The sequence below is a fragment of the Atractosteus spatula genome, chromosome 8 (genome assembly GCF_055471065.1).
Source record: "Atractosteus spatula isolate fAtrSpa1 chromosome 8, fAtrSpa1.hap1, whole genome shotgun sequence".
In the NCBI taxonomy this organism is placed as follows: Eukaryota; Metazoa; Chordata; class Actinopteri; order Semionotiformes; family Lepisosteidae; genus Atractosteus; species Atractosteus spatula.
In genome coordinates, this window is record NC_142713.1 from 19735775 (window position 1) to 19879953 (window position 144179).

The 144179-nt window shown below is 36.2% G+C and overlaps 6 protein-coding genes across 9 annotated transcripts in view; 3 read left to right on the top strand and 3 right to left on the bottom strand.

Moving 5' to 3' along the window:
* Window positions 1-22641: 22641 nt before the first annotated feature.
* On the top strand, window positions 22642-26902 carry LOC148829268 (apelin receptor A-like). The gene has a single exon (XM_088923763.1). It carries the CDS (start codon window positions 22776-22778, stop codon window positions 23859-23861), a length of 1086 nt encoding a protein of 361 aa, XP_088779889.1. The 5' UTR covers window positions 22642-22775; the 3' UTR covers window positions 23862-26902.
* A 12752-nt stretch (window positions 26903-39654) lies between these two features.
* On the bottom strand, window positions 39655-97084 carry fam107b (family with sequence similarity 107 member B). 4 transcript variants are annotated; one of them, XM_088923240.1, is made up of 5 exons: window positions 96938-97084; window positions 93810-93879; window positions 48227-48410; window positions 41191-41344; window positions 39655-40687 (listed from the first exon to the last, which is right to left on the bottom strand). In XM_088923240.1, the coding sequence occupies exons 2-5, from the start codon at window positions 93865-93867 to the stop codon at window positions 40568-40570; spliced, it is 516 nt and encodes a 171-aa protein (XP_088779366.1). In that variant the 5' UTR covers window positions 93868-93879; window positions 96938-97084; the 3' UTR covers window positions 39655-40567. The 4 variants fall into 4 exon arrangements, with proteins under 4 accessions (XP_088779366.1, XP_088779368.1, XP_088779367.1 ...); XM_088923242.1 differs by lacking the exons at window positions 93810-93879; window positions 96938-97084 and adding an exon at window positions 75432-75623; XM_088923241.1 differs by lacking the exons at window positions 93810-93879; window positions 96938-97084 and adding an exon at window positions 49811-50036.
* Window positions 97085-115706: 18622 nt separating this feature from the next.
* Window positions 115707-120881, bottom strand: cdnf (cerebral dopamine neurotrophic factor). Its single transcript, XM_088923881.1, has 4 exons — window positions 120803-120881; window positions 117282-117409; window positions 116339-116480; window positions 115707-115888 (listed from the first exon to the last, which is right to left on the bottom strand). Exons 1-4 carry the CDS (start codon window positions 120879-120881, stop codon window positions 115707-115709), a joined length of 531 nt encoding a protein of 176 aa, XP_088780007.1.
* A 327-nt stretch (window positions 120882-121208) lies between these two features.
* hspa14 (heat shock protein family A (Hsp70) member 14) lies at window positions 121209-127619 on the top strand. Its single transcript, XM_088924237.1, has 14 exons — window positions 121209-121287; window positions 121745-121825; window positions 121931-122013; window positions 122166-122214; window positions 122322-122427; window positions 122736-122826; window positions 122969-123073; window positions 123634-123795; window positions 124251-124406; window positions 124492-124594; window positions 125256-125471; window positions 125565-125735; window positions 126723-126790; window positions 127247-127619. The coding sequence occupies exons 1-14, from the start codon at window positions 121231-121233 to the stop codon at window positions 127323-127325; spliced, it is 1527 nt and encodes a 508-aa protein (XP_088780363.1). The 5' UTR covers window positions 121209-121230; the 3' UTR covers window positions 127326-127619.
* A 1473-nt stretch (window positions 127620-129092) lies between these two features.
* Window positions 129093-140687, bottom strand: dclre1c (DNA cross-link repair 1C, PSO2 homolog (S. cerevisiae)). Its single transcript, XM_088923517.1, has 14 exons — window positions 140511-140687; window positions 140364-140415; window positions 139974-140058; window positions 138343-138402; window positions 137276-137331; window positions 136857-136958; window positions 136483-136555; window positions 134482-134622; window positions 134065-134166; window positions 133108-133244; window positions 132791-132845; window positions 132100-132188; window positions 131528-131625; window positions 129093-131244 (listed from the first exon to the last, which is right to left on the bottom strand). The coding sequence occupies exons 1-14, from the start codon at window positions 140617-140619 to the stop codon at window positions 130226-130228; spliced, it is 2178 nt and encodes a 725-aa protein (XP_088779643.1). The 5' UTR covers window positions 140620-140687; the 3' UTR covers window positions 129093-130225.
* A 393-nt stretch (window positions 140688-141080) lies between these two features.
* Window positions 141081-144179, top strand: part of meig1 (meiosis/spermiogenesis associated 1) — a 4639-nt gene continuing 1540 nt past the window's right edge. Inside the window, exons 1-3 of the mRNA XM_088923382.1 lie at window positions 141081-141121; window positions 141570-141736; window positions 144122-144179. The exon at window positions 144122-144179 is cut by the window's right edge and continues 1540 nt beyond it. Of these exons, the coding sequence (XP_088779508.1) occupies window positions 141584-141736; window positions 144122-144179 (211 nt within the window). The 5' untranslated portion in view covers window positions 141081-141121; window positions 141570-141583. The remainder of the gene's footprint in view (window positions 141122-141569; window positions 141737-144121) is intronic.

The window sequence follows — 144179 nt, forward strand, 5'->3', positions numbered from 1 at the left end:
GCTTTCAGAAAGTAACAATGTACTGTAATCTGTACACCTTCAGTAAATGATACCAGTATAAACGTGAAAAAACAAAAATGCAGATCTGATTTTTTCAGCATTTCTGTTTTCCTTTAAGACATACATAGCCCTGTCTTTCCCTTTTCTTTCAAATTTTCAGCCATTATAGGCACATAGGTCATAAGCCAAGGCAGTGATATGTAAATTTTCTAAACATCCTTGGCTTTGCTTTTGAAAAAAAATCCCCTTCTTTGAAACATTTCAGGACTGCACAGAATTACACAATTCTATCAAGGTCTCATATTTTATTACTGCCAATGGAAGCAAAAACCACTGTGTTTCCTTATCAGCTTCAGAAGTAGCATTGAACATTTCACAAAGCAATGCCCAGTCTGCACTGGTGTTTCATCTGCAGAAGGTCCTGTTTTACAGATATTCAGCTGAGATATTTAATGTAAAAAATTAAACAATACATGTCTCATAATATTAATGTTTAATGTAGCAATATTTATGACCAAGAGTTGTTTTTCTTTCTCTGAAAATAAAAAGAAAGACATACTATACCCATTAATGAAATCCCTTCTCGCATTCAAAGGTTCTTTTATTTCAGTTGAAAATATCATATGCTAAGGCATTTATAACTATTAATTTCAGCTTCATTTGGGAAACCCTATTTAGAACTATGTTCCTCAATTTCAGTTTGTTTAATATCAATCCAAAATGTTTAATGTTGGAATGTGGTTCAAAGTAGTCTCCTGCAAATTCACCATGTCCTTCACTGATACTAACAACTGATATAAAAACAGGCAAAGCACACATCATTGTTAAAATAACCAACTAAAGGTTGAAAAGTAGAGGAAAGTTGCAATTACTCCTCTTCAGGTTTTGAATAAACAAGTGTTGAACAGTTCTGAAGAGACATTTGAGCAAAACAAGAAAAACGTATCAACATTGATTAGAATTTTCCTTCATATGTGAGGAACAAGAAAGAGCTCTGCGGCTTTAGAAATAACAAAAAATGAACCAGAAATGAAAACTAAATTGTCGATATTGTGGTTTACCTCACAATACTGCATCATTTGCTGGTTTACAAAAAAATGTCTGCTGCTTCAAATATATGGTAATGACTGAGATGATCTCCAGAGATCCAATCCATGATTCTTGTACATGCAGCAGCAAGATGACTTTCAAATTCCTATAATTAGGGAAATTCTTTGAAACTGGGACAAAAAAACAATGTGTAGACAATGTGGCCATCTGCACTACTGTGAAGGATGAGGAACACAACATTTTTAAAAAACACATGTTCCTGAAACCTTGAATACATTTAAATGTAAAAAGTGTTTTAGACACTTCAGGCTTTTGTCCCGAAGACACAATTTGCACCACACAAGTTATACTGATGCATACAGTACATTTGGATAAGGCAAATTTGCTTACATTCAGCATCTAATGTTACTTGATGTGAGAAAACTGAGATTTAGCAGCCAATCCTTGTCTTTGTGTATGTTTTCAAGCAGTAAATTAGCTGACATTGTACTGTATGCATTTGTTGCAGGCTAGGGGTGGCACCTCTACTGCCAGAAGCATGTTTTAGCACATACAGTACATTGGATCCCCATGTTAGTGTAGGAAACAAAAACAAATTTGAGGAGTTGCAGATCCTTATACATACCGTAACCCCCCAGATTTCCCATGAAACAGCCAACTATACTGTATTATGTTGTTGTCTGTTTCATACAGATAAACTGAAAACCGTCGGTTTAGAAAGTTAAAATTTGAGTCCTAGCAGTTAAAGTGACATCTTCAGCCCGCAACAATTACAGAAAATGGCTGCAGCTTTTATGCTTTAATGCATGTGCAATAGCAAGACTGCATGTAGCCCATCCATCCATTTTCTAACAGCTTCTTCCAAATCAGGATCATGGGGGGAGCTGGAGCCTATCCCAGCAAGCAATGGGCACATGCCAGGATTCACTCTGGTATAATAGATGGGATGCCAGTCCATCATGGGCAGACACACATGCACACCTAGGGCCAAATTTACCAGAAGACAGTTAACCTACTAGTATGTCTTTGGACTGTGGGAGGAAACTGAAACACCATGATGAAACCCATGTACAACACAGGGAGAATATATAAATTCCACATAAGTTCAGAAAGTCCAGAAATGAACCCAGGCCCCAGTGCTGCAAGGCAGCAATACTAAACACTGCACCACCGTGTTGCCTTGCATGCAGCCAAATTACATTAATGTGTGAATGTAAAAAAGCTCCGATAAGTGAGATGAGGCATTGGTCATATCCGGCTTTTTAGTTTGTTAATTGATCATTGATTCAAAGATATCATCCAGCCATTTATTGAAAGAATCCAGGGAATCAGTTTCAACAACATGACAAAGTGTGCTAAATTGTATGCATTCTGTATGAAAAAAATGTAATTTTAGTTAGTGGTTTCTCTGTAAAAAGCATATCTACAATGACAATCATTCTGATTTAAAATGAAACCTCCTTGATGATTGAAATCTGAGATTAGAATTACAGCATAGTCTTAACATGAATCAGAGCACATGAAATCTGCAGTGTGCACGTCTTTTGTACATCTTAATGCCAGTCATGTTTTTGTCTCAAATTCTTATCAAATTAAATTCTGGTGTGCATAAATGTGTCACTTCCTGTACTTTGTAAGTTTCAGTTATCGGTTTAAAAAACAAATTTATTTAAGAAAATATAATTGCCAAAAATATTAATCCACCACCTATCTGTCATATTCTTATGACTTTTTCACAGCACATTTGCCCTTTATGTTTACATGCCTCTCATTTTAACACAAAGGCAATTAACACTCAAAGTCTAATGAATTCACTGGTGTATGGAAGCCATTTTTAGTGGGCCTGTCAGTTGTGATAAGATTTGAAGAACCCCCAAGCAGCCCTTAGGTGACCCAGGAGACAAAGGGCGAAATGGCTGCCAAGTGAAAATAATGATTTACCTCAGGTTACACTGTAACCTGTGGCTGTACTTCAGGAAAGAAACATTCTCAGAGCAGCACTGTCAGCACATGTATACTAACAGCAATGCCAGGATGTACAAAATCAGATCAAATCACAATATACTCAGAAGTGTTCATAAACCCAGTTAACCACTTTTTGTGAGTTTTATTAAGCAGGATTTTATCTTTGAAAAACATTAATGACTTGAGAAGAACAGAAAGGAACAAACAATTACATTGCAAATAATACATTTTGACTGAAACAAAAAGCACAGTGTGTTTTTATTGTATTTTAGGAAGTACCCTTAGCTGACTCACAATTTGTACCATTTCACATCTAAATGTAACTACTAGGACCAATAATTCTAATACAAAATGTTAGCATTGCAATATAATGAGGCTAGGGATGCGAAAATACAAATTATAATACAAGACAATCCATTGTAATTTACCCATTCTATTTTGGTCATGTAATACAATTCTAATGATTACCCTCCCTAGTAGTCCTCTCTCTCAGTATTCTTGATGTAATTATTGTGCAGTAGCATTTGATGGTTTTAATTGTAGATTATCTAGCTATGAATGTGTTTTATGCAAAGTTTGTAAAAGATGACAGTCAGAGTTTTATTTCTTGCAAACTTATAACTTGTTGAAAGTTTCTTCTAGGTAAAAAAAACTATTGAATAGTGTCACTGCTTATTTTAGCACAGGCAACAAACAAATCTTACAAGTGAAATGTTTAAGACTAGGCTTTAAATATATTTTGTATACCATGGCATCTAGGGTGTGCTTTACCTTCATTTTCCAGTAATTTATAAAAATATAAGAAAGATTACAAACAAGAAGAGCCTCTAGTCTGATTGGTAGTTGTCTCATCCAGCTGTTTCTTGAAAGAAGCTAGTGCATTGACTTCTTCAGTATGGAAGTGCCTCCTGTTCTTGGTTTTAAATGTACTTCCATGTAGTTGTCGCTTGTTCCATCTGTGGTTTGTGTTTCATCGCTTCTTCTGAAGAAATCTGCGGCGTTAACTTTGTCAGTGCCTTTGATGATTTTGAATATGTGTATCAGGTCCAGATCAACTCAGAATCTTCTATGTTCAAGACACGGAAAGCTCAGCTTCTTGAGCCTGTCAGTGTAGGACATACCCTTAAGTCCCCGTAATTGGCTGCTTCTCTTGACTGTTTCTAGAGCAGTTTTTTGTAATGTTTTATATAATGTTACACAATATTCTAAATAAACTCTTACTAATGAATTAGATCATTTTAATATAACATCTCTTTAATTAGATATCCAAGCACTTTGTTTCCCCATGTAGTCTGCTTGTAAATTGTGTCAACATGAATGCTTTCTGTAAGCCATTTACATAAATAGCTACTTTTAGCTGAGCTTCAAGTTCAAGTTCAAGTTTCTTGTCATATGCACGGAGTACAATAAAATGCTTAACTGCGTGTTTTCCTCACATGACAAATGACATAACAGATGACATAACATTGACATAGAAGATGACATAACAAATGACATCACAACTCTTGGAAACAGAAAAATGGTAGCAAATATAATTTTAAGCAGCATTCAATTTTTACTATCTGTATGCAAAACCTTGCACTTGTCTATATAAAATGTTGTTTGTCAGGTGTCTGATAAATTGGTAATTTTATCCAAATCGTTTTGAATTTCATTCACTTCTTCTGCAGTGTTTACTAATTCTCTCAATTTAGTATCATCTGCCAGCTTGACAAGATTGCTAACTATACTGGAATCTACATCACTGACCTGTAATCAAAGTATAGATCGCTGTGGAGACCCACTCATGACATTACCCCAGTATGGGTATTCAATGTTTTGTGCATAATAACCAAGCCAAACAACCGAAACAATTTGAGAATGAATTTATCAAGAGCCTTGAAAATCCAAATATACCATGTCATATGCTATAAGTATATCCATTACTATTGTTGCCTAACACATGGGTAAGCAAACAACATAAAGGCTACAGTATTTTATACCTTCTGCAGATCCTGAAACTTAATGTTTTTTGCCTTACTGTGCTACAAACCTGCTCTCAGTTTCCATGACCGCAGATCATCCTAAAAGGTGAGGATATTTAGATGTACCTATTTTCATGTAAATCATATTGAGGGAAAAACAAGGTGCACATCCCCAAGTACACAAAATATGTTGGTAAGATCCTAATGTTGGTGGTGGTGTGCAGAAAGTGTCAATATGGATAATTGTTCACAATCAGAAGACCAGTTATTATATCAGCCTGCTGCTTGGCAGAGTATGATGTGACAGGTTTTCTTTCATGAACTGCAACATCAGTCTCTTATTGGCAACGTTATCAGATATACATTCATTTCACAGTGTGCATTAACAATAATGAACGGCCTGATTAATTTCAAACTGTTGCCCAATTATGGGCCATTATGGAAACTCTCTAGTTATGGAACGTTACTCATTAAAAAATACCTCTCAGGTGTGAGTGAGAAAGGAGTGTAAAAGAAGGTACAACCCCAGTTTCAACCCTAGAAGAAATGATGCTGCTAGTGACAGACGTGCTGTTTTAAGACTCTAAAAACATGGTCTTGTGTTTTTACTGAACCTTATTAAAATGGAATTATGCTTACTGCCCATGACAACGTTTTAAGTCACAAATTTAAGAATATGATCCCAGACAAGATGAGTACACTTGTTTATGAGATACAAGTGTAATTGTAAGTAGTTTGTGGGAGATGAAATGCAATACAATAAAAAAGGTGATAAGTAAAGGTGACATTTAAATTCAATTTTTCATATATGCCTTTGTGATAGATGTTTTTAAAGATTATACTATTAGAATCTGACATGCACAAGTACATACTTATACTGTCATATGGTGTAAACACAGTAAATAGTTCAGCCATGTAATTGTGGCATTCCTTTAATGAAATAAAAAATGTAGTGAACTGAAACAGTCATTAACTGTTTCTTCAGTACAATAATGCAGACCTCTAACTCCAGTCATATATCAACATAATTAAATTTGTACAAATGAGCTGACATTGTAGATGGATTTTATATACTGGCCTGTGGCAGTGTAGACAGGAAACATGGTCTTCATTTCCTGCTTAAATGAGGCTTCTAAATCCAAATGTCCATAATTTATGTACAGTTCAATACTGCTTCTGTTACCTACTGTATAACACACTTGTCTGCTTGTTCATATTTTTTAAATGTAGTCAAAATATTTCCTATAGTTGATATTTATATTAAATAATAGTTCCTCATTAACAGTGGTAACAGAAAAAGACTGGAGTTTTGTGGTGGCTGTGAATTTTAAATCACATGAAATATTTTGACTGTAAAACAGTTTTAGCAAGAAAAGTAATTACCTTAAAGTGAATATAACAGCCAACTCAGAAAAAATAACATCTGATTCTGCATTACTGATGGTTTTATTATTATTATTATTATTATTATTATTATTATTATTATTGTTGTATCTTTTAGGGTGGATTAGAGAAAACAGAATAATAGTGAAAACACATGGCATATTGACTATATTGTTTCCTGGCCACAATTTTCAGTGGGCTAATATTAAATATATGCATTTACGTATTTGTGGAGAAAAATTAAGTGAAAAGAAAGGCTTTTTCATGTATTTCTGAAGCTATAAACGAGCTTTACATTCAGAAGCATGCATAGCAAAAAGTAACACTTTAAAACAATGTTATTTTAGTTGTTTACTTTTGTTCTTTTGTTTACAGATTGTCTTAAGAATTTACAGGAAGCATGTAAGGTGTTATAATTGTGTCGATCCATGTAAGTGTAGAGTCATTTGTCTGAACGTGTTAATACAAAATTACATTCTGCTACTGCACAATAGTTACAATAAAAACATTCAGTAATGAACACAGGATAGGTGGACTCCTCTGATTTGTAAATGTTCTTATCTTATTTAATTTTCATATAGGATTGGGATAGACCTATTTTTAAACCACGGGTGTAAATTATCAAATATTTTAATGTATCACTGGCCCTAAAATAATAACACATATGGTGTTTGAGATTAAAACAGAAGTATTTTTCAGTATGTTATACAAGCTATTTCCAGAGAGGTCTGTTAACCTTGGCATAAAAGAGAATTCCAGACAAAGAAAGCACTATGAGAAACATCCAATCGAGGCCATGGGGAAAGATAAAACCAGGAAAGACTAAAGACTCTGGCTCAGCTTTATATAAAAATAAGATTAACATGGGGGGTCACAAGAAAAGAAGAAGGGAAGGGTTTCATTCACCATGGAAACAACATAACCTGGGTTCTTATACGGCCTGAAAGTAGTACTTAAGGGAAGATTTCATACAGGTAGAGTAAAGAGACTTATAAAAGACAAAGCTTGACAGTAAAATTCCCAAATCCAGTGTACCAAACAAAAACGTGTTATACAGACAAATTAAAAAATAGATGTTTCTAGAACAGTCCATTGTCAGGTCCATTTTAAAATGGCTCCATTGACCCAGAGCCCCAATAGGCCCAAGGTAAGAGTCCACTGCTCAAGGCAACAGGCAATAGCAGCAATGGTTGTCTGACTCAAGGTTGCAGAAAAGGGCTGGCAGTAAGTGATCAACTCAGGATGGAAAAAGAAGAAGATCTGCTTTGATGCAACACACTTAAAATAACAAGTTTGTTGCCTAGTAACCAAAAGAAGCTAACCGTAAATAATTAAATTTTGGTGAGCAGTCCATAGCTGATAGGTTTCCAGTGAGAACATTATGAAAATAATATACTGTAGGCAGTGTTTTGATGACACTTAGAAAGAATAAATGAATTATACAAATTAATTTCTAGTCTTGAGTAGCTTCTTTACAGAATGGTTAACAAGTATCTCAATGTTTAAAAGTTTTCTGCAAATACTGATCTGATATTGGTCTTAATGATCCTGAGATCAAATAACATTCAGAGTAAATCATCTCACGATCAAAAAATAATTTGGTGTTTGTAGTGTATCTTTGCTATTTTTATGCTTGGTCTGACATCAAGTCACAATTGGTTTCATGGTCGTTAGTTTACTTCTTATCTTTATTTGCTTTCAATTATATAGGTTTTGTTGAAAAACATTCAGATACTTTCTCTAATGATAATAAATGAAGCATCTTTCATAAAAATAATCTCGTATCACTGCATAAAAAGAATTCAGGAGAAAAAATTATGTCAAAACAATTGAATCAGACCAAACCTATCAATATACAATAGAAAATATCCATAAAACACCATAGGAATGCCAGTTTAAGTAAGATTTAAGGTATGAATTGAAAGCAGACAGAGACTGTGAATTTGTGATCTCATAGGGAAGAGTATTATATAGATCAGGTGCATAGCAAAAGAAGCTGTTCATAGTATTATTGAGAAAAGAAGGAAGAGACCCTAGGCTATAGCATGGGCTGTAATTTATCAGGAGATCAGAAATATAAGAAGATATATTCCCCCCTTGTGGCCTTAAAGGTCAACTGTAATATCTCCAAGTCCATATGAAATTTGAGTTTCATAACACTACTGCAGGGATTTCAAAACTGGGCTTATAGGTTAATCAGCATGTGATCTAGTCATAACTCACACTGCTGAGTTTTGAAAGTATTGAAGTTTCTGTAAGTTGTTCCTTAAGCATTTGCTTTGTCAAGTATGAAGGAAATAACAGCACAATTGTTCTAAGTGGGAAAATAAGAATAAACTAATATTCTAAGCACCTGTACATCCACTATTGAGAAAAATGTCTGTCCTCCTGCATAAACAAAACAATAAATATGCATAAGCATTTCTCTGATGGTTTCAAGAAAAATATAGAACACCTTATATACAGTATACTGATGGAAAAAAGAAACGCACCACCTCCTACTCCACACTCTCGCCCTCCTGTCTGCATGGAACATGCTGAAGAGTAACTCATCTGTGAAGAGGACCTGATGCCACTGCTGACGAGTCCATCGCAGCCTCTGTCTGGCACAAGCCAGTCGGGTGTGACGTCCAGGAGGTGTGAGCAAAGGGCCTCTGACAGGTCACCTTGCTCTTAGGCCAGCAGCATCAAGCCTCACTTGTCCTGTCACTGATGCGGGCATTGTGTCTGCTGGCAGTTTCAGCAGCAGTATGGGTGGCAGATCTGAAACGATCTCTCAGATGGACCAGTCTGATGTGTCTGTTCTGCTCTGTGTGGTCACTCAAAGGCAACCGAATCATGGACGGTCATCTGTCCTGCCGGTCTGCTGAAACCTTCTCTGCAGTCGGGACACAGTGGAGCGGCTTACTCCATAGTGTCTGGCAACGCTGGCACATGACATGCCTGCCTGCAGCATGCCAATGGCCCTCTCCCTTGCTTCTGGTGACATTCAAGGTATTATGGAATGCACAGAAAACTGACTAAGTGTAATCTTTTTCTTGCAGTGACCTAAGCTTTGAATTAAGGCCTTTTTAAAGGTGCCCTGATCAGACATTGTTCCACCTGGACCTCGTTGGGTAAAAGTGCACCTAACGAGCTTTCATGTGATTGGCAAGTTGCAATGCCTCACTGCAAAAGCTGTATTGCTGGTCAGAGGGCTTAAAACAAATTGACAACTATTTGTGAAAGTACATAAGCTATAACTATAGTATTCTCATTCCAGAAAATGTTGATTTTCTTTTTTCCTTCAGTATATAATTATTTTTATATTCTAAATTATATGTTTTATGAATATTATGTTATAATATGTTACATGTTATAATATCATGTTACAAATGGTCATCACATTTTTGCCATTGGAGAAAACTGCATTAAGGAAATGTAAATCATCTTGACTTTGTGAATAAAGTAAAGAAATTTAATAATTGATAATGCCTGACCTACATGGTGTGGTTTTTTATCAAAGGCCTTCAAATGGCTTCATGAAGGAGGGAACCTACTTCATCCACCACTGTAACGCAGTGCCCACCTGGGTGAGGAGTGGAAGAGAGAAACTGAACAACTCTAAACTCAAAATGGAGTTTAGCCAGGAAACCTCAGTTTATATCACAACTCTTTTCAAATATGGATTTTTATTATCCAAAAGGGTCTTGTTTTGGTTTAACATCCAGTGCAAAGGATGACACCGCCTAAAGTATCGTATCCACAGTCACAATCCATTCTGGGACATTTTCTTCGGAAATTGTGTTCTAGAGTTAAGAGTGCCACCTACTGGACCCCTAAGACCACTTGTGACAGCAAGCTGCTTTTTCTTGGTATGTTTCCATTCTGGTACTGACCAGGCCAGGCGTTATTTAATTTGTAACATATCTAACATAAGGCACACTGGAAACAAAACAGAAATCACGTTTTGTGATGGTGGTTTTCAAAGTAAGCTCTGAATTAGCACTCACACTCAATGGTTCCCTTAGCAATACACAACCAGGGTCATGGGCCTGGAGGGTATGAGCCTCTCTGCCTACAATTCTGGCAAATTCCTCTATAAAACCACTAAGCCTTACAGAGAGAAAACAGATTGGTAAAAGGAAAAAAGGGATTTTAAAGCCTTATGTTAAACATACACCATTATTTTCCATTAAATTAAATTTGTAAATGCATTCAAATGAATAAAGAAAGACATCCATGGTCACAACAACTCAAAAAAGTAATTTATTTATTTGAAAATATGAAACCCTCTCAGCACTAGGGCCCTGGATTCAATTCCTGGGCTGTTATCTGTGTGGAGATTTGAATGTTCTCCCTATGTTCATGTGGGTTTCCTTCAAGTGCTCAGGTTTCCTCCCACACTCCAAAGACAGATGAAGATGAATTGGTTTCTGGAAAACCTGGTGTGGGGGTGTGTGTGTCTGTTTCTGCCTGTGCCCCATGATGGTCTGTCATTCCATCCAGTTTATCCTGCCATGCACCCGCTGTCTGCCAGGATAGCCTCTGGCTCCCTCACAGCCCTGTATTGGATAAAGCACTGCTTCAAACATGGATGGATGGATGGATAAATAAATATTAACTAATGCAGATTTTGTTTTACATTGACCCTTGTCACAGGCAATGAACCTGCCTATGGTATATTAAAATAAAATATAAAACAATATACTACACTGCATATTGTATTAGATTTTTGTATCGTTATAATCATCTTAGATCTGTTAAACTTTAGTTAGGTTTCAATTAAACATGGCCTATGGTCATTGTCATTAATGGACAATCTGTAGAGAGAGTGGACACCTTTAAATTTCTTGGCATGACCATCTGCCACTCACTGAAGTGGGGAGTTAACACCAGCCTCATCATAAAGAAAGCCCCCATCAGAGGCTATACTCCCTATGACCTGTGGGATCATAACAGTGTGGTACAGCAAAATGGCTGCCAAGAAAGAAACATCTGGAAAAAGCCTTACACCCTGCATCCAAGATCATTAGATTTGATCTTCACTTCATTGCCTCTGTTTACGACAGCTGCATCAAACAGAAAGCTAAGAAGGAAAGGCCCCTTCCATCCCACCAGCTCCTTTATGAAATTTCTTACTTTGGGGAGGAGGTTTCAAAGTATCAGTTGCACTGACTATCTGCTTGGGTACGAAATAGAACCTATAGGCCATTGAACACCACAATATGTAGATCTTGAATTCTGCAAGTATTACTGTATGTGGGACTGAATATAAATATAACTGGATCAGACCTTTTGATTAATTGAGTAATATGTACTGTGTATGTGTAATATGTGTTTTGTTGTTTTTTAGTATTGAATTGAATATGCCATAATTTTGTATGGATGACAAAAAAATAAATATGGCACTATATATCACACAAGACAAAGTATACCACACACCTCAAGACAATGTATACCACACAACTGAAGACAAAGTGGTCTATTTGGAAAAACAATAGATAACACAGGCTTGTATTTGTGAAGCTAAGCCTACTACAAACTACCTCTGCTCTCCTTCATCAGTTAGGCAGGTGGTACCTCATGACTGGAAGTCCAATGTATTTAGGAGAAGTGGCAGCCTCCCAAATAAGCAGGTATTCTTCAATAATCCTGGACCATGCCTGGATTGCAAAAAGAGGCAGAATAGTATTCTGAAATTACTGCACGCACAACACATTGTGCTGAAAATCTAAAACAATCACCTTCATGAAATAAAAATGTTTTTTTTATATATATGAATGAACCAATTATTAATGTTGATATAAACGAAAAAAGGAAAATTAAGCAATAAGGGTGTCCAGGCGTTTAGCTCCTTCAAAACGCCAGTCACTCAGCATTTTGAGATTTAAAACTCAAGTTTTAGGTTGTACACTAGTGGGCGCATGATCGGCATTTCACTATAGTACCGCAGCAAGTGCTGCTAATTACTGTAACCATGTTAAAAGGGAATTATTTTTACGTTACCTTGATAATATTATTATGAATAAGAAATAAATTTCCTGGTGGTACTAGAATCCTTAATTGTTTGTTTCAGTTTTCTTTTTTTTTCGGTTGACCAACAGATAATGTGGAGCGTTTTTCGTCGAACAATTCAAATTGAAATTGCGGGTGATTGCGCTTCACCAGACTCGCAGAAGGCTTGCACACCTTTTACAAATAATGACGTAAATTAGGTTCGAGTCGCAAGGTGTATCATCGTGTCAGCCACAAACAAGCAGAGAATAATTCCACGCTTATTTTTCACCAGAAGAATGTTTCACAGCCAAAACGTTGTTTTTCTTCTTTCTTTTTACTTTTCGTCTCGGAATTATCTTCTACTTTTTTCTCGTGAATTAATTTGGATATGTACATTAAATGTGATAATTTAACAAACAAGAAGTTCATGCAGTATATCCAAAATAGTGTAGTGGGAAATCACATGGTACTTACTCTTAATGGAATCACAGGCAAGGGAAAAACTTATAGAACAGGTGTTGCTGTTTATGTGCTTTATATATGGAACACAATTTTATATTGAGTAGCACATTCACAGGCAGGATTCAGCAGGGGGAAAAAAAGCCCTGCACATAACTATTTACTATCAGAATTTAAGAGGACTTACAAGCATAAAGAGGCCATTCAGTCCATTGTGCTTTTGTCTAGTTGTTAGAAGCTTAATATTTCAAGAACCCCATCAAGTCAAAGGATCCCATGTGAGTTGATTCCAGACACCAACAGTCCTCTGTGTAAAATGCTTGTCTTGAAATTTCCCACACTTGATTTTCATTAAACCCTTGTATTGTTGCTGATCTTAAAGAAATCTCCTGGGATCACCGGGTCAGTGCCTTTCAACATTTGGCACCCTTGAGTCCTCTCTCCCTGAATCTTCTATGTGATCATCAATCACAATTTCAGGCTAAAAAGATCCAGTTCCTTTAATCTATCTGCATTTGGAATGGTAATCTTTTTGCAAAGTGAGGGACACTGCTGTCGCAGTGTTCAGAGACTTCCCCCGGAAAAGAGACCAAAGCTGGAGCTCATGCAGTCTTCCAAACTCTCAGAAACATGAAGAGGTTTAAGGTGTTTATACTGTAACTACTGGATCTCAGATCAGATCAAGCTGAAAATGCAGATTTTTTCAAGGCAAGTCTCTAATTTTGAACACACTGCAGAACCTGTTTCCAGGAGATAGGACGCTGATGTCTTCAGCCTGCAGTGCTCAGAATATGTCAGAGTCTCTTCTTATCCTGCGTGGGAAGCATATTGAATGGTTTATTATTGTAGTATTACAAGGTGAAAAATGTCTTTCCAATGTGATTCCCCTGCTTATGATCTCCTATACACACCCTATGACTTCCAAGTACTGTAAATTGAATGAAGAGTTCTTCTCAAACGTGATCGCACAACCCTACAGCCGCCCTGCACAATTCTGGGTAATTGGTACAATTGCAGTCCCCTGATTTGTACATAAAGCTGTGTGAACTTCCAGTTCAGGACTGTACATTATACTTTTTCTTTTCGCAAAGCCTATTTTTACATAACCCCTCTGAATTTGTTGTGGGAAATACTCTTGTGAAAAAGGCACACATCATTTCTGAACTGAAACTGTCTACTTAGTTTAGAAATCGTGGGTGATTGTTCTTCACAAGCCTCGCAGTATTTTAATATGTTGATGATCAAAGGGTTAGTGGAAAAAGTAACATAACCACTCCACTTGAAGAGATACTGTAACTGTATAATTTTTAAGTAACAATAGTGATAGAAAAAAGTTGTGTCTTAAATACTGGACATCCTATATAGTATGTGAAAAGGGAATAAGAAAGAGATACAGGTGTTCTAGAAGTAAATAGACTATTATATTTGCATGAAATGTACTATACCCATACAAAAACTCTGTTCCTGTATACTGCGCATGAAAAACTGAGCTTGCATTTTGAGGTGAAAAAGCTTTAGTTTGCCATGTCTCGATATATGTCGTAATATACTTGTCAGTGTAAGACACTAAATAAAGTTAATTTTACTGTCACTTAAAGAAAATGTTTAATACAATTGGATTATGTGTGAAAGTGAAGCCGTGAATGTGAATCATTTGTTGACAGCTTCACAATTCACACTCCTGTGTGGCATGCTATGCCCGTCTCTAAGAACGCACATTACAGAGCAGGATGTTTTTGCTTAACGAAGGCGTCAAATTGTGTGAAATTCAAAATGGAATGACTGCAGAATTTTGTTCTTAACTGTATTCATCCCTCAAACTCATTATCAAAAGGCTATTTTGAACTGGCAAAGGTTATAGCAATCCAGTGTCAGTCTCTGAAGCATCAGATACATCACCTACTGTACAAGGCAGGACGACTAGGATGCTAGACCATCACCAGGCACACACCCATGTAAGGGCACAGGGAATGCCTTTGGGGGCTGAGGGAATACTGGAACAACTGGTGAAAACCCACAATGGCACGGGGGAGCATGCAAATCCCTCACATAAGACACTGCTGTTCAGGACCAAAGAACTGTACAAAGCCAACAGCCTTGTCGATTGGTCTGAGCAGTTTCAAAAAGTCAATCAATCAATCAATCAAAGTTTATTTATCAAATGCACAACAATACAGCATGCAGCAGTAGTTGCTGGCAATGAAATGTCTTTTCTACGAACTCACCGGGAGGGGGTGGGGATAAAAATCACAAAATTAAGGTTACATAATAATAGATAATAATGCAATAGAAATTGAATACAATAAACTCAGACGAAACTCAATATAAATAGAGCTGCTACAGTATGTGTCCAGGGCGTATGCAATGTATCATGTCCAAGTAGTGCAGTATGATGAATACAATGAAAACTGTATGTTCATGTAGCCATTACGGGTGATTTGGAGCTGCAGGTCTTATTGCCTGGGAGAAAATGACATCAGGAGTAATTGCTAATTACTGACAGCAGAGTCTGATTGAACTTGGCTGTTGTCATCCCACCTGAACTTTCATTACAAACTCTATTAATAATCATAATAAAGTATGGACAAATGTGTGCAATGAACAATTGTATAAGTGAACAGGGTCTTCTCCCATGGAGAACATAATAACCAGGAATGTCATAAGTCTCTGTAATATATAAGGTGTTTCTATAATGCATACTGTACAAAAGTACTCACTGATGAAAAAAGATGTGTTTGCAAATATGCTTCCAGTGGTACAAAGCAGAATGTGATGCATTTATATTCTGCATAAAATACACCACATTACCAATCCAAAATTGCCCCCAATGTTACCAACGCCTAAAAACCTCAAGTCAAGCCCAAATGTCTGAGATGTGATGATGGTAATGTTGTTGGACAAGAAGGATCTACTTGTCAGACATTTTAAAGTGAACTGTAACATGCTATTGACTAAACATTATCCACATTTATTACATTAGCATTCATGTTCTTGTGAGGTGGAAGTAGACATTTGTGTGCAAAGGTCCTGCCTGTAAATTATTTTTGTTGGATAATTCACTTACATTTTTTATCCTCTGTTACTACCTGTCAGCTACTATTTGAGAATGTTAATGATTTAAATGAAAATGTCACCTAGTTTGCTTGACAATAATAATCAGTGAAATCTACCTACAACTTGTTCTTCTTATAGAACTACTGTTTGCATGGTTTATTTTGATTTCTCTAGTTTTCAGACCTAAACACAACCAACTGATATTCTGTTGCCTTGAAATAGTTAATGTCACTGTGGAATAAAACTCTTGACTGATAGACTGAATTGTAATTCACAGACTAACTCAATGATTATTAATAGAGTTTGTAATGAACGTTCAAGAGCGATGACAACAGTCAAGTTCAATCAGACTCTGCTGTCACTAATTAGCAATCACTCCTGATGGAGATTTCCTCTCCTGAAACACTATAAATACCGTACGTGATCCCGTTCTCTTCCTCGCCTACATCTTCTTCATCCCACCTCCACCTCTGCAGCTGCCCCTTGGTCACTCTTCACTCAGCATGGAGGTCCAAACCTCCTCATCCTATGGCCAGGCATAACCAAGCAGGTTAAGCCAAATTTTGACTAAACACTCTATAATCCTTTCAGAACTCTTTATTCTTGGGTGTTGTTATTCCTAGTGAAAGGGTATTTATTAGGGAAACACATTTTCTGTTACCTAGTGTTATTGTCTTACTTTACGTACAATAAACATCTGGCAAATGAAATTGTACTTTATTGTATTTTAAATGGTATTCAGCAATTATATAAAGATAAAATGCAAGTATTTCTCATACTATCATATTACGTATTTAGGGCAATTTAGAAGCAGCTTAATTAGTAGAAACTGGTTTTCTTTAGCTATGGATCTTAATTTGCTTGAATTTGATGTTTGTTTTGATGCAAACTCTGTGTCTGAGAGTATTTGTTTCAGTATTTGTTGGGTGGACTGGCCTCTTTCTTATTTTTAATTTGAAACTAATATACTGTATCTCCCTGCTTGAGAAGCTGATCTTTGGTCTAATGAACTTTCACTTCCCCTTTTTACTATCAGAGGCACAGCTACACACAGAACAGGGAACAATTTTCAAGAGTTTACCGTTTAAGGTCCATTACTTTTTTCTTTCAATGTCTTTTCAGATTTAAATTGCTTATGATGTTGCTAATTTATTGTATGCCTTATATTGTTCTTTTTAAAAATGTTTTCTCAAATTTTGTACAGTAAATAGAGAAGGGCTTGACATTTGTGAAAACAGAAACTGTAAAATAAAAAATTCCCCGACAGAGTTTCACACTTGTTTAGCTGATTTTCTCACGGTATATCATGTGACCAAAGTCAAACTACATGTGTGAGTAAAACCACAAAACATATTAGGAAATTAAGCAAGAGTGAGTCACTTAGCACCCAAATACTCAAATTAAAACTAAAGATACCGTGGGAACTCAAGATTTGAGAAAAAAATCTGAACTTTTCAGTAGATCTGTCTGGACTGTAAACCATACAATACATATTTCAGTGAGAATTTGTTTTTTAAATTCAAAACTGTTACAACTAAAAATAATGGGCTACAAATATACTAATCTGTGCAATCTCTTTATAACAACAATATGAACTGAAAAGAATGTTTCCATTGTGAAGAATAAACGTGTAAGAAATATTATTTCTTGAATAGTTAGAACCACCCTGTATATTGTTTCATAAACTGTAATGTCTACTGTTGTAAATAAAATTAACTATACTTGTTACTTTTTGGGTTATAATGCATTTTTAATGCTTGTTTTCTTCAAATTGAATGTAGAAATGTTGTAGAATGTTTGCGATGTTTGCATTATACCACACCAGTGTAGCGACACACAGCTTTATACTGTATATTATGAAATCTATTTGCTTTTTTCTTTCATACAAAGATAAACTAACAGAAGATATTGCAATGCATAATTGACACAATTGTAGACTGATAAGACAAAAGGCGACTGTTTCTCTGTTCTGTTGATTGGTACAGCAGGTTCAATCTTACCTTGAAAGAGTAAGACTTTTTTTTTTGTTTTAAGCTATACTACCTTTTATTACAATAGATTTGTTATAATTAATACTGCAGAAACATAATGCAAATTCATTAAAGCAAAATAAATGTTAACAGAAATTCAGTCAGTGCAGACTTTGATTATTTGCTTATGTGTATCATGATAACAACAAGAAAAATCAATACAAGACTTGTGTGACCTGGTAGAATTACTGTACTTCATTGAGGTTTTGACCTATTTTTTCCATAGCGGGCTTTGAGAACTGTGGGTAGTCATGGAAAAACGCTTAGGTAGGAGGAGAAAAGCATAGAGCTCTGTCCTCAATTCCACGGCAATTAAAGGGATTAATCTCACCAACTAAATGAAAACATTTGAATTTACTTAGTGAACTACAGTATTTTTTAGTTTAATATATTCTGGAATATTTCCTTTAAAAAGTAAAAAAGAAAATGTGTCAGAAGTCCGTAGGTTCCTTGTAAGCCAGCAGCTTGGACATACAAAGTATTATTAATAATAACCAGAGTCTTGCAAAGAAAGAAATTTAATGCTACATCCATACACTTTATGTATAAAACAATACTGCAAATATTCCCATTAGTGCACCATCTTGTGTAACACAATTGTGCCTCTCTGCTGGCTGGGTGCTTGCATTGTCACTTATGTAATCTGGCTGTGTGTAAAGCATTTAAAGTGTGAAAAATAAGTTATTTATTAATTAATTTATAAGATATTGTAGCCTCTCTGTCTAAAGTGTTCATTTTATGTCCTGTTTCCATACATCCATTTTCTAACAGCTTTGTCCAATTCAGATCCGCAGGGGAGCCTGTCCAGGTAATTCATGGGCACCAGGCAGGGTACACCCAGGACAGGATGCCTGTACCGTGCCTTCAGAAAGTATTCACCCCCTATTGATTATTTCTCATGCTGCTGTGTTGCAAAGTCAAATTAAAGCATATTTAAATGAATGAAGTATATTCATATTTAAATGAAATAAAGTATTTAGATGTCTTCAGAATTATATAAAAAATAAAAATCTGAAAATTACTTAATTGATAAGTATTCACCCCCTCTGTTTTAAAAACCTAAATTGGGTGAAGTATTCAATTGTCTTGAGAGATCACACCAAATACGTTAACAAGGTACACCTGTGTTCATTTCAAATCCACCTGTATTCAATTGCTTGACTGCACAATAAATATCACTGACTTTGTGAGGTCTCATAACTAAAACAGCAGATCAGATCAGCCCTCTTGTCATGAAGAGCAAGAAGATGTCTGTGGAACTTCGAGATGAAGTTATTAGGAGGTAAAAAGCTGGAGGTTATTAAAAGGTTGGCAAAGTTTTGTGCTTCTTAGGAGCACTGTGAAATACATTGTAACAAAATGGAAAAAACATGGCACAACCCAGACACTACTAAGATCAGGCCGTCCTACCAAATCGAGCAACCGGACAAGAAGGGCAATTGTCAGAGAAGTGACCAAGAGGCCAGCTACAACACTGACAGAGTTGCAGAGCTCTTTGGCTGAAATGGTAGAAACTGTCCAGACATCAACAATCTCTTCAGCACTTCACAGATTTGGCCTCTTTGGGAGATTGGCTAGAAGCAAGCCACTTTTGAGAAAGGCCAACATTAAATCATGCCTGGAGTTTGCTAGAAGCCATGTGACAAAACCTGAAACCTTTAGGAAGAAAATGTTGTGGTCTGATAAGACTGAAGTTGAGTTATTTGGCCTGAAAGCAAAGCGCTATGTTTGGCGCAAACCAAATACAGCCCAAAACCCAGGTAACACCTTCCCTACCGTCAAGCATGGTGGTGGCAGCATCTTGCTCTGGGGTTGCTTTTCAGCAGGAGGAACTGGAAAGATTGTTGTCATCAAGGGTAACATAGATAGAGTCAAATACAGGCAAATCCTTGAAGAGAACCTGTTACATGACGTCAGCCACAGATCTGCGTTTAGGGCGAAGATTCATTTTCCAGCAGGACTATGACCCAAAGCACATGGCAAAAACTACAAGGAATGACTTGAAAAAAAGAAGGGTAGTATTCTGGAATGGCCCAGCCAGAGTCCAGACTTGAATCCAATTGAAAATATGTGGTATGACCTGAAAAGTTCTGTCCACCAATTCTCTCCATCTAATTTGGCAGAGTTGGTGCATATTTGCATTGAAGAATGGGCAAAAATTCCACAATCTTAATATGCAAAGCTTATACAGGCATACCCAAGAAGACTCATGGCTGTAATTGCTGCCAAAGGACTATGTACAAAGTATTGAATCGGGGGGGTGAATACTTTTGTATTGAAGGGAGAAATTGAATAATTTCTGAAGGCACTGTATATCACAGAGCACACGCATACTAGCACCTAGGGCAAATTTTCCAGAAGCCAATTAATCTGCCAATACGTTTTTGAACTGGGAGGAACCCATGCAAACATGGGTTTACAACCTAGAGTCTACAAATGCACAGATATCAGCCCAGGTCTGGAATTCAATTGCTAACCACTGTGCCACACATGTCCTATATCCTTATTTTGTATGTCATGTATCAACATGAACTCTATTAATAGATGTGTACATAATATTTTCGATATATTTACAGTATAAGGCTAACCTCTCAGTTTGATGATTAGCATTAATGTGTGTGTTTTTCCTTTCCTACAAGACGTGTCCATTTTTGACTATTCAATCACACAGGGGAAAGCTTCCATCAAAGAGTTATAGTTCAGAGGGGCATAGTCAGCCCTCCTTGAATAATAATGTAAAGGAGGCAGACATTAAGAAAATGGAAGTACTTTCATGTTAATACCACACAACCAGTGGAGTCATATGTGAAATAAATTAGGAGAAGTTAATCGGTATTCAGATTCAGCCATTGACCTCAGAGGAATAACAATGCTAATCAATTTAGTTTGAGGCAAAAATATAAACTGTTTTACATCTCAAAATTAAATAAAAGGCATTCCCCCAGTGAGGAGATTTGTAATCATCTCACCATTTGTGTTGGAGGATAACTAGGAAAAATACTCAATATTGCATTTTTTTATTAGTGGGAACACCAGTGTGCTCTTGGAGGTTTGAGTGATGACAAAAAAATGAAAAGAACACCGTTTAAACCTTACTGTGCATTTCCTATTTTTGATGGGCAGATCAAAATACCAAAACAAAATACAGAATTACGTATTTCAAAATAGCAGTTAGTACTATGCTTTAGTGAAGTTACAAATAATACTGTATACAGGCAACTCTTCTTGTTACTTCACTATTTTTTGTTCCTGTTTCAAAACATGTGACAATGCCGATTGAGTCCCACTTCTTTACATTCCACTCATGCATGAGCTGTCGAAGGTCAGATTGTGTTCATGCTCCTCTCTGGATGTGATCAAAGCTTAGTGTGGGTTAGAGTCTAAGCCATCCTGGATTCCTAGAAATGACCTAAGTAGACAGAGTACGAATAATCTTGATGCTGTCAGAATACACTTTGAACAGCTACTGCAATTTACAAATGATCTACCTTTATTTCTTCTACTCTTGCATGGTACCAAGCAGAACATTTCAGTTTCCCACTGAAGGTAGGAAGACTTTCTTTGCTTTTCGGCTTTCTGTTGGGCTGGATCTGAAGCCACATCTAACCTGTGAGTTGTGATGAGTTAATTTAATAAATTGTAAATTTGTGAATGAATCCTGACCCTTTTAATGCTCCATTACAGGGCTTGTATTCATCATGTAGGATTCAAACCCACTGGATCATTACGGGGATTTGGACAATTGAAAAATAAAAATAAATATTAATTGATTAATTGAAAAGATTTATTAATAAGTGGTTCAGACATATCATTTAAATTTAATGATCAGACACTAATGGTTTAGTGAACACCTAACGTAAAGTACTCTGTGGACTACAAGTAGCTGATCAATGCCAGAATCTCATTCCTGTAGATAAAATAGAGTCGATAGTAACTCAACATCTTCAGAAATCATATTATCGAAAATGATCAAAATTAACACCAGAGGGTGTATTTTTTGTGGTGTATAAATATTTTGAGACTATTTTGAGACATCCACTTCTTAAGCCAGTACTAAACACAGAAAACCATCTTTTGTTGATCGGGAAATTCTGATTAGATATAATAACATTAGTACCATGCCCTATTTTCACCAATTCTAGGGCTCCCATCACTTTTGGGTATAAAAGGTATAATTTGTGAAATGTGGGGGTGTTGATGGCTTCTGTCTTCAAGTATTTCAACTGAAGTGTGTGAATCACTGTTAAGGGTTGCCTTGGCAATGAGCTGTGGATTAGGGCCAGAATAAACATAGACTGATGCTTCAGTTCTTAGTCTCTTGCTGTTATCTTTTCTCACTCCCCTTGTCTCACAGTAGTTTACTTTTCCATTGCTTGTAAGAAAATGTAAATGCAAAATTAATCAGTGCATGCAAATGCCTGGGGAAAAAAATGTTTGAAAAGGTAACACAAAAGCCCAAAATAAAAACATAAAACAAATGTGTGTTCATTGAAACACAGAAGACAAACGACCATTTTACATTTAAAGTCTAATCCTTCCTCCATTCCTCTGTTTCCAACCACAAGGTTTTTTATTAGACACTTTTTTTATCGTGATTGATTAGGATGGGAAACAAAGCCTGTGACCCATCAAACAAAACCATCGCCGACTGATGAAAAGAAATCTCAATTAAAACTGACAAATCCTTTAATGTATTGAATAATCGTTGCTTGTGTAACAGCTACATTTTTTTTTAATTTGGCATCATTTAATTTTAGTTGAAATGGGCTGGTTCATACAGCAGGATCGTTATCTGCAAAGCAGAGGAATGAACACGTAACAGCCAAACCACGGAATCTCACCGTTGTCATAAAGAGGACGAGTGCATTCTACCTTCTCTTTCTGCCACAGGATGTTAAAATACAACATGACAGACTACGACACCCATGAAACTAATTTGACAACAGAAATGTACATAAATGATTCATACAAATATTTTTATGATTGGGACAATGGCAATGCAACTGAAACATCGGAGGCCAGTGGATTTGTCATATTTCTCATTGGAACTTACTGCTTTGTCTTCGTTGTTGGAATGGTGGGGAATGTTGCAGTCATCTACCTGATGGCCACAAAGAAGAAGAGAAAGAGGTTGGCTGATATTTTTATTACTCATCTGTCTGTGGCAGACTTGATTTTTCTCATCACCTTACCTCTGTGGATAGTTTCCCTGGCTTTGAATTACAGGTGGCCCTTTGGAAACTTCCTTTGTAAATTGACCTCCTACATCATTTCAGTTAATATGTTCTCAAGTATTTTTTTTCTGACTTGCATGAGCTTCGACAGGTACATGGCCATCGTTTTGCTGGCCAACAACAGGACGGTGAGAACAAAGAGATATGCTCACTTGATAGCTGTAGGAGTCTGGGCAGCTTCCCTTGGACTTGGCGTCCAAAGCTTTGTCTTCAGGTCCACCAATGATGACAGATATTGTACAGATGATAACTCAACATCTAAGACGGTTTTCAGTTTGGTGACACGAGTCATTGCCTTCCTGCTGCCCCTCTTAACCATAGTTTTCTGCTATTCTTCTATTGCCATCACACTCAACAGACACTTCAAGCGCATGAACAAAGAGGAGGAAAAAAAGAGGATTTCTGTGAAAATTGGGCTGTGGATTATTGTAATGTTTATCATTGCATGGCTTCCGTTCAACATTCTAGTGACAATCCAGACTCTAAAGAAATCGGATTACATAGACGTGTCCTATGAAAATCAAATCATTTTGGACAGAAGCCTGGGTTTTGCTACCTGCCTAGCTTTCAGTAATAGCTGTGTCAATCCCATTATCTATGCTGTTCTTGATGGCTATGTTCAGAAACACTTTTTAAAGGTGATGCCCTGTGTACTGGCACAGAGACTGGCTATAATGCGACCGAGCCTGAGCTCTTCCAACACGTATAGTGAAAGAGATTCATTTTCATCCAAAGAGAAATGAGCCTGATTTTCTCAAATTCAAACGCAAAAGATTCCAAGCTTTTTAAGGAAGCAAGCAAACCTAGAAGTGAAGTTGGCATTTATTTCTCAAGCATTTCAAAGCAAGGAGTTATTTTTTATTTACTGTATTCTATATTTTTAACCGTTTTTATTTTTACATTTTTTAAACTTGTGTTTAAATGTTCTTTGTAATGCATTAGACATTGCCATTCCAGTTAATTTTAAGTAAGAACTTATGAATTTTAAATACTTTAGATATTCTTTTGTACTATTTTTATATAACATGTATAGTATGTGTTGTTTATAATGTACAGAGTGTTTCAGAAAAGGATTTAATTCTCTGTGCAAGTATAAAAATTGATCTGCCTGTTGACCAATTTCTGCACCATTTTCTTTGATAAGTCTAAGAAATGAAAATTACATCTTGAAATGCTTGATGATACAGCAATGTGAGTAGTAAGATCTTAACCTATTATATTTTGTTTAAAAGTAAGAGTAAACTCTGTGAAATTAAAAATTCAAACTAAAATTTTTCATGAGCAATAGAAAAAAAAATGGACAATATTATTAGCATATATTGTTTTCAGATGATTTTTAGGACAAGTAAGGTTTTTTATTTTAAAATGGCACATTTTAAAACTTTAATACATTATATGTTCTGGAAAAAACTTTTATTTTTCTATATGTTCCAGAAAGCTACAGTATACATGATGGTCTAACAAGAACTTACATAAAATTTATTTTTATATTTTTATTTCCATTACTTTTATTGCATTACATCAAAAATGTTTACTTCTTTGCTCATGTTCGTTGAAATATCTGACCATGCTCATTACTGAAACTTAAAACATAAAAAATGAGTGATATGAGTGAAAGGCCCTAGTACAAAGATCTCTCAGTGCAAATAAGAGATTATATCTTTTTAGTCAAAAAAATAATTTCAATTGTTTCCTATAATTAGACTTTCTGCTTTTCAGTCCACACTTTTGCATCAGCTAGTATAAAATAAAGCCTCAAGCTGCAAAAAAGATAAGGTTAAACGTAAAAATGTAAGATGTGCAGAAAGTACATCATTATGATTGTGAAAAGTTTTAAATGAAATTTGGTTACCATTTGTTTCCATTTTAAGTTTTTAAACATGTATTTAATATTTATATACCAACAGTTTTCCATTCGATTGCTTTTCCCACAACTTTCGATTTGAAAGAAACGACACAACAAATGTATAAACACTGTGCTCCTACAGTACTTGCACCTCGTAGAAGACATTTTTTTTTCTTGCATCATTTACCTTGAGTTGAATAACTCTTCTAATATGATCAATTGCACATCATTTTCTTCTGGTGTCTTTGTAAACCCTGAAACCTATGAAAATTAAGTCTCTTGTGTAAGACTTTAATATAATATAATTTAATATAAAATAAATTGGATCAATAATAGATTTTCCTCTGGGATTTTACTTAGACATTTCATTTTTCTCGGTTAATATAAGACAGAAAATGTATAAATTTGAATTAAATGTCAATTATGTTATGTAAATAATTATGTTACACAAAATATGGTATGTAAAATAGTGAACACTCCTTTTTGGTGAAAAAAGAGAGCAACATTAATCAGATAATATGGCTGAATCTTGACTTTCTGTTGCTCACAATGGCAACAGCACCTTAATGATAACTCTTTTTGTATTCTAATACTTTCAAAATCCATTTAGATTATCAAGTTAAGTTGTGTAAAAATGTGTAAGAGATCACAAGTTCACATGACACCACTCGGGCTGCAACTGCTGTTTCCAGTTAACAATGGCTTCCAAGCTTTCTGCACATACACAACAACATCAACAACAGCACAAGTTCGACTCACAATTGCCAATGTGCATGAAGTATTTACTGTAAAATAAGCAAACTGTTCTGAGCAAGACTCCACTGCTATTTTATTACAAACCAGCAAAGCTCTTTTTTTTCTCAGAACCAATATATTAAGATTCGTAACTTGTTCATTATTTTATACAGTAGGTATAACCTTTGTAGCAACCATTTAAAATATTGGATTTTTTATTTTTTTATTCATTTTTTTTGTTTTGTCCAAAACACACTGCCTGTGGTCATCCGAACTAACAAAGATTGTTTCATTTGAAAGATGGAGCTTTCAATGTTGTCTGTATTCTACAGCTTTGTACAGTATATGTATCTACTGTATATGTAAAAACTGAAATTGCTTAGCTTGTGAAAAAAATATTATCTAAAATTGTAGAGCTGTTCTTGTTTTATTAGGTTTTTGTTTTTATTATTCTCATCTGATTTCAAAGCAAAACTTAAAATAAAAAGTGAAAAATGAATTGTCAGTTAAATAATATTTTTAATAATAATTGGAGCTTTGGTGGTTCTTACATTAATCAAAACCCATGAAACGTCAGATGAGAAGCAATACCAATTACGATTAAAACATTACAAGCACAGACATATGATCAGAGCCCATGGAAATAATCTCTTTTCACATTTCTGCTGCACCTTTTTCACAGTTCCCATATACATCAGCCTTTGGTTTACACTCCTTTTCATAGACCACCCACAGTGGAGGTGGTTATTCATTAAAATAAATTTCAAAATGAACTAGTTATTCAATCAGCAAATGCATTTAGTAAAACACAGATTAATTAGAATGAAAAGTAAAGTGACATTATTAAAAAACATATGAATATATGGAAAATATGGGCCCCCAGGTTCAATTCTGGACTTGGGGTGCTGCTGTATATGCATGGGGTTTGTATGTTCTGCCTGTGTTTGTGTGGCTTTCTTCCACGGGCTCCAGTTTCCTCCCACAGTCCAAAGACATACTGTACTGGTAGGTTAATAGGTGTCTGTGAAAATTGGTCCTAGGTGTGTGCACATGTCTGTGTTTGTGTCTGAGTGTGCCTCATGATGGACTGGAATCCTGTCCAGATTGTATCCTGCGTTTTGCCCATTGCTTGCTGGAATATGTGACCCATTATTTGGATAAAACAGTCTGACAAAGGGTGGATGGATTGTGAAGTAATAAAAGTGAAAATGAAGGGAAAATTTGGAGTGGGCTACAGAAGTGTTGAATTCTTGGTTTTCATGAGGTGTAGCCTGCATAATTTTCTGAAACTACTGTATGTTCAAAAGTTATAACTAAAGTCCTACGTTTATTTTCTGTATGTTACAATGTGACCAGATCAAAAGTTCAAAATGGCACTGTGACCGCTAAACTGGTATTTTCCCTCTTGATCTGTGTGAAATACAGTATTTTAAATCTGGTTGTAGATGACTTTCATACATTTCAAAATGAGTAACATGGAGAAGAAAAAGTGCCTGACTCTCAGAAAACAAAAGGGAAATTCTAGATTTCTAGATTCTAGATTAATTAAAACAAGGATGCATGCCTATTAATCATCAGTGTACAATTAAACATACCACACTGAAATATTTCAACTTCTAGTACTTTTTCTATTAAACATAACAGGTTATGGTCAAGTCAGGAACCCATACACTTTCTTAAAACATGATTTTGCTTATTTTGCTTTATTGTGTTCAGTAAGAGATGTGATCACTTGTCTTAAAAGACAGTATGTTCCCATCCATTTATTTGGCAAAAACATTTTTGAAAAGTTGCATTTCCTAACAGGATGCAATGATCTTTACTGTGGAAGAAAAAGAAAAACAAGACAATAGTATTGTTTTTCAATGATTTTGCAGGCATTTTAGAAAGTACTAAAGTACTAAAATCAGTAACATGACATGGAACCTGATCAAAATGGTATAGTCAGCAATAATAATGGTGTTCGTATGGACAACAGCTCTGAAAATGTGATAACATTGAATTATCCCTACACTGTTGTTTCTATAAATAAAATCTAGAGCCATTGGGAAGTACAGCCTAGGTCACTGTAGCACATCTAGATACAGTATTTAGAGTACAATTAACATATCATAATTATAACTATAAATATCATAACCATTACATTTTTATTTGTAAATCTAATAAAAAATGCAATAGCACTATAATTACAAGAGTACTGTACAGTTTCTCTTTAAAATTTGAAACGCCATAATGTGGCTATACAATACTATTCAAAAGTCTAGAAAATTCAACTAATGTGCAATTTATCATTAATCTAAGTGCGAAACTTATCATTGCACAATCAATACACTTCTGCTCTTAAAGCAGAATAAAAAAAAAATACAGACCAGAGGAAATCAGTCAGGCCATTTTGCTTGTTTGGTTTAGTGAATCTAAGATTTCATCTGCTCCTTTCTTGATTGAGCCAAGAGATTGATTAGGTAGCCATTTCCAGATATAGAACTCTTTATTTAAAGAAATCTTTCCTATTTTTTTGTAAATTCTCTTTTACTTCCAAATGCAAGCGAAAGCCCTGTTTCACTACTGAGAAAGAAATAATCCACTACATTGATATTACCTGTACCCAGTAGGATTTGATATACTTGGATCAGTCTCCTCTGTTCTAGAATGAAGATTTAGTACCTTAAAGTTGATCAATTCTTGTCAATTCCCCAGAGACATGGAATTACACATTCCTTTAAGCTCATTATAAAGCTATACTATCTTTTTGTGGTAACGTGCCAAAAACTGAACATTATTCTAAATAAGAGCTTACAGTGCTTAATAAAACATTACCGTTAAATTCCTTGAAATTTAACTACATGCTTCTTTCTGTTTTCAGTTGACTTTTTCATTGCTTTCTGCAGCTCAAAATCAACCATGCAATATGTACAGGATGTTCCTACTTCCTGCTCAGATCACTATGCACTTGTCAGTTTTAAATTTCATTTGCCTGTGGTCTGCTTAATCCGTGAATTTGTTCAGGACTTTTTGTAATTCAGTTTCTGTTTGCCACACCCCTTATTTTTGTACTTTATTAACAAATAAGCCAATTAACTACTGCGGTAGTTATTATCAGTAGTTCCTACCTGCACCAGAATCTAAACCAATGTTGTACTGTAGATCAGGAAGAACAACAGGCCTAAAACTTAGCTCTGCTGTACCAATTAGAATGAATTAAAATGCAATTATTTTGTAGGCATTAACTACATTAACTTGATCTCTCGTGTACACTAATTAAAGTCTGGAAAACAATTTAACCACTTATTCTTATTGTGTGGTTCTGAAAATGTTAAAGAAAATAAAGTCTGAAAATTTACTGCTAATAGTAGAAAGACTAGAGTAGCAATATTTGTACCTCATTCAGTTCCTGCCCCTCTTTCAAATACAATACATTAAAAAATATATATTTACAATTCCCCAGTCTTAGGTACACGTACAACTATGTGGGAGTTGAAATATCTTGGGTAGAGGTTTAAGAGCAACAGCCCTCATTTACTTAAATACGATAGAGAAAATCTATCAGGCCCTGGTGATTGTTAATAATAATGGAAACAGCCCCACTTTCAGGACTCAAAACAGATGGAGGTCTTTCTATCACAGAACATACTTTCTTCTACCGTAAAAATGAGAATTTTTCATTTATCTTGCTAGCTTTTAATTATCTTTTTTTATGATATTCTTCATGTTATTTACTTCAGCTTTTACTGGAAAAAAAAATCTTTAGTTTTTTTCGCCAGTTGTTGAAATATTATTTTAGCTCTGCTCATGAAGACAAGTGTATTATTTCTATCTTTGAATATCAGGCCATTTAAGCAGTCTGCACAACACTCTCTTCCTTCTATATTTTTTCTTAATTTCCATAAAGTGAAATTTGATTAAATATTTCTTTTAGAAATTAATTGGTTTTGAACCCTTAATGTTTCTGAAATACCTCCATCCTTGTTCTTTTGACTCCAATTCCAACTGTTCACACTTTTCTGCTTTGATGAGATTCTAAACCTTAATTTTAGAATCAGGCTTTAAAGATTTAACATATATACCACATTTACCATATTATGGTCAGAACCCAATCCATTTGTCTACCATAGTTATTTGAAGTAATAATTTATCATTTCAATTTCATTCTAATCCCAAATTGATTTAATCAATTTCATACCTTTTCGCGACAATGCTGGCCCTGACTGTTTGGTACTTTTCGCAGCCCAATGTCACTGATAGTCACAGGGAAAAATGTATGTATGACGTTAGTACCTGTGAATCCCCTCAGCCCAACATCCTTTGCTAAATTGTCTGAAGCTACCACATAGTTCACCATGTCCCACAAGCTTTTCTGCCAGCCCAAGCTAGCTCTGTGAAAATAACTCTCTCCCTCCCTACTAAACCTATTTGGTCAGGGACACCTGTCACATCAAGCACTTACGTTTTTTGGTCAGCATGTTTCAGTTTTGATTTCCAACCTATTACTTCTAATACCAATAGAGCATAGAAGTCTCAATTTATTGCCTTACCTCATAAAAAAAATCTTATGCAGTCACAGAACTCCAATCATTCTTTCTGGCATCCTTAGACGGAGAAGATCAGAGGAATTGCTGTTTATATACTGTATAAAAGACAACACAGCACAGAAACCTACATTAATTTACAGTGGTGTTATACTAATCAAATTGCAGTTTCCCCAACTTTGCAATCTGATTGTGTTTTTAACTTTTTTCTGCTATAGGCAGCAGTACTAATTGACAGAGTTTAAGCTTTGGTCAGCAGCAGACGGAGATGACTAAACACGAAACAAAAGAGAGAGTAATTCAGCATCATGATTAGTCAACATCTAACTGTTTCTAGTGTGGGCACTGGTACCACAGCAATGGCAATGAGTATTCAGCTAATGGTTTTAAGTTTAAGGCTGAAGAACCTAGGCTCTCTTCCATTTCATCTCTCTATTCAAGCCGTACCTCCAGTCGTGCCAACCAAGTCATCTCAGACCCCTCTCATCCAGCTCATAATCTCTTTCAGCTTCTCTCTTCTGGAAAACGTTTCAAATCTTTCCTCTCAAGGACTGCCCGCTTCAACCTCAGTTTCTTTCCCACTGCTTATAATCATGTTGCAACGTGGAAAGTTGTTTACATATGTATATGACAATGTTTGTCTGTCTTCTGTCCTATTTAAATTTGTATTGTATATGTTGTATGTATGTCTTATCTGTGTTCTTTGCTGCACTGAAAGCAAATTCCATCAACTAGTGTTGTGTGACAATTAAGAATAATCTAATCTAATCTAAGGGTGTACATGGAGATTAAGTAGGTAGTGCTTACCTAAATATAGTACTATAAATATATTATAAACTATAAAAGTGCATAATATAGTGGTGGTAATGAAAATAATTCCATGAGCCACAGGCGTCCTGGCCTCTACTGATTCCATAAATGACAGACAGTTGGCTTCAGACAAATAAGAGCACAAAAAATCAATTAGATGTCACACTAATTGAAGTAAAAAAAATAATCTTTCCAACCACTTATTCTTATTCTGAAAATTCTAAAGAAAATAAAATCATTCAATTTTATAAATTTCCCTTTAAAACCATGCTCTCTAACGGTTTTAGGCCACATGTGATACAATTTGGTTATAAAGTCTGGAAAACATCCCTCAAGAAGTCACTTACAGTACAAGAGCACTGCTGGTCACACTTTGTGCAATATAATGAGCTTGTACACACAAATACAAGATTAATATACAAGTTTAAAGAATGGTTTGGTTTTTATCATATATACCTTAAATAACGGTGAATAAGCTTAACATTCATTACATTTAAATTTCAAACACTTAACACTCTTAAGAAAATGTACTTGGTATACTGCATCACTCACCCTGCATGTTGCCTTACCTGTTAACCTGTTAGTCATAGTCTAGCAAGTTGGGCTACAGGTAAGTCTTAATTTATAACAAAAGCATTAAACAATTATACACAGAAGTATTAGTCTGTGCAATGGAGGCGCATTTCTTTGCTCTGAATGTACCAACATTCATTTGGAGAAATTCAGTGGTACAAATCGTCTTCTTATTGTCATAAAAAAAACTGTAAGATTTTTTATCTGAGGCAACATAAGCCTCATTTGCACAAACTTTGACATAGTAAAATTTAAAATGATTAACGTTTTAATTCATTTTATGTATTAAAAATGCTTTTCTTATCAACCACACTCAACAGTGGCTGGGGACAAGGTAGCGTGAGGTCAGTCTCGCAATGTATCTGAAAATGATGCTTCAAAGCTTTAAGCACCCAAAGTTTAATATCTAGCAAATATATATATATATTAAGCAGAGCAGCTACCACAGCAGAGTTAGGTGTTGAAATAGCAGTGAAAGCCAAGACTGTGGTGGTAATCAGCTAAATTACTATTCTAAATTTTACTCTGGGACTACTAAGAATTAGCAATCCCAGGACAGAATCTTAGGGAATACTTTAGTAACTGGTACAGTACATATCAGGTTTACTGTACAACTGCCAAATGAAACAAAATGTCTCCAATAAGACCACTGCACCTAAAGGAACAAGGTCATCTCATGACCCTGAATACTGTAAGTAGACTTGAGTACATTATTAGTGACGTCACAAGTGCTGTTTAAGAACTGTGTTTAAATCTAAAACCTGATTAGAATGCTTCAAAGTTCATTAAATAATAACCGTGTAATTGGGATGAAACTTAAATTTGCAGTTATGACACTTATGAATCACCACAGGGTCCAGAACAGGATTTTTGTTTCACACCGGTGTGACTTCAGAAATGTTTAAACTCACTCATGGACAACCCAACTTTTTATTTATCCATTTTGGACTCTAAGGATTATTTAAAACTTTTTACTTATTTAGTTTTCCATTTGTAGGTTTTTTTTTATTTGTTAATTGATTCATGTTGTGTTAAATGTGTTATGTGTACATCTTTTTACTGGTCCACTAAGTACGTTTCTTATGTCAATAAAGTAAGGCAGAAGAGTGTACGATTTCAGCTTTTAATGACTTATTAATGAGTTTAACAATGAAGGGACACAGAACAGGAAAACAAGTGGTAGGTACTGGGTCTCATTTTAGCTGTCAGCTCAGCCACATAAATAGTGTTGACAGTAAGAAAGCAGAAAAACCTGGTCTCCATGGAAGCAAGACAAGGCCCGGCAGCTTTGATTATACCCTACAGAGCAGTAGAGACTGAATACAGGGTGAAGACCATGATTGACAATGATTAGTTATTAATATTATCCATCCATTTTCTAATTGCTTAATCCAGCAGAGTCACAGGGCAACTGGAGCCTAATCCAGTAAACAACAGGTGCAAGGCAGGATACACCGTGGATGGTACGCTAGTCCATTGCAGGGCACACACAGACAGAGACACTCACATACTCACACCAGGGCCGGTTTTCCCCGAAGCCAATTAACCTACGATGTTTTTGGACTGTGGGAGGAAACCCACTGAAATATAGGGAGAACTTAAAAACACTACACGGCAGCAATGCCAACCACTGTGCTACCATGCCGCCCATTATTAATATTTTCTTTATCATAATTATTTAAAGGATACATACAAGCACCACCCAAGAGGGACGGTGTTGTATTAGGTTTGAAATCTTTAGAAAAAGAAGCACAAGACATTAGTATTGTTCAATAAATGTTTATATTTCTGTTAATATTTGCTGAAATTCGAAATGCTGTGACCTGCACTGTCAATTCAATAAAGCTTAAGATTTTTAATATGCAGGAATTTTATATAATATGAACTGAAATTCTTTGCTTTGGAAGATTTTGCTTCCAAAGCAATAAATGCACAATCAAAGCAATCTGAGGTGTTTGTGTTCTCAACTTCTGTTACAATTGACAGAACAAGAGCCGTTCTCTAGCAAGCACTTCCATCTTGTGGACAATGTGGTGTACTGCAGGAGGCTCACACTAGTTTATTCTGAAATGTTTATTTTTGCTTTGTGTCATCACATCACTTTCAGTAACTGCTTATCAAAGTCAGGGTCACAGTGGCACGGAGCCTATGCTGAAGCATTGGGTGCAAGGATACAGTGGTCAGGATGCCAGTCCATTGCAGGGCATACACAGAACAAAGACACAAATACACACACACTCACATCTTGATCGATTTTAATAATACTAATTGCTTACACTCATATAGCACTTTTCTGGACACTCCACTCAAAGCGCTTTACAGGTAACTCCCCTCCACCACCACCAATGTGCAGCATCCACCTGGATGATGCGACGGCGGCCATAGTACGCCAGAACACTCACCCCACATCAACTATCAGGGGCCAGGAGAGCAGAGTAATGAAGCCAATTCATAGATGGGGATTATTATTAGGAGGCCATGATTGATAAGGGCCAATGGGAAATTTGTCCATGATACCAGGGTTACACCCCTACTCTTTTCGAGAAACACCCTGGGATTTTTAATGACCACAGAGAGTCAGGACCTCAGGTTTACGTCTCATCCACAGGACAGAGCCTTTTTACAGTATAGTGTCCCCTTCACTATACTGGGGCATTAGGACCCACATGGACCACAGGGTGAGTGCCCCCTGCTGGCCCCACTAATACCTCTTCCACCAGCAACCTTAGTTTTTCCCAGGAGGTCTCTCAGCCAGGTACTGGCCAGGCTCACACCTGCTTAGCTTCAGTGGGTTGCCAGTTGTGAGCTGCAGAGTGATATGGCTGCTGGTAAAGTACTGGCCCATACAGGGATCGAACCCGTGACCTTGGCATTATTAGCACCATGCTCTAACCAACTGAGCTAACTGGTCGATTTTCCCAGAAGCCTATTAACCTATCAGTACTGTATGTTTTTGGACTGTTGTAAGAGACTGGAGCACTCACAGGAAACCCATGCAAACATAGGGAGAACATACAACCTCCACGCAGATAGCACCCCAGGAATTGAACCCAGGGTCCCTGCACTGCGAGGCAGCAACGAAAACAGTTGTGCCACCACGCCATCCTTTTCCAGTGTTTTGGAAATTAAAATATTTTTATTAAAATGTTTTTTCTTTTCTTCTTTCAGCACCTGGCACTGATTCACATAGCGTGTCCTGTAAATTCTCTCCATATGTTTCTACATTTAAACATTTGGAATGCTTCAACATGACTTAACTTCTTTGCTCAGTCAGTCTGTGCAAGTTAAGTCCAAGAAAACAGATTTCAATACAGAAATTGTACTTTCATTGCTATTCCATTGCCATAGCTACGTCCACGGGTATTTTAGCTACAGGTTATTTTCTATTATGAGACTCCTTTCATTTTAGGGCCACCTAGAGGACCAGAGGCCTGCTGGTTTTCATTTCATCCCATCTTAAATATGTAATGAAAGCCTTAATTGAATTAATGAGCCTTAATGAGTGGCATGATTGGGATATTTGCAATTGGGATTTTATTTTACTTACAAAATGCTATTGCCAAAAGAATCTGAAAATAGGCAAACAGTTTCTACTAATTCTTTTATTAAGTCAATTAATAATTTAGTTGTGTACCTGAGAGCTGGCCTGAAATAAAAATCATCAGGTGCGTGGTTCTCCAGGACAAAGACTGGGAATCCCTGTTTGAGGAGAAAATATGGCAATTCCATTTGGGAAGACTCTTTTCCGAGATTCCTTGTTTCAATTCTTCTAACATATCTGTGTATCATTTTACACCCACAACTGTTTGCTCTTCTTTGATTTCTTTCTAGGCAGTAATGTTCTTGTTACACTGCAGTGCCCAAACATTGTATGCAGTGTTCAAGTAAGACATTGAATGATTATAACATACTTGACTTCCTTTGATTTTTCTTTTGAAGTCCTCTCCTCAAATAACCCAACCATTTTGTTGGCCTTTTTCATTTACATGATGAGCCAATAACAAGTGAATCTCTTTTATAAGTTGCTTTCTCCATTTCATTTTATAGGAGGAAGTTTTTGCTACCTGTATGCATATAAAGTGTTACTTTACACTTCTCTGCACTTTAATTTGTCAGGTGCCTGTCCAGGTCTGCCGAATCCTGTTGCTAAGCCTTTATGTATTTTCCTCACGTCTAACATAGCGTTTGCCGCTTATCCTAACTTTATGTCATTTGCAAACTTCACAAGTTTACTAATTATGCCAGAGTCAAAATCACTGATTTAGATAAAAAAGAGCAGCATGCCTAATTCAAGTCCCTTTCATATTCCATTGATTACATTGCTCTAATCTGAGATTTCTTCACTTACCAGTGTCCTGTTTTGTATCCAATAACAGGTAGTCAGTTTACATATATTACTTTTCTTTTCTTTTATATTTAAACTTCAGTTTGTCCCTTTCATGTTGAAAACTAATTTAAAGCACATTCTGAAGGTCGGAACATACCACATCATCAGCTTTTGGTGTAGCTTGTTCAAAGCAGACTGACAAGAAAAACAGGATTAGTCTTTTTAAACCCACTGTACTGTATATTGATCTCTAATGAGTTTAATACCATACAGTATATATTAAGTCCTCCAATTTCATTCTAATTAACCCCTCTATAACTTATACAACATTAGGTAGGAATTTACAGGTCTGTAGTACCCTGGCTTAGTTTTGTCTCCTTTTTGTGGAAGGGCACAACATTTCTAATTCAATCAGTTGGCATAATTTACATTTCTAGTGAGCCTTGAAAGATTCAAGCCAATTTAGAATTCTTCTTTTGAGAACAATTGAATATCTGTTTATCTGTCCCTGGTGAGCAATTTGTATCAAGTGTTCAAAATGTGTTTAAAAAAAGTGTTTAAACAATTCAAAAGGTATTTCCTGTACTTCATTATCTGTCATACTAAGGCTTAATCCTAAATACAATGTCCTCAAACCTAAGCACAATCCTATTTTAACCTGAAGCATGCTTTAGACTCCTTTGTGAGTACCTAGATAAAATGACTGTTCATTAATTATGTTCCCATTATCTCTTACGGTGTTTATATCACCCTTTAGTGTTCTTTGGCTACAAAGTCCTGGTCTGAGTGGTGTGCAGGGACGAAAAAAAAAAGTCTTAGTTTTTACCTCTACAACAAATGTTCTTTAATCTATTTTTTTTTTGTTTGCCAAAGGGTCTGCAGACTTCTTACTCAATTTAATTCTGATCAAATCTCTCATCCTAGCATTAATCCCACATCAGCAGGGTCCGCTTGTCGGCACGCCCGTCTCCATTTGGTGGTTTGAACCAAATCTTTGAGCTGACGTTGCCATTAAATGCGACCGAGAATACTCCAACCGGCGCGTCGCTCCGCCTGCCGTTTAATTCTGGTTAAATGCCCTGATGAAAACTAGAGAGCTGAAAAAACTTTGAGGATTTTAACTGTCAGTGCCTGCTTTTTATTGTCTTCTCTCACAAAAAATCTGCACCTTTCTCCATCATTGTCTGGGAAAATGATAAAACAAATTACCTCAGCTGGATTATTGCTTCAGTCTGCTCTTGTTTCTTAATACAGAAACTCGATACTATGAAGTCATACAGAAGCAGACAATGGGGCCTCTTTGTATTAACTGAGCTGCTAATTTCAGTGTAAAAGGGTAGAATGAAAAAGGTGAATTAATGATTATCTGTCCACTGATTCTACACCAGAAAGATGGCTACTGTACATAGCCATTGGACTGCAGTAATACTCATGCCACTATACAGTTGTTAATAATATCCTAAGGCTACCCATTTCTGCCCCTTTTTTCAGAAAAAAATTATTTGCAAAAGAGAGCCCTTTCCGACTGGTTTTCTTGTTACTTATGTAAACAAAAAAGGTCAAGTTTCAGAACAGAGCAGTCAAGGGTGTGCACAGTACATATGTCTTTGCTTGGAACTATTTTCACAACAAAAGCAGGAAACCATAGGCAAGTTTCACTGCACTGAATTTAGAACACCATAAGAGGTGTGAAACTGGTATGAAAAGGTTCACAGGTGTAAATTAAGTATATCACAGCACTGGATGAACACTATCATCAACTAAATGAAAGAGAAAGCATCTTGGTATATTAAAGGCTCCCAGAAGGATTACCTTCAAATGACAGAGCTGAGACCCTAGGGGTCTGTTGCAATCACTCCGCAAGCCAGTCCATTTGAAGTCACATAAGATCTCTGGTGTGCATCTAGCTAAAACCAGAACACAAAATAAAAACAAATGTTCAAAGGAGTACCTACTGAACTATTGGAGCTCATGCAAAATTGTGTGCCAAGTTTCTGCAATTTTACATCATGTAGACTGAAATATATCAGTAAGACATCATAATATCAGCAATAATTAATTAATAATTAATTAATTATGCCTTCCAAAACATAACATTTAGCACTGTAACATTAAGAATTTAATTGCATAGGCACAGAACCAAAGAATATTTAGATTTGGGTTGTATTTTAAATTGGATGTATTCTGTTACAACATAGAGCAAGTGACTTTCTTACCACCAAGCCAAGCAGCAGATGAAGGGCACATGACTTCCAATTGTGTACTGCATAATGTCTTCAAAGACTGAACATGTAAGGGATGGGAAGGAGATGAGAATGAACACTGCACTAAAATGAATATCTAAATGTATATCTACTGATTAAGACATTTTCCATGTCACAACATCATCAGCCTTTCTTTCTGTTACAATGGTATTTAAATGAGCATGCATTTCAGGCTAGACTAGGGTTAGGGTTACAAGACCCAAAATACAGCCATGAGGTTAAGAAATGTCTTAGTACTGTGAAAATCCTCACCCTAACCCTAGTTGGGGTTTAAACTGAGCTATTCTGCAATCTGTCTCTGAAGCCCTCTATTCATCAGATTTGAAAAATGTTTCTCCACCCGAAAAATATGAGCCTAAAGAAATCAAATCCATTCCTAAAAACTCATGTAAATTCATCTTCTGGAATAATGCACATTCCTGAGGCAAAATTTTCAGTGTGAAATTAACCTTTGTTTGTTGCTTTGCAGCTTTCACCAACACAGCTTTCCACTCTAACCCATAGTCATTCTAACATGTTTCTTTGCATACTGGCCAGAAAATGTGACACGCGTGATCATTTCCTAACCACGACTACTTAAAAAGGGTATGTGCATCACAAGCGTTTTGCCAAGCACGGGATAACAAAATGCAATCCTATATATACTCGAATGTTAGATTAATACATTGTCTTTGGGGAATAATTCACCTCACTGAAAATACTTGGATTACAGTTGTGAAATGGACATTCAGTAGAATGTAACGCACATCTTCACTGAGGGAAAACAATTTCTAACAAGACAGAAACGCCCTGAAATGTTAATACACAATTTCAAAGCAATAGGAAGCAGCATGTGTCAAAACAAACTGAAGCTCTAAATTCATTTGGACAATATTTACATTCTGAAATCATACACCAAGAAAGATGTAAAGAACACAGATAAAGTTAAAATCTGGTCTAACTTAAGCAGAAAATACAAAATAGTAGGCTTTTGGTATCATCACTGAAGAGAAATACGCTGCCCAGTAGAGTGAATTCAATATGTTGAGTACCATAGTTTTTACTGTAATGTGTAAACTTGGCAAATTACAACTATGGAGCTCGAAGTTCAGCTGTTTCAGGGAAGGTTACTTCTCAAAAACAAGACCAAAAAGGTTACATTGAGAGGAAGTGTGTCCAGTGAACTTGACTGAGTCAGCACCACTGAGAGAAGACATTTTCTTCTGATTTTAACATTTCCTCAATCAATGTGGAAGTATACAACAGTGCAAGGTCATAAGATGAGCTCGCTTCAGCTGTTAAAAAAAGCTTTCTTACGGCTTACTACTACTAAAGTGATGCTGTTTTTCACACAACTCTTCTCAAGACTAAAACAAGACTGAACTCTTTCTGAGAACTGAGTTCTGTCAGCAGAGCTCCTTTCCAAAGTCTTGCCAATATTAGTAGTGACAGGAAATCTGAGCTTCAGCCAAAGAACGCCATTCATAAAGTTATCTTTATTTAAAGCCAATGTGCTACCATGGACAAATAAAAAACAAAAGGAAAGCAAGTCAATTACCAAACTGTAATAGCAGTGAAGTTTAAAAGCTTTTACCAGAACTTCTACAAAATGTTAAAAGTTAACAGCATTTCCTTAATTAATTCTTGTTATATTTAGCCAAAACTCCAAATATTTTGTGGATAGAAATATTGGCAAAGGTAAAACCTAATAAAATTCAAATTTTAACCTTATATTTATTTGAATAAAAAAACATATATAAAGAAAAAACTTTATATTTTTTATATACACTCCCACACTTGGAGTTCTAGCATAATGTAAAACAGGCGTCGCAGAGGGAAAATGAAAAAATAAAAAAGCAAGCAATGTGATTACACAGCTAAATGGTTCTTCATTAGGTTTCACAAACAGAAGAAAACATTTTTTTCAGTTTAGAAAATAACACACACAAAAACACCTTAACATTTTAACCTCCTATGTAGGCAAAAAATAATAATACATAAATAAGACTGCGTTAACAGCACTGAATTTGGCTGACAAACATTTCAATGCAGTTCCAAGAGTTCATCCAGTGTCCAAGTTTCCATTCTTTAATAAGAAAATACAAGTAGCTTTCTCTGGCTTTATTCTTAAGTTCTGTTCTCAAGGCAACAAACTTTAGTTTCAACTGAAATGCATCTGCTCCCGATAGTGGCAAACTGATCCTCCCACAACTGCCCATCTTCAGTGACAATAATGAAGTAAATACTGGAAAGCCTCCAAAAATACAAGCTGCTTGGGATCTTTAATCTACAGTCTCTCCTGCTTATAAGGAAACAAGACCTATACAACTGGAAAATTCCCGCCGGATGTGGATGTTGTCAATAAGTGCCAGGGACTCCTTGTGCTGGTTTAAGTGTCGTGGTCTTGATGCTCGGCTTCCTGTTTTGTTCTCCTCAGGTTTCCTTTCATCTTGACAAACTCTGGAGTATTCTCTTGCTCTTCTTCCATTTTCTGTTTTTCAAGTTCATGCTAAAAAAAATATAGACACGAAATAAATGACAAAAAGTCCACTTGCTGAATTACTCCTGTGGAATATGTGTCTATTCTGTATTGATCGAATAAAGAAGGAGTTTATACTGCTGTGTCATACCCCCCCATTTTGTTCCCCAAACACTAATCCAGACCAGTGTTTCTACACATAAACCGCTGCAATCACTTTCACCTGATAATCCAAATCAATGGATTTTAAATGGAACTGCTTACTCTTTATCCTTCCATGCAACTGAATTTTGGATGCGTCAGCTGGCACTAATCTAGGCTCCCCACACCCAGCAGTGATTTTACTCCCTCTTATTAACACTGAAAGTTCAGAGGAAGGTCACTGGTGTGCAAACACAATAAGGGCACCTTCCAGCTCTAAACTTGCCCCCTCATCAGAGCTGAGAAAAACGCAGTCATAGTTACATGGAGCTCTGAGCAGAGGTTACTCATTATGGTACACAACCAAGTGACTGGTCACTGCAGCCCCTCACCTGCTCCAGTTTTTGCTGCCTCTTCATGAGCTCGATCTCCAGGTCAGTCCTCTTCTTTTGGGCTTCCTCCTCCTTCTGTTGTTTCACCACCAGGTCTCGTTTCCGTTTCTCCATCACCTTTTGCAGTTCAGGCTTGTTCTGAGGGGCCAGGCCCCTAAATGAATTAAAGTAAAGACCAGGTCAGTCAACGAAACAATTTTATTCATTCTGCCACTCAACACAAAAACAATATCACAGCTAAAATCTGTATTTCCAATTTCTTATTACAACATCTCCCCATGTTTCCGTGGGTTTTCTCCAGGTGCTCCAGTTCCTTCCCACAGTCCCAAGAAAGACTGGTACAGTAGGTTAAGTGGCTTCTGGGAAAACTGGCCCTGGTGTGAGTGTGTGCATGTTTGTGTATGTGTGTGCCCTGTGTCTCTATGGGTGTCCTGTACAGGGTGTATTCTGACTTTTATCTCAATTAGCCTGTACTGGATAAAGCAGCAAGAAAATGGATGGCTAAATGGATGTTATAATAATTATCTGTAACAACTCTTCATTTTAAATCTGCTGTAAACAAAGGATTCAGTTCAGATTTTGCCTGAAATAGCATAAAATGTCAAGCTGACAACCAGCTTCAATGTTCTCAAAAGACACATAGTGGAGACTCAGGGGTGTAGAGCCAGAGGCTACTGCTAATTCCTATGGCACCACTGTGATTACTAATCATGCCATGTGCAGAGTTCCCCTCCACAGTAGAATCCATAGGAAACTGCACAGACCTACATTGTTTTCCTGTTTTTCTGTGAGACTTAAATTGAACAGAAAGATAAATGACACAAAAACAGGCAGTGAGGAAAGGATACACGATGGGACTTTTGTCCTAGTCTATCGGCTGTTACATAGTGTGTTATGTAATGCAAATGATCATTTGCCACTTTCCCATAATCCTGATTGCCCCAGTTCCTGTAATCCTACCTCAGAAATGGAAATGTTCATTTATCAATTTAACAATGGTACGCCAAAGGGACAATCTGTGATGACCCTTTGATCAACTGTTAAAGAAGCAATAGCTTAAAGCATTTTAAAAGAGTAATAGCTATCAACCCACATCCTGAACATGCTCACATCTACCTCTGCTTACCCTATCTGTTCAAATGAAATGCGTGTAAAACTGCACAAATGGTTTGACATACAGGATGTATACTAGTATGTCAAGACATGACAATTTGAAGAATGCTACATTTAGACTGTATTCTTCTTAATGTACAATACGCACTACAGAAAGGCAAAAAAATATGTTTTAAAAGGGAAATTAAGAAAAGACTAAAGATCACTAGTAGTAAGTACTCAATCAATGGCTTGCTTAAAGGAAATAAAAGTGAAATACTACTGATGTTTTACATTTCTTCAAAACTGTATTTCTTGTATATTTTTAAAGTGCAGTTCTTGTTTTGACAGTTTAAAAATACACATAGTGAACAGGATAGCAGAGATGTGCATCATGACTTTCCACTGTGACTTTGCAATAATACACACAACATGATGACATCAACTACTCTGCCTCTCCTGGAGGGTTTTTTAATCTGCTTCCTCTGACAGTAATGCAGCACAAGACATTAAAGCTGCTTGCAGTGACACTATATTATACTGTAGTTCAACAACAGGAAAAGAGCAAAAAAATCACCACTCACTGTAGCTCCCAAAATCTTAACATACACAAAATTACATGTATATAAATTTTCTCTTAACAGCTTTTTACTTTTCTCTTAGCAAAAGCTCATTTCTGATTATCCACTTTCTTTTCTCTTAGTTTTTTTAGTTTATAGTTATTCTGATCTCCTTTAGAAACAGCATTATGTAGCAGAAGCAATGTAGGCCTGTCCTTACAAAAAAATCATAGGTTTTCACTGTAGGTAATACAACCCTAACTCAAAGACAATAACAGGTTCAAACAAGAAATAGACTACTAAAAAAAAACTTTTTGAAAAACACGACATGACAGACCTTCCTCAAGTTAGAACAAAATATTGTTTCACTGTAGCTCAAGGAAATTTAGATAATACAGTATGCAGTACAGCACAGAGAGAAAGCAATATAGTGAAGAAATCCTTTTATAGTGGATTACACTAATCACAAGGAATAATTATATATTTTACTGTTTTTTATAATAAATACGCTATGAATCAAGGACGTTTTAAAGGTCTAATGTAAAAAATTATTTCTCCAACACCTTTTTGGAATGTAATGCCACAACTATCTCTCCAGTCTATAAATTATTATTTAATTAAAACTGAGAAATTTAAATCACAGATTCCAACTTCAGCCCAATGAGGAGAGAAGTTCATTTGCCACAAAGTAAATTAAATGTTACATAAAATAGATTTACTTTTCTGTGCCGAGATGAACTTAAAAGGCTTTTAATCCCCAAACAGACTTCAGCAGAGACACCACAATCTCATGTTAAAAGGACACTACATTAGTGATTTATCAGATTTAAAAGGGTTGACTCACATGGTACTATAAAATCCTAATATGTCTAAAAATACATTTCTGTGAATCAATTCTTTTAAGCCTATGTCTGCCAAATAGTACCCCAAGGGAGATTCTGAAATTCAGTAGGGACCCATACACTGTATACAGAAGGAAATACAAAATACATGATAAATACCACTGATGCTGTTTGTTTACTTTAAGTATTCCTTTTAAGTTTTCATACAAATTGTTTTTAGTTTTGAAGTTGGATGATATCGTATCGATCATCTCTCTTCCAACAGCTTTCAATTCAAGGAGATAAAATCTTTCAAACTGGCCAACAACAGTCTAGTGGCCTTTCACCTCAATCCATCTCTACTTTTCTAAAGATTTTCAATTTTCAGTGAAAGACGGGGGAGCACTCCGTTCATCTTGGATTAGCATGATTCCAGTGTGCAGCATTCAGTTGCACAGATTTGTGACACTGTAGAGGCTGAAGTGGGGCACTGAGTCAGTGTATAAAAAACAAAGGAATATGTAAAAATACTTAAAGTAAAAATAAGAAAAAAACGACTTTAGCATAGTTGGCTAAAGAAGGCTACAGAACTGAAATATTACTTTTTTCATCTTCAAGTGTCCAATGTAATTAATCTTTGTTCCTTTATTACACTTGAGCGATGTTTGAAATAAAACATGAACTTGAAACATGAGCACAATTTAAGTTCAAGTTGCGCAGGATTACAAAATGTTAGTTTTTTAAATAAGGAATTAAAATTATCTCGAGAGCAAATTTTTGCATTCAGCACATATATTCCATATTATATATGTAATATTGTAATATTATATATGTAATATTATATATAATATTACAAATATGTAAATTCAGTGCTATAACCACTGTATTGATTATATTGTATGTATTGTATTCATAGTGGCAAACCACTATGAATATGTTACAATCACACAATCATCACTAACCACAGCATTCATTGCAATAGTTACATAATTTGGAGGCCCTTTTGACCAGTGGGTTCAAAAGCTTGCACAATTGTGGCATATAAAAAAGTATCTGCTGCAGGCTGACTATAAAGTTACAGTTCTGCATCCCTAATGTTTCAGACATTCTTCTGAAAAGGTTAGGACATGAATTCAAAGAAGGATACAAGAGAAGAGCATTCAATTCATCGTGCTCACTTGGTTGTTGCAGTTAAAGCTTATCTTGAAGATTCCCAGTGAGATCAGCTTCAAAAACATGGCTTAGTATAACATAATAATTTTGTATAAAACGTACTTCCTGTGTTCAGTCCTAAATACTGCTCTTGCTCTTCTTTGAAATTTTTCTAAGTCTCCATTATCCTTCTTACATTGCAGAGACAGCACTTCCCCTGTATTCTACATGAGGTCTGTCTCATGTTTTTAACTGGAATTTAAAGAGCACAATTATGAGTCCACAGAATCGCCTCTAGATTGGTGCTTCCCATTTAATATCTATAAAGTGCATTTTTGCTACCTGTATTTAATAATTTGTACAATAAATTTTATTTCAGCATACCAGCCTTTTTCTTCTTTTATTTGCATTATGGCAACACTCAGGGTATCCATTCAGAACAGCTCATAGAATAGGAACATGACCTTGAACTGAACTGTACTTTGAAACAATAAGTTAGCACAACATCAATGGCATCTGTGGAATCTGAATCTCCTTCCATTAAAGAGAAAGTAAACACAAGACACAATGTCTCAGGAATGTGGGATCACACTGGGCTGTGCTGTTGAAGAAACACCTGATGCAGGACACAATATACTTTAATAAAGCAAATGAGAAATTTGCTGATTTCAAGGTTACCAAACTACTGATTAAGCCGGTATGCATGTTGCTATTTTAGACACAAATGTAATGGCTGCAGGTCACTCATAGTTCTTCCTATGTTAATTCCACAAAGTCTTAAAAATATCATTTTGGTTTATTATATTTTCTTTTATTAGAACATATCTTATAGTGTTAATAAAAAGGAATCTTTTAATCTTTGATTCTAAACTATGCCCCTGGACCACACACAGTGTGTACAGGAAAACAGCATCAGTTAGAGGACTAATGCAGCTCTCACTGACGACACTGCAACTTCACAGGCACCCAACAAGTAGTGGAAACCCAACTGGCTTGGCCAGGTTTTTGGCTGCTATTGTCCAGACTATAGGGCTAAGCTTGCATTACAAAGACACTCGATTTCTGGATCATTCAAATGCCAGATTAAATTAAATTGTAGATCAAAACTAAAAATAATCAACTCAAAAATGAACTTTTTTTGATACAAACTGTAACAATCCTTGTTTAATTTTTCATATAGATCTTGCTGAATACCTGTCTTCATTGTCATTATCAGCCTTCAGTCTCAAGGTTAAGGATACAATATGTGACCCTCAAGTGTAGAAGAGCACTGCAGGCATGGTTTCAACAGTGAGACATAAGTGGAAACAATGCATTTTATTGACATGAACTTTTTTGCGGATTCTTGCAGCTCAGATACACACACTGAAGTCAAAAAAGGCAAACATACACTTAGCTTAAGGGGATTGTGACAGTGGGGAAGGACGTCCCACTGTGCTAGACGGCCCTCTAGCCGGCCCCTCTCTCATTAGTTCAGCGCGAGAATGTATATCAGCACTACCTGGGCCTTCATGAAACCCTATATTACATTCTCGTGCAAACCAGTCGTCAGACTGCGGACGTCCGTTTTTCTACTCTCTGATAGAGATTTCGAACCCTCACTTAGAAATACGTATACTTTTAACATTTCTTGCGGGTTACAGAATCGCTACTCTGCGACTACACGTCGGCTCTCTACCTCAGCTAGAGGTATCGACCTCCCGCCGGTGGAACAGGCAGCTCAAACAACCCACACTGTCACAGGATACATCCATCGCTCATAAAGATTTGTTCAGGAAATGTGCAAATGATGCACTGTCCTATGTAAGGCGAACATCGGTACTAAAATGCATTCAAGAGGCTCCAAGTTGTCCCTATTAATATAGATGAAAGATGAAACTGGCTGACCTTTGTGCTTGTTTTGTGATGCCTGTCCTTGCCTCTCCCCCTTCAGCTTTACAGATATTCCCAGTAAGCCATAAAAACTAAACCCTCCCTGCCCACTTTATCATCCATTTCAGAGAAAACAGATTTGGATTAACCTACTGTTCAAACAGTGTCTGCACTGATCCTGCATATCCACTAGAAAACAAATACCTTCACTGAACTAGATACAAAATGTCAAAACACATCGTGCAAATGTTAAAAAACTACATTAATCTAAGTTGTATTTTGTGTAAAACATTAATGAGCATTCTGAGAATCAAATAGTTAACCTTCTTCACAGAGTTTTTATACAGATTTCTAAAAACACAAAAAGAAAATTTCGAAGAAATCATAGGACACTCTTACAAACATGCTGTTCTAAATCTATGTACTCATCGTTCACATTCCTAACAATTCAAATTCTTTCTTAGGAAAAGCAATACAAAAAATGATCCTGTTATGCATCACATTACTAACATAAATAAACTGCTTTGGTTGTACATTTGATTTAAGAAATCAGCATAGCAAATTATGGTAGAAGCTGTATTATTATGTTTAACAGTACAGTATGAGGAGAATTATGGCGCCAGTCACTTAATATTTACAAGTCACTTTGAAAAGTGACTTTTTTTTTCTTTCACTGCAAGCAGATTAGCAACCAAAGATCTACAGATCATTAAGAAAAGAGTCTCATCTATCTGGGTGCTTTCAAACCAAGTATTGAATGAGGATGCGCCTGAGCATCTGTCCCTTTGGTGAAGATGAAAAAAGCTCTCGGCAACAAACAAGAATGTATGGATGTAAACATCCTTTTCATAAAGGCTTCTCCACTTATATAAAAAAGTCTATGCAATATACTAGAATTACAGAAGTGTTATCACTGTTAAAAGTGTTGTTATAGTATATAGTAAAGAAAAAAGTAAAAAATTCCTTTCACAATAAAATTTTATGGAAATACTTGAATCAAGCTCTCTGCCCAAATAATTTAAACCACATATTTCTCCCTTATAAGTGTAAACAGTAAAACTGTATTTGTCTGTGGTAAGAAAGAAAATGTTTGTTTGCTGAAGGTAAAAGATGTCAAAATATGCAGTGCAAATTCAATTATATAAAAGACCACTCTATTTTTTAACTTCAGTTGAAGCTTTTTTAAAAAACAAAACTGTCTTATCTGCAAATGAACATTAATGAAGCATTCTATCACCGCAAAACATTTTATTCATAAAGATTTATGAATGTAATACAAATCAGTGACACTAAATGCTTGTTGCATCATACTAATCCAGATTTATCATGATATTAATTTGATATATATTGTATATATTTTAAACAATACAAATATGCATAACTGTTTACAGATTTACGGTTGTCTCTTATCATACATACAGTATGATATACATGATGATTATGGTTGAAGCAACAGGGATTAGAGGACTAGTTAAGAAGACTTTTAAATAACAGAAGAGTAATTGATGTAATTATGTACCTTTTCTATGAAAGGCCTACCTTTTCTGATTCATTAAGAGTTCTCTGTGAAGATCCTGGTGGTTCCTTGAAGATTTCACAGGATTGACAATCTTTTTGGGTTTGATTAACTCATCACAGTCATTGTCAATGTAGTCTGGCTCGGCCATGATGCTCCTCACTGTTGGTGATAGTTCTGTCAAATCGCCCTGCTCCAAGCCGCTATCTGTCAACATCAGAGAATAAGAGCATCAGGTTGTGAGCAGCTAGCCGATTGATCCAACAATCTCATCCAGTCGTTTCTTCAAAAAGACCAGGGAACCAGCTTCAAGAACATGCTCTAGAGCATAACTTGCTCTAGAGTGTCCCTTAGTGTAAAAAGTGCCTTTTTTTCTCAATTTTAAATTCACCCCCCATATATATGCTTGGTTCCTGTTGTTCATATTTTGCCATTGATTCTGAAGAAATGTATTGGGTTGACTTTGTCAAAGGCTTTGAGGATTTGATGAATACTTGAATCAGGTTCCTCCATATTTTCTTCTCTGTTCAATACTTGTTTTTCGTCATCCTTTTCTGGACTGATTCCAGATTTTTTAATATGGTGACCAAAACCATAAAACAAAATTCTGATTATAGATAGGTTGCTTTCATAAAATGGTATAATTTCTCCATCCATGTCCTAGCCACTACTTCCAATTCAGGGATGAGGGATAACCAGAGTCTATGCCGACCTGTAACAGGTGCAAGGTGAGATACACTCTGGACAGGACGCCAGTCAATTACAGTGCACACACAGACCCAGAAACGTACACACTCGCACCGGGTCCAACTTTCTACGTGCGTGTTTTTGGGCCGTGGGAGAAACCGGAGCACCCAAAGGAAACCCATGCGAACACGTGAAGAACATACAAACTCCACACAGATAGCACCCCAGGCTCAGGATTGAACCCAGGACCCCAGTGCTAACCCCAATGCTAACCATTGAGCCACCATGCCTCCCCATCATAATTCATTTGAAATAAATACATTTTGCATACACACTCAAATAAATAACATTTGATTCAACTATGAGATATTGATTAAACCAGGCATGTTATGTACATACACACTGAAAGGAATAAAGTCAGCAGATTAACTTTAAAGTGTCCCTCTGACAAAGGATTCCTCTTTCCATTTTCCAGATTCTATAATCTTTCCAGACTTTACCTTAACTATAAGCTTAATAAAATCACAAATTGCTACAAAACTAAAATATTCGTTAAAAGAATAAGTATTAAATCCAACTGGCTGCAATAAACATAAATATAAAATGAGAAACCAACTTGAGACAAACGCAAACCCAAACTTCAATAAAGCAGATAGCTGTTTATTTCACAGTAAAGTTTGGGATGATATTTCCAGTGTGTGCACTGATGATATGATAGTTACAGGCTGAAGATGGATTCTTCTTTGCATTTATTTGCAAAATCCTAGTTTGTGTTTCAATACAAAAAAATATTTTGTTTACCACAACAATATATGAATATGAATAGATATAGCACTCTTATGTTTTCATAGAAGAATACTCTATTATGCTATGTTTTCCTCAGTTTCTATAAGTAGAAGATAAGCATATCTTTACCTTACCTTGAAGAGGAGGAAAGACTTGGTATCTAAACACTGTTGCCATTGTTGGCTCTGATATACACCAAAATCCTCGCCTACTTTCCGACTGCAAAGACGAACTGTGACAGAGCAGCTCTGTCCTCTGTATGTGTTGTTTCAGGAAGGATTAAAGCAGTGCAGCCTGTTCTGTCCTTGGCAATATTGCATTATCTAATGGCACACTCCCCTCCAGAACCAACACTACTGTGGCGAGCTAATCTTTAAACAGCTGGATATGTACTGACGATCTTCAGCCTTGTCCCTATATGGCAACGGAAGAGGACTTCTACTGAATCAGCTCCCAGAAAAACAAATAGAAATAAAAAACTTCTATGCTTACACCATGGCAGAGCAAGGTATTGCGCCAGTGACTTTATGGGTAGGGACTTTTTGCAGGTAATAAAAAATTATTTACACTGCAACTGAACAGACCAGCTCTGTTAGATTAGGTGTAACAAGAAAACTAAAACTCTCAAACTGGGTATCTGAGGGGGAAAAAACACCTGGACACCAGTCAGGTTAGGATGTTTGTAACTGTACATTATCACACCATTTCTGCACCTTTTCAGTCTTGTGTCACAATGTATGATTGAATAACTACAAAATATAGGTATTTTTTTATAATAAGCTGGAACATAGCCCTTAAAGGCATAGGAAACATTCTCACTGTATTATTCCGTTTAATCAGTGTATTTATTGAAACAGACCGTCACAAATGTTTGAAACATTACATCACACCAATGCTGAAAATTACAATGTCTAAACACTACTGCTGTATATCTAAATGGACCATTTACTGTTATGTAGTATGTGCTTAGTAGACACCTTTATTCAGGGTAACTTATAAAATATTAAATAAATTAATGTATAGAGTAAATACCAAAAAACAGACACCATTTTAAAAAAAATCAGGAAGACCCTTAAACCCAAAAGACTGAGATAATGCAAATGTTTTTCTCTACAGTGTTTTCATGGATCAAACCGCATGCACAATAGCTCTTGGCTGCCAGCCAAGCATTCTAATTAATTTCTCCTTGCTTTGTTCTCAAATGCCTCATGTCATAGGCAGCTATGACCTAGACGTTTCACATGACAGTACCTCTAGGTTGAAAACAATGCAGGACCAGTTTATTGGCTATGTGAATACACACATATATAGGACAATATGCATTGTATTATCTATAAACACAATTCATATGTTAATTCCAAATTCCCTTAAATCAAAATGCTAATGGGTAACTTGTCAGTTAATCATCTGAAGGCACTGCAGGGAAATTGTAAAGCTTAAAGAAGGAAAACAGGCATATGTCAAAGCACAAAGCAGGCCCAGGATCAACGGTTATTTAACAATAAGAGCAGCACTGTCAGTTGAAATTAGAATTACATTTTTTTTCTTTGTTTCTAGTAAACTACATCAATAACAAAAAAAGATTATTAGAATTACAGTCTCAAGATAAGAACTAGATGAAGGAATAGTTAAACTGTGACCTTTCCAATCCACTCCACTTATCTACTTTGTTAAAACCAACTCCTTAAATATTATTTAAAAATCATTTAATTTTAATATCAATGACCTTCAATCCTATACAGTATATCCTTGATTTAACAGACTTCACTTTAAAGGATCTAGGATGCAACCAACAAAATCTAGTAAAGCAGAGTTCAGACAAAGGGCGGAGCGGTGGCTCTGTGGCTAAGGATCTGCGCCTGTGGCTGGAAGGTTGCCAGTTCAAATCCCGCAGCTGGCAGAGGAATCCTGCTCCGTTGGGCTCCTGAGCGAGGCCCTTAACCCAAAACTGCTCCAGGGGCGCCGTACAATGGCAGACCCCGCGCTCTGATCCCAGGCTTCTCTCCCTGTCTGTGTGTCTCATGGAGAGCAAGCTGGGGTTTGCGAAAAGATAATTCCTAATGCAAGAAATTGTAAAGGGTTAATAAAGTGATGTTATTATTATTATGACAGACTTCCCCTTAAAAAGAAGGGTTGTCTGGATCCAGTGTCCATTTAGATGACAACATGACTACCCTCAAAATATTGGACAACGTCCAGTAAATGTCCTCTGCAATATATACAATCATAAGCATACATTACAGTGTTGCTGATTAGGGTAACTGTGAGGCTAAACATGGTCAAATTTGTACAATTCAATGCTAAGAATAAGCTACAGTTAAAGGTTAAAAATAAGAAAGAAAAGCTTTAACAAACATTATACATCACAACGTGTGCTTTTTCAAAAGCTGAGGCTGCTAGCGGGCATCATGTTGTCTTTGTGATCTTTGTGTGCCTGACACATCACCCATCCGCATTCACATAAATATCAATGTTATATCTTCGTGGTAACTTACAGAGTACAGTGTATGAAGTACACAGTACACACACATATAGACTTTTTTCCCCCAAATACACAAGTTTGTTTTGTGGCTCAAAAAAAATCATTAGTACTTCATCAGTCTTCCCCTACAGCCTATTACAGTATCTTCTCGCTTTAACTGAGTATTCATTATCAATGAAGGACCTAGTTGTAGAACAATCACTTAAAGGAATGAATTAAGGGGATACAGGTTGAGAAGCACCATTTATTGTAAACATATTTTCAATAAAAAACAACATACAATCTATTGTTTGTATTGTTAGTTCTGTTGATCTAATAAAGTAGTGCAAAACTAAAGGATGCAAGCAATTAAAAATCAAGATAATTCATTGGAACTGCCCTATAATTCCACTAGATGTCACTATATTGCATATTATTGTAAAAACCCAGCACATTGATAAGACTAATGAATAGGCTGATAGATCAGACTTGTACACAGCACTTCAAAACAATTTGGAAAAAGGCCACAGGACAAGAAATTTACTTAACACCAATGTACTGTCAGCAATAAGTTGTAATGCATGTGCAGAACACTGTTGTCCCTGTTTGAGTTCACACTAATGATCCTTTCCTTCCTCACCCCACCACCACAAAATGCTGTTGTGCAGCGCTTCCACAACTAAAAACAAAAGGGCTATCTAATGCATAATGTAAACTGAGGGCCTGAGGAGACCCTCTGTTTGTATGACGTTTTTGCTTTGTTTTTTAAAATGTGTCGGCAGTGCCCGCACCTATAAAAAATTAAGGTCCACAAGAAGTAAACATGCCTTACTAGACTGGTTTTCAGGCTTTTGTTTTTCCACAACTGTGGAGTTAGTTTAACTGAAAACGCAGATGGTAAGAACCTGCTGTGGCTGCCTCTTGGCTGTCACACAATCTCAGTAAAGGAGATGCTCTTTGTCTCCAACAGCCTCACACTCCAGCACTAAGTATCAAATTATCAACAGCCCACTGCCAAAGCTTTGATTCAGGAAGGAAACAGACAGTGAAACCTCCACTGATTCTAAATAATTTCCCATATGGGTGTATCTGGCAAAGATAGCCATGCAGGCATTTCTCTGTGCGTGTGACTTATGAATGTTTTACATAATGCATTTTCCCAATTAATAATAAATTCACACTTAAATAACCCTTAAGAACAGAAAGACTAGACTTTAATTCCACTAAGAAGATTTGTTCAGGCTTATTAACATAATTCTTCTTGTATTGAGGGATGGATCGATGCTGCTTGAAAGTACTAATTGAAACAGCTCAACATGCCTCAACAGTAACATTTCTGAAGGAATGCCAGATTAAATAACATTGTGCTTAATGTATCACTAGCTAATCACCTTTACCAAGCCTTCAGAAAATCTGCATTACTTTTCCATCATATTTACAATGGTATTTTGTTTGGTGGTTCATAACAATAGGTTTTGAAAGCTGTAGCAAAAGTGTCATCAACAGGTTTGTACAGTATTCAAAAAGTACTCAAACAACTAGAGGGTGCCTATATATTTACGCATTATCTGGAGTCTTTTTAAACATGTGCTTAAAGATATCTCTTTCGCTTCCAGTTCTGTGCAGCTGTGGTAAACACTTAGGACTTTCGGGCTGTGATTTGATATGTTAATTATTATAAACCAATTTCCATATCCAGAATTTAAATATCACAGTGCTCATAAAGAAACATACCTCAAATTTTGTATCTCCTATATATATATCATTTTAAATGGATGTGGCTTTCACAGTTATCTGTTAAAAAAAGCTTCTTACAAAAATTAACAATGTCACGTACTCCTGCAGTCTGAGTTTTTTTTTCTTTCAAATGAAAGACACACACGTATTAAAGTAAGTCTTCTCCCGCAATCTGGAAGTGGAAGTGGCTCAGCGAGTTCAAAGTTCTCTAATTCAATATCCGCAGCCCATTAACAGCTGGGTGACCTCAGAGCAAGCATTTGATGATTATAACTGATGCGGGAGCCCGCAGGCTTCTGGAATGCAGCCCAACGTGATCACATGACCTAGCCATTTTCCTTACATCTAATTAGGCATCTCATACTGGTCACACTAGGCAACACATTCTGGTCAGACCTTACTTTTATAAAACAAAAAAAACACAAAACAGAAAAATGGAGGCAGTGGGATTTCCTCTGTATGGGGACAATGCCCATCTGTCAATGTTAATGTAACACGTATGTGAAGTGAACACAACTCTTTCACATGAAATGAGGATGAGTAAGTCGGAGTATGAATAACAATACATTTTCTGGAAAACACTATTATCTAAGAGCACATTAAAAATATTCATTTATTATACATTGCGACCAGTATACTTAATCTGTGGGTAAGAACTGACTGCCCTGTTCTCGAGTTCTTCACTGTATGACTGTGTGGCTGGGACAATACCAAGAAGCACAGCAGTATGAGGTCATTCATTGTAGCGATTTTATCCATGTTGTTTATTGTTCTCTTCTTTGACAAACTTCATAATACTCTAATAGAAACAACATAGGTTTGTTTTTATTGCAATACACAGCATATGGAATGAGGTGGGGCAGCCCATGTTTTCTAAGTTTATTTGAAAGTAAACAACACAGCTCATTAGGAAAGAGAGAGCTAATTTAAGAGCCATTTCATTGAGGTCCCAGGAGTACAGTTGCTGGGAATCTACACATAGTGTATATGCTACACAGCTGGACACTTTACAAAACGGTCCTGCTCTGAGGCTCCACTCTTATTTTCCAGTCCTTTGAGCCAAATCTGCAACTGAAAGAGCCAATGTGCAGCTTTTACATATACCAGAAAGGAAACCTAAAGAGCTTTTAAGTATTAACATCCTTTAATTTCCCAGTCAAACCAATGAAAGGACTTACAGGCCTATTTTTTATTACTTTACAACAGAAACCCACACCAGACTCTCGCTTTTTTGAGGTCATTTACATATATGATTTCAGAGTTGATGCCTTCAGGTTTTCTGCATCATTTCAGCCTGCAAAACATCTACTGTAATGGAAAACCTATGGCATGTGTGCTGATTCTGGTGAATGTCTTTATCATTAAATGCTTTACGGTCTTCCTCTTTCAACAAAACAGTAATACGGACGTTTTTTCTGAGCTAAAAAAGCTTCCTTATAGTTTCTGTCCTATTACAAAACCATGTGAAATCAGCTCTAGAACAGATATACTTGTTATGAAACCAAAGAACAGAAATAATCTATTCTGAAAGGAAACGGCAATGAAAATTTACACAATTTCAGTGCACACGGAAAGAACAAGAATCTCATTTAGTTTTTTCCCCCATGACTGAAAACAATATGAGTAAGGGCCTCTAACAGCACTGTAAATAAAAAATTTCAAACTCTAAGACACAGGTGATTTTGTTTTATAAACTGAGACAGTTTGAAGAAACACTGATGCACAAAGTAAACTAAATTCTAATGGACATAATAAAATATTTTAAAAAATAAACATTTAAAAAGTTTGTCAAGCTGGCAAATACGAAAACATTAAACAGTATCAACTATGACCTCCAGGAGCACTAACACAATCCTGGCACTGTTAATACATACTTCATTTTCTTGCAGTTGTGTCATTGTAAGCCTAGAATTGTGTGGTTGTATGATCCCCTGTTGGACAACTGACCTTGCCAGACTGGCTTACAGGTATAGAGGCACTGTTGGCTGAAGGACTTGGTTAATGTATCATTAAACAATACAGTAGGCCTCAATCAGAACCAAAAAATGTCTTTGTGTTAAAGGAAACTGTCGGCCACAACAGCATAACACTAACCACGATGTCTCAACACACATTGTCTTCTTTCAGGTACTAAATGTAAAAAATAATTCATTGATAAATAACACACTCTACGCCTTTCTCTGCCTCCATTTCAGAGACTTTCTGGAACATAAAAGATGCAATTGCATCTCTGAGCCGTCAACAATCTCATTTAAAATCAACCGCCACCGAGTATGTAGTTGTTGACTTATAGTTCTGTTGAGTCATGGGTTATTTCTCTTGGAATTTCTTATGCTGTAGCCATTGTAGTTTGAAAATGAGTATGCAGATAGATCAGAGAAATGTGACCTGGGCCAGTGTGATGACCCTCTTAACTCTAGATGGGGTTTGACCTTCACTGAGCTGTTAAACATCTCATTCTCCAGGCCATCTCAGACAGGCTGATGCTTTGCAATTATGCAGGTGATCTTCCATTACATCATACAGGCATTGTCACATTTTCTGCTCTTCTAGTGCTAAACGTATTAAAGTCGTAGCCTCTTTAATACCAACTTTATGTTTCCAATTCCATTTAATTCTGGAAATGTTAACTCCTCTCATATACCAAACACTGAACACTTTGTATCCTTAAGAAATTACGTGACCTACTACGCCAAGATACTACTAAAAAATTCAACAAACTTATCAGCTTAATATTTGAAATGTTGATAGATTTGTAAGCCCAGTGAGTTAAGCTTTCATCGTGCCTTCGTGTACTTTTCTAAACATTTACAATGAGATGAAGTGCATTCTTTTTAATATAAAAATGCAGCAGATGACAATTCTTTTAAATTCCCAAATAAAACCAAAATGTTCCACAAATCTAAAGTCCTATTACCATCGGGTTAAGCAGTCAAAAGCAAAAGAACCCCCATATTGAAATAAAGACGGCAAAATGAATGATAAATTAATTACATCTGGGCCTAAATCCTCAAGTCTGAAAACAAATGCTAGTACACAGCAGCAAGCAACTGAGCTCCTGTTTCCTGAGCAGGTTTATCCACTATATTTGGGACTGCAGTGAGTGTCCTTTCCCTAGACTACAGTGCCCTCCCATCAATCACCTCTACCATTCCCAACAACCTACTGCTACGTTCACACAGCAGGGACTCTTGCACACTAATGTTTAGAAAAGGAAAATGTATTGTAGTCATACTGCTCTGCCTATAGTTCTCAATTTCCCCTTATCCTTGTGTTTATTCCTTTCTAGGTTCTGGACTCAGAGATAACTATACCTACAGTACCATCCTATCTTCTGGGGGAAGTCACCAGTTCCCTAACGGGCAGGATTATATCGCAACGTCAACTCCTTTCAAGGTCTTGTGTTTTTGGGTAGAGGCAAAACCCAATTCCTGGCCACAGTAACCACTTTCACAGCTGTGGTTAAAAATAAATGCGCTTACTGAAATTGACAGCCCATAAATGCATAAACATTACATAAAAATACATTTTTTAAAACGTACTGGACCCTTAAGTAAATCCCCAAAGAGATTTACACATGGGAATTTTTACATCCAGTTTTAATTTAATTTAATTTGGGATTATGACTAATACCTGAACAAACGTTTATCAAAGAAGTGTTATTTTATTAAAGCTGTAACTGGGTGCCTACCTATACGTGCAAATACTGAAAAAAATCCCGAAGAATGAAAGAAAAGTTAATTTTTCTAATGTATTTAACTGTATCAGGGGCACACAAATGTAAATCTTGCAGGGAAAAATGCATACAAGGGATGACAGCAGTACAAACCATTCATAAAGACTCATTACACTACATTTTTACAGAAAACTGGTTCAGTGTGTCACAGTGCTAAATACCACACTACTGCCCACTGTAACAGCACATGCCCAGGTTTGACACAAGTACCCATTTCAAAATTTCCTCCACCAACTGAAAGTTTTTGTCCATCTTAACAGAAATCGGTGTCATAACACAGAACTTGTGAAATTAGCAACGGCACATAACAGGAAACAACAAAAAAGAACCGTGACCAAAAAAAGGCTGCCATGATACAACCTAGATTGTGCTGCCTTCTAACGCAATACTGACAGTTATTTTGGATAGTAACAGAGAAATGCAATCAAAACTGGCATGTAGAAGAGCTTACAATTCAGAGCATCAGATCTTTAACTTTAGCACTCTAATTACTACTATGCTTATTTATATGGTCACATTACCCAAAATTACTTACAAGAGTAAATGGAGTGACTTCTAGAAAACCTTTTATTAGCCTGAAAAACAGTATCCTACTGAGACTGGATGAAAGCTGTGTGATTGCAGGAACTGCTCATCCATGATCATGATCTTAGCTCCTCCAGGCACAGGGTTAGAGGAAAAGTAAAGCTCAGCTATGACAACGTGCCAGAAGGTGAAAGCTTTATTATAGGAAGGCTGTACACACCCAGAGATGCTTGCTAACCTCATTCTCTCATTAGAGGCAGGAGAAGACAAAAAAATAGAGCAGCTGGCAGCCTATTTCACTGTCTGGCCTTCTGGCTCATTCATTGTAAACAGTTTACTCAAAGAACTGAGTCCCCAGGCTAGAGCTTAGACCCCAGGGAACTGCCAATCTCTCCATGTAGCACCCTTCTCTTATCACGACAAAACTGCTGTCATTCATTCCCTCTCTCTCGTCAACACAATAATTAACCAATCATAACCACCGGGATCTGTTAATTTACAAAAGCGAGAAAATAATGCTTTCCAGGGCTAAATTAAGAACACACACACAAAAAAAGGCCATATGGTGTGTGAAGCATATTAATAGATCTTGCACAAACAAAAATACTTCAATGCAAGACCAACAGGTTATAAACCCAAGCTTTTTTCCCCCCTCACTTTAGTTTTTCAGTTTTTGCCTCACTGAGTACCACACTGTTTCAGTGGAGCACAAAAAATTGGTACTGGCCTATCTGAGTCTTTCACGTCAAGTGCCAGTTTTGGAGCTCACCTACACAAAAACAGAAAAAAAAACACAAAAAATACTTAATCTGCAAGGTGAAGTTAAACAGGCATGTTACTTTATGTCTCCAAATCACAGACTCCTACGGCTATACATACACGTTTCAAGTTCAACAGAAGTCTGCTGAAAGCACGGAAACTCGTCAGTGTTGCTGTATCAATGAAATACATTTTGCCTTAAAGAAATGGGTTTTCAAACTTACCCTCAAGTAATACATAGAAAGTAACTATGCCTTTTTCAGAGAATTAGAATCTTACAATCCGCATGTTCTTCTCTTAAACACTGCCTTGATTCGGAACACAAAGATCAGCTAGTCTCCACTTCAAGAGTGATTTCTCTTGCTCAAGGCTAAGGAGGGCGGAGGGGGGAGGGGGTGATAAGAGCAAAATATTCTTTTCTTAACCTTCAAACCTGAAGCAAATCAAAATTGCTGATATTTAAAGAAAAGAACTCTCCCACCAATAGAGGTGCTTATTTATGTTACCACTCACCTAGTTCCGTAATTATTAACAGCCAGTGTCTCCATAACATCAGTATTTGTTTTAGGATAACTGTAGATAAGTTATGAGTGCCAGAGTAATGTAAACATCTCACATTCAATATTGGCATACTAAATACTGGACCTTCCCATGAGCTATTAATTATGCTTAATTTTAGCTAAGCCTTTACAAGCTTAGTTCAAGTCTCAAAAAGATTAAGATGTATTTAAAAAGACTTTAAAACTTTAATCTTAAGAAATCCAGATGGAGTCATATTATATTTAGAATGCATTCTATAGTGCTAAGAACAATGAATGCTTGCTCTGAACATCCACACACCATATACTAAGTTACTGTAAAGAGAAAAGGTTTGTGAACCCCCAAGTTTATTATGGGATTTTCAACTTCTTCTTTATCTAAGAAAACTCTCAAACATCATCAACTTGTAGCAGTTCTCTAAGGGAGAATGGACCAACATTTGTAAATGCCGACTTGAAAAACAGATCAGCAGTTACATTCAATTTCTAGTAAAAGTTATGTCTGCTCAGGTAGATGCCAACACTTTACAGTAAACATACCTATTCACACAAGGTTATTTACTGTTAGATCATTTTGTTAAATACTGGAAATATATCTTATCTCTTTGTATTATATGTCTAATCATATTAACTCCATTATTTATTAAGACTTTCATGAAGATCGAATTACATTTTACATTAAATGTACAAGAAAATGGACCAACCTAGAGTGTTCACAAACATCTTCTCAGAACTGTATTTGGCTAACACTTATACATTTTAAAAAAGTATTTTACTACAACAGTTCAGGATTTGTATCTTGCTCTATGGTGCAGAAGCAGGGTTTCACCTCAGATTTCAATCCATAACATTCAAGTTATAAGCCCAAAACCATAAAGCCAGCTGCACACTGCTGCTCATACTGTATATATAAATACTTAATTAAAAGTGAATCAACATAAGTAATATACTGTATACATGTCTTTATTTGATACATGGCATACTCTGGTTTTGGCATGTAGCACAGCAGTTAGTACCACTTCCTTACAGTCCTGGGCTTGATTCTGGGGCGCCGTTACTTCTGTGTGGAGCTTGTATGTTCTTGTTTTTGTGAAGGTTTTCATAGATGCTCCAGTTTATTCACTGCCTTACACGCTGTCCAGGTTAACCGTTGTCTCTACATTGTTTCTGGATGTTTGTGTGTGAGGGTATACAAGTGTTCTGTCCAGAGTGTCATCCCTCCTTGCACCCTGTATTTCCAGGTAGATTGCCATGACCCTTAACAAGACCACACGGACATCTGACAAGAAGAGGATGGCTTTTAACAGAATGCAGTGCAGACCCCTGACAAATTAATTCCCGCCGTGAAATGCACAAACGCAGGACTCACGTTTGAGTATCTGCAGGAGGCCGTGCACAGTGCAGGAAACCCAGTAATTGTGTATTGAGGTTTCCATCCAACTCTGTGTCTGGTGTAGTGGTGGACATACGTTATTTAAAGGCTACTCTTTTTAATATGGCACGGTTCAGCAGATCAGGTTGAAAGCAGGAATAGATATTTCTAAATAAGATTTTTATCTTAATGGGATGCTTATTGGAAAAACAGGGAGCAAAAGAAGTTATGAAATGTTAGTATTTACAGAAAGCATGAGACACAAACAATTAAAAGACAACCTGAAAAGCTGATGTTCTAAGGTTGAAAATTGGGCTAAAATTCCACATTGAATTTCATTTGAGACTCCTGGCTGGATCTGGCTTATCTGGGTACAGCCACCTGCTCAGAAGAAAAGATTATCCAGCCAGGAAAAAGCTAGTGACAAGATCCAGCCTGGAAAGTGTTCCTTCTCTGGGGTTAACACTCTGAGTGTTCAATCAAAAGAACGAGTCCAGAATGCAGTTCCAGAATCGCAAAGCAAAAAGAAGAAAAAAAAAGAAGAGAACATTACCCGTCAATATAGGAGGTTGAGTTGAGGTGCTTTTAAGTCATTGCAGCTTCAAAGGAGTGTTGGGGCTGAAGTGCTATCACCAGAACAGTCTGAACAGATATGGTTATCCATTCTCTTTTAGCACTTAAAAGATCAAGCCGGAGAGTTTGAAAAATATACCTCTATACACTTTGCAGTTTGTTACTGAAAATATGGACCAAATGTCAATAAAACTGCTCTTTTCTTGACATATTTTTAAACGTGGAGGTTGAACGTTTGTCACACTCATTTTCAAACACAATGTAGTGAAAGGGTGTGTTCATCGAAGCTGCTGTCTGACCATTTCCTCAATTATCAACTGGAGATCCATCTGAAACTCCTACTTTTCAGGGTTTAGGTACGGTACCTTCATCTGGACAAGATGTGAAGGAAGACGTTGCTCTGATACCGGCACTGAAAATATTGATTTCACATGAAAATGTTCATTAACCTGTTTTTTTTCCCTTATATAACAGCTCTAGAAAAGTCACAAGAGAATGTCTAAAGCAAACGCAGTATGAACCCAAACTGTCCCTTTCAATGTCTGCTAGTTCAATCTCTCTAGGAGATGGCATAGCATCCACTGTCCCCTGTCAACATAGCCTTGGCGTACTGGATTTAGCTGAAGGAATCCAACACAGATCTTTAAAACTGTACTGTATATTCTCACTGGTTTACAACTAGATGAAGCACCTAGATGGCACATTTCCTGTACAGCGTCCTATAGGTGTTGAGTCAAAGTAACAATTATAATTACATAACAGAAAATAATGATTTGTTCTAAGGGAATGCTATGCTATGATCACTACCATATTTTTATTTGCATTCAACTAATTGTTCAACTACTAAACTAATTCTATATTATTTCCAAACAGATGCATTTGAATAACAACACAACAATTTATAGATCAGATCATTACCATCCATCCACTACCCATAACTGCTTCAGGCTGCAGTGAGCCAGAGCCCAACCCAGCAGACGTAGGGTACAAAGAGGCACTAGTCTCAATAGGACATCAGCCATGTGCACACAGAATTAAGAAAACACTAGCTTACCTGGCCAGGTGGATGGTCTTTAGAGAGTTCCAAGTGAAAAGCCCAAACAGATGGCACCCTAGCCCAAATTTGCACCCAGGACCCAAGAGCTTTTAGCAACAGAGCTGACTATCATTACAGTACAACACCTGCTAAAGAGTTAACATACGTGTAACGGACAAAAAAAATAGAAACACCAATGTAAAGTCACTTAACGGGGTGTTGTGCCACCACATGCAACCAGAACAGCCTGTATTAACTGTGGTATAAAGTCTACCAGCATGTGGAATTCTGCAGGAGGGATTCTTACATGAAGAAGTAGAACTCCTGGTTGACAGAGGTGGAAAACACTGCCTGAGGCGTGATTCCACAATATCCCATAAATTCTTGATTAGGATCAGATCTGGTGACAGTGAAGGCTATGACATATGAATAACAGTGTCATGCTCATCTCGGCACATGGGTTGTGTGGACGGGGGCACTATCATGCTCTAAGACACCCCTCCCGGCAGGAAAGACATGCTGCAGAATGTGGTGAGGCTGATCACTCAGTACCATTATGTAGTGATTAGCATTGATACTCACAACATTACTGAACCACCAGAACCCTTCACTTCCAGAACCATGGAATCTGAGTTTTTTAGGTTGGTGCCACACGCGGACTTGATTTATCGTGAACAGGACGTCAAGGATGATTCATCTGAATATCGTGTTTCTCCACTGTTTGCATCACTGAAGCTCCTGGCAAATGCACTCCAACAATGACCTCTCCTCTTGCAGTCATCCTAACACTAATTATAGAAAACCAGTATCTAGTATTTTTATGCATAACCCTAAACCTGCTTAATTAACATATGAGCCACAGCTGTGTTGAAGATCCTGCTTTCAATATACTTGGCTTTTCCTTATTTACCCATGATATTTAATTGTTTTTTACCCATTTCCTGTATATACAGGTAAAACACAATGTCCACTGACAAAGCTTGGTTTTCTATATGAGACTTGCAGTTGCAAACAAGTAACTTTAGAAAAAAAATATTATACATTGCTATTTTACATAAAATCCACATTTTGTATGAAGTAGGCCTTAATATGACATTCAAAATTCACAAGATGAATAACTTGACCAGTCAAACACACATGGAAACTAATCACTAATTCACTAATGATAAACACACTAGCATAAAACAGAATGTTATTCCTTTTTCCCCACTTATTTTAAACAAGTTATCTTTTTTAGATATAAGATAAAACAGCTTCCAAGTGAGGAGAGAAGGCACAATTTGGTTTCAAAGTACAGAATACTGTGGTAGTCTAATTTGGCAGAAATGCGGTGCAGATGTTACACAATATAACAAATCTTCTAGGCATCTTAAAATGGCAACACACTTTCCCTCTTTATAAAAAAATAATCTATGCAATTTCTAAACAGAAGGTTTACAATGCATTTTATTTTGTTTCATAAAAATCTAACGACACTAAAAATACATCATGATCTTTTTATAGCTTTTAATTTTACTTCAAATCAAAATGGATGACTGTGTACAGGAAGCACTGAGCTCCTCACCCTCATTTTCCACCACTTCAGCTTACAGACTAAACGGCAAGGGTGGGCCTCTGTAGATGATGAGATTGAACAGATACCGAGGGCAGATATACAGTTGCTACTTCAATCACACTTTCACACCCTCTGCTTTTCCTGTGGTGTAATACAATCCATTTCAAACATACTTCAGCACCTTTTCCTGTAGGCCTTTAATACGAGACGTGAGTTTTAACCCTTAGGTGTGTTTGGTATATGATTCAGTGCACAGGATGTTTGATCATAACTACATAAAGATTCTTTGTTGGATTTTTCCAGATTATACAGGTTTGTTTTGAATTCTGTAAAAGTATACAAGGTAATCTTTTAAATTGCAAAAAAGCAAAACTAAGCCATTAATAGACAAGTTTAAAGACTAACTATTTCCGAATATGTTTATCTTAACAGAGTAATGCAGAGTCAAAGTTTTCTTTCCATTCTTCATTTCTGAATATGATGATTCAGAAATGAAGATGAAGATGTGCAGCAGGTTAAGAAACTATATGTGACTGGTGACAGCACACATACAAAATGAACACACACTATTTATTTCTGAAAAAGCATATTGGTAAACTATAATCATGTTTTATCTAAAGTTTAAAAGTTAAAAAGTAAATGCAACATAGATCTAGAAAATCCTATAAGGTTCAGTACAGACACATACTGCAATAACACCACGCTGGCCAGAGAACAGATTCAGCACACTGTAAGTGCCTTCTGTTCCAAGAGCAATGGGGAAACACTAATTATATACTGAATGAAAAAACTGAAAAACTAGCAGAAAACCCCAGTGTGTGTCACATCAAGAGAATGTGATGAATTTGCAAACATCATGACCTCCTACCTCTCCCATTTCTGTTACACTTGAACATTTAAAGAATAACAGATCCTGTTTGGGCCTAAAAAAGGCTTACAATTACTTGCTGTTACAATACTGTTTACATTCAGAATGTCTATACTGTATAGTGACAAGATGCCTTGTATGTATTTTCTAAAAAATTAAAATATGGTCAGAAAATAATAATAATAATAAATAATAAAATCAGAAAATATTTACAATAAACCTGATATTCATTAATTCGTGGCAAGTTTCTAATAAAAATATCTAAAATGACTTCATACAGAATTGTATATATACTGTAAAAATGTATATTCTCTCAATCATCTAACTTCCTGTCTTCACTGAGATGAATTTCTGTTTTACTCCAAATCTTTTCCCTCATATTACTAAGAAAAGGCAATCGTTTTCCTACAGATTAAATAAACACTGGAGGAAGTGACATAATTTTGAATTTGGATTTCTGGCAATAACATTTCCGTACAAGAACAAAAACAGCAGCGACTGTATTTTATATTTGTCTCTCTCTTGCATGAAAATTGATGAATGACTGTGCTTCATATGAAAAACACTGTGGCCAATAACGCTATAGCAAGCACTATAAACGGGATGTATAAAAAGAAGGAAACTGGAAACTGTTAACTAGACAACATGTCAGAGCAATAAATGAAAGCCCTGACCAGGAAGGATTCTCAAAATAAATCGCAAAAGGCAGACCCAACATACTTAGAATCATTAAAGTCATAAACATTGGTGGTTGAAACAGGTGCTATGTGTTGCAAAGGATGGTTTTATCTAAGAAGACATTACAAACCACTCTACTGTATATCAATTACCCTTAATCTTTTTCTGATAAGCTGTTCACCAAAATAATGTCAGTTCAAGCCATACACAAGAAAAACAGAACAATTACTGTATATTGTTCACAATACTGCCACAGAGCAGCTACCCTAATGCCTTTGTTATTATTAATGGAAAAGAGTGATATTCTTATTTCTAAGCATTCAAACTCCTGTCAAAGAGAAAAAATCTTTGCACCATGGGCCCCAATTAGCTCTGTTGGTAAAGCATGAGACACATAATCTCAGCTTAGCGGGTTCATGTCCCACGTCGGGCGCCAGGTCCTCCATGTTGGAGTTGGGCACAAGGCTAACAACCCTGTCCTATTTCTGCCCCTACATGCTGGAAGGCATAATGGGCGAACATCCATCCATCCATAATACACCATACATGAAGGACCTCTACATCAGTCATTCTTAACTAACAAACAATCCAGTGGATGATTGGCTATCATTGTGCTCAACCTGTGCGATGCTGTCAAAGCTTGAGTTTCAGATGCAGAGCACCTGTCCCATTAAAGTGCTGGCCCAGCTACAGCTGTTGTAGTCCACCAATCATGTCCACAGTTCAAACTGGCAGCGGTCTTGTCTTATAACTCATCCACCCAGTTTGTATCCAACACAGGGTGGCAAGGGATTCGGAGCCCCTGGTTAGACCAGGACCAGGACAGACCCTGGACAGGATGCCATTCCGTCACAAGACACACAGGCACAGACACAGACAAGACACACACACACCAGGGCCAATTTATTCAGAAGCCAATTAACCTACCAGTATGTCTTTGACCTGCGGGAGAAAGTCAAAGCACTTGGAGGGAACTCACGCAAACATGGGAAGAACATACAAAATCCACACAGATGGCATCCCAGGAACTGAACACAGCGCTGTGAGGCAGCAATGCTAACCACTGCATCAGGCCGCTGCCTGGACTTCTGATTATTGCTCACAGTTGCACCACATGTTGTTGCTTCACTGAGGTGCATGAGATACAGTTTGGAATTTTGACTACGAAACACTATTATCGAGGCAGAAGTTTAGATTGAAACAAGTATAATGAAGATCACTAGAAACTGCAATCTTCATAGCATTAAACAGAGAAAATAGCTATACATCAAATTACCATCCAAAGTTTCAAATCTGTAGCGCCTCAGGCTCATCTGCTTCCAGCACTGACCTTCTGACCTCATAATGTGCATTTTCAAACAAACCTCAATATGAAAGGTACTAATCCTTCACAGTTTATAATACCTTAGTTACTATACAGATAGGAAAGGCTACTTCTTACTACAAGGGCTGTAGGGTTAAAGTGTGTGAAACACTTTTTCATGTAACCTACTTTCCTCTATTAACAAGCATATGTTGATAAGAAATAGTGGCATTAAAAGTCTTATAACTCCGCTCTCATCATCATAAGCATCTAAAACAACATTTTCAGCTATATTAACAAAAGCATGTGTAGCAGAACAAGCATGTACAGAATTCAGATTAAAATGCTCAGTGGACAATTTTGGGACTACGAACAACTATACTTGTTCATACTTTTTGTTTCAATACCGAATGTGTTCTCCTAAACCTACTACCACTAGGTCCAGGCCAAGATTTCAGATATCCCTCTAAATTATGGCTATTTCATAAGTGTTGGATCTTAATGTGGCATAGACTCACACATGAAAATTAAATCCACAGTTAGACCTTTTAATAGACCTCCAACTCAGCAGGATAACAAAAGGCCCCTCCCTTAAGAACTTACAAAACAACTGTCAATACTGAGTAAGAGTCCAGTATTTCATCATCAGCTACCACAGGAGATAAAGAGGTCCCAAGATAAACAGATGACCAGGTGCCCCATGGCCAGGGGATTAACACTATTGTTGATGCCAGAATAAACACTGGGCCTTCAAATACAAATCTTTCCTGAAGCCAGTCTGTGCTCATGGACTGATTTGTTTCAAAAACTGATAATATACTGCACTTCTAAATTAGTAGTGCTACCTATAAATCACAACATAATGGTTTACAGGATACGTTAAACAAAAAGAAAGGTGAGAATTCTTATTACTGTAGCCTTGTGAAAAAAAAGGATACAATTTTCGTTCAACAATACCAGGATTAGAGTTTACAATAACAAACTATGTAGTGCACGTTCTTATGTGGCTTTACAAACTTTAACCCCCACTACAAATTCCTTGTAGTGAGTTAAAAACTGAGTGTTCTGTTTAAGCAAATCGCTAATACAATGAAAACTGCAATTTTAAAACAGTGCTCAGCTACGTTTGTATAAAAAAAGAACAAGTCTACAGTGTTCATACACCATGTGTTGCTCAAGTTCTAATATTCATACAACCTATCTTCTTTTTCAACTGTACCATTTCTTTACTTATTTACTAGACCTCTTATCCTTTGAGCATCCTGAGATGCTTTTAGTAGTATGAACCCTTTTGAGATTATAGGGTTTTTTTTACCAGACAGATATTACTTATGGATCCCGAAAAAGATCATATTTCTAAATGGAGATGAAAATAATTGAATCGTTGTTACTGAGCCAAGATTTTATCGCATTAAGGTTTGTCTTGCTAATCCAGTTTCAGCAGGGAGAGGAACTACAATGCATTTACCGTTTGCTAGGGTCACCAACAGGTAATGGCACCTTACACTGTATTTGGTGAGCTAAAAATACACAATACAGGCAAAAATAAAACTGTTGGCAATTAAACCAAGACACACTCATCTATTTTTTTAAAAAAAAGGTCCTAGTCCCATAATACTCCTGTGTCTCATTTTAGTGTCTGCCTGAAGTTTCCCATGCTTCTCAAGAGCACTTCACATGCTCTGTGTCCATGTGTTTGCCCTGCTGTCATAACACAGCCTCTTGACAGAAGTAATGGAAAAATAAAGGAGAGGGCTGGGGTAGTGGTCGGGGTTAAAGTATTGCAATTTCCCAGGACTCTGCTCTAAATAATGTAAGTCTCTTAATGCCAAAAGGTCCGTATTTAAAAGCAAATAAACACATCCAGATACATTCTATAAATAGTAAGACTATTTCAATGAGAAAGTAACTGAAAAATGTTGAAAAATAAAGCATTATTTGTGATTAAACACTTTAATGCTATTAAGCTTCTGGGCAAATAGAGCCCGTATTACTTTTTGAATGCCTTCCCACTATATGAAATTTAAGAATTCCCAAAATGCTGTTACACCCACATGTACTGTATATTTAAACAGACGATGATACATTCATACAGTATGTATATGTAGTCTAGTCTATATATGGACTAGATATACATATGACTTCCATATTAATGTTATTACAATAATAATAAATTGCATTTATATCACATTTATATTTTTTCATGACATCACATGACATCGATGAATGACATCAAACATTGGATTAATACAATGGAAGGAACCTAATTCAGCCACCACTGAAGTGCTGCATCCAAGTGGATGATTCCCAGTGTCCAGGTTGTGCCAACAGCCTCACTACACAGCAGGTCAGGTGGAGAAAGTGAGAAATCGTATTACATATTAAATTATGGTGGACATTAAGGTAGGTCAGATCGCAAACCCAAGCCCAGAGTTGAAACCCCTACTCTTATAAACAGTGCAGTGGGATGTTAAATCACCTTTAATTGACAATTACTGATCCACTAACAACACTATTAATCAACAAAGCATGTGTGTTGTACTGGAAAACATGTAACATGTCGTTCTTAATTATGTCTTAATATTTGTTTTTCAAACATAAACCTTCCTTAGTCCTAACAAAGTCCTCAAGGTAAAATTACTCGTATCATGGACAACTCAACTCAGTACAAATGAATTTCAGTAACGGTTTTGAGTTTCTGCTTTTGTACAAAAAAATATCTGACAGCATAAGGAGGAACAAATGAGCTGTAGGAACATTTCTGTGCAATAAAAATCTAAATTAGCAATAAGTTAAACAATACAGTTGACTGAACTCATACCCATAACACAGTACAACACATATTGAGTTATTTATACCATATCAAGAAAATCTAGAGTCTTATAGTAAATGAGGCAACAGTGAAAAATGGCCAAACCCAAACACTTGGATACCCATATTCTGCTAACAAAGCATTAAAAACATAAAATGTTGTCCAGATATAATAAAGATAATGCAATAAAATATACTTCCAGAACATTTATATGCAAAACAAAGTGCTATGGTATTTTAAAATACAATTACAAAAACTGTACTTATTTTTTATTCAATTATCACCTACATATATTGTAGTATAACAGACTTTCATTACATTTTATGGAGGATTTTTCACACTTAAATGTATCTAACCTCTGATTTACAGAAAAACAGAACAGAACAGAAATCCATCTACACACACTCTCTCTACACTCACATTTTTCCTCTTTTAACAAAGCAACATCCTTTTAAAAACGTACATTACAGGATCCTGTATATGTTGCAGCGAAGAAGTTTCCAAACAACTGCATTAAATGTATGTGAAGGCATGACTTTTACATCTCCCAAGGAAGTCAAATTATAATGGTATCTGTAAATGCACTCTCTTCAATGATAACATACATGAGAGAGACTTATGCAAATAAACAGTTCTCTCAGGCAGCAGTACATCAGGTGCTTCTTTGTTTACTTAACTTCCCTTGGTGTTTCTTTCCTGAAAGAAAGGTTACAAGCCACACTTTTTTTTAATGTTCTTGGTTCACAATATTTGAAACACGCCTAGTTCACAATTATGTTTTTAACAATTTACTGTGCTGAAACTAATAAAGAACACGTATTTACCATAAAAAAATACCCACTTGCAAATCCTAGAACTGTTTTTAGTCTTAAAACATCTGGAACATACAGGAAAATGTAAAGTTAGCAAAATGTAGGAAGGCAATCATGTGAGGGAGGTCCTTATTTACAGCAACACCAAGTCAAAGGTTTTGCTGACAATAAACATTTCTTTGAAACTGGAAAGTAAATTAAGTTACATTCTGACTGCCAAGCTAATTCTAAAATATGCTCCCTGGGATAGACATAATTAAACGTGTTTAGCTTCATCAGTAGCCAGAACAAACCAGGACTGGCGTGGAAAGGGCCCATGCAGAATGAAATAATGCTTTCTGCTCGATCAGCAGGATTTCGTGGTGAATCAAATCAATATGCTGAGTAATGTGTCCATTTGTGTTCCCGCTGTCACACAAAGGACACGTCCAACACTCTTTAGCTCAGGTTGGTCTGGGATCTGAAACTAAAGCTTTTTTTACAATTGAGCATGACTCGCTTGATTGGTCACATCATCCAGTTTCATTATTTAGCCCTTTTGATTTGGGTTCTCAAGGTGTGTGGTTCAGCGAAGGTCCAAAGGAACACAACCTTGGTAAGAAAGCTGCCTAGTCCTTATTACCTTTAAAATCACGACTGAATGGTTTTCCAACAGTAGCAAAGCAAGACAACCTATTCCAAATCTTCCAACAAGAACATTTACTGTTTGGCTAAAGCAAAACATAATTACTTATAATGTCATTTGTAAGTACAAGATAATACTTTGACAAGATAGACAAGAAGTACATCAGTACAAGATAAGGATATGTGAATTGAAACCAATGCTGATATTAGATCTAAGATAAGTTACAAGCAAAAAGTGTTATATATCACACTTAGAAAACTGCAAAGTTATAAAAAAATCAAGTTATTAAGCATAATTAAAAGTGTTCACATAAATGCAGAATTTTGTGCAAACAAATAGCTGATTGTTTCATAAATCATATCAAAATGTTTTTGTGAACACCAACCTTAACCTAACTCAGTCTTGGAAGACCAAATACATATAATCAGAAAGACCAAGTTTCAGAAGTCAACACAAAGCCTAAAGAGCAAACAAACTACAGAATGATCCTTTCATAGAAAGAATTATACTTAGAATTATAGGACGACAGCAATAGACAAATGCCAAGGAACAAGTCACTATGAAAAGTACACTTTAAGAAATAAATTCAGTACTGTATATATGTGTATATAAAACACAATTATTTACTGTTTTCAAAGCATGAGTGGCACCGTGGTACGGTAGTCCTCACAGCTCTGAGACCCTGGGTTCAATTCCAGACCTAGTTTGCTTTGTGTGTGGAGCTTGTATGTTGTCCCCATGTTTATATACGTTTGTTTCCTCCACACAGTTTCCTGTTTCCTCCCACAGTGTAAAGACATACTGGTAGGTTAATTGGCTTCTGGGAAGACTAGCCCTGGTGTGAGTGTTTGTGTTTAGTGCCTTTGTGTGCCCTGCGATGGACCAGCATCACATCTAGGGTGTATCTCAGCTTGAGCCCATTGTTTGCTGCAACCCAAAACTGGATGAAGTGGTTAGAAAGCAGAGGCCAAAAATGAAAATGGTGGCTACAGACAATATTGGAAGTACCATTGTGACATGGTGACATGAGTCAGCTTCATCTCTGCTGGGTCACAAAACCTTTGTATGACTGAAGGAAATTTAAATGCAGCAAAATACCATGAAATGTTTATTCTGTCTGAAATGATACCTAATGGTTACAGACTCATGATGAGACACAGCTTCACATCTCAGGATGACAGCAATCTGAGCCACTCAGACAGATCAATGACAGAATTTCTAAACAGAAGACCGATGGCATCATCCCCTGGCCAAAATCACAGCAAACTGGTATTACAATTGGTTACTTCCACTGAAACCTACAGTACTCAAGAAACCCAACATTCTTATAAATGCACTCAAATTTCTCTGCAACAAAGAACAGGAAAAAATAATGTGCAGAATCCACCAATGGAATTAAATAAGTTAAGAGAAAACACATTACTCTCCATGCACAATTTTGTTTTTTGCAATACACTTTAAAAATGCACTTTGGGAATTTTACATACGTTTTATGGAAACTATATTCAAATCTCTTAAATCCCCATTGCTTCCTATGCAGATTTAAGTGCCTTAACTGCCTTGAATAAAATCCCAGTATAATTTTATTTTGGCGATTTACAGGAAATGTTTAACTCTCATTAAATTTAAACAAATTATTAAAAACTGGAAACAATCCATTCAAATGGACAAGAATTCTGGGCCATCCATAAATCACAAATTTCAAATCTGACACCTACTACGTGGTTAAGCACAAGCGGCCTATATTTAAAAAAATGTAGGTGCTTACTTTCCCAATACTTTCTATGGAGGCATAAGAACATAAGTGTTTTGAATAAAGGGCTCAAGACGTCTCTCCTAAACAGAAAATACTCATCATCTGGCAAGTTAAAAAACTAGCAACTAGCAGGGGGATTGAAGTTTGGTCTAAGTACAGACTTTGCTATGGATTTATACATGGTTTCTGCACATGATTTAATATACAAGGACACTATTATCAAATTCATTTCATTCCCTGTGTACTTGTCGCACACACGTCTTGATACACGATTATGTACAAGAAAGACATACTGTAATCCTCATACTTAAAGCAAATAGAAGATGAAAAAAACATCAGAATGAGCTTACTCAGAAACAGCTGTTTATAAGATAAACTTGACTCCTTTCTGAAAAATAGGCTACATCACAAGGCCCTAAAAATCAAATTGTCTTCATGCATTAAAATGTGGATTTAAAAAACTGTTAAAAAATGATTTTGCAATCAAACCTAGAAAAGCACAGAAGCTTTCTATTTTATACTTTCAAAAAGTGTTAATGTCACATTTTGTGGGTGAGAGGGGAAACTTTCTAGAATACAGTGTATCCTAGCTACAAATCACTGAGAGAAAAACATTCAGTTCCCTTCTGTGCTGGAAAGCACAGAACTTTTTTTTTTGCTTAAAAGAAAAAGCAGACTTGCTTCCAGTAAGATAATTTCTAGTTCTACTTTGAAGAAATTATTTTAAAGGCTGGATGATAACTTTGTATCAATCAGAAAAAAATCTGAAAGGACACATTTCAGATTTTTTTATTGTTGCATGTAAACCATCTCCTCCACTTTGCATATTTAAATTTACTGATTCTAGCTAACTGTTTGACTTTTGCAGCAGCTACCCTAAAGCAATGTTAGGTGCTAGGAAAAGAAGATAATTCCACAGTATTAGTTCAAAGATCAAAAAGCAGATGTAGAAGTTTTAGCAAAATACAAACTAAATTGATCACACATGTTATCCTTTAACTTGCAGGATTAGTCCACTACATTCTGAAAACACACACACACCTGTTTTTTTTTTCATTTTCAATATATTTATTTTTACACAAGAATGGTCAACTTCAATTATTTTTATCAAGATGCTTTTCATTGTATCTACAGTATCAATACATGTCAGGAAACAGTAATGTAATCCTGACATTAAAAGACTGCATACATGCACCAGAACATATTTTTTATGCATTACTTTTACCCCTGAGACAGTTGCCAAAACTGTATTATAAACACCCATTCACACCAAAATGTTACTTACGTACATGTTTGGACATGTAAACTCCACACAGAAGCCACCCTTAGTCAAGAATCAAATACAGGACTGAAGACGTGTGTGGCAACAGCATTAAATGGTTACCATAAACTGGTTGCCATATAACCCAAATAAAAACACATTTAATAAGTATACAATGGAAAAGTATTATTTTCTTAAAAAACTAGTTTTACTTTTTGTAAACCTATTTAAAAAACATATTTCCCTATGCACTAAAACACACCACTCATAGACGCACCTACAGTAACACCTTCTGGAGTAACACTACAGGAGTGAAGCCCCCGAGCACAGACGGGCACCCCTTTCAGACAGGCAAATCCCCCGTAAACCCACGTAACATCCCACGTCGACGCATGACGGTAATCTAATGGAGGCGAAGAATTATTATATGAATTCTACTGTATGTAAATAATTATCATATATAATTCTACTAGTAACTAAAAATATTAAAGCGCAACTGCAGGTCAAAATGCCCATTGCATTCATTGTCTGACCAGATTGATCGTTGAGAAGGTACACCACGAAATTAATTAATAAAATAATTAAAGTTTACTAGGGGCAGCAATAGTATAACAGTGATGGACACTACACAAAAAAAAATCCAGTTTTGGGGGGACCACCCAGGACACAGGAAACCCCCCGGAGTCCCCGGAACCCTGACTGAAATTTTCAGTGAAAACCACCTCTGACCCGGTCCTTATACAATGAAGTACTGTACATATAACATTTTCACAACATATATTTTATGACTTTTATTACAAATTACTATATGTAATAGGAACACACGCACGCTACTTTTATAAAAGACTTTCTTTAAAACAAAGAACACTGTTAAATAGAAATGAAAAAAAAAAGACAAAACGATACATCTCTACTCCCAAGAACTCAAAGGGATACTATTTTCGGAAAAAATCAGATGAAGAATGTATACGACTTTCACGTGCACTAACCATTAGGCATTAGAACTGAACAAATTTTGGTGTTAAAAAAACCCACTTGCCAATAAAGGATCAATCCTACAGTATACGATACTTCGGACATATTGCTGTTCAAAACCACGGAGCTTGCCTCAGAAATTCCCTCAACAGCATCTCTCTCAACATGAGGTTACCATATGCTCTTGCGAAGAAAGAAAAGTTTTGTTTTTCTTCGTGTTGCAGTTTTAATCGGAAAGTTAGTTATTGGCGATATTTTTAACCGATGTCTTATTTCATATAAAGCATTCTTTTACTTTTACAGATAAAAGGCATTTTGAATAATAAAAAGCTACGCTGGGGTCCATTAATGCATTCGACAGGAGACCCATACCTTTTTAACTCCTGGTGGTGTTACTCTCTCCTAGACAGCTTTCTCGATAGTGAAGTGAAGACTAGGAGTGGTTTGTGTAGCATTCGTGCATTCTCCGGCTATTTCTTGATTGAGGTGTGCCTGCTAATACGGTGTTTTCTTTCTTGGTAGCCGTTCAAGAAGCAGATGAGAGCAAAAATGTAAATTAGTATCGCTGGAGAAGGCCGGCACATATGATCCAATGCCTGAGTCACACACTGTGTAAGCTCCTCCTCCATACAGATTTTATTCTTTACCGGACAGAAATTCAGCCAGGCTGTTGTGTGGGTCCCCGGGGGGCGGTGGAATAAGAAGCATGGGAGGAACTTGATTTACTACACCGCACACGCACAGCAAGAGGAGGGGGGGATGACTTGAAGCATGTTAGATCACGCGTCTCTTTCTTTCTTCCCCTTTCAACAGTCTTGCGTCACCGTAGTAAATTCAATTTAAAAAATCAACTTTACATTTTTAACGCGTATAGTTCTAGATTACTTGCCATACCACTTTTTACACTTTAACTAGACTGGCTGTTTTTTTCTTTTGCAAACCTATATGAAATGAGTAATAAAAACTCATTCTTAAACTATTTCTCTAATTCTTTCTAATTTTAAACTTTGATATCATTGAAGTATTCTGTTGTCGAAGTATTGGAAACACCCTCCTCCTATATTTGTGGATATGAGGAGGATCAGTCTGTTATTAATATACTTTAAATCTCCAACACAACAATGTTGTTTTACAGGTTTTCAGACATTTCATAAGAAAGTATGCACAATTCAATGACAAAGTAATTGTTCAAGCAAAATGAGAGGGCGTTTTCCTGTTTGCATCTTTCTAAATTCTTGTTTTGCGAGTTTAATGATGAAAGACAATATTTTGACTTTGGTAAAAATGCCTGAGATTTAAGTATACCATCTTATCATATGTTCTGATTTAATCAGATTATGGGTTTAAGGCAGTGTTGTCTGGTGAGTATTTAGAGACTTTGTTGTAAACCTGGGCTTAGCTAGTTTTATTGGTAGCTGAATTTGTCTTTCAGTATTTTAGGTCTTGTGACACCAGCAGCTCTCTAACACTGTACTAAAAATGCTTTATCTTGGCTAAATAGTCCCTGTGGCACCATCTGAAGAAGAAGTGGGGTTTGTTTAAAAACAAGCCAACTCTGCCTAGACAACTCCTCGTTCTAATGATAATTCTCAAATAATGAGTTATTAAAATCCTCAAAACCTCCTGGTTTTGAAGACTATAAGGAAGCCTCCTTTTACTTAATAGACATCTTATTAAAAATAGATTAATTTTTGTGTATCTACTTTATTTTAATTTTAACAGCAAAAAACATGACAAATCTGGGACACGCTATGGGTTTTGTCATGTCCTGCTACTCTGCTTACTGCTAAATAATAATGTGAGCACTGGGGCCCTGGAATCAATTTCTGACCATCTGCATGGAGTTTGTATGTTCTCCCTGTGTTCATGTGGGTTTCCTCTGGGCACTCTGGTTTCTTCCCACAGTCCAAAGAATTACTGGTAGGTTAATTGGATTCTGGGAAAATTGGCCCTGGTGTGAGTGTGTGCGTGTTTGTGTGTGGAATGGAGTCCATGACAGGCTCCAGCTCCCCTGCAACCCTGTATTGGATAAAACAGTCAGAAAATGGATGAAACAATTAACAATATCTGACTGTATACAGTATGTCACAAATATAGTGTTTTGCAGGAATTGAAGCCAGCTGTGCCACAATTTTATAGGTCCTATCCATGCACACACTGTCAGAATCCCCAAGCCACCAGGGCATCAGAGACCAGCACAAGACAGGTTGAGAACACAACTGCAGTTTTTATCCTAACATGATACTTGAAACCACAACAAGGTAGCATTGAAGACAAGCAAAGAAAAAAACCCAATAAATTGACAACCTAGTCATAAGCAAAAAGAAGAAGCTGAAAAAAATCCTGAGATGCATAGTTGTATCTTTCATGTTCCAAACAACAAAAGCTCCCAGCAGCCCCCCTTTCCCAAATCAACTCAGTCCAGTCATCCCAGCACGCCTACCTCCGCCATACCAAAGAAAGAGAAAAACAAGCTCAGCACGGCAATTTAGTTGTCTAATTAATGTCCTCCTCCTTCCTCACAGTCGCAAACGATATGTTCCATTCTGCCTTCCCTGCCCTGCTGTCTGCAACAAGAAGAGAAGAAGAGCAAGGGAGGAATAAAGAAGCAGCCATCAACCTTCACTGGCTGGAGTTCCTATACTCTCTTGTTGGCCATCTAATCCACTCTCAAGACTCCCAACACACGAGGTGGAACTCCAGGACCTGAATTAGGAGCAGGAATGTCTAAGTAAGCAGATGTAAGCAACCTGCAGATCATGATTGTGTGCACTGTGCACTGTCTCACCTTGCTCCCTCTTTAAACATTTCTCAGTCCGGTCCCCAGACAAGCCAACACCACTACACAGCCTGTGCATTCTCTCTGACTCTGTGGTAAAAGATCAGTGACAAGACGGATAGTGTGTCACTCATAGTGTGATGAAAGGATTATTTAATGCTGGCAGACAAGGGGGAAGAAGCAAACATGAAAGTGAAAGGGAAAAAAAAACAACACACCATCCCCAGGAAACCCCGCCACACATTACAGTATGTGTACTGTACAACCCAAGTAAACATAGCCACCAGGTTGTTTCCTTATTCTGACTTCTGTCATTCTGTATTACTTACGCAAAATTTGTTTTGGTAGAAGACACGTATGATTTTTACAACCAAATGCAACATTCTGAGGCACAGATGTGTAAGAGCCTATGCATATTATGTAGCCTGCTCACATTTTTAAAGAAAATTCGCCTCATCTCATTTTCAATGAACACCGCCAAAAGTAGGTACAGAATTCTACAGAATCTGCGGCAGATTTTGCAGCCCATGGTTTCCCACCACAAAACAAAGAATGCTGCCTTCTCTGCTGGAAGTGGTCATCATGCATTATGTGATGTTACAGCAACATGTTTGTACCATTGCCTGCTCTCATTTACATAATTGATTTTTGCAAGTCTGATGGACTATTTAGCAGTGTTTATTAACGCAGCACAGTGTCAACCTCAGCAGGCCCTATTGCTATCACTTCGTAGTTGCCACATGTTTAAACCAATATCACTGATAAGATTGACAGCTATTGGACAACATTCTACAGAAAATGTGTAACAGACAATGTTGAGTATGTTGTTGTCTATAATAAAGCACAATTCCATGCACTCAGGGCTGACAGTTGAGTGAAACAATGGAGACAACACAAGGAACATTTAAATGATGTGGCTGTTTTACAAAGGTGACCGCACCAAAGGACCTTCTATTATATTACAGGCTGCTATTTCTTATTGACATCAAGTTCAATCATTTTTTATCAGTGGTCCAGAAAAGCATATGGTGGGGGTTTCGTAGCCCAGCAATGCATAGATCAAGATCTGCATCCCATAGTTGTGCCATTATTTACGTTATAATGCCAAAACTGCAGATCTCACTCATGTTTTCCTGGCACAGAACATCAGTTAAACTGTGGATTAACCCACATTTTGCCTGAATCGTGATTAATAGTGGTTTACAGAGTCAAATATGGTGAATGACTTGAGTCCAATCTTTTTAACAAAAGTACTTAAGATGATTTTTAAAATACGTGTGCTTATTTACTGTCTGGACTGTGAAGCAGTTGTTCCAATCAGAACAATTTGAATAGCTCCCCAACCAAACACTGAATAAAGAGGTTTGTTTTTTTTACTGACGGAAAACATTACACACCAACTAGTCCCCAAAGTCTAAGACTAGTGTTTTTTTAGAGCACTGTAAATAAACTGCAAGGCATTGTTTTGGATTACAGATGCACGACATTAGATTTGCTTTTAAAAGGTATTGCAAAAATGACTGCAAAGAGCCAACATTTTAATAGCTTACACGTGTAACATTTTTTTATCGCTGTGAATGTTATTTCCAAATGGGATCCTGATGTTAAATATGTGCTCTCCGTTTTGATGGAAACTGTGATGTCCCCAAAGCAAAACTTTCCACTTCAGTCTTTGACTTTTAATGCTGTTGTTTCCATATTTCAGATCAGTAGCAGGACACCGTGGATTCAAAACAGTTTAGGAGCCAAGGTCTCCTGATTGAGGAGCCTTGCTGTTTTATTTTTTTTCTTTCCCAATATCTCTTTCTTTTTCAAGACATCATATTAACTAAGAGGTAGTCAGGTACATCCATTGATTCATTTTTTAACCACTTCCTCCAATTATGGTCACAAGGGAGCCAGAGCCTATCCCAACAAGCAACGGGCACAAGGCAGGGTATACCCTGGACAGGGTGCCAGTCCATCTCAGGACACACACAGACACAACCACAGAGCAGACACAGACATTCACACACTCACACCAGGGATAAAATACAAACTCCATGCAGATAGCACCCTAGATCTGAAATTGATCCCACAGCCCCAGTACTAGAAAGCAGTACTGGTAATCACTGTGCTACTGTGCTATTCTTGTCAGCTCAATTCTGGCAAAAAAACAAGCACATTTTCTTAACTTTTTAAAGTCATATCACAGATCTCTTTTTGTATGCTCAAAGTTAACAAATTAGTGCCAAGCCTATTTGTTCAAGCTTTCCCCAACAATTCTGATTAACGAGTATTCAAAAAGTTATTAAAACAGTCCTTTAATAAAGATTGTTGGACAAAGTCTAACACTGCACAATACTGTTGGATACAGGTAGCTGGATACAGACACCAGGGCCCTTTTTATTAAAATTGGCCCTGGTGTGAGTGGGTGCATTCTGTGTTTGTGTCTGTGTGGGCCCTGAGACGTACTGGCATTCTGTCCTTGGTGTATCACGCCTTGCGTTGCTTGCTTGGATACACTTCCTCTCTCCCATGACTCTGAACTGGATAAAATAGTGAGAAAATGGATGGATGGAAGAATATTAATATAATCTGTATTAATATCATATGTTTGGACAACAAAAAAATCAAAAGGTTTTTTTATTTTTTTTATTTTTTTGATTTTTTGAAAAGGTATCTAAGATAAATCTCAAATTTATGAAAAACATGATAATTTATCCAGTGCCGATTTAAGCATGACATTAAAACAAACCACTAAAGTGGTTCAGTGAGAACACAAAACCAAAAAAAATCTTATTTAAATTATTTAGATTAAATAAGGTAAAACTGACTCAGAGTTACAAAGTTTTAAATTCATTACTGCAAGATCATTAAAAATTAAATCAAGATCTGTAAATGTCAAAATCTCACTATCAATTGATGTAAATGTTTAACTACAGTGTTACTACAGTACACGGCAGTACTTTTTTTTTCTTTAATGGGTATACAGATCCTTTCAAATGTATAACTGTGATAATTTTATTATTTACTTTTAATAAATCTAATTCAATTCTACTTTGTTGTGTCAATTAAACAATACAGTGATATTGTGATAGCGTTGAACCTTTTTCAGTCGAAGGGTTAAAAGGATATCTCTGTCTCTGTTCATCGGGTACTGTATATTAGATAATTAGACACTCATAAATGAGATGTGACCGTCCTATCAAACCACCTTGTTAGGACTGCATAATTGAAACCCAAAATGAAAACAAAAGAGCCTTCTGTTAAAGAAAAGCAGGCAATTATCAAGCTGACCCAATCACAACTATAGCACAGTTATTCTTGTTGGGATACCTAAGAATGAGACCACAGGTACCAATCAACAAAGACCAGGTTGTTGTCAGCTGCAGAGATGTCAGAGAAAAAGCAGAGTTGTCAAGGAAAGTCCTAAAACAGTCGTCAGTGAAATCATAAACAAAATCCAGAGTGCAGGACTGAAAGTATCAAAGTCTCTGAAGAATGTGGCAGCAGAAGTAGACTATACCACAAGGTGTATACCTCTCATCAGCACTAAGAACAGAAAAGCCAGATGGGAAACACTTGGAAATACAAAGATGAGTCTGCAGAACTGGAGTTTATGGACACATTTATTGGACAGACAGTCCAAGATAAACCTTTACAAAAAGGATAGGAAGATTAAAGCATGAAGAATGAAAGGAACTTCTGTGAAGAGTGGTGGAGGTAATGTCAAGGCCTGGGGATTGCATGACCACCTACAGTATGGCTCACTTTACGGTATAAATAGTGATGGCAGCAATAGAATTGTATTCTATTAGAAAAAAATTGTCTTCTTGCTGTATGTAGTGGAGAATGGTTCTTTACTTAATGACATTGTCATTTACAGAATGACAATGACCCAAAACATGCAGTTATTATGTTAACAGAGGCACACAGGAGTTCATTAAGAAAAAAATAATTGGAAAATCTTAGTATGGCTTAGGCGATCTCTATATTTAAATCCAATTGAGCATGCGTTTTACATGCTAAAGAAAATAGTGAAATTGAAACAGTGACTGCAGCAAAGGCTTGGCAAAGCTTCTCAAATGATTATGCAATGAGTCTGATGGGCTCAGTGGGTCTCAGATGTCATGCAGTTACTGCCACAAAGAGATATCCAAATACTGATTATTATACTGAAGTTTACTTTAAGTGAGTGTACCCCAATATTTATGGTGAATTAAAATCACTCAATTAAACACAGTATGTTTTTGTTCTAATATGATCAAATGTACAAATGGAATTGCACAATAATAGACATCTTGTACTTCGCATTCATATAATCTCCTGATCACCTATATAAATTGCTTAATTGTAAAGCAAAAATAATTGGTTTGACATTGCTGTCCCAGTTGATTTGGAGGGTGCAGGCTGCAAATATTTATGCAACATAAAACCAACTTTTACTGTTAATTTGAACAGTTTAAAATTTGTGAATTAACCGTAACCCTAACCCTAGCCCTAGCCCTAAGAAGATCTTGCATTATTAAAAGAGCTTAATTCTGTCATTTTGGTTGCCTGACAATAATTACTAATAACTAACACAGTTACCTCTTCTTTGTATTTGGAATATTTTACTCTTTAGATGATAAGCACTAGTTCATTTTTTCCTATCAAAACAAGATAAGTGAATCAATAGCAGATACATGATGGCATTCAGAGAGACAGTTCTGTCAAAATGGAACGCTATCTGCTTATAACAAATGTTCCATTGATGTTCTTATCCCTGAACCCTGGTTCTTCTATACACATCCTCCCCTGTTGTATAACGATATCTATCCACACACTTCATTGCGTTTGCACTGTGGTATATTATGAAAGACAATTACATGATTCATGTGGACGTAAAACGTTTCAGTTCTAGACTTCTCGTCTGTCTTAAACATGAGATATTGATTTAAACCAATCATGCTTATTTTACATTTTACACATCTTCGTTTTTTTTAGATTACATGCGGCTGTAATCTAGAGTTTGTTACTAGCGTATTTTAAAACTTGCACACATGAAACCAATTTTGTCTGTAGTCTCTACATTCTTTCAGATGCAAAACTGAAAAGGCAGACTCGGAATATGCTCAAACCAGTTGCCGTTCTTGTTTTTTGTTTTTCCTGTGTTGTGTGAACAACCAGTTTCGAGATTTGAACCATAACAAATTTCTTAAAGCTGTACTGGTCTGTTTTCCTGGCCTTGTTCAGAGATGAATAATACTTTGAACAAGGAACCAGCCTCCTCCACAGCAAAACCACAACTGCCATCCACCTCCCCACAGGTCTGGGACACATCAGAGAAGCAGTGTGGCTCTCCCTAGACCTGTGGATGGGAAGCAGTTTGCTGTTTTCTTAAAGGGGCCTGGTCAGCCCCTACAACAATTCTACTACATCCACTACAAGTTGGATACTAGATGACAATACTAAGGGTACTGTCAGTGTTGTCAATTTGTTAAGACACACTGAAACAGCGCCATGTTTAGAATATACGTAGTGTATGACTTTGACCCAGACTTTTTTTGATTGCCGGTCATTTTATAGCATACAATAAAGATATTTTGTATTTCCAAAAAATTTGCAACAATTTGTAACCCTTGAAAACGACTTGAAAATGCACAGCTTGGATTTCTGTAGAACTCAAACACTTCATAACCAAGGTCTTGAGCTGAAGTACAGCACAACTGCTGTGAAACAGCTAAGTAGCCTGATAGCTTGTGATGTCAAGTGACAGCACAGACTGGACTGACCTCTGCTTAGTAAAAGGTCTACAGCTGCTGAAGTCAAAACCTCCCTTCAGTTACAGCTATGTGCAGGCAAAGGTCCCCACTGAACAACTGCTCCAGGAAAACAAAAGGACCTTGTCTCATCATGTCCTGTAACTGTGACACAGGATGCCACAACACATACCAAAACCCTGACCTTGCTAGATTGCATCACAAATATAAATGTACTTTCTCTCAAATTGTGTTCCATTCAGTCTCAAGCAAAACAGGATTTCCCACAGGCAAAAATGAAGGGACTAGTTGAGACTAAATATGATGTTGCTGACATATTTACAAATGTTGAAGGTTTCCATTACCTTTAAAAAATAAGTAAGAAGAAAAAATGGTCACAAAAAACAATAATGAAGACAACATTAAAATTTTAATTGAATCAAAATGGAAGCCTACCCACCTATCACATACTGTAATACATAACTGTTACTTGATGGAAGCTTGTTGTTTGTGGAAAGCTTTTTGCTTCCACTTAATGAAAACCTGCACCAGTTACTGGATCTGTAGTTTTGATTTAATCCAGGACTGACTTGGCCAAATTTTAAATATTTTCTTTGTCTAGATTTAATTCATCTTTTGCAGATGTGAGTATGGTTATGGTTGGTGCTTTTTAAATGTGTTTTAACACATGATATATACACATATCATCAGAATTAAAGTGGCTTCTTAGAGTTTTTTCAGTGTTATAAACAAAGTGTTATAAAAATATTAGTAGAAAAATATACAGATTTTTTTTCTTTATTATGGTATGTTTGGGGAACTTTTTAAGAGTATGTAATGTAAGAAAGTTGAAATGCACTCACTGTATTAAAGGCAATGTTTGTATGAAAATACTTGCTGATGTTTATGATACTGTATAATACTGCATAAGAATTAGTAGAAACAAAAATTAGAGGAACTGGACCTGCGAATCTTGATATATGAACTTTATCTAGATACTGTGTAAAAATATTTTAAAATATTATGAAAAAATGCAATTGATCTTATCATAGCATTTGTAATGGAATTGTAGTTTGGTTGCATCACTTGAGGTACAGTATCTGTTACAAACTATGCTTTTTTAAATAGCACCAAGATTAATATTATTGGACAGTGCCAGCTATAGTTGCAGTTTTAAGACATAGGTTTGTACATTTTCATAATGATTACAGTTTACTGATGTATTTATTATATTTTGCTTTTAACTAACAATTTGTATTATAGCTGCTGTGATATCAGAATAGACAAGTTCATTACTAAGTTAATTACAATGATTATTTTGGGGTAAATGGGTTAAATATTAGGACATAACTATTTCTTTCAGACTTTAATACTGTATTTTCAGATGACACTACAATATTTGCTGAAAGCATCAAATAGATCGTTAACTGAATTACGGTTGTTATTCGTAGTATTATTATATTATTAGGCAGACGCTTTTATTAAATCTGACTTGCATTTGTACCTATTTATACAGCTAGGCTTCTTAGTAAACAATCTGAGTAATGTATGTTGTTTAACTACAATCCCCCACAGAGTATTTGAACTCACAACCTTCCAGTTAGACGTCCAAGAGCCCTAACCTTGCCTACCAACACCAAATGCTAAAGATGTATCATAGCTATGAAGAAATTACTCTCTGGCATGTAAAAGTACTGTATGTTTTCTGATTTTAAACCATGGTGCTTAGAAGCACTGAGAGAAGATGATCTCTAAAGTTTGTCAGGCTGTGTAACATTTTGCTTTTAATCTCCACAGTACTGACTCATATTAGAGGAAATTATTTCTTTGCACTGTATTTGTTTGCAATGTAGTTTCATTTGAAGAGGGATGATTAATCCTAACTTACAATACAGAAAGATGTAAACTCCCACCGGGGACCAAAGTCAGTCAGTTAGTCCCTCATCTCCTGCTGCAGAGGAAACAGGTGTGAGCAGAACTTCAAACCTATTTAAAAGTTCCTTTTCAAGGCAGCTGAGTCCTTCTGCTGTTAAAGTGAAAGGAACGGAAAGGGAGAGCATAACTGTGCAGTGATATCATCTAGCAGAAAGAATCATATTAAAAATTGTACATCACATCAATTCATGTAGGTGGATCTCTTTCATGCCAAGAATAACACAATTTCAATGTGTGAAAGAATCTTTTAAAAGTGCGTTGAAAATGTAAAGTGTCATTTTCCTCACCTAGGTCTAGCGATATTTATTGCTGAATAAAATGCCACTAAATAGTAATATATTTCTGCTCCACAGATTCTATAAGTACATACAGTGTACACTAAGTACATACAAATGTTACAAATGTAGACAAAACTATTACATTTGATTTCATTATATAGTCACTAAAAGCCCTTCTCACAGTTGTTATTGTCTTTGATGACGTTGTTCCACATTTGCTGACATTTTTCCAAGTCTACTGAGAATTCATGAAGACTTCTAGATAGCCCATTTCCTCCAGGCCTGGAAAAGCATTGTTTACTTTTTAAAAATATTGCATAACCAAATTCCTACTTAAGAGTCAGGTTTTAAGAAGGATTATATAGAATATAATTACCTATAGATGCCAGCATGGTATTTCACTGTTACATTTTTTTGCTTTTCGACCTTCCTGTTGATATAATACATCCATTGCAATTAAAGTACAGCAGCAATACATAACTATTGAAATCTAGCTTACCAGCTGTTATAAACATTATTACAAGCAGAAAAACACCAACAAATGAGGAACCAGCAGTGATAAGAGATATTAACTCCTGGCAGGTTTCTTAAACTGTTTTGCAGCTCTCTGTAAATGGTGCTACCATCCTCTGAGAAGAGATACAGTATTTCCTAGGCTAAGAGCACAAAGACCATCTTTGGATTCCTGACTTTTCAGAAGAGATCATGACAAGGGAAAAAACATACTTTAAACATACTGTAAAACAGACTTTAAAAAGAAGGGTAATCTTGTTAGAAAAGACCCTAATCTTTCATGTAAGATTAATACAAATCTCAGTAGATCATATAAACATACAAATAATTTTCTATATTTAAAATGAGATTTAAAGTGCTGCTTATAATGCAAGAGAATCTCAACTCTATTCTCAAAAATGTTGTGTTGAAAAACCCAAAATCCATGATGATAAATTGGTATAATGTCTGACAACACTCGTTCTAATGGTATTCTGATACAAATAATACACAGTGTACAAATTCAAATGGTCTCTCCGTTCTGGTTATGCCAGTGAAAGTGGACACAAGCCCAATATTTAGAGTGATTGCTGGTTCTTATCCGGTTTATTTCTTCAGTCAACTGTAACCATGGTTCCCCAGCGGTGGGTAAAGCTGCAGGAAGGAGAGCAAGCTGCCAGGCTTGGGTGTGTTCAGAATTGGGCCAGAGTTTCCTTGGCCAGTTCACCCGTGTGGCTTGTGGCAGTTTTCTTATAGAGAACTGCATTGCTCCTCCATCTGATGCCTCAGCCCCTGTCTTTACATCATGTGCAGTGTGAAAACAAACGAAATGCAAAGATTCTGATAAAAAAGGAAAGTAAACGGTTACTGGATCAGGTTCTCCTGGCAAATTGATCTCTGGTGTTCTATCACTATACGTTCGACATGTAGTCCAAAGCAAATGCTGACCCAGTGTACTTCACCCCTTTTCCTACAGAGCTCAGAAGATTGTTCACTTTCTCTGCTTATACAATCCAGATCCTCTTTTCCTTTACGTCTGCCAGCTACACTGAAAGCCGATGACAGAATGTGTTGTGGTCTTTCCAAAGATGACATCACTGCACCATTGTCTCTTGTGATCTGGGCTGGATTTATACTTTTGTATCCTGGTTTCAATTAAAGGCTAAGATTTTCTATGTGTGAAATGAAATTAAATGTCTTTGTACCAAATGTGCCCTAAATGTCTTAAACATGCATCATCCTTCTGATTCAAACATCTTTAAAAACAAAGTCATACAGTCCTTAAACACACTGCACTGTGAGGGTAAGATAATTTCAAATTAAAGAAATATTATACATTTTAAAACATGCCACATCAATGTCATCAGTTTTAAATTATCTCCTTATTCTAATGTCCAAAAACAAATTTAATGAGATAATAGTATCATATTGCTGTAGTAACCAGACAAATAAAAACAAAATACATGTATTATTACACTTAATTAAAATATAATGTTTCCTTTGTGGAAATATTAAATCATTATTTCTAGCTAATTCTTTGGTCCAGATTCAGCAGTGATGTAAAATAATACAAAACAATAGAAACATAAAATGTTGATGCTGTTAGAATGAAACCTACTGTTTAACAGTTTATTTGCTTTAAAAAAAAAGACGTACTAAGAAAGAATTCACTCAGAAAATACAAATTCGTAATGAAAGGTGCAACTCTGTCCTGGTTTTGTTAAAAACAATGTGGAAGGCTTTTGCTTTCAGCAAGATAATTAAATAACAGCAAAGTGACTCAAGTGCTGCTGTCCATTGGAATGACCTCACTGTTCTAAATCTTCAACATCTTAGCCTTGGGAAACAAATCACTTAGGTACTTACAATTCTTATACTGCTTTCTTTGCATTCTGTCATGCATAAATTGTGGTCCTCTGTGGACACAAAGGGGGAGGTTTAAAGATAAATGTCACTCATGCTGCAGGCAAAGTTCCCTTATGGTTACAATGTTTGCCTAAATTATCTTTGGACGGTGGTGGTGTCTTGCCATTGGTTAGTTCAGCCCAGTGGCTGTAATATATCCTCAGTGAGGAAAGGTTGTTCAGCAGAAAATAGCTTAATTTCTGTGTCTTTTTTAAATGATATATGTAACAGATTTGAAGGTTTCACCCAAGAGTGGATGGTTCTTTAACTATGTCATACATACTGTAGTTAAAATGAGCTTTCCTTCCTGTGCACAGCTTGAATTTATAGAGGTTTTAAACAAGGATTAGCTTACCGTTCTGTAATTAAATTACTGTTCAGTGCTGTAGACATTTAATATTAAGATGGAATGGAAATTATTTTTATTCTTGCACTCTGAGCTGGAAGGTTGCAGTGCAGTATCAACAACAGAAAATACCATGTTTGACCAGGGAAAGTAACTGGTGAATCAATTTAAAGAGTCTCAATCAGTGAAGCCTCTGCTTAGAGGGCAGAATGGACCTTACAGTCTAGAGACTGTTGATTCATATATGGACGCCGCCTTCATCTGACTATAACTGTTATGCCCCAGGAGACAGTTAACAACTCAGTGTTGTTGGTTGGGTTCAAATACCACCAGGGATTCTTGGTTTGTCAATGGACATCAATCCACTCAGCTCAACAGACACCTGAGAGTCTGGTGTGTCATCAGGATGAGTTCTCTGCCCAGTGATTTACATCGGTGGATACTGTGGGTTGAAAGTGTGAAAACAAGTGGGCAGCCAAACTATACAGGTCAGGGGATGTGTGTACATTGTCTTCAACATTGATTACAATCACAACATGTAATGTACACACCTAGTAAGACATTATATAATGCCAGGTTGGGTTTGACACTTACAGTATCTTGTTTTCAAATATTAGGTCTCTGTGAATGTACAGCTTTGGATCTAGATCACTTTTAGAACCATAGATTTAGAAATAATTTCTAGGCAACAAGGTAACACCATTATTTTAGAAAAATCACAAAAGCTTAATGTAAACCAAAGTTTATACTTCTCAATTCTGAAAGTTATTTTTAACCACTCTCATTTGAGATAATACATATAATCTCATTTGGAATGGTCACTGTTTAGACTGAAAATAAGGGGTTTTATTTAGATTAAATAAGCTTTAATTCATAAGATATTTTGCTATAGTACTCTTTGTTGAAAGATGTGGACAATAGTGGACAATATTCTGCTGACAACAGTACAAAGTGACAATAGTGCAGTATAGCTGAGAAAAAGAGACATTTTGTTTTAGAACAGGAAGAAATTCATGAAAGGTCTTCCAATAACAAGTACAGTGTTGATAGGAAGAGTAACATTAAATCAAGGTCAGTACCGCATATGGAGGTTGTGAACTCTTCCTGAAAGAAATGCTTTCAAACTACTTGGAAACAATTGTGTTAGGTATGCTGAACTCTTCAGGGAAACAACATAATGGCATTACATGCTTTACTGTACATTAAAAAGTTCAGATTTAACAGTGGCATAACCAATTCAATGCCATGGTCTATTATTGTATTCTTTTTTGTTTTTGCTGGTACTGTAGGTTTTATTGGATAAATCCCACATGGCCCAGTTGGTTGCATTAATGAAAAGAAAGCATTCTTCATCTTCAATATTCTAAAAACACAAGTTGATATGTAGTTCAAGGGAAGCTGCTTCAGCACTTTCACATTCCTGTCAGCCATTAACTTTACAAAAAGAAGTGCATACTGTAGAAATAAAATGTGATGTCTGGGTGACAATAAGCAAGGATCGGTCTTTAATGAAACTGCTACGCAATTTTGTTGTTATTGTGAAACCTTGGGGGGGGGGGGGGGGGCTGGTCACCACCACATGTCCTCTATTATAAAAGAAAATATCAGATTTAAGTCTCAGAGGGTCCTTCCCAACAGTTCATTCACCAAAATCCCAGATCTTAGTATAAAGGTGAAAACAAAAAACAAAACAATAAATGCCTAACTCACAGTGGAGTCTCTAACATGTTCTGCAAGTCCTGTATATTAGCCAATGGGCTAATCCCTTCACAATGCTTCATTTTAATTGATTTTCTTTTCTCCTTTTCCCTTTAATCTGCAAATTTTACTTTAATAATACTTTCAGTGTTTTTTTTTCTTTTCCCAAAATCTCACTCCTTCCACACCAGTTCCGGTCTCCAATAAAAGACCTGGATTTCTGTTTTCTGTGCCCTTTTATACACAGGCACTCAGGGATAATGGAAAACAGCTGCACTAAATCAGCCATGTGAAACTATCGATCGGAAGCCCCATAGCTATAGCTCACATGCTGCAGTCAAGAACTACAAATGTTGTCATGGTCAGGCTGTAATGAGTATAATATTTTCCATAACATAGTTATTGATATTGATTGCCCATTTAAAATCAAATATTAGATAAAATAGGAAATTGTTTCTTACAATGTTACATTTTTATGTAAAAGCAAGTAGCACATGAGTAGCTCATTTGAGTATTTAAGGCACTTCTGAGTTACTTTATGCTAAGCTAGCTAATCCAGTTTTTTTATGAATACAGATGTGCAAAGTTCATCCTGTGATAAAGCAACTTCCTTAACAGTCAGAGATAACTGATAGATGTTATGTTGCTTAGCTATTCTGACACATCTCTTATCTAGAGTTTGCTGCTGTAAAACTAGACCTCTAGATTATTTGCTTCCATGTCCTATTCATGAGAATGGCAATGGCACAATATCACCTAATAAAAAGTCATATATGGGAATGTATCTATGATCATATACCTTTGATAATGTGGGGTGTGTTACACCAACTAGAATTAAAGATTTGGAAAAGCATTCAATTAAGAAAACTGTACTGTAATTTATTATCTTTGTTGTAAATATAGTGTAATATGCATTGAACAATCAAAACAGTTAGATTAACCTGTGTATTATAACTCACAAATATAAACTACAGCGTCTTGCTAAAATATTCAGACTTTTCCTATGAAATTACAAAATGATGCATTTTTTAAACCTCTGATTTTAATTATAACCGGGATGTTCTAAATGAAGACTTCTAAGGGTAAGATAAGTGACAGTAAATGTCAGTAAAGAGAATAAGTCTGAAATGTTGATTGCAAAACTGTTCCGACCCATCCATACCGATGGAAGATGAAGGCGCCGTTTGAAGCAATTACAGACGAAAGACTTTTTGGGTAAGTCTAAAAACTTTGCACACTGCCTATCCTTCTTGGTAAATTTGCTCAAACACTCTTTCAGCTTGTTTGGAGTTTTGGTTTTTGACAGCAGTTTTCAAGTCAATTATTGTAGATTCATGATAGGATTCAAGTCTGGGCCTTCACTGGACAACTCAAAACCATTCACTTTTTTATCTCCACTACAGTTTTGGCACTGTGCTTTGAATATTTTACTTGCTGAAAGGTGAAATTCTGTTCCAATTTTAGGTCTGAAACAAGTTTTCCTAAGATTTGCCAGCACTTTTCTCCATCTTTTCCCATCAGTCTTGACGTTCTCCCTAGTCCCTGCTGATGAGAAGCAGAACTATACTGTAACTCAGTATGATGTTGACTGTGTGATGCACTTTGTAACTGATACAACACTTTGCATTTAGACCTAAAAGTTCCAGTTTTGTCTTATTTGGTTTGCCACAGGAAAGAGTGAAATCTTATGCAATTTTTCAATTTTTCTTTCATATTATTAATTTACTGCTTGTTTTTTGTGTTACAAGTTTTAAGGCAAGCTTTAAAGCAACAAAATGTTTGGTCAGAATATTTTTGCACCGTATAGAACACAACATTTGCAATGTCAATTCAGTAATACTCATTTAAATATTATTTATAGTATGTACTGTACATACAGTAAATGAGGAAGAAAGAACACAGACGCAGTCATTTTTCTATTTGTGTAAAAATTTGCTTGCCAGATAGCAATTGCTGTAGCTAGCTCTTGTTGGGGGATCTAATCCAGCTGTTGCAAAATGCCAGGGCATCAGCTTAAAAAAACATGGAAGACACAAGATATTATTTAAAGGACAAGGGGCACTTCACTATAATATAATCCAAAGATTCCTGTCTTCAAACATTATCTATGGAAACCAGATTTTTCAAGTCTAAAGCTGAATTTACCCAGGACTCTGGGGTTGACACCATTCTTTTGAACAGAGCAAAGGGATTTGTCCAAGTCATCCGTATTTCATATGAAGGATTACACCTGCTGTAGCAGACTGTCCCCAAGTTACCATAATGGGGAATTTGTTTTGGAAGGTCTGAACCATGGGGTAGAGTGCCAATTACTGTACCACCTCCATTTTTGGCAACAACATGATTTTCTTTTGAGGTATGCTATCCCAGTAAACATAGCAATATATTAGGTTTCAGTTTGTTACAATGCAGAGCCTGTATTGTAACAAAGACCACAATTTTTCAAGACCACAATCACCCAATAGCCCTTTATCATGTTTGACATCTCATTTTCTCCAGAGATTTCTGCACATGTGATTAAAAGCATGGGCCTTCAGGGTGTTTCTGTGCCTCCTGGTTCCTCATTTCGCAGGTGCAGGGATTGGGTATTGATGAAATTTTAATATGACGCACAATTTGACATAGCAGCATGAGATTATTATTCTTTTTTCCCCTCTGAGAGTAGCGTCTCTGCATACTAATTCAGTAGTAAGGCATATGTTCCTCTCCATGTTCACAAATGGCACGAAACAATGGGATTATGACATGTCATGTTGATGCGTTGTCTTGTCTGTGTCCCCTGGCATTCCCTGTGCATGCAGACACACACAGTATTTCACCAATCATTTCCACTGTATAACCCTGTAAATTTAATTGATTCTTAAAATTTTCAAAACTGTTTCCTAAGATTTTCTTTTCTCTTTGAATTCCCTCCCAGAGGCCCCCTCTTTTTTATTATCTTTCCAACCACCCATCTTCGCTATCTCTCTTGGGTTGAGTAAGATCTGACAGCTGTGCTCCCAAATGTTAATTATGTGTGCATATTTGACCTATCACTTCCAAAAACACAATAGTTTTTTGTACATAATGTTGCTTGTATCTTTTCTTTTAAATCAAAGAATTGAACAGGTGCGTTCAGGATCAAACCAAATAGATATTACACAGGTTTAAGATGCCATTAAATAATTATTTAGATGTGTTTACAAAACTACTCCTTCAAGACATAAGGTTCTTATTCATTCGCATTAAAAATATTCTTAATAGATATACTTTTCTAAAAATGTCATAATCATGTTAAAAACTTTTTTGACATAAGAGATTATATATATTATATTAATGGCATCAACAATAATGTTATAGCACAATAAGTACTGTGCTACAACATTCTGGTCCTTATTCATCATTGTGGGACTGGAAATCTTTAATCACTTCAATTAATTCCATTAGCAGTATTCTCGCAGTGTGCCTATTTTGTTTTTGAAAGTTAAGGTTGCTTTTCTTGTCATACTTCTGTACATTTTTTTTATTTCCTGAAGATGAAGGCTCTGGAATTATACAGCAACATTAATATAATGACACCAAACAAAGGAGAAGGAAAACTGTGACAGTCTATACCTGACAAAGTTCCATCTTCTGGCTCCACAAACTCTGTCCTTTCTTCCAGGTCATCCATCTTTGGAGATTCCTGTTTCAGAGAGATGGTAGGAACAAAAGAAAATACAGTCACTGTCTTTGTAGACAGTTATCTGTCTAGATATTAAATACTTTTGGCATTTTTACATATACTTTTTTTGTTGTTTTATGATAGATGTACCAGATATTTTTAGATTTCTCTAATACATTTATGCTTTTTTACAAAATAGTGTGTTACAAATATTAACAGCTCTAATGCACTCATTCAAATACTTCAGCAGTTAACTGTATATTTTTTCCATGCTTTAGTCAATAACAAATAAATGATCCTTCACACTGACGTGACATGCTTCCTGAAAAACTAGAGAAAACTTCAAATAAAATAGAAAAAGGTCAGTAAGGTCAAAGCTCCATGTTCCTTTTTCAGAAAAAAATATATTTCTGAATGACTGACATTACGCAGTCCCATTATTTAATGTAAATATTTCTTAGCAAAATAAATAATATCAAGCGTTACATTTTTCCTTTTTGAGACAGGTACTTTTTGTCACTTCAGTTTTTATATGTTTATTGTGATGCAGTTGATACAATAATTGCATTAATATACAGAGATGTTGTCTTTACAAATTTGATGAAATTACAAATTATTCTTAAAGAAAGTACAATTAATGTCTTTTTGTGGTATTTTTTCAGTTACACAAGTCTGGTTTAAGAAAAAAACACAAGCATGTTTTTTTACATGAAGACAATATAATCATGGGTCTTATCTTTCATTTGTTCCACTGTTCCATTCTTCCCAACTGTGTTTTATTTTAACTTTAACTTTCACATTCTACAGCCTTTACAAAAATGAGAGACAAGTTTAATGAAAGTCAGGCCATGAATCACTGAGCAATTTCTCTGCCTTGTCAATTGGAATTACAGCTACTCCATGTAAACCAAATTTACATGTACTGACTACAGTTTTTCTTTTCTTTATTCTTTCTGCATCTCCCTGCCAAATTTGGAACACTGTGTGAACTGAGGCTTTCACAGAGCCACATTCCTAGATACAGGTTCAGGTACCCTGCATTTATTATAGATGATGCCTTTATTCATATTAGCTCGGTTTTACATATTATACATTAATCTAATAATAGATTACTCAACTACAGAATTTGACATTTCTAGCCTCTACTCTTGATCCTTAACCCACACAATTTAGTTTGGCAGCAGGGGAAATGGAAGTGTACCCCACATGGCTCTCAACATAAGTCTTCCTGTCCAGAGAGCATTCATTTCCTTCACAACACAATCTGCCTGTATCTCTCTAGTCTGGTTTTGAGCCACAACGCTGCACTGATCCTCTCACCACCCCCAGTGAAGACAATGCCATCCATCTGTTTCTGACACCATGAGAAACACAGGACACTGGTGTCTCAAGAAGACTTTAAGAGACCGAGGCGAGATCTTGTACTGTATGTCATGGCAAAGAGGATGTTTTTTTGCAGGCAAATGGTCATCTAATGAGTCACTTTTAATGTCACAGGGGTTTCTATTTGCAAATATGCTATTACTATTTTTTATGTACAGTAATTCCAAAATTTGAACCAGCATGGGAGGGGGGTGGGGGTAGGTGAGGAGTCATTTGGGGGAACACACACTTCCTTATGAAACATGGGTTAGTCAAAGCCATCTTCCATTTTTGATTATTCAAGTCCACAAAACCTACAGTAGGGGTAGTAGTGATGTAGCTCACCCTGACAACACTGCATGGGGGTATTTTTCTTTAGTGAAGATGCAATGATTGAGGCAATTGAATATGAGATACTATTCAAGAAAAAGTAGGTATTAAAAATATTTTTTTTTTACATTTTTAAATACTTTTATACATTTAGCATTTTTTTTTATTCTTTGACAACAACAATATAACTCAGGCTTAGTGTCATGATATCTGGTCTATGGAGCTCAACCAAGACTTCAAGTCATTGTCGTTAATCAGGACTCCTGTCCTGGATCTTTGCTTTCTGTCCTACTTTATATGCCAATTCATGAGCAAATCCAATTCTTGAGGCCCAATAGTTCCATTCCAGGTCTGATGTAACTTGCTTGTTCAAGCTAATTATCTGGACAATAACCCAGTTCGCATGTAAATGTTTCAGGTCTTAATTTTCAGGTCTTAAAGTTGCTAAATGAAACGTACCCATAAGATGTGTTGCCAAGGGCTGTTCAGCTCCTCAGATTAGTGTAATTACAGTTTATGCTTAAACCCCTTCTCTTGCCTCTTTAATTGTCACAACATTAGAGAAATTGTGAAAACGCTTTTTTAAATACTTCCTCCTCCTTGCACAAGTGATCTGTACACTTTATTAGTGTTTTCGTCTTTACTGTTGGGTCCCAGCTCTCTTTGAAGTTCCTTCTGGGATAAAAGAAAAATCCTGCAGTGAAGCCAGCTCTACACTGGGGTAATCACAGCCTTCTGATCCTCCTAGGAAGTAATTAATATGTTGGAGGGAAATCTAAACATGCGTTAAAGTCCATCCGCAAACAAGGAAATAACACCCTTCTTCTCACTGTTTTTGAAGCAAGTTTTTTTTTTAATATTTCCAAAACAATGAAACATTCATTGTTGTTTGGTACTGTATGTATTTGATTTGAATTCAACAATATTTGAAAAAAGAAACATCTTCTAAGCAGTAGTTTTATTTAAATCTCACTGACATGCAAAACAGATGCCTGTAGATCTATAAGTAAGACTTCCAGATAACACTTTAGTATTCCAACATTATTTTTTTCAATATTTAGTTTCCTCAGAAATCCATTTTAGATGGCCATTAGCTAAACAAACTTTCAACTTTTAATATTCAAGCAATGCTTAAATTCGCTTTGGAAAGGAGGATCATTATGGGTATTTTTTCTCTGCCATAAAAAAATGTATAGTTATTTCCATTAACACAGATCACAAGCAAATACAGGCCAAAATCTAAAGGGCAAAGCATGCCTGCTTTGAAAAGATATAGATTGAGAATTTTTACTCATCAAACGCTCTCTGAGGCTAGTTTGAAAAGTGAAACTTCTAAAAACATTGCTTAGTTTTTCTTGTCATATTACCCAAACAAATCTCTACTCACCACTATCAGATCGTTTATTTAAGGAAAACAGCCCTTGAAGTTAAGTTTATTGGGTTTGCTCCAAAATCTTCTTAAAGTTGTGTCTTTAGCTGAAGAATCCTTGCGTTTGACTTCCTCTCTGCTACTAGCAGTGCAAAAACGAAAGCAAAAGGCAGCCTTGGCACATTCACAGGTAGATGAAATATTGAGTGGGGCTGCAGTAAAACATTCTGTTTTTAATTTAGGTACTTTTTTTGGTGTTTTTAAATGATTTCTACATAAAATAGGATTTATGTGACTTTTCAAAGTTATATACACTATCTTTTGAGAAGACTGAACATAAAAAACTTTGGGTTAAAACATTAATATTCAATGGGATTTACAAAAGCAACAATGTTGCTTGTTGCTGGACTATTTTGGAATGCAATATTTTGTAAGAACTCACAAATTGAGTAGTGTTTTTTGAGTATCTTCTGTAGCCAGTGTTTTAGACAACAGTGTAAAAAGTCTGTGACACATCAGCCGTGATGCTGTCTCCAGTCAACTATATGTACTAAAAACTCAGTAAAGCATAAAAACCCGAAGGCATAAAGTTTGTGGTAACTTCACAGCCTTTTTGACTTGCTCAATATATTTAAGACCAAATTTTGCATCATACTGTATACAGTATAACTGTAGACCTTGAAAAAAAGAAAAGCCAAGATATACTGTGTGTAATTTTAATTTCTTTCAAGATGTCTTGCTTCTGCGAAGCTTGTTGTATGGCTGTTTAACATCAGACTGTGGTTTCCTGTCACACTGTGTGCTTGCTGTGTCTCATTAATGATATTCATCAAAGGTTGCAGTGGATACTCAAGCTTTGAGAGCACTTAGTTCCCAGCCTTTGGCGTAAATTTACAGTTGAACTAAACATTTTAATTTGAGGATTAAATACGAACTAGTCTTGTAACACGTTTAACAAAAACAGACTTTTTAAATTGAGAAGTTTGATCACTTCTAAAATGTGAGCTTGTGTTCAGCGCAGAAGTGGCATGCACTCAAGGCTGATGTCTGTTGCAAATGAAAAGCTGAAAAACGCCGGTTGTTGACACTTCTATCACATCAAGGTTTAGAAAAAGTAGCTTAGGGGGATGTTGCACAGGCCGGAGTGAATGAGAAAAATTCCAGGCTTGTTTCTGAAATAGCTTAGTTAACAACAATTGGTGATGTAAAAAAGACATATTTTCATTACATTTTCACTCAAAAATCCAGTTTTCTACAGTTGTATGAAATTTCTGAACATTAACAGCTCAAAATATCTTGAGTTTTGCTTGAAAGCTAGTATTTCAGCTCAGGCTCCAGGGGTGAATCTGACCTGTACTCATCACTACCTTTTCTGTCTTTCAATAATATTGTCAGGTAGTTATGGGAACACTCATTTTCAGTTGTCGCTAAAGTCCATGAGATACAGTAAATAATAAATCGAATATAGTATAAGCTCCAGTTTCTCTGTGACCCTGTATTGGATAAAGTGGTTAGAAAATGTATAGCATGATGTCTGATAGTAATAATGCCCAGATAAAGGGACATTAAAAAATGAGATGACATTATTTTTCTACTTAAGCAGCGTTACATCACTGAGGGGGATTTCAAGCCCAGAAGAAGTTATTTCTTTCTCCATAGAAGGTAGTTTAAATGCATAGAAAGCAAATAGAATTAAAACTAAGTAAAAAAAAAGTAAGTGATGCTCACAAAGTTAAAACAGCAACTTTTAATGTTGCCCTACAATGCATGTGCTTCTCTTATAAAACATCTTTCTTTAATTTAGTAACTTATACATCATTATTTTTGCATTTTATTATTCTTTTTCTGCTAACTATACATTTAGTTTTATGTATTAGTCGTGTAATGCCTGAGAATGCTCTTGATTGAAAGATGTTATATACTATAAGAATACTATCAGTTGATTCATTGATTGATAACCTATGAATGTTTCCCCTTTTCTTGGTCAGCCTGAGTTAAAAAGTTCTAGAAACTCAATAATGAGCTGATTCATAGAGGGTAAGTATGAAAATCACCAAATTCTAGTTCTAATTACTCCAATGTCTTTCTCTGGTCACCACAACGGCTGTTCAGTATTTATATTTCACAAGTAGTAAAACAAAATATTTTTACCAAAAAGAGGAACATGTAGAAAACACGTCACTTGATGTTAAAACTGAACCACCACTGAACTACCATCATGACTGCAGTCTGTACCATCTGTGTAACTGCCCAGCTCATGCACTTGGTCTGTCACCCACGCTAGTATCCTGCAGCTTCAAAAAACTGCCTCCTCCTCTTTAATTAACTATAATTGGTTGCAAAGCACCCTAAAATATAATAAGTATAAATATAAAAACTATTTAGATTAAAACCATATTTAAAGTCATTTGTTTTGAATGGAAAAATCTGCAAAGCAATTTATAAACCTTATACTAGCAATGTTTTCTTTTACTTTATTGTACTAATTTACTTTAAGACATCAGCTTTACCTTTGAGGTAGTGAATCATTGCAAATTACTTTCTAAAATTAAAGAAAAATGTAATGTATTTTCCACACTTTCAGTTGCAGATGTAATTTAAGTACCTACTTACTTTAATAAGTATTTCTAGTCAATATAATTTGGTGAAATGTTTAAATCATCTTTGTCACATTTTTAAGGTTTCATTTAATATAAACTATTGTTTCACAGTACTGATGACCTGTGATTAGTTCCTGTGGTGCTATCTGTGTGGAGTCTGCATGCTCCTCCCATGTTTGCATGCAATTCCTCCAGGTGCTCTAGTTTCTTCCCACAGTCCAAATACATACTGATAGGTCAACTGGCCCTGGGGTTTGTGTCTCTGTATTGGATTTGCACCTGTTGCTTGCTCCTCGGCTACCCTGAATTGGACATAGGTGTTAGAAAATGGATGGATAAACTTATAGTATGTAATGTTGTGTGTTACATACAGTGTACTGTACCCTGCTATGCAAAATCTTTCACATTATACTCTTGTTACTCTTTTGCCTTAAAAATGTTCCTTTATAAAGAAACACAATTCTTCAGTGATCATCTGTTCAAATGTTAGCCATTTAAGTTTATATTGAAAGTTAATCCTCACGGATTTTAGAGCACTTTTAAGTTGTCTATGAGCTCCATGGATGTCTAAATAGCAACATTTCATGTTAATGGTGAGGAACACCTGACAAGAAAGTCATTTTGATTTGTTTAGTATATACAGTATAATTGATTGGCTGCTCTTCCTCTAATCTGTTCATACGTAGTTTGCCTTAAATTGTTGTGATTGGATATTTGAAGATCCTATACAATGTGAATTAATTAAAATAGTACAAAACACCACACTTACAGAAACAATGCCCATAACATAGAATGTCTTCATTTTTTACATAGTTCAAGTTCAAATTCAAGTTTGTTTGTCAATCCAGCCATATACAAGTATACAGAGGAGTGAGATATCATTCTCCAGGTCTGCAGTGTGAATACAGACAAGACACTGACAAGACGATGTAGACATAGACATTTCTGGCAGGGTACAGGGTACATAATGTGCAATGTGCATAGTGCCATTTACTTTCCAGGATTGCACAAAGAATTGTGCAAAGAATACATCAGACAGTATGCCTGAGATTAGGCAAAAAAGAAATAGGTTTCCAGATTTGGAGTAGGTGCAGTAGGTACCAGGGTGTTGAGGAACCTGACAGACAGAAGTGTTCAACAACAAAATTATCCATCCTCCTGCACAGACTCTGCAAAATAAGGAATTTGTCACAGGCCTATTTCAACTCTTCAAAGTCAGGACACTTCTCCAGGCATGAACAAAACTGGAATATTGCAAATATCAAAGACAGTGCCAACTGAAATGATACTTGGTGGTCTCTAATTTGTTAGATATTTGGCATATCTCTCAGCATGCAAGCACTATGAACAAAAGTCCTGATGACATCAACAGCTGACTTTCTGAGTCAACAACAGAATTTCTAAAGACGCCAAGGGTCAAAGAGCTGTAGTGGTCATCATAATCCCCCGACCTATGGCCTGCTTCCTACTGGTGAATGCTATGAGTCAATCTAAAGAAAAATAGAACCAGGAATCCCATTCTTTTTCCTTGCATTGTCAAAAAAGGGTAAAAATGCTGCAAGACAATTCCAGCTATAAAAAACATTTTCACGTGTGAATACATTTTAAAGCATCACACACTAATGAGCATGTGAATCATTTTTGTCATGGATGATATCATGTTGTTATCGGTGTTGGGGAAATTTATTTTTAAAAGTATTCCATTACAGTTACAAATTGCTTGTGTGAAAAATTACTTTTTAAGATTAATTGCCAAAAATGTTTGTGAAAATAATTTTAAGAAGTCAGTTATAGTGACTGTTTAAAATTGCTTGAATAAAATGTATTCAAATTTTGTAATAATTATAAACATACTTCATAACTCACTACCTGTTTTAATCTTTAATCTATAATTTTTATAGATACCAGGTACAAGTATAAGTTTAAGTATAATTAATCTTTAGGGGATATCTTCTCCATCTTTTAATCTTATTAATTTAGATTAAAGAATGTATTGCCTTGCACAAATTAATTTACGGTGTCTGTAATAGATTATTTTTTAAAAACAATTTTCTCCCACACTAGTTTTAATTCATTTTAAAATATGTTTCTGAATTTGACAAGTGTTACATTGAACATTTGTGATTGGATATTTGAAGATTCTAAGTGTTTGGATTATGACTTACAATAATTATAATCAATAACTTTTATATAACACTTTTCATCCCAAAAAAATATTCGGAATGCACTTTACATATAGGAAGGAACTTATTTTATATGCCGTTGAAGTGTAGCACTCTGTATGCTCCTATGTAGAGCACAGAGAAACTGCAGAACTAACCAAGCCCCTCCTACACCACAGTGTCCTGTGTCACCATACTGAAGCCTTGGTCTGCAGGTTTGGTTCAAAGGGAAGGGTTCCTCCTACTGATCAACCAGTACCACTTACAGCAGCAATTTGAATTTTCATTGGAGGTGTCTCATCCAAGTATTGACAAGGTCAACCTATGCTTAGTTTCTATAAATCTCCTAGCATGTCTTTTCTACTTGCACATAAAATTATATTTTCTTTTAAATGCCAAGTTTTTTGTGAACATAAAGCTAAGTAACTCAGTTGTCTGCAATTAAGGTCATGTCTTGTCTGGAAAGCACAGTACAGTATAATATTTCATTATTTATGGTAAACTGAGATGACAGATTAATGTAGATTAATAAATATTTAACATACTGCTGGCTCTGGAGTCAGAGAGGGAGTACCCTGTACCAATTCAAATATTTTCATTGTTTGTGGTTTAATAGTCTTACAGTACAGAAAGGTAAAGGTAGTCAGCCATTTCTTTTTTTTTATTCTTTTTATATTTACGAATTTACTAATTTATTTACAGTAACAAAAAAAGTAATTCTAATAACAATGACCTATAATGAGTAGAGAAAAACAAAACAGAAGTTCACTTAGCAGAATGACCTTAGCAGAATGCTGAATTCCTCTCCTTCCTCTCACTTGGTCAGTTCCCGCCTTTTTTATTTAGAAGTGAATCGCTTTTAGAAAATTCTAGACACCTCACGTGACATGTCCACATCGAATGATTTACATAATCATTCCAGCAAATTCTGGTCAGGAAAACTCAAGACAATACTAATACTAATTATTTACATAAAGTAATAATCAAATTATTTTCAAATAAATCTAAAAATAGTTTAAAAAATAATCATAACAATAGTAGTTAAAAAAAAACAAATTTACCTCAATACATAAAAAATAAATTGAATGTTTAAATAAAAATTGGTCTTACAAGAATATGGTTCTTTATCACACATCTCCTAAGACAAGTCTGTCCCTTTGCATCTGTATCAGCAATAAAAAAAACATTGATGTCTGGATTGCACAAGGTGCAATTACACTGAGTAAATCGGTCTTGTGCAGTTTAATATATTCCAAATTGTCTTAAAATAAAGTGACAAATTGAAAGGAAATATAAAGCAATATTCTGGAAATACTACTTTGCAATGGTTTGTAAATTTGTGGTATTTAAAAATGGATTGTAATATGTTTGAAAATCCAACAAAACACATTTTAAAACATACTAAACTCATGCATCAGTTGTATTTCAATCAAAACATTTAAATACAAAGGAAAATATTTGTGTCTTTAATTATATTTTCACATGTATGGCAAAACAGTGGTTCTTTTCAAGACAGATTTTCATATTGCAATAACAACACAGTTTAAGGTTATGATATAATATGTATTTATATATTATTTACAATTATTTTTATATATTGGTAAGGTAGCAGGACATTTAGACATTTACCTGTACATACTACATTAATTTAATGACTCAGGGCAGCACACACTGTTAAGGCCTTATCTGGATTGCTGGAGAATAGAACCTGGTACTGTATAACCAGTTTGAGCATCCAACACTGAACTTGACCTCATTGAGTGGACTTGGGTGCAAAGGACATAGGGGTATTAGGACAAAGAGGTATGAGCATGTTGGTATTGTAAATAGTTCCACTGTTTGCATCTGATTGCTTATCTGTGCATCCTTTGCCTGTCTGTGTGTTTAAATTGGGCTATGGGTGATTGCTGAGCTTCTAGTGGGCTAATTCTCACTCCCTTCATCATTTTCACCCCTAGCTACATTTTAAAAGGTTAAACTTTTAAAAACTCTGACCAGGAGTTGGAAGCTGGAATAATTAATTATAAGTTGAAATAATTGTTGAATTATTACTGAACACAATACTGTTTGAATCATTTGACCAGTTTGATGTAGGTTTAAGATTTCTAATAAGGGTGAAACATACTATAGTTCCCTGTCCCACACAAAAGTGTACTTAAACTCTAAAATAAACTACACATATAAAATACTGAAAGTTACAAACTGGGCAATCCAATATGACTGATCTTTTAGATTTGTTTTCATCCTTTACACACTCAGCTTGGCAATGCCAGTTATTTCAGGCATCATGACGTACAGCTCAACACTTTACTGCCATAACAACAAGTTGCATGGAATTTGGTTTGGTTTGAGTTAAATTAAATGAAAGACAAACAATGCAAATATACAACATGAAGGCAGTAATAGATAGCATCCACCCAACACATTCACAAACCATCCTAAATCTCACTTCGACCTTTCAGGTACCTTTAAGGCATAGGAATCCCTGTTTGTCGAAGAACGTGTTAGACTCAATTCTTGACTACTGGTTATCTGCCAGGGTTCAAAGCAAATGGCTCAACCACTGGAGCCATTGTGGAGTCTCACAATTACTTATTAGTTACAATTAAACGAAGGGAAGGGCTCACAGGTGGCAACGTGCAAAGATCTCAGTCCTGTGCACAAGTTGAACTCTATAGTCCTTAGAATGCTGACTTGAATCCCAGCTTCACCATTAGCTGTTTTTGACAGAGATTTGCGAAAATGAAGGATCACTACTAGTTATCCAAGGTTCTGGGTACTAGAAAGACTTTAGAGAATATAAGAAAGATTTCAAGAAAGAGAAGGTTAAATGGTTTCATAGTTAGTAACTAAATGAGGATCTCAGTCCTGAGGAGCTTACACTACCAATTCATGAAAGAAACCTGTGTATTCCTGCATCACATCCCATCATATCTTCTTTAAGACTAAAGCTTTATAATGTACATATACCACCTTCCAGAAAATCTCAGCACAGTAGTATCTTTTCTGTAATGTAATGGTCAGAACTGTACATTTCTAAAAAAAAATCTGTAATTTTCTACATTGGGTTTTTAACATACATTGCCTTTTCTAACTATATATTTTTGGTTTGCTTTCCCACATCTCTGTCCAGAGCAGGGAAATGATTTGACAACATAAAAACTTTTTCATAAGCAGCTTTATACATTTTTTAAGACTTTGTTACCTGAATGTATCTGTCTTTATAAAATGTTTTCTACCCAGTGGTTGCAGTGTTTTCATTTTTGACCAAGTTATTTAGAATTTCATTTGCAGCTTCTGTAGCGTTTGCTATCCTGCCTGTTTGGTCAACATTTACAGTTGACCAATCCAGACATCTAGCCATCCTGTAGCACTTGCAGTGCTATCAATTCAAACAGTGTTAGTCATTAATCTGGCAGTCTCACTCAGTTTTGCGCATTGGGCTGACAGTGTGAAAACACGTGTCTGTTCTGACAACAGTTTATCTCCATCTTGTCACAGGTATTTACGTTTGCCAAATAACTGTTAAAAAAAACTAATTGCATAAAAAGAAGAAAAAATTAGCATTTTTTTTAAATCAAGGGGATTTTTTACATTAGTCTGAGAACGAGCTTTGTGGTCTGCATCATTTACTGTAGCTTCTTCTAGTCAAATAATTGCTACATCCCAATAGGCTATTGATTTAGAAAGATATTAAGAGGATGCATTTAGAAGTTTGAACTGAGTGATCCTCTTTGCATGTGAGCTCACAGTGACTAAAGAAAGGCAGTTGCTTGATGTACCCCTGAACAGACTCTGGATAACAAAGCACTTCAGCATACGTTTTGTTTATCTCCTATTTTTCTATTAAAAAGTTAAGCTATTTTCATTATATGGAAAGAAATAATAGTAACCTGGGAGTGAGAAAACTGCTGCTTAGCCGGTTTGAACTATTTTGGAGGGGGACACAGAAAATGCTTTCGTTTTCATTACGTCAGAGGCTCGATCTGCATCTAGATAGCTCAATCATTTCAAATGTTGCTTTCGGGTTCTACTCTACATTTGTATAGCCCACAAACTGTTTCAAGCAAAGTATCAGGAAATACATTTTAAAGAGAAAACTGATAGACCGTGCATGAGTGTGACGTTGCCAAACACTCAATGCTTAGAAACTGACATATGCTACCTTGTTAGATGTGTCTTTTAGTTGAATACTTTGTGGTGTATTCTTGATGTCTATCTGAATCAATTTATCATCGCCGTCCAGGCTCCAGATCTTTGAACTCCAGAGTCTTCATACAGTATCTGTCTGATAATATCTACTTAATCAGTGCTTCTGCGGGAGGCTCTGCCTTTGCTGTCTACCTAAGCCTAATTGATTTTAAGTTTGGCAAAGGATGCTGTGACACAGTAAGATTAGTCTTCCACTTCATATGGGTCCTTGGCCAGTAGCTCACACGAAAGAAGCTCAAAGCAATATTTAGATCAAATGCACTGATTACTGAATCACCCCTTTAATAATGCTTATCACCCTCCTTAGTAAGTTCTTACAGCTAATTAAAATATTTACCTGTAACTTGCTCCTTTTTCCAGTTAATTGTCTTTCACAGCTGTAGATCAAAACTGTTTTGAGAGGTGTTAGTGTCTTCATTTTTCAAGTGGACATTATACTCGGTGTAGATATTACACAGTGGCTGCATGTAGAAGTCAATAGATCGTTAATTAATATAACCAATTATAAACAGGAAGAGACAGGCAAGCAATTTCAATTGCTGCACTGGATGATAGTGTTGACCTGGTTTTTATTCTTGGTACTGGGTTTTTATTCTTGGTAAAGTAGCTTCAATTTAGACCATACAAGTCTTTGCACACTCATTCACTGTGTCCCCATCTACTGCAGTGCCTCATCAACTGTTCTGTGCTGACCCAGCATCTCACTAGCCTGTGCTCATAAAAGTTCAGACATCCGCTTAATTAATGTGATGTTATTGACAAACACAGTGGGGTATGTTTTAAGTTCTCTATATAAGAAGCTTTATCAGATAAGATGTTCTAGCTGTAGTGCAGGGTACATAACTAAAGGCTGCAATTACCTTAATGCTTTGTAGTGGATGAGGTCACACTTGGTAAACCTGGTGAAGGACAGAAATGTTTCAATGCTCTAACAGACCACTATAAATCCACTGTTTCTCTGAGTGTATCGTTTTTAAAAAAGTAAGTTCATGTAATTTCTGAATAGACATACTGCAGAAGATGGAATGGAGTTCCTAATATATCATTTACAGTATATATATTGTAAATTGCTTCTTCTTTTATCTGTAATCCAATTTACATCTGAATTTGGTATATCATCTTTTATGTCTACACTACTGTGTGATCATATAGCCCCTTTTACTGGCACTTCTTCATCTTAGTTTGCAACTTGATACATAGAACATATGAACAAATGGGGTTTCAGGAACAGGGTGGAACATTTATTTTATGCTTCATTCTTTGAAACACTGTAGTAAATGGTAATGATAGAAAAGAATGAACAACCTGTCATTTCAACACCTCATGAGTTGGGATTTTCACTCCAAAAGCTACTGAAAAGAGCAAGTTGTATTCTTTATCACCAGTTAATTAAAAAGGTCAGTTAAAAGTAAATAAGTCTGTTATTTTTTACGGGAAAAATTTAATAAGCATATTAGAAACAGGTTCAAGCTCAGAACATAAAAATACACTACTACAACTATTGTAATGTCACATGACTGCCTTTGTAGAATATATGCATAAAATATGCATAGCAGAATAGAAATCAAAAAGTGAAATTAAAAGGTAGTAAAATTAAAATGCTTTGTACTACTCATTTTCAGTCATTAAGATTTTTGCTCCTTTCTATTAAATGCTCTATTAATGTAAAATCTACTTTACTGGCAATAAAATGGAAATATGAGTGAATTAATAAAAAAAATATATACCAAGAACTGTTACCAGTAATCGAGATAAAGCCACAGCTGTTTCTGATTTAGAGACCACTATCATAGATGTTTCCTAGAGGACAAAATGCCCTATTGTGTAGAGCCTTGTTTACATCATTTTCGTGTCAGGAACAAAACCGCCATGATTTGAGTTATCGGGTTTGTGTTCCATTTCGTCTCCCACTGGACTCCTGAGCATTAGCTGAAGGGTAGATTTTCCAGACTCTTTGCTTCACTTGTGCTTTGTTTGATAACAGCCCTTAGGGCTAACATGCTGGAGGCACTGTGGGATTCACAGGATGAAACATGGTCAGCTGCATGTTTTGGAGTAAAAGTGTGAACAGTTCTCATCCTTCCCATGCTGATAGAAAGATTACAGCAGCTAAGCCAAGCTGATTAGTAGCTGTGTCTTTCAAATAGAGGAGTACGGAAAGATAAATAACTGACAATTCCATTTTATTTCCTAAAAAAGCGTATTCACCTTATTTTTTGGCGTAGACGATTGTCAGCAAAGCATACTGTAGGTTTTAAACAGATTGGTTCACATTGCCCTCACAGGTGACTAAACTGCAAAGGAACTCATGTCCATCCACATCATAAGGTTTTACCACCTTACTGTGTCTATCAAATCTGTGTTTTGATAAATGAATACTAGCAAGATATATTGTATAATGCCTGCATCTTCTAGAAAAACAAATGTTCAGGGACCGTCTTCTTAAAAGAGCTACAGCGTGTGTTTCTGTGGCATGCATATTCCCTAAACTCAGCACAAGATAATGAATGCTCAATTTTCTCTTCTTATAGCTTTTATTTAGCTCATTTCTGTCACAATCCCATTTTTTAAAAACATTTTTCAAACTTTTGTGAATGTTAATATTTTCTTGCTCACATCTGTAAAAGGAAAAATTCTTGGCTGGCAATCCCATTCCAATGACTGATAGAGCATAACATAACTGCATAACATGACTGCTGATGATTGTCTACAAGGTAGATTGGTATATATTGACTGCAGGATAAATTGTATTTAACAAAAGCCTTCATGTTTTCCAAATACCCTTTTCAATTTTTTGACACAGTCATTGGTTTTCTTCATAAGAATTTGATTTTAAAGGCTAATAACTCTGCCAATGCATTGAGTAACAAGCATTCTTATCATGAATTGGATCATAATGCCTGAAGCTTTTCCCTGATCACTCTTATTTACAGAATGAAATGATATATTTTCTTCTAAATATTACATCACCTCATCAAATTATATTACCAAATTATACCTGTATTCCATTATTGCTGAAATAAATAATGAAATTGCTGGCTTCTTGGTTTTATAATAGTAATAGAAATAATAATAATAATAATTGTACATAATATAAGCATTTTGTATTTTAACTATGTTTATACTATTTGCAGGAACAAGTAAATGTTTATTCCATGCTGAAAAGAGAAGAAACACCTGACACCTGAAGAAGGCTCCACAGCCGAAACGTTGTCTTTCCTTTCTTCTCTTTTCAGCATGGAATAAACCTTTGTTCCTTTGCAGCCTATGCATGCTGACACAGCTCCCTACTTGAAATACTATTTACAGTACTAGTTTGTTGCGCTACAAAAGGCTTGTAGTTTTGGGCCTTAAAAAAGGTCTTAGACAAGAGTAACTATAGACGTTTACAGATCTCAATGCACAAAATAACACATTGCAATGTTTGAAAAAAATCATCATTTTCATATAATAGCAAGAATGTTTCATTACAGGAGAGCTCTAACCCCAAAAAACTATTGTTTTTTTAAAAAAAATATTCATACTTTTCAAGGATTGTTTTCACTTTTTGGTCTACCTTGAAAGCTGTGGAAACAATGCTGCTCTGTGTGTAGGAATACATTTATAATGAAACAGAAAGAAAAAAGATTAGTTAAATGACAAAAGTAGGAAACATCCATTCTTTTCTTCCATATATTTTCTCATAGATTTTAATACTTTTTTTAAAAAAAAGATTGGAACTAAAAAATAATTACAACAATGTGAATAATTTGTACTTCACTGTATGTAAATATTCTGTTTATGATTTCTTGAAAAAAGCCATTAACACTTCAAAATATGTTGCAAGGAAGATAACAGCATTATTTTAGCTGTAAGATATTAATGGTATATTTTAAATCACACTATCATTGACCTTATGCGGCTGCATGCAAAAGTCACCTACCTCAGATCTTTTAATGATGGACGGTCTGGGTATGTGAGGATAGTTTCTAGCCACATCTTGGCATTCATCTGGCATACCATTGATGGAGCTTTTGGAGAAATTATGACAGCCAGAAGAAGGATTTGAAATGCAGTCATCACTGGCAAATATAGCACTGGCATGGCCTTTTGAAATTGAATTGGTACCATTTGGAATTCTTTCTTGCTCTGTAATACAGTTCACTGAAAATTTCTGCTTGAGTTGAGGTTGGTCCTTTGATCCTGGCTGAGTAGTGACCACCCCAGCATCATCAGCCTTGGATGCCTCTGAAGATGGAGATGATGTAGTAGCAGGGGTGACATCTCCTGGGCTTCCCAAACAGTGTTGCAAGGCAGCACAAGGAAAACTGTGCATTTTCACCAGAGTGCAAGAAGGCTGAGAAAAAGAACTCTACAAAGCTGGATGTATCTCAATGCAGCAAAAGATGATAAAAAAATAAAAAATCAACAATAGTCAATATCGTTTGAATAGTCAGTTTAAAAATTATATTGTTTAGAATTATTTGTAAATCCTGATGAAGCAGTCCACAGCTTCCATGTAGCTTTCTTCTTGTCTGAGATTCAGAAGCTTCTAATAACTAATTCTTCCAATGAATTAAAACCGTTTCACGTAAAACACAACTTTTCTATTTATTCATACTTTATGTCCTTAACGGCTTATCATTCCGACATCTGGTTGTATTAGGCCTACTGTAAATGCAGGTGTTCATGTTGGTAAAAGAGTCCTTTCTGGAAACTCTCAATTCTTGCAAAGATACAGGCTCTCACAGGAATGAAACAGCTTCATTGAGCTTCTGTGGTATCTGGTTACAGCTGCAGGTCTTCCCCTGCAAAGCTTCAGCCATATTGTTCAGATGTTGCTGGTGACTGAATATGAAGGCCTGAAAGCCTCAGGTTACCTCCTGCAGTGTAAAAGATAGGCACAAAGTGTAGCCTGATCTCACAGTACGTTAGACAGCATTTGGGTATATCGGCAGCATCACTTCCAAAAAAAAAAACTCAAATCATTCTCCAGTTACTCATATTGAAATATTCATACCCTAAAATAAAGAAACACGTTAACATTCACTAAGTTCTGACATATCCTTTCACATCTCTGCATCTTATTCATATTTAATGCTGCATCTGATGTTTAGCACAGAAATTAGGATGAAAGAGCTAGGATAGCCATTAAATGTCCATGTTCAGAATTGTCTTTACTTTGCACTTATTCTATTGAATATAAAACATAATCTCAAAAGCATTCTCTATAGACTGCTGCCCATCTTTTTAATTAAAAAAGAATAAAAATATAATCTGAGTTTAGATCATTTCGATTAACAAGCCAAAAACAGTCCAAACAGTCATCAAACCCACTCTATTATATATGTTGCAGGAACCTCAGTAACTGATAAGTATCACAGAGTCTCAAGACAGAGTCTCAAGAAGCTCATAGGCATGACTTCATCACAAAAGTTTCATGATGTTCTTTGGATCCTACTGCAGAAGACACCATTATTTATTTCTAATCTGAAGAAAAGGTAAAATAATTTTCTGTTCTCAAAATAAATTAGAATTTAATTGTATAATCCGTGGTTTATGTGAACAATATTCTTATTTACTGTGAATTGTGGGAATGTGACAATTAATTTGCTCTGACCTTACTCAGACTGGAATCAAGTACCGTGAGATGGTCACTTATTTTTCAAAATCCCATAATCACAGCAACATCTGTTTCATACTGCAGATAAGTTAAGGAATGTCCTCTATGGGATGATAGCAAAGATAAATGTTTCTTTTTTGACTGCATTGGCAAAAATGTAAGGACTGCTTACATTGATGAAATGCATTTGCTCTAATCATGTAATGCATAATTTATTTAATCAATTTGTGGAAAACATGTAACTACACATATCAGGGAAGACCCTGAAAATAAGACAAAATATGGTGAAGCAATAAAAAAACAAACAAAATCTTGGGACAAATAGTAAAAAGCCTGGAATGTTAAAATTGTATAATGCACTGGTAATGCCTTATTAGAATATTCTCTAATATATTGGAAAATATATTAGAGCAACCAGATATTTTCTGGGGTTGCCCAAGAAGAGCAACCAGATATTTAGCCTACACCGACAGGCTAAAAAACTCAACATTTGTAGTTTTAAACAGAGAAGACTATGAGGGAACATTATATAATTATTCACAATCCTCAAGGGAAATGACAAAGTCATTGTCTTGGAATTCTTCAGAATCAACAGTGAAATGCAAACCAGAGAACACAAGTTGAAAGTATGTGGGAGTGCATTTAAAACTGAGAGCAGTAGGCACGTCTTTGCACAAAAAGTAGTGGGAGTCTGGAACAAGCTACCCAGTCATGATGTCAAAGCCATGACCCTTTTTTCTTTCAAAACACAGCTGGGTAAGATCCTTGATCATTTGGCTAGTGCCAAATAGGTTAGAATGGCTCTAATTAATAATCTCTCATGTTCTCAAATAATTGAATGAATAATCTCATCCATTCAGCATTCAAGGTAAGTCTGAATTATGTAGTAATACCAGTAGCTGGGTGTGACAAAGGCACTCTCATGGACAGTAACAGTCAGCAGTCTCCAGTTTATTGAAACGATATAAAAAAACACACTTAAAATTGTTAAGAAGTAAATTACATGAATTGACACTAGATGACTGAACAATATGTCTTCTAGGCCACTAACTATGAGAAGAAATCTTAATGGGCAATATGCAAGCAGAAAGGACTGGCAATTGATACAGAGACGCAGAACATTCAATAAACTCTTTGCTGCAAACTAAATTTAATCACCCAAATACATATACAAATGGTAGTTTGTGTAATTTGCAAATTCTGGTAAACACTACTAATAATTTAAAGTGCATGCCAATTACTTGATTTAAATAAACTGTTAATTAAAAAATGTAGTGAATATCATACTAATATTAGTTACATTGTTGTGTTTTTATACAAGGCAAACATTTGCAAAACCAATGGAGAGAGGCTGCAAATTTCTGGTCCAAAACAAATTGGAGTCTGCTTTTCAAATCTAAATTGATATATTACCTGCAGTGCTTCTATGCATCAAGCAAACTGAATAAAGCCTCGTGGATAAAATATTAATACAGTCTATTGTTAGGGAATCTGTATTGTTCTATAAAGTTTCCATATCTTTCCCAAGGTGCTTTGCACAAAGCATTTTTTTGTTTTCCATGGAAGGAAAGAGGGAATTTATTTTTTTCACAGCCTTTGCATCAAAACTTCCTTAATTCCTATGTGATCATCATCATCATTGTAGTTTCACCTTTTTTGACATTTTTGGCATTTCAAAATTGACTAATTTTATAAGGATGTTTATACTCAAATACAGTCTACATTTAAATGCAAATTCTTTTTTATTTTAGACATTAAATAGTGTTTCATTACAACATGTTCTTTTTAAAAACATGATCGACATTTTGTGGTGTAAACAAAAGTATCACATTTTCCTCAGAAACTGTTGTGCACATAGTAATTACTATAGCTGTATACTAATTATATCACAAAGCAACACAGATGAATGGAGATAATAAGAGGTACAGTAAATACTTAATTATAGTCAATTACTAATGTAGTTTTATTTTTAATTTACAGTAAGCTGTAAGTAATTGTGAGCATGATTAATCAACTTTTATTTATGACTTGGATTAGTGAGAGACAGTGAAGATTAAATGTTTTTATGGTTCTTTTAAAAAAATTATTATACACCTGTACTTGATGTTTCATAAAAAGATGTAGAACTCATTTGAAAGACAAGTTGGAACTCTACAATAATTGTTTACATCAGCAATGAAATAACATGTTATCTGAGAACTATTCTTAAGTACATAGCCATGTAAACCTGATAGCCTTGTAGTTCAACTGACTGAAATTGGTAGGCTGTTAATTTTCAGTTCAGTTGCCCTTATCTTCTAAGAAGTAGTGAGTGCAGTAGGTTGTTTAAAAACATTGATCCTATTGTTATAGTATTGCTACAATCTATTTGCAAAATAGCCACTATAAAGCTGTAATAAGTAATAAAGTAAGTTGTAAAGTAATATAAATTCCTTACTTGGTAATTTAAACTGGGCCTTCTTTGTGTGTGCAAACCAACTTTACAAAATAAACAGAAACAACAAATTAAATAAAACAGATGCCTAAGAAGCACAAAATATGACATCATTTTACCTTTAAATGAATGCACACTGAGTGCAAAGTAAGATTTATGGCTTAGACCCTGTAATGAAAGCATTCTTTCAGGACCCTATGCAGACAACACAATCTGGGGATGAGTGAGGAAAACACGGGGGAAAAAAGCATGCGGGAGTCGGGAATGAAAACAGGGGGCATGTCCATGGTGCGCAGGTGTTCTGGGGGGTAAATCCGAGGCAAACAGTCCAAAAGGGAGTCCAAAGCGAAATCCAAGACGAGGCAAATGTCACAAACAGTTCTTTCTGGGCCCTATGCAGATGACACAATCCGGAATTGTGAAGAAACACTGGGGAAAAAGTCATGCAGGAGAGGATATGGAGACAGGGGGCGTGTCCAAGGGGTGCAGGTGTCCAGGGAGAGTGAATCCGGGGCGAACAATCCATGAGAAAATCCAAACAGGTAATCCAAGACAGAAGGTAGAGTCCAAGGCCAGGGGATCCATCCAGAAAATAAAACCATGAACCGGGTCGGGCGGGGCAGGGAATCAGGAACAGAAGGTTAAAACCATAACGGGCCAGATGCAGCAGGACCCCGGGCTCTCATGAAGCGGAAATTCAATGAGGAACCAGGAGTGACGTCTGCGTCTGGCTTTTAAGGTGGAAAGGAAATAAGAAACAGGTGCAGGTAATGGGGCAGAACAAGGAAGGGCTGGAGCGCCCTTAAGAGGAGGAGTAGCGATCATGACAGCAAATGTCCAGATCCAGGTGGTCCATCCGAGACAAAGACAAACAGGATTAAAAACCGGAGCGGGATCTGGTGAAGGGTCGGTGGAAAAAGGGGGGGAACGAGACCAGGAGCTCCAGGTCCCGGACTCACCTGGCACAGGAACCAATGCAGAGCCCAGAACAGAGTGAGTGTCTGGCTTTTAAGGTGGGCGGGATAGGAGGCTGGAACAGGGGGCAGGTGCACAAAATCAACTCAGAAGTGAAAGAGCCAGAGCGCCCTTAAGGGGGAGGGACTACAATCATGACAGACCCCTAAATATTATGATGGTCTCGATAAAGAGTGGAAAGGGGGAAAGTATCTAGCCTTTCGCGACTGTGCTACTGTTCCACCCTATATATAGTATTATTTATTATTTAATCAAGGATAATGTAGCATAAAGGCATTAATTCAGTGCTACCATTAATTCAGGTGCTACCAAAGTAAGCGAATGCTGTGGAAAGTAACTATCTGTGACCCGAAACATTAGATAATATGTACTACATGTAGCTAAAAGAATACCCATACCAAAATGCTAAAAGACTTTATCTCACCTGGCCCCAGGTACAGTAGCTTCAAATAGTATATAACAGGATTTGCCTTTACTGTGTCATTTTATCCCCTTCATTACTTACAGAATCTTCAAAATTCATTTTTTGTACATTTTGTATAAAGACTGGTATTATACCAACAACCCATAAAATGTATTGTAACAACTGACCCAGCCATATTGTTGAAGTCGATGCCCTGACGTCTATCAGGAAATGGCTGGATAAATTCTTTGGATCAGCTAACTACCAAACAGGTGAGATGGATCAAATAGCCACCTCTCGCTTGTAAACTTTTTTGTTGAATTAAAAGGAGTGTCATCTAAAAATGTTACTCAGTAATATGTCTGGAGATACTGCAGTAAGACAACATTGTGTATGAAATCACAGATCTGATCTGCGCCCCTGGTGTTTTGTGTGTTTTGGAGCAAGCTCTTGGATGAGGTTAACAAAATCTGTTTTCTCGATGCACGCTCTGCACACTTCACCCCAGGAATTCAGTATGTTCTTCAGCTCTGCTACCCTCAGTTTGGACAAGTCCACAGAGCTGAGTTCAAGCTGTGTCTCTGAAAAACATAATCCCATTAAAATTAATAATAGCAGAAAGTGAAAGTGAAATTCCTGTGCATCTGAAGTTGGCTGTTGGGGTAACTTGCTGACATTACATGCAAGATAATGTAAGGACAGGACTTACTACCCAGTTTTTATTCTCTTCTCATTAGTATGTAAAACACAATTAAATAAAGAAATAGAAAGTAATGTTCCAGCAAGATAAAATAGACCAACTTTTTGCAGCTGAATGCTTATCTTATAAAAGATCTAAGATGTTAAAAAGATGTAGAGCGATCATATTTATCTAGAAACTAGAATGGTTGGAGAAAAATTGGAATGTATTTTCTACAGTTAAGTATTACAGTGTTTTCATGTTTAAATTATTTTAATATTTTGACACCTTAAAAGAGAATCTACATATGCAATATATGCCAGTCCATTTCTTATGAGGTTTCTCAACCTACCATATTTCAGTTCACATATCTGACTGTCCATTTTCTTGAGCTTTTCACAGATTTTCTGTACTGGTACATGGAAGCTCATTGGACGGGTTACTTCACTGGTCATCTTTGTAGCTGCATCGGCTGTTGCTCCCAAATAGTAACACTGAAAGAAATGGACATTGTGTGGTTTAAAGGGATTTAATTCAATTCTTTGTGAGTTTAATTTTTTATTTCCTTTTGGTTGCCCATTTGAGGATTACAATTGACAAAGAACGGGAAGGTTAGAAAGTTTTGTAATCTGAGTTTCTGTATGTCTGTAAGTCACATTATTTCCCCCACTGTCTTCACATTCGCTTGATGCCATCTTGGTACCCTGGGAAGCTCAAGCACATGGGATGAATGGTTTTAGAAATATTCTTCTTAGAGGAGAAAGCAAAACTTCGTAATTATCAACGTTACTTCCACTGCTTTTATTTGTACTGAATTGAAGCATTTTATTTTAGGGAAATGTTCATACAAGTAGAAAGTAGACACAACATAGTAAAAAGAGTGGTTGTCTGAAATGTTGGCTATGGCTTTGTCAACAACAACTCTCCCTCAGAAAGAATGTTTGGAATCTCCATGAAAAAAATGTAAACTGATAACAGCCCCCCCGCCCCAACAGCCCTCAGTAGATCACTATCATTACACTTCAAGGAATAAAGTTTTCCGTCAATTAGTGTCTTAAAAGGAAAAGTCCTTAAGAAGGCCTAAACCCACGTCCTCAAATAACTATCAGCTGAACTTGCATCATATTATTATCTTTTCTGGTTAGCCATCAGAGAATAAGGGTTTGAGAATGAAGATGATATTCTTACTCAATCAAACAAGCCTGCCTTTAACGTAACCTCAGGCAAACTCCGCCATGTAATTACTGTAGGCAAGGAGTTTTTAACGTCGACAAGCTAACGGATGCTTAGCTCACCAGTCTGTTTTCTTTCCCCTCGGCATCCCTGCAGGTCACAAGCAGCTCTTCCTCCACCCTGGCCGGAGTCAGTTCTGCATACTTTGAACTCAGGGATTGGTAAAATTTCCCCAAAAATCCAGTACATACTACAATTAAAACAGAAATAATGATTATACAATTCTAAACAAAATTATGCAATATAGATGAGTTAAGGGCTTAAAACAACTCAGTTATCCAGGTATTAATGACAACAGGCTTAGTTTAGTTTAGATACAAGGCATAGACATTACAAAGTGTATATGCAGACCTATTGTGTGATACATGGAAAAATAGATACTACAAATGGTAAAGTGCACAAAAATAATGTAATGTTAAAATTCATATATATATAAAGATGAAAGAGTCACATTAGAAAACAATCACTTACCAAAATTGAAGACACATTAGTCTTTAAAAGACCCAATTGTAAATGTTTATAAACTTAGATGATTGTCTAATGCTAGATGGAATTGCTACTTGCTATTTACTCCTGATAGCCCTGGTAGCCCTAATTAGAACATTATCCTTTGCTTTTGTTTGCACCAGTGAAACTGTTCTCCATGTATAAACTCCAAAAATCTTTCGAACCCCTTCTCACTGAGAGAAATAATTCAGGAAACAGTAAGCAAACCTGCTGCGGAGTAAAAGACGTGACATTATTCTAAAGCAACAATGCAGGGATCCATCTAGGATGCAGGGTCGATGTAGTACACCTCTTGTAAGTGGATTAGCTCAGGATGAATTTTGACTTCTGCCACTCCCACCCCCAGTGTGTAACTCCAGAATAAAGCGTCAAAAGAAATCTAGGACTATATTTAGGCATGATATATTAAGAAATACTTGGATTTCTGAGGGTGATGAAATGTTGTAGGCAACATTTAGATTAATTTATAATTCATTCCTATCTGTGCTACACTTGAGTAAATTCAATTATTGTATAAGTACTAAATCACCTTATTAATAAAAGTGTTGATTGAGCAGTGAGAGAAGTAATTTAACCTGTTGAAAGACAAACACAAAAAGGAACCACTGTTCTCTGCATATCAAGAAAACACAAGTCTTGTGCCAACAGTTTGTTGGACTGGGTCACCTCAGGTGCACTCACCAGCTGTGGAGTCAAGTTCTGTTTAGCCCCGGATATACTGTAGGTTTTGTGTAGAGCAGCCTAACTGATGTCCATGAGTGTCCATGAGTGTGCAGTGTGAGTGAGATGTGCAGAACAATACATTAACTGTTGTTTATATAAATTGATAGAGAGAGGTCCAAGTGTGAGTGTGACTCTCAGGGCAGGTTTGTCTATATGCTACAGAACTCAACTGCATGACACTACATTGATCAAGTCTTGGGTCCTCACTTGCTGCCCTTCCTGTGGACTCATGCTACTTGTATAACAACAGCTTTCTTAAGAGATGACACTTGGACAATTATGCTATGGATGCCCTGCCCTGACTTGAACCTCATTGAATGATTTGCGGGGCAAACAGAGATGGCATGTGGCATCTGCCGTTGACAGACCTGTGAGCGGGCGCCTGCTTCTCCAGGCTCTAGAGAGGAATGGAACAGAATTCCCCCAGGCGACATCTGCAAAGGATGTGCTGCAGATGAACAGCTTATATTGCTTTCAGCGATGGCCACACAAATGACTAAACTGTGACTTTCACAGTAGACCCCCTGCTGCTCCATTTGTTGATGACCAATGTTAATCAGCATGATACTGTACGTGTACCTATGTCACATCTGCTCAATAAAATGTTGGTGCAGCTGCCAGGAAGAGATTTTGTAATTTTGCTGACATGTTTGTGAAATTATTGCCGCTATAAGTGATGTTTCTTGTATTGAACCTCATGCATATTTACTCCTGCTATCCCGATTCATTAATTCATTAATATGTTATTTTTAATTCAAAATTATTTCAATTTTGTTTACTTATGACTATGTATTTCTATTTGTTAAAATGAGTTAGAATTTGTGCTGAAATCAAGAGACAACATCAGAGGATTTTTATTAATTGATTTGATGTTTTTTAACGTAAAGTGACTTAATTACCTATTTTTAGATAATTGAAATACAATTTACAATTACCTATTTATCACCCGTTTGTGAAGCTGGATGGAGCCCTAACTACGTCTCCACACTGCCACCTAAAGGTGAGTATACCAATAGACACTGAATTATTTATTCTACCGGAATGCAAGTGTAAAGAATTAGGATGGGCATAAAACACATTACATAAAAAATGTAATAATTTCCCATGGTTTGCTTTATTACCTTTGTTTTATGCAAACTGTAAAAATATACATAACATGTTATTTAAAAAAATACGAAGATCAAAATATGCAGTAATTATAATTTTGCAACAAATTTTTAGTGCTCAAATCGCAAGTTATAAAATATATTTTGAGACAATTTTCTTCTTTTGTTGGTATTTTGAATACTGAAACGTGATGATTAGGAGTTTCTCTGATAATAAATGTGAGAAACAAAGCCCTTCATAATTTAAACTGGGAACATCTGAGACCTGGGGGAAACCTGGAAATGATTGGCACAAACAAAAAATGCTGAACTTGCTTAACTGGATAATATGTTTATATTAATGTTTGAAAATAATGTTTGGAAATATAATGCTTCTTTTCCCAAGGTATGCTACCGCATCTGGGCACACTCTTGTGATTTAAAGGGAGTTCCACTGTGATTTCTAATATTTGTATTAATATTAATAATCTAGCTTTATGAAAATAAAGCTAGATTTCAAAGATAAATAGTTATGTAAGCAGAATATAGAACACAATATGCATAAATAAAAACAAATCATAATTATATCTCAGACTACCCATTTACAGTGCTCTGAAAATCAAGATATAAAAATACTATTTCATTAATCTTTAAAGGAGCAAGAGAACGTTTCTTAAATGGAGGCATTCCAGTTTTGTTTCTTCTAAGCGAATGTATAATAAACACAATAAAGCAAAGAAAACCTACAATTATGCAGGAGTTAATCTAGATGACAATGATTTTGTAGATGAGCAACAAAAAAGTAGGGTTTTGCTTTTTTTTAACCAAAACTAAGAATGTATTTTAACTGTTCGAATTGGGAGACATAGATAAGGTAAAAAAGTACAGTACATATCTAAATAAGCAAATGTATAATTATGTACACTACTGACGCGAATTTATTCTTCTAGTTATAGTACCTTTTTTTTTTTTCAGGAATATTTTAATCTCCCCTAGGCTGTACGTAAAACCTCGCAAATATAATAATTCATGGGAAATACTTTTTACCTTCTTAGAGTTTTTTTAAAATATGGTATCTAGAGTTCTATATTATGAAATGCGGCATGGACTGTGAAAATGTTATTTCTTTTAAGACAGTTAAACTCTAGGATACCATGCACATGCCTTCTTACTTATCCAGCTTTTCAGTTTTGCTCTATCGCCAGGCAGGGTCTATTTTTACATGCAGTCTCCAAACACACACTGCAATGCAAGCATTTACGTCTCACCTTCACAATCGCTAGCACTGGTTGTATTTAGGAAAATGAGCACAAATGTTGCAGTTGTAAAAAAGTTTGTAAACTGCATGATATTGTTGAAAAACAATATTATTGAGATAACTACCCTACTCTAAAGACAAATCAATTCACTTCACTACACACCACACGCGAAAAGTTTTAGTTGACAACTTCCAGTACGTCTTAAAATATAACGATTTTATTGGCTTGTTAATGATATGCTTTTTCTATTGGCTTTTATTGTATATTTCGTATTGGATAGCTTTAAAATCTAAGTTTTTATTGGGTACTTGTTAGCTCTAGCGGTGTAGTCTCTTAATTGCTATTGGATAGAGTAGGAGAAGCGCTGTTTTGATTGGTAAATCAACGTCACTCTTTTTACCCGGCTTCCGGTTGTGTGCCAGTGGTTGTTAACAAGCATGGCTGCTATAGGAGTGCATTTTGGTTACACATGTGCTTGTGTTGCAGTTTTTAAGGTAAGTCTTAGGGTATTTGATGTATTAATATATTTTGGTAGGGCTAAAACTCGTTCTGTATTTGTGGATATCAACAGTTTTATCTTGCTCTTTTAATTATCTGTGAAGCCATTGTGCACAGTAAACGGCTTCGCTGGCTTGAGTGGTTTGTTACCACAAAAGCAGTTAAAAACTATTAGCATTTCATTTAATATATTGTAAATGAAAGTCTGTTGTCAAAACTTTGCATTTCCATTTCAGAAATGGTTTTAAAACGCAACGTAATTAATCCCAACTGATTGTACTTTAATGTTTCTTTTGGGAAATCGTTGAGGCCGGTATACTGCTTTCCTTTAAAATATAACATGTAACCGAAATTATGTTGCGTCTTAATGCTGACATGTAGCCTATCTGAAAGTCGTGAGGGTGGATGTGAAGCAAAAGGATTGTTTTGAATTATTGTTTTTAATTGAACTAGGACGGCAGAGCAGACGTAGTTGCAAACGATGCCGGCGACCGAGTCACACCAGCTGTGGTGGCGTACAGGGATACCGAACAGGTAAATCTCGCCGCGAATGCAGTGTTGTGCTTTTTGTCCATCATCGGGTATTGCTCGTGTCAGTGCTTGCTATCTCCAGTTCTCCTTAATCTGCTTCTTTTTCAGATTGCAGGACTGGCAGCGAAGCAAGGCAGAATACGAAATGCTGGGAATACTGTGGTAAAAGTGAAACAGATCTTAGGCAGAAGGTAAGTCTGTGAACTTTGTTTAATAAATGCCCACAGGTTCGTGTTAGGGCTGAGTGATTTTTAGTCATAATGGTAATCCGTTGAAGCAGTAATGAATCTTTAATGTTTTTTAATTAATTACTAATATCATTTTAATCTTTTTTCATGTTTAGTTTTGATGATCCAGAAGTACAGAAGCATAAAGCAGACAGTAAATGCTCAGTAAGTATGGTTTTATTAAAAATGCTGAAATATTTTTTGGACTTTTGATCGTGATTTTTTGTATTGTAGTTATTGAATTGATTAAACTTTTTTTCATTTATTTGAAGGTGGTCAATAAGAATGATAAGCCTAGGTATGAGATTGATACTGGGGAGGTTACCAAATATGTATCTCCTGAAGAAGTAGCCAAATTAATTTTCCACAAAATGAAAGGTAGGTGCTGCTTTAATATTAATTGTTGCGATGCTGTTTCTAATTATCATTGCTGTCTGTGCTGCTCTCTTCTGATTTCAGTTTCAAATTAAAGTACGTTTTGTGAGTGTTTAATTGGGAGCAAATAACATTAATTAATAGAGAGCTTTAGATTTAATTCCATCAGCTATCAAACTGACAGGGTAAAACCACAGCATATGGTTTGCAGGTGTATTCATGGGTGAATCCAAATGAAACCACAGGAAACTTCTTGCAAATTACCTTTGGTTCTGAATGGCTTATTTTGCGTATTTTAAAACACTTTTCAGAAACTGCTCAGTCAGCCTTGGGCTCAGATGTGAACGATGCAGTCATTACAGTGCCATTTGAATTTGGGGAGAACCAGAAGAATGCTCTAAGGTAAAGGTTTCAAAGACTAAGCAGGATAAGGAAAGGGTTGTCCTTGAATCCAGTTTCATAAACACTGTTTTAACAGAAATTGCATTACATTCAATCTGCTTAAAAAGTAGAAATAAAATGCTTTCCATTTCTTGTTGTAAAGGCAAGCAGCAGAAGCAGCTGGTTTCAATGTGCTGAGACTGATTCATGAACCTTCTGCAGCGCTTCTAGCCTATGGAATTGGCCAAGATTCGCCATCTGGAAAAAGGTGAGAACTTGTCACTGCTTCCTCAGTGACTCCTGTACCTTTTCGGATCAGTCATTAAAAGCACTGACCTCTTGAGCAGACATTTGTTTGCTGTCAGTACAAGTGTTTGGTGGCTCCGTATGCTTCTGCTGAAGTCCGAGCAACCACCTAAGCTCCTTCCACATATCAGATGTGATGAACTCCAGTGACTGGTTTCAAACTGGTTTCAAACAAATCCAAAGACGCACTTGTCATGAGTAGGTGGCTCCGAAATTGTAAAAGACTGCATATTTCATCCAGAAATTATGTGAATTGCAAGTTTACAGAAATGTAAGGTCATATCATAAAATGAATAAGCATTTATGTTTGTTTTATATAGTTCAGGTGTCACTTTAGTAGTATAGAACCACAGTCCTGCACATTAAATAACTCTTAACCATAGATCTATATTATATAACCTGCTGGATTTTAATTCTTCATGATGGGGCTTTGCCATCCCTAGAGAGCTATGAAAGTCCGAGTTAACTTATGGGAAGAGAAAATGGCCTTGATTTCTAACTATTTTTTTTTTAAATCTGCAGCTATGTACTTGTTTATAAGCTTGGAGGAACATCCCTTTCAGTGACTGTAATGGAGGTGAACAGTGGGCTATATCGAGTTCTTGCAACACAGTCTGATGATAGCACTGGTGGAGAATGTTTTACAGAGGCTCTTGCCCAGTATTTAGCATCTGAGTTTAAAAGGTGAGCACACAATGTTTTGATTTTCTGGCATAAAATATGTGAAAAGGAAATAAAGATTGTGAACATCAGTTGCATCCACATCCACATCCATGGCAGGGGTAGAGCCTATCCTGGCAACAGGTGCAAGGCAAGATATGCTCTGGATAAGATACCAGTCCACTCAGACACAAACACACACACCAGGGGCAAGCAGTTTAGTCTACCAGTATGTCTTCGGTAAGTGGAGGACTCCCCATGTTCATGTGGGTTAACATACAAACTCCACACAGATAGGAAACCCTGGGCCCTGCATCGGCATATCACCCTTTTCCATCCACTTCAACTGAAAAAATACTTTTTTTTTTGCACACCACCACAAAATGAGTGTTGCTGTAAATTAATTGGTGCTGACCTGATGCATGTATTGAAATACATCTGGAATATCTGTAATCGTGTCACTATTTTTGGTAACACAGGTCCTTTAAACATGACGTAACAGGAAATCCTAGAGCGATGATGAAACTGATGAATAGTGCAGATGTTGCGAAGCACACCTTGTCTACTTTGGGGAGTTCAAACTGTTTTGTAGATTCTTTGTATGATGGAATGGACTTTGACTGTAATGTGTCCAGGTAAGTGAGAATTTTTTACAGTGTGGTTAAGTAGTAAAGAGTAGTACGTTTTGTTGCTTGATAATCTTTTTTTGCTCCATTGCAGGGCCAGGTTTGAACTTGTGTGTTCCTCCCTTTTCAACAAGAGTATACAGCCAATCAAAGGTCTTTTAGAACAAGTCGGCCTTTCAACTGCTGACATCAGTAAGGTATGGTGCAAAGTAGTGCTGTTGAATTATCCAAGATATTTGCTTTATGAAGGTCCTTATGAAGTTAGTCAGCTCACTGTACTATGCACGTCCATTGTTAACATGCTACAATACAAGGCACTAACATCACTAATGACCACCAGAGGGCACACAGTATGTTCTTATTAGCATAGTACCTTCTAGTGTGCGCTTTTAATGTTCATGAGAATGTTCCCCTGTGTTCATATTTGATTATGTGCCTAATATCTATGAACTACGGTGCAAATTCCATGCAGATATGCAAATACACAACTTTTGTGAGCAAGCACTCTGTAACTTGCTTTCTCAAATTTTTACTGTATATGGCTTCTCTGCCAGTGTAAATGGTCAGTATGTGTCTGATTGAAATAATTAGGAGCATACGATCATGCTTAGAAATACACTACTGAATGTGCTTCCCCTGCAATTTTTTATGTGTAGTATCAGCTTTGGAATGTTGTTCCCAGTAGATGTGTCGGACAGAAATTCTTAAGTGGTAGTTCTCTTTTAAAACCATAAAGGACTGAGGTGTTAGGCTTTGGTGTAGTTAAATGTACATTTACATCTGAAATAATGCATTTTGATTAATAAGATGGTTCTCATGGAAGTTGTGATTTCTGACGGCTTGTATTTGTGCTGATAGGTTGTACTGTGTGGGGGTTCTGCCCGAATCCCTAAGCTTCAGCAGATGATCCGGGATCTTTTTCCAGATGTGGAGCTTTTGAATTCCATCCCCCCGGATGAAGTTATTCCTATTGGTGCTGCCATAGAGGCTGGAATACTGCTTGGGAGGGATACCACCACCGTGGATGAGGATTGCATTACAGTGGAATGCTGTGGGAAGGATATTCTGGTGAAGGTAAGGAGGAGGATAGAGATGTTGTTCAGTAGTTTCATGTTTGTTAAAAATTTGACATCTGTGCTCAAGTCTGAGATTTTGTCTCTCTGCTAGGAGGCGGGAGAATCCGGAGCTGATGTCTACACAGTTTTGTTACCGTCTGGCACCCCTTTACCAGCGAGGCGGCAGCACACTCTGCAGAGCCCAGGGAATGCAGCTTCCGTCTGCTTGGAGCTGTACCAGTCCCTGGGACAGACCTGCACCACGGATGAAAAAGTCGCACAAGTAAGATTCTTGGATGGTGGCCTCCGCATAACCCTGGCAAAACGGGGAAGAAAAACCTCACGATTTACAGATCAGATAATGTCTTGCTCAAAAATTCTAAAAATGCTATACTGTAATTTTAATTTGCACGGAGCAAAGCCGATTCTCAGAATGAAGTGAAGTCTTAAAAAACATGAGGCCTACGTTTTTCACCCTAGTAGTCGCAAATTAGAGGAGTGAATAAATGTGCTGCAGTATAATATTTTTAACAATTCAGCAAGACATGATCCAATTCTTAACTTTGTTTTTATGTTATTTTATTTCTAAGTATGAATTAATCTGTTATTCCTAAAAGCATCTTAAATTTAGTGATTTAAAACGCTATTTCGAAGATAAACCCTCAGTTTTGTGTTCTTAGAAACATAGAGCTGCTCATGTCATTTGGGTAATTTAGTTTAGCACAAAAAAGAACAAAGGATGTTTGACTCACACTTGGCAGCTGGGAAAATATGCTCATGATGGCAAAAGCAGCTTTTAGCAAAGCTTTTATAGTATTGATGAGTCCATCGTTCTGGTTTAGGTAGATAAAGCACCTCACATGGCTGGCTATACAGAAGGGTTGCAAGGAAATCAGGACAAGGTTTTAGGTGTTGCATGCTTAATATCACATGCATTGCATTCACTTTCTTTAAACAGCCAAGAGTAAATTCAGTGGGATAATGGCAAGAAGTAGCAACTGGAGGAACCAAGTAATAGGTAAATTATTTTTGAGGGCTGCTAAAAGAAGCACCATTTAATTATTGTACAGGCTGTGGTTTGCGATAAGATTGCAAGCACACTGCGTGTAGTAATAACTGAGAATCTATTTTTTACTAGGGTTTTATGTTTTGCGATGCTTGATAACGGAACAAAAACCATGAGTGGGTGTACTTTTTTAAAGAATAACATTGGGTTTTAATTGCCACAGAACATTACTTTCCCTTTCTCCTGGTTTTCTTTGCTTTTCAGATTGTTCTTAAAGACTTAGAATTGAAAGAAGAGGATCATGACATCATAACTGTTCTTACAATGAAAAGGTAATGTTATATTCTGTAAACTGAGTGTAAATATTTATGAATTCAGAAATCCGACAATATAAAATATATCTCAGAATAGCTTTAAAGACCTGCGGAAGTCTCTAGAAAAAGAAGCCTAGAGGAGGTTTTCCTTTTACAATGAGTATGAGTGCTACGTCATATGTGTGACTCTGGACACAGTAGAGTATTTGCTAAGGTTCCTCAGATCTTTCATCTCCGCACCCTGAACCCACTACATACAAACGTGATAAGCCCCTGGTCAAAAGTAGTTTCTGCCATAATTTGAGTATGATCTTTATTATTAGGGAATATTAAAAGGAAAGTTATTGCTGGAGAAAAAGGGAAGCTTTGACTGATGGTTCTGAGTGAGAATATTCTGTTCTTCAGCTATACTTATTATTTTATCTACCGTTCTTCGGTGAACGTATGGCGAGTTTATTTATTTTTTTTTTTCAGGGATGGCTCCTTACATGTCACTTGCACAGATCAAGGAAGTGGGAAGTCGGAAGCAGTCACGATAGAAGTTGCATCCTAAATCCATTTCACTGTCTGCAAAAGTCAGAAGAACGTCCAAAAAAACAAATGGTTTTCCTTTTAAAAATAAGTATATGAATGATATTCGATAAGGTTTAGAAAATAAATTGACAACTGTTCTTTATAGTTTATTTTGCTTCCAAACATACCAGAAGCTTCAATGTGGATTCTGTATTACACACTATCCAAGATTCTCTGTGATGTCATTGTACTTCTGTTGGGCAGATCATCTATTCCATGTTGTTGTTGTTAATACTAACAAAGTTTTTAAAAAAATAAATATTTATAATCTCAATTGTGTTTTTAGCATGGGAAAGGCTGTTTTCAGTTTAGATTTAGATTCTCACAGTGCATCCCAAAATTTCCACTATGCTTTGAGACAGTGGTAGAAAGTAAAATTAATTACTACAATATTTATAGTAAGAAAAATTGCTACGGCACTTAGTTGTACTGATTTGGTATAGTTGATACTAAATGAAGAAGCCAATGATCTAACACTCATTGTACATCTCCCATCCTGTTACTAGTCAAACATAGTTCTTTAACTTCAGGTGGCTGAGTTCCTTATCCATCCATCTTCTAGTTTGTCCAGTACAGGGAACATCTCCTTACAAGCAATGGGCAGAAGGCATGATACCCTGGAGGGACACCAGTCCATTGCAGGCACATGCACACTCATAGCAGGGCCAATTTTTCCAGAAGCCAATTAACTTTCCCGTATGTCTTTGGATTATGGGAGGATGAGTTCCTTATTTTTCCCATTATTGGCTTGATTATAACTTTAAATTTTTGGAACTGGTTTAGTTTGTGATTATATTCATATTTGATTAAACATTTTGAAATATAAATGAGTGTTCACCAATAGAGTTATGTTGTGCTCATTTATACGGGACTTAAAGTTTGAGAATATGCATTAAGCTTATATAGATTAGCTTCTCATTCTTGAAATTATTGTATATAAAGAAAGGCACATTTCTCCTTATTTTGTATTCAAATACAGTGACATTACTTGTTTTTTGCCACTCGTACTTAAAGCCTTCTCTCTTTATGTTGTCTGCAGCTTCCATTCGTGTTTCTATGCTTCTCACAGTTTCAGCATATAGGAACAAGTAATAGGTTTGTTCTATTTCTATATTCTATGAAAAGCATGGAATAAACCTATTACTTGTTCCTTTGCAGCCTACGCATGCTGACGCAGTTACCCACCTGAACTTATCAGAATATAGATGTCCATCCCTATTTGTACAAACCAGATAGGAAGTTTGCAGAATAATAAATTCACCTGAAGTACTGTCTTCCCTAATTTAAGACTGCAAATAGTTATAGATTAGAGAGAGTCTCAAGACCATTTCTTTTGATTAAAACCTGAAAAGTGTACTTTCGCTATTGTTTCCTCAGTGAGACCACCTGGACTGCCTTTCATACTACTATAAGCACGTGTACTGTGGCTAAACGTTTGTGAGAGGAAATGTCAGTTGCAGTTAAACAGAAATGGTACTGCAGCAATACCCTTTATGTTAATGTCTTGTGTTAATGCTTCTTTGTTAATTTTGTTGGAAAAAAACTACATTTGCAACCACAAAATTTAAAAATGTGCATTCTAACAATATCTACTGCATATGTGCGTGTATATATATTCCTAGCTTCTTTGCATCTTAGCATTCCTTAAAGAATTATAAAGGTAGATACAAATGCATGCAAAATATAATGAAATTACACTTTGGACAGCTATAAAAAAGCATAAATTCAAGCTTTTTTGAGCATGGTATTTCATTAAAAAAAATTTATAGTTGGTTTCTGTGGTACATAGACAACAGAACAAGGCCAATACAAACCTCAAACAATTTCACATTTTAAATTTAAGAATAATATTAAGGGAATATTTTCAACATACAGTTACTCAGAAAAGACAAATATGAGCAGTATATACAGACAACAGAGATTCTTAACATTTCGGAATGTTATTTTAAAAGCAATACAATGCCTTAAAAAAAGATCTGAGGTAACCTAAAAAACTTTGTGATCATACCATGCCTAGTAATATACCCAAGCTCTATAGCATCATGACATATGCAAAAGGATAAAGGAAGTTGTGAGGTAGGTATATTCTTTGAACTTATATTAATGTTATAGATCAGGGTTAATCAGCCTACAGCCCCTAGAATCCACTCTTATCACAAAATTGTGCTGCAACCAGCTCCTACATACTTTATAATTAGCATCAAAATAGAAATTAAGAAGCTGGCTTTATCTAAGCAATGAAGGGAGGGATAGACAAAACCAACCCGAATAGTCCTGTTCTAGATTGTACAAACAGACTAATAAGCTGTGACATTTTATTGAGTACAAAATATACTGGATTTGAGCTGTATCACCTGCCAATTCCACAATGGAATTTCAAGAATCTTCAAACAAAAAGCCTTCACAAAGTGATGCGAGATCTTATTTTGGCAGGTGGCTTAGAGTTTTGCTTTAGTGTTGGCCACTGTCTGATAAACATTTCAACATGACACTGTACCAGCATTCTCTTTGAACAATAATGCAAGACAGTCATTTCAGTCTTTAAAAAGAAAATTATATCATCCTGTCCAGTGCCTCTACTGTGGATCTGACATCCCATGTGGACCTGAAAACTGTAAACAGGCAATGTGAATTATTTTAGGTACTGTATGGGCAGTGTCAAATCATACTGATATTTTATGGTTATAATGATGAGAATTCTACGCCCAGGAGAATGCTTTACTAATTTTGAATCTAGTGAATAGGCAAAAATAAGATAGCATTCTAAGGGGAGGTAGGTCATTGTTGAAACATGATACATATGGAACACAACAGGTCACTCCATTTTCAACATCTCATTAAATGTGAAGAAAAGTATTTTCCACCTTTCATATAAAATGTTCACTTGATTGCCTGGCTACCTTTCTTGACAAATATTGGTTCCCCAGCTGCTAGTTTCATGTACAGCTCCTTCAGTTCTTCCTCATGAGGGACCTCTGAGTCAGGTGTTGGGGGTATTTCAAAATCAGAAGAAGACTGAGATTCCGATCTCACTTCTGAGAGCCCAGTTGTGGGCCCTTGGTTGTTTTTTTCTACACTAGGATCTGTGCTCTGCAAGATCTCATCTGGCACCAGGAACCTGCACACATTTCCACATGGCACTCCAAGGTTCTCCACATCTGTAGATTTTTGTACGTCTTTATCTAAAGACTTCAAATATTCTACTTTTCGCTCCTGAGATAAAAGCAGCACTGTCTCAGCCTGGCTTCCCCAACCTTCACTGTATGGCTCAGAGATGTGAGTTGACTGAGAAGAATTCTGAGAAGAGATGTGAGTGGATGCCTCATTATCTGAGTCACTGAAGAGGTCCGGGGACTGAGATCCAGCATTTTCTGTTGACCGCGTCTGACTGTTCTCAAATTCAGAACCTTCGTCCGTCATCACTGGGTCTGGTTTGAAAAATGCATCCCATTTTGGAAGTTCAGATGCAGAACCATTTAAACCCACGAAAGTGTCTTTATTTGTTTGACTGTCATTGATTCCTCCTTCAATGAAAGGCGTTTCATCTTTTTGGTGAATGTAAGTTGATGTGGCACAGGATTTGGAGCTGCAGTTTTTACCATGGTTACAAGAAGATGAGCTGTCCATAGTCTTTCCAGCTGCTTCCTCTGGTTCCTCTTCCTCGTCCTCCTCATCATCATTAGACTCCTCACAGTCCACATAATCCACCTTTATTTTAGAGGAGTTTCTTTCATCGCAAGAATGAGGTACCTCTTCCCGGCAGCTAACGGAAGATCCTTTTCGAATATCGCTCAGCTTCAACTCCAAAGGCATAGATTTCTGATGTTCTTTTCGAGGTAATTTTCTTCTCCAGGGAGTCAGCTGTTCTTCATCAAAAAGCTCCTCCTCACTACCAGAATCTAGAAAATATCAAATGAGGCATCACAAGGAGCTGATGTCAGTCATGCACTCCCTTCACTGCAAAATCCAAAATACTTGTTTTTTTGGAGAGGATTTTTCACTATAGAAAAATATTTTTATTAAATGATCATTTATATCTTTAGAAATATCTGAATTAGTACAGTAAAAACTGTTACCTACAAACTTCTACCTCATGTCAAAAGCTTAAAGAAGGCATCGTACTGCTTTTTTAAAGCTGTATCTCGACATGTACTCTTTAATGTTACTTTTATTTGTTCATACCTATAGATGTGCAATTAAGCTTTGCTCTCTTGAGTGTCCCCAATGGTTTGTAAACAATTTCTCCTCTTCCAGAATTTTCCCTACACATGGGCATCAGTCTGCAGAGACAAAAACATGCATAAAGCTGGAAAAACAGCCCCCATAATTGTATGGCACACCTCACTTCAAGCAAAAAGAATGACTACTACTATTTTTGGTGGGTAGCTGCGTCAGCATGCGTAGGCTGCAAAGGAACAAGTAATAGGTTTATTCCATGCTGAAAAAAAGAAGAAAGAGAACACAAGGTTTCGGCCGTGGAGCCTTCTCTGTGGAGCCTTCTACTACTATTTTTGCTGCATTCACAAAAAAAGTCCACTTTTGTTTATATCTTTTACATTTCCCCTGTTACATTACATTTAAAAATAACGCTAATTTTCAGATGCATTTAAAAGTAGCAGACTAACAATGATATACAAAGTCAAATAAAACACTAGAAGCTCTCCCAGCCCTTCAAACCATACTTCAGTCAGTTAAGCTAAACAACACTATTGTAAAAGAGGAAAAACATTATTAAAGTGGTTAAGTATACTTACATTTCTTTCACATCTTCTATAGTTCTGCCCATTGGGATTACATTGGGATACACATTGACAGGACAAATATAGGAAAGGAATGCTTTGATCTATGAAAGAGGAAAAACAAAACAAATCATATTAATTAAAGCAACCAAATGTCCTTTGAAGTCAATTTGTTTACTTCTACCAAATAATTTTATGAATAATTTTAATAAAACTTCCATTTAATGAACAGGGTACAAACATTTTTTAATTTTGTTTCCATGGTTTAATAGTTGAAGATAACTAGGCTGAAGCCTAAAAGAAGGACACATTTAATAGTGTTAAAAATGTTCAAAGTATATACTGCATTCACTGAATCAAAAGATAGCATACACCTGACACTCTCTGAGCTGCTTGTTGCTATGAAACCAAACCACATTTAGACATCCAAAAGCTATGAATGAGAAACAGAAATGACTCCTTATTTTTTATAGTCAGTGAGGCATCATACGATTGCTCAATTTACTTTTTATTGTGCATTTAATCAAGACAGACATTAATGTCATACATATGATTTTACACTTCATAAGTGAATGTGTAACTGCAATATATTCTTAACAATGCCCGCTGTATTAACTACAGTAAAGTCACATTTTCTCCATCAAAAATAATTTGGCTGGGCACTATTCCTATTTCATTGCTTGTAAGAACAATAAATAAAACACACCTCTGAATAGGATGAATGGAAGGAGAAACATGCTCTATATGAACTTGATCCTGTTCTGAAAAAAGGATCAAGAATGAGTTCATTGCATTTATCCTGCATTTTTATAATGACATTAATCAATCCACAGTACTGGTAATACATGAACAAGGGTGCACAGCTGATCCATTGTTTCAACAGAAAATCTCATTTTTCAAGCATACTTTTAATATAATAATTTAAATCACTTTAAAAAATGGAATTACGTATATCTGTTTTCGCCAGCTGTAAGCAGTAATTAGATATTATACAGGTCACAAATGTAATGCTAGCACTCTCACCTCACAATGACATTTGTTTTTCTGGTTCTCTCTCCAAACCACATGGTTGAAGGTTTGATGCTGATTATGCGCAGTGGGGTTCCATCTTTAGCTGTAATGCCACATGGCAGCCTATTTGCTCTGAAGAATTCATCATCCTGAAGAAACAAAAAGGGAAAATAACATGTCCTCTTTGAAGTTTCCACAAAAGCAAGACAGTAATAACACAACACATTAAAACAAATGTATGAAATCTTCACACTAAAGTATCATAGACACTAAATCAATGTGGAATGTATTACCTCAAAAGTGATTCAGTATAAATTGTTTCATTCAGAAAATAAGTTTGAGAAAAATAAGTGAACCCTCAGTCTAAAGGTTGATCTTCATAACGCTAAGGACAAAGTAGTAGAATTAGGAAAAAATCTATGCTTCTATATCATCTTATGAAGCACACTTAACTCTCCTTTTCATTGCTCATACCTTAACACGTTTTACACACTTAACACGTTTTTAAACACGTTTACCTTAACACATACAGTAAGTTGAGTACAATATCTCTAAAGTATCCTCATGAGACTGTAAAGTAGGCTTGTGTCTTTGAGGCTGCTATCTGCCAACACCAAGACACCCCTTACAGGTTTGGAAAAAGATGTTTCTGTGTCATTAGACCAGCTGCAGCCCAGATATAAACTAGCATGTTCACAGACAGGGAGCACAACAGATGAAGGTTCTGGTCCCAGCTGTTATACCACAACAGCCAGAAGATATGGATATTTTTCATCTTAAATATCAAGTTAGAATACACTGAGCTAGTTCCTCTTGGGTAAACTTAACACGATTTTGTATTCTTATAAACAACAGTAAACCTTCTCCAAATTCTTCAGTGTTCAGTACAACCCATTAAAAATGTAATTATACAACTTCTGAAACACAGAACATAAAAATCAAAAGCTTAGAGAAACAAGACCATTTTACCCTGGGATGTCTGCACGCGTGTATTTGAGTCGCCCTGTTAGTAGTTACATGGCACAGAATTTCAGGCATCTTTCTGAACATGTCTAGGTTTTTCACGTGGACCTGAAACATCAATACAGCTATATGTAAGAATTACATAATCAATTATTACATTATTTCCTTCCACATTACAGATTTTCTTCAAGCTGATTCTATTCAGGTGTGCAAACATAGTATAAGAATGAAACATTAACACTATCACTCATAGCCATCTCGGCGTCTCTTGGAGTCTTGCGACAAAATTAAATATAAATATCTTTAATAATATAATTTTATGATATTTCAAAGTGCCGTTTACCAGCATTTAATTACATGCCTAAAGCTATACTGAAGAGACAGGTCTTAAATTTTAAAGCCACAGCTGATGGTTTTACTCACCGGGGAACCAAACTCTTCACTGAGGTTGGTGAAGAGGTACTCATAGCCATAGGCAGCTTTACAGTTCAACCACACAACATGATATGGACTGAGCGTAATCCAGCTTCTCACCAACTCCTTTATTCCATTTAAACACTCCTCCTGCAATAGGGTAGCATCAGGAAAATAATTAATGACCTGTGTCTAATTAATAGCTTAACGACGACTAAGAACCATCGTCGATATCTCGCCAAACCAATGCGGCTTTGTGAAAAACTGCGGAACAACAGACGCCATACATGCAGCCCGCCTACTGATGGAAAGGCACCACGAGAAGAGGAAAACGATCCACATGGCATTTCTCGACCTGGAAAAGACATTCGACAGGGTACCGCACGATCTCATCTGGCTGGCGCTGCGACAGCACCACGTCCCCGAAGCCTATGTCAGCTGGACAAAGCTCCTGTACCAAAATGCCACTAGCTCAGTACGTTGCGCAGCTGGAACCTCAGACACCTTCCCTATCAATGTTGGCGTCCACCAAGGCTCAGCCTTGTCTCCTCTGCTATTCATACTTTGCATGGATACAGTGACCAAAGATATCCAAACGAGGCATCCATGGACGATATTGTATGCTGACGATGTTATGATAGCAAGTGAAACGCGACACGGCCTCGAACAACAAGTACAGGAGTGGAAGACGCGCCTTGAACGATTCGGGATGAAATTGAACATCAAGAAGACGGAGTACCTGGAATGCAGTGATCAAACCAATGGCACAATCTCAGCTGGTGGGGTCCAACTGATCAAAGTGACACAGTTCAAGTACCTAGGCTCATGTGTCAACTCCGACTGCACTACCCTCCAAGACGCCAAGACGCGAGTCAGCGCTGCTTGGATGAAATGGCAGCAGGTCACTGGAGTACTATGCGACAAGAAGATCCCTTTACACCTAAAATCCAAAGTCTACCGCTCAGTGGTCAGACCAGTGGCCCTATACGGAACTGAATGCTGGCCAACGACAAAGAAACATGAACAGGCACTCCATACGATGGAAATGAAGATGCTGCGATGGACCCTCGGCTTGACAAGACTAGACCATGTCATGAATGAAGGGGTGCGAAAAACACTCACAGTCGCCCCAATCACTGAGAAAATGAGGGAATCGCGCCTGCGATGGTATGGACATGTGCTCCGCAGCAATGACACATCAATGGCAAAGACCGCCCTCGAATTGAATGTGGAAGGCTGCCGGCCCCGTGGACGACCATTTATGCGCTGACTGGATCGGCTGAAAGACGACATGCGCCTCGTAAAAGTCACCCGCCGATTGCCGCAGACTGGAAAAATCGGTGCAAACAAGCAGACCCCACATAAGTGGGAAAATGCGAAGAAGAAGAGTCTAATTAATAGCTTATGCCTAAAATGTTAGCAGAGACTGCATTAAATGGTATGCTGCTTTCTGACTTGAGGTTCTGTTTACATTACCATACATTTCCTCTGGTGATTGATAATACTTTCTTATTTGACATTTCCAGAAAGAGCTCTAATGGCATTCTATTACTTTCATAATGTACCATTAAAATTATGTTAGTAAATTAAAAATAATACATTTTCCCTAATAATAGTTACAGGGTTACTTTAAAGTGATACAAGCAGTTCTTGATTTTTGAACTCTTGTGCATTTCTGGTTTGCATATATTGTCTCCAAGAGCAGCCTGTTGCTAGTCATGCACAAGAACGTTAAACTAGAACCTAATTCTTTTTAAATTAAGGAGTGGGTACGTATTCATGACATGTGCTAAACCAAAAATGCACAAATTTAAAAATAATTTACAATTGATATGAGTTTGATTTACTGTATGTTACATTTTTCAGGAACAAATCTACCACATAAAGGATGAACTAAATCCTATTTCCTAATCCTCACCTACTAAAAAAATATTTTTATTGAGCGTAGGCATTATATTAGAACAAAGAGTTCTGTGCTGTCTATCATAATGGTTATTTTAAAGAGCTCACCCTGCTTGGTATCTGGTAGAATCTGGGGTCATAGAATGTTGTGTCCAGATAAACACTCTTAATGTCTTTCACCCTTTGAAGAAAAAAGAACAATGTATGGATAGCTGTAGTTTCTAAGAGTTTGAAATTCACTACAGTTGATACTCCTTAAAATGTGACCAGAACTATTTCAATATGATTTGTCATAAAATGTATTTTATTAACAATTTTCAATTCTGAAAAGAAATCTATTCCTGAAAAAATCCAGCCATTACTTATTATAATGACTTTTTTCAGCCTATCAAATTTGTGTTTTAATGGAGGACAAAGAACTCTCTGGCACAACAGTAACAGCAGCATAACAACATTTTTAAATTTGGGGTAGAGTACTGTACCTGTTTCCTGAGTGCAATAATTCCATACGGGTGGCCTCTCCTTCAGGCAATCTGAAATCTCCCGTATAGAGAACTATTCCATTGCTGCCTTCAAACAAAAACCTACAGCACACAAAGGAATTGAGTCTTGTGAGAGCTGAAAATTCCAAGAGCAGTCACAGAAGGTTTAGCAAATGAGAAACAAAACCACCCAAGAGCAAGAGCAAAAGTGAAAACAAATACTTTAATAAATAAATGTTTCTATATGGTGTATAATAGCTTGTGTTTTGTTTCAGTCATAAAATCAAGGCATATGAAACATGCATACCTAAAACATTATAGAAGGTCCACAAAAGATGCCCTCTGGTGCAACATTTTTTATTTGTTGCTGGACCTTGTAGTTAAAGCAACGAGACTCTGAGGAAGATGTTTATACTCACATGACTGACCCAGGACAGTGACCAGCAGGAAGAAGTGTCACCACAACATCTTCTTTCTGAAGAAATAAAGAAGGTTGAGGACCAACCTTAACTTGGGTAACTGACAGCCATAGAAAAATAACACAACTGTGCTTTTTACAGAAAGACGCTGTTAAGGAATGCTGCCAAAAGTAACCATCATAGTAGTTAGGAGTATTACTTACATATAGTTAATGTGTTATACAGACAGTTGCAAGAAAAAGTTTGTGAACCCTTTGGAATTACCTGGATTTCTGCATTGATTACTCAGAAAAATGTGGTCTGATTGTACAATTGTACTTCTTCTTGTCAATATTGAACACATCGTTTAAACATTCACAGTCCAGGCTGGAAAAGGTATGTAAACCCTTGTATTAAGTAACTGGTAGAACCTCCCAGACTGTGAATGTTTAAACTGTGAATGTCAGTACTGACAAGAAGAAGTACAATTGTTTGTGTGTTATTAGTTTAAGCAGATTGTGTTTGTCCATTATTCTGACTTAGTTGAAGATCAGACCACATTTTTATGAGTAATTAATCCAGACATCCAGGTTATTCCAAAGGGTTCACAACCTTTTTCTTGCAACTGTAGGACTTTTGTGTACATTTTATTATCCAGTACAGGGTTGAGGCATAGATGGAGCCTATCCTGGCAAGCAATGGGCTTAAGACAGGATACACCCTGGATAGGATGCTAATCCATTGCAGGGCACTCTCACACTCACCAAGGCAATCTTTTTTTCAGAAATCAATTAACCCACCAACATGACTTTGGACTGTGGGAGGAAACCAGAACAACTGGAGGAAACCCACCCGAACACTGGGAGAATATAAACAACATACTGTATATTTACTGGATTTACTTTAAGAAATTAATTATTATGAATTTTTAATATATATAATACAGTATATAACACTGCAGGTTTGATTTAGAAACAATAGTGACATGGCTCCTATGCACATTGTCTCACATGATAGAGTTATAATTTCTTAATAGTTTTTAGAACAGCTTTTGCATAAAAATGTTTTAAAAAAACAGTTCCTTTTACCTCTCCAGATGCTTCATCAATTAGTGATATCTGAGTTGGAGTTTCTACTTCAAGAGCAACCTATTGAAAACAGTAATCACAACCAAATATGACTTAACACACAAATGTTGATGTTCATTACATTTCACTTTCCAGAAAAACACAAGCATGTAACAGCTGATAAATGTAATGTCTACAACTTACTGTACCATCACTGTATTTCTTACACTTAACTAAATAAATGTCAAAATTAGTAACTTTTCTTTTCTAACAGAGCATCAACTTTATAATTAAGGCGATGGCTCTTTAAAAGCCAATGGACTAGTTCCTTAATTCACCTGCTAATTAGGGTCCCTTAAACAGTATAAATGCTGTCTGACTTTAGCAAAAGATGAAAGTAGAAGCAGAAAAGAAAGAAAATGCAAAATGGAAAGAGCTTATTAAGGACAAGGCTTATTAAGTGTGTGTGTTCTGGCAGGTAACCCTTAATGTCTAGCTCATTTTGAACTAAATTACAAGTATTTCCCAGTCACATTTAGCAATAGTCTGGATTTAATCTTTAAGGACTCAGAATTCCCTGACCACTGATTATACAAGAAAAGCCAGGACTGACTGTCTATATACCTGTTAATTCCATGCTTGACCATCACCAAACAGAATAGCAACCTCAAGCATGATCTAATTATTTGGCTGCTGGGATAAGACCTTTTCCATATGGTGTCCGGAAAGTTGTTCAGAACAGCTATCATAACTCTGGACTAAATTTGGTTTCACAGTTCAATGTTGGTGGACAGGTTGCGTGTGTGTGTGTGTGTGTGTGTGTGTGTGTGTGTGTGTGTGTGTGTTCCTGTGATGTTTATTCATTATTCTTAATTTTCTGGTGGTACTGTAGTGTTTCCAGTGACTGTTACACATGGATAGCCTTGATAAAGATATGCAAAAAACAAATCAAAATACTGTAACTGGAGATCAGCCTCTGAGTACATTCTCTAGATCAGTTTTGGCCAGCCCTGGTCCTAGAGAGTGAGAGAATGTCAGTCACTCTTTTAAATGTCAATCTTAAACCATCCACATAAAGATATAGAAACGTAAACTAAATTTGATCAATTTAGTTATTTGGTTCAATTAAGTTAAGAAAAGCCATCAGTTGTACTACAGAGCTACAATATATTCCTAATTTCATAGCAAATGATTGTCTCTGAACAAATCACTTGCTCATATAAAAGAATTCATTTTCACTAAGTGTTTAGCTTTGTAGCATCCAGTGAAAAATGTAATGTACTATGCATTGTGGCTTCTGTTACCTCATGGTGAGGAAGCTTAAGAAGTAAGAAAAAGTTAGTTTAATTTTTTTTTTTAATGTTGGGGGAGTGCTCTTCACGGACCTGGAGAGAAACCCATTGTATATCCCTGTGCTCTTCCATTATCCTTCTAATAAATATTCCTAATATAAAATCAATCGATTTTGTAGATGATGAGATGGATGACCCTTACAACTTGCTGGATTAGAGCACTCTAAAACCAGAAGAAAGCACCCCTAATATCGTAGCTAATTAAATATGAACATGCAATACTGATATCATGGGAATGCAAGTCTGAGAGCCTTCTTCTTTCTGTAAAAACAACAACAGTATGAGCTGTTTGCTACTTACAATGTGATTTTCCCAGAAACTGTATCGCGGATTGCTCAGCAAAAGCTCCTTTGTCACGGGCGAGCAGTACAGTCGGACTGTTAGACTGAATCAAACAAACACAAATTCCCGTAAGACACCAGTTTAACAGACCACTAATTAATAAACGCAGACTATTAAATCCGTTTTTTTTATTTTAAATAACTCCCTCTGCTTTCCACAACAGCACCTTACTAAACACATGCCTGACAAATTCTAAGAACCGAGGATTGAAAAAATAAATGAAACACCAGAAGTACTCTTTAGATTTTACACATATAGTATGTAGACGATAATAATCGTAATTCGTGGCAGTAACGACACTGAAAAGTAATGTTGTAATTAAATCATACTACTTTCAATAAACTCTACCTGCATTTTAACCTTCTTTTTAGTGCTGGCCGTTTCAATCCTTTCATATGGTCTGAAACAAAAACGAGAAATTATTACTTATCCCTCATATATCTACTGCACAAAAATGTAAACACAAGTCATGTCATGTATAGACACAGAACCTACCTTTATGACAGTGAGACAAAAAATATGCTCTTGCATTTAAATTATCTTTGTCAAAACGGTCTAATGATATGGTAGGATATTCTTTCATACGACCTTCAAACGAGCTCATAATTCAAATTACTCGGCAAATATGCACTATACGGACTACAACTACTGTTTAAAACATAACAAACACCAATTTCCCCCTTCAACCGAGGAAATTAAAATTAACGTAGAGTTCAAATGTAACTAATACCCTCTAGTGTCTGGAGGTATGTAGTTCTTTTTGTCGTTGGAAGACTTGACTTGTTTTTTCAGGACAAAGTCATGATAAAATTCCCTTGACACGTCCTCTTTGAAAGTGTCATGCTTTTTAAAATATTTAATGATTATAATCATAAATAACATGATGATCAGACATCCATGAAAAATATCAATTACAATGCTTAGCATGTTTCTTAAACTCCGCATGTATTTTCTGTTGACCATCAAGTGACGAAAGCCGGTAAAGGGCATTCAACTCTGGTTAAACTGTTAGTAAACCAGCCAATATGCCGGTTTGTTTTATTTTAGCGTCAATAGTTGCCGGGATACCAGTGAGCAACTGCAATCGTGTCAGGACTCTTTCTGCAGTAAGTCGCATCGTTTAAAATATAGCGGGGATTTTTATGTAAAAATGTTAGTAGATTGAATTTTTCAAAAGTCTCGCTTTGATTTTCTGTGAATACGCCGTTTATGAAATTACAGATAAAATATTTCACATTAATAATTCGTTCTAATACACTTTTATAATAGGAAGAATAAAGCAGTACATTTTCATGTCTGTTCTGGTGAAAGGTAACGGCTGTTTTAATCCAACAGTGACGAAACATTATACTTTACGAGTAATGTGGACAAATAATTTGCTCTTGATAATATCCAATGTGTGTTTTCCACTTTAGCTTTTTGCTTACGATTATTTCGCTTTTAGAAGTTTTCAAGACCACTGCCTTAGTGATGATTTTAATAGTGTTGATATGAATATACACCTTGACCTGACTGATATACGTTTTAAAAATATTATTTTGTTATTGCCGTCAGAACCAGTAAGCAAAATGTCCTGTGCAGCCGAAATGGGAGCCATCTCAAAACCAAAATCTATGAGCCGGGCCAAGCAGTGGACTGATGAGGTGGAAAATCTGTACAGATTTCAGCAGGCTGGATACAGAGACGAATTTGAATACAAACAAGTCAAGCAAGTTGATTTGGTAAAGAAATTAATTCTTTTGAAGCAAGCCTATAATTCTAGGATAGGAGTCAAGAATGTCTTATTGGTTATTCAGTTGGGTTTTATTTCACATTTTACTAGAACTTAACTCAGTCAGATTCTTTACTAAAATGTGAATAAAGGATCAGAATGAGGAATTGTATTCTTAGTTCTTGCTAAGAAATCATAATGCATGTGTTCAAATAGTCAAGTTAACTTTTACCGTAATGCCAAATTAACACTGGTTTCCTTTTAAGTAGGAGTGTGTTCATATTTTGGTGGATTATTTGTAAAAAAATGAAAGCAAGAATGTGGAAATTGTTACTGCAAGAACCTAGTGTTTGCATAAGTTTTTAAATTTGTACAAGTTACGTTTGCAAAGTAAAAATAGCAGAAAATTGTGTGATTTTGCTATGGTAAAAGCAGATAATGAAAAACCATTAAATTTCACTTACAGTAGTTCAAACACAAAGCAGTAGAGAAACCCAGAATTTGCAATGTACAGTACTATCTGCAGGATTGGAATTCAGGCCAGTACACCCATCCCTTGATTTAAGAACACCCAGTTTATGAATTGGCGCAGTAACTGAGCATGCATTTTCATATCTGATTGTGCAGTTGTGAAGAGATTTTTATTAAAACGAAGGCAGGTCCTTTGTAGCCAAACAGAAGACGTCATCCTCATAGCATAAGAACACAGTTACTGTAGTTCCTCAGTGTTGTCTAGTTAGCTTTTAACTATTGTACTGCTGGCAATTAAATATCATAAACAGGCAATAATGTTCTCACTATATTATGTTATAAAAATCTTTCCAATTCCTTGAAAATCACCTGACGTTATTTATGTTTACCCTAACAATCATTCTGGGCTCTGTTAGGGTAAACATAAATAATGTCAGATGTCGAAGAAATAAGATTTTCATTTACAAATGTCCAATTTTTTAACAGGTCTCAAGGAACAAATTATGTTAAAAAATCAAGGAATGGGTGTTTAACTATAAATGGCATTCTTAATTAATCTCTGACTAGAATTTTGAGACCACACTCATTTTAAATTTCCCCTGATTTAAAAGTAAGGAAGGCCAGTAAGTACTGAGGTCTTTAAGGAATATCAGATTGTTGCTGTAGGTTGTACTGGTGGATCAGTAAGTGGCACTGTTCCCTTTGGGCCAAAATTTCCAAACTTATTCATAGCATGGTTTTCACAGGATAGTGTGCTATCCTTCAGGGGAGATGTTAAGATATTGTTCTGACTACTTGGTCACTAAAGATTTCAAGGCACTGTATGTAATAGTTAGGGTGTTATGTTTCTGTGTCTTGGTTAAATTTTACTCTAGTCTTCCTCCTGTCTTCCCTTTTTAATTCAAATGTATTTTATAAAGAATCTTTGCCATAACGAGTAAAATAGTGTGACGCAAAATCTTTATTTAACCTACGCATGTACATATATAATGAAAGCAACAGAAGAGTAATTTAGGAAAGAGACCTAAGAATATTGCTTTCTTCCTGAGAATTTTCTCATCTGATAAACTGGGTGCATATGCACATTAAAATGGTCTCTTTGAAAATTGCTGCACATATTGTGCTTTTTTTTCAGGACACCATTGTCCTTTTTTAGTCACAGGAGAAAAGTAAGCTAGAGGACTTGCTCTGTTATTCGCCCCTAAAAGTTTTGTATAATAGATGTATAATGCAATGACTGTTGTGCTGCTAGTATTATATAATGATTTTTTTTATGAATTACATTCCTCACTTGTTGCATTTGAGATGTATTGATATTTCCTTTCATCTTATCTTAGATTTTGTTATAATTCCGGCTGTTACAGAGTTTTAAAATGTCTTCTGAGAGCAGAACAATATGAAGCAACTCAAGGAAGGACATTATTGTTTCATAATCCTTCATTCTGTGGGCATCAGACTATTGAGCAATGCAGATTTGCTTGTACTGCATGACTTGTCAAACTCTGTTTAGAAAAAGAACTACATTTGTATTTTTTTGTTCCTCTGGGATAGTTTTATCAGGACAAATCAATGTACTTTACCTTGAGAGTGGCATGAGTGTGCCACTCACCCATGTCATGGGCTTGTGGAATTACACAGGGAGTAGGTTAGAGTGCTCTTGAGAGAGACCCCGCAGTTTGCTGTTTTGAAGAATGCACATAAATGCATTTTTTGTGGGTAGAGCTACTTTTGAAGATCTTACTAAATATCTCTGATCTGGAAACTTCATTATTTATATGTTGCCTCTTGGTCAACTTATTTGCCATCCGAGGTGATGAAAGTCTGATTGACTGGGAGACCAATAACAAACATACTGTATAGGTCCTGTGGTCAAATGAGGTCTCTTTTAGGATGAAATCCAACTTTTGTTCTTTGATCTTCCTAGATCGATCGATGGCCTGAAACTGGGTTTGTGAAGAAACTGCAGCGACGAGATAACACCT

Bases quoted from the DNA above. Each gene is read 5' to 3' on its own strand.
- LOC148829268 (XM_088923763.1), top strand. From the start codon at position 22,776: ATGTTAAAATACAACATGACAGACTACGACACCCATGAAACTAATTTG.
- fam107b (XM_088923240.1), bottom strand. From the start codon at position 93,867: ATGGATGACCTGGAAGAAAGGACAGAGTTTGTGGAGCCAGAAGATGGA. The intron at 48,411-93,809 runs GTATAGACTGTC...TGATGTTGACAG, and splicing joins AGAAGATGGAACTTTGTCAG to ATAGCGGCTTGGAGCAGGGC. The intron at 41,345-48,226 runs GTAGGCCTTTCA...TAATTCATTTAG, and splicing joins CTCTTAATGAATCAGAAAAG to GGGCCTGGCCCCTCAGAACA.
- cdnf (XM_088923881.1), bottom strand. From the start codon at position 120,881: ATGCAGTTTACAAACTTTTTTACAACTGCAACATTTGTGCTCATTTTC. The intron at 117,410-120,802 runs GTGAGACGTAAA...TTTTAATTGTAG, and splicing joins CAGTGCTAGCGATTGTGAAG to TATGTACTGGATTTTTGGGG. The intron at 116,481-117,281 runs GTGAGCTAAGCA...CATTTCTTTCAG, and splicing joins AGGGGAAAGAAAACAGACTG to TGTTACTATTTGGGAGCAAC.
- hspa14 (XM_088924237.1), top strand. From the start codon at position 121,231: ATGGCTGCTATAGGAGTGCATTTTGGTTACACATGTGCTTGTGTTGCA. The intron at 122,215-122,321 runs GTAAGTATGGTT...ATTTATTTGAAG, and splicing joins AAGCAGACAGTAAATGCTCA to GTGGTCAATAAGAATGATAA. The intron at 125,736-126,722 runs GTAAGATTCTTG...TTTGCTTTTCAG, and splicing joins CGGATGAAAAAGTCGCACAA to ATTGTTCTTAAAGACTTAGA.
- dclre1c (XM_088923517.1), bottom strand. From the start codon at position 140,619: ATGAGCTCGTTTGAAGGTCGTATGAAAGAATATCCTACCATATCATTA. The intron at 132,846-133,107 runs GTGAGAGTGCTA...TCCTTTTTTCAG, and splicing joins AAAACAAATGTCATTGTGAG to AACAGGATCAAGTTCATATA. The intron at 132,189-132,790 runs GTGTGTTTTATT...CCTCTTTCATAG, and splicing joins TCCATTCATCCTATTCAGAG to ATCAAAGCATTCCTTTCCTA.